The 144,179-nt window shown below is 32.8% G+C and overlaps 1 protein-coding gene across 1 annotated transcript; it reads left to right on the top strand.

Annotated features, from left to right (window-relative positions):
• The first annotated feature begins 31,302 nt into the window (after window positions 1-31,302).
• LOC118183508 (uncharacterized) lies at window positions 31,303-139,545 on the top strand. The gene is made up of 3 exons (XM_085827379.1): window positions 31,303-34,134; window positions 135,431-135,726; window positions 138,901-139,545. Exons 1-3 carry the CDS (start codon window positions 33,821-33,823, stop codon window positions 138,954-138,956), a joined length of 666 nt encoding a protein of 221 aa, XP_085683505.1. The 5' UTR covers window positions 31,303-33,820; the 3' UTR covers window positions 138,957-139,545.
• The last annotated feature ends 4,634 nt before the right edge of the window (window positions 139,546-144,179 follow it).

Below are 144,179 nucleotides of genomic sequence, written 5' to 3'. Positions count from 1 at the left end.
TTTAACTGACAAGAACTAACATGTACTCTACAAATTATTTGGAATGTTTCTAACTAAAATTTATTTCTGTTTTAAAGAATCTATAGTATATAAATACATCTAACTTCTAGACTTGTTATATTTCGTATCGCGAGAAGCATGAAAAAATAAATATTTTCAATTTGCACATCAATGAAATATTACTAGGAAAATTAAATCAAGTAATAGTACAAGGGAGAATAAATATTTGCACTAATAATTTTTTACTCTGTGGAACAGAAAATAGTACCGCTTTAGACAATTTCAAAATTATTACTTGAAGTAATAAAGATTGTTTTTGGCTTTTCATAAGATATATAAGAAGTGCTGCATCTTCGAAAGGAAAAGTTAAATTTGATATCTGACGACTGAACAGAACTATTATAAAGGTAATAAAAGACGTTAGAGAGATATTGAAAAAATTAGCAAACAAAATAAATTGCATTAGAAAATTGCGTAACAATACAAATGTTCTACTTTTTGTTACTTTTCAAAAAATATTTATCTTCTCGATTTTTATTTCAGAAGTCCTCTAAAGAATAGAAAATATTATCACAGTACACTAAAAATGACAAAATTATAACTAAACATTTTGGTGTCAATGAGTTTATTTCTATGAATGTCAAAAACGGGAATAACTTTAACGAGGAAATTAAATGACAACAACCAAATTGTTTGTTTCTGAGAATCGAGCGAATTAATTAAAAATGTAGTTAGTTATTACAATGCAGATTATTTTTCTAAAAATACTGCTGACATCTTGTTAAGATATATTTTGATGTCTTTACGAGATAATATTTTCTCAAACTATTTGTCACAGTATATACCTTTTCAGAAAACTTTAAAAAATACTATCATTAAAGATTCTGATTGCTTGGCAACTCATAAAAATTTATACTTGCTTTAATAAATTTAAAATTTTGAGCTAAATTAAAAACCTTTTTTTTGCTATTTGAAGAAATATTATAAAAGATCTTTTACAAAGGAATAAATCTTTACGAATTACAAAGGGTGATTTTTCCGAATGGCAGTTGAAAACTGTACTTTATAATCTATTACAATTTGTTCTGATATGCATTTTTGTTCTGATATGCATTTTTGAGATTTTGCTAAATTGAACGTTGAAGTAGTGAACTGCGTAGCCACTTATCGCTGAGTTCAAACAACTAAAACGTAGACTTAGGAAGAGTTAAAATCGATTTTTAATTTAAATAGACATCGACGCATTATGGGATCTGTTGAATAACCGGTTGGAAATAAAAGGTTTTCTTTTTCAAATCTGTAACTTTTTTCTTTTTTGGTCGGGCACATTAACCTTAGAATCACTAACTTCTTGTCTAGTTTTAACTCGTCTGTCTTATCTCTCCTTTTAGCGGGATCGGCTCAATGCAGAAGTTACCCGTATAAGGTCAAGAATGATAGAAAAGGGAACTATCAGTAATTTGAAAACACAACAAATTTTCTCTTGGATTTTTTTTACTCGTAATGGTTTATGACGATTTAAACCTAACTCAGTAATAAATAGTGACATCTAAAAAATTTGCTTGATTTTTGCATTAGGTTCCTCGACTTTCATTTTATCACTTATTGTTTGCAATAAGTAATAAAATGACCTCCTAAAAACAGCAAACTATTTAGAGAAAACTATGCTTTAGTTCTGTTATATGAATTCAGATTTGACAATTGATATCCAAGATAGAAAATTACAGATATGATTTTCATACCAAAATATAATTTCTTTCAAACCGAAAATAATACTGCGTTACAATCTTTGAACGATTCATAACTATATCGTTCTACAACAGACTAAAAATAATCTTTTCTTTCCTTCACTCCTTTTATTTCATTTATTACATTTATCATTTCAGATTCGCTTGTAGTTATTCAACTATTCTAATTCCTATTATTCTGACAATTATTAAATTAAAATGAGTTATTTTTATGCAATTTTATAACTCTTATTTAAAATTTTAAATAAAGTGCAATTCCTAAAAAATGAATTTTACTCTCGTTTATTTCCCCGTGGGAAAAGTTATGTAAGTTAATAAATGTCAGAAAAGAAAGGTCTGAAAGCTTTTAGATTTTAAATTACGCCCAGACTGTTGATTATTTTTCATTTACAGACACATGCCCGTTTCGAGAGCATTTGGGCTAACGCTACTTTGGGCTAAAAAACATTTAAAAACCAGCATACCTTTAGAATTTCCGACAGACCTCACTCGCTGGAAATAAGAATGTCTTATTCCGAACAGTGTTACCACTGCTGGCTTTGAAATTGCTGAGTTTTTTAATCAAAAATTTGTTAAAGTTGTAGTGTTCCTCACTCTTATTCTACTAAAGTAAATGTCGAGGAATCTAGTGAGCTGCTAAGCGAATTATCGCTTATTTCACATAACAGAAATTGTAAACTCAAGAATGGTTAACTACCCTTTATTTCACTCAACTAAGAATAACAGTTGGCCCCTTTCTCGAGCATACCACAAAGCCTCCACTCGGGCTTTTTAACTGAGAATAAGAAATATGAAATAAACTATAACTATTTAAGATAGACATAGCCGAAGCTAAACACAACTACCTAACGTAGTTGGCCCTTAATTTAAACTAGCCGGCGAATATCAGAAGTGTAATACACGATCAAGCGTAATCGACAGAACGAGCGTCTCTTCAAGAGAGATTTAGCCCGAAAGCAAACCCGCGCTACTCAGGATTCCTAGCTCTCTCTCAAGAAGTAAGTTGGATCTTCCTTAAATACTTCTAACTCATTTGCATTCAAAACGAGATTCTCAAGACTCATTCTGGTAGGAAGTTGTAAGTGAACACAAGAATTGATAGGAAAGGAGACTTAAAATAACTGTTATAAAATTAAAATATACCTTAGAAACTAATAAATATTGTCTTGGCCGTAGTCTGTCATCTGACGAGCTTGCCTGCTGGTATTTAATTGTTTTCCTCAAATTTAAAATCAAGCTTTTGATAGTTTTCTTCTCCATCTTTCTCTCTGTGCTCATATACAGTCTTAGACAAAAAAAAAAAAAAAAAAAAAAAAAAAAACGACACACCACGACACACCGATAAGATATAAAGCAAATTGATATGCATACAGGCTTCGACGGCAAAATGCAAAATTTTACATTTTGGCTGCCAGTGAATGAACGGTTGCCGCTACAGCGCATCTGATCTGCGCAGCTGGCAGGATATTTAAGAGGAGAAATTTCGCTTCGCGAATTTCATTCCGTGTACTCTGGTAGACAGTAACTATGCCTCGCTTGCAGGTGCGCGAACGATATGCGCAGATGTCAGAATTTGAGAGAGGTCGTGTAGTTGGACACAAAAAAGCCGGTTGGTCTTATCGGCGAATAGCTCGACATTTGAGCAGGAGCGATGCCACTATTAGACGATGTTGTCAGGAATGGGTAAACCATGGCCGCACACAGTGTCAACAAGGAAGCGGAAGGCCTAGAGAAACGACAGAACGTGAAGACCGAGCAATCGTCAGAGCGGCACTCACAGCCCCAGATGCATCATTATCATCGATTGTACGTGCAACTAGTGCTTCAGTGACCGCAAGGACCATTCATAGACGGCTCATAGAAAGGAGGTTGAGGTCACGGCGCACCTTGCGCTGAATACCATTGACCTCTGTACAACGTCAAGCCCGTTTGCAGTGGTGTCGGGCTCATTCGCACTGGAATGTCACTGACTGGAGTAGAATAGTCTTCAGTGATGAGTCCCGCCCAGCGAAGGCGAATCTGGAGACGCCCCAGACAGCGGTGTGATACCAACTTGTCTTCCGGAAGACAAGCCGACAGCCAGGAGTGATGGTCTGGAGTGCCATTTCATTTCATAGTAGGACCCCTTTGGTTGTCACCCGTCGCAACCTTACGAACGTTAGCTGTTCTAAGGCCCTTTGTGTTGCCCTTCATGTCACGCCATCCTGGGCTTACATTTCAGCAAGATAATGGCCGCCACAACACTGCACATGTTTCTATTGCTTGCCGAACATTACCCTGGTCAGAAAGGTCGCCGAATCTCTCTCCTATTGAACACGTTTGGAGCATTATTATTGACACGTTTGGAGCTATGGAGCATTATGGGCAGGGCCCTCCAATCAGCCAGCTCGAGATGTTGACGATCTAACGCGCCAGTTGTACAGAATTTGGCCCGATTCTCAGGAGGACATCTGCTACCTCTATCAATCGATACCAAGCCAAATAACTTCTTGCATAAATTTCAGAGGTGAAAAAACACGTTACTGACTTTTTCACTTTGTGAAGCTCTATCACTTCAATTAAATCATCCAATTTTTCTCAGACTGTAATCATTTGTTTTTCTGAACATGTACATCACTTCTACCCATTTTCGTCCCATTCGGATAACTCCTTCTTGGTGCGTCGTTTTTTTTTTGTTGTTGTTGTTGTTTATGACTGTATATAAATTCAATTATTAATTTTATATTTATGTTTACCTCCCAGAGAAGGAAGTGTAAATCGACTGTAAATCGTAATTAGAAAATGTTAGTACTTAAGAGAACTCTGGTAAATCTATTAAAAACTTGTAATGAATATAAAAGATGTTTAAAATTTGTATTGATGTACATCCAAAGTAACATATATTTTAAAATAAGGAATCCTACATACATAAAAAATAAAGTAAAACAGTACGTACATAAGAAAGTAAATAAATTACTGCCGGTTTCCCCTAAGAAGGCTGACTTTTGAAAGGGAATCAACCCTCCCCCCCCCAAAAAAAATCCTCAATAATTTGGGCATGAATATTTTTCGTCTTTTTTATGTCATTTCTTTAGTTGCGAAAAATTAATCCATAACATTCGGATTTAAATTAATTATTTTGAAACACACACATATATATGTAATATATTCAAACTCAGAAGCAATGACCAGGAAATTGGAGGCGAAGACAGATTAAATCTTCCGTTTTATTTTCAGCAACATATTGCGGCTACACACAAGTCGGCACATTGAATGTGACTGTTCCAAATGGCTTACATTTTTGATAACTTTGTAGCAAGAAACCTGCAGCAGACAGACAGCAGCCTAGCTAGGCCAAAGCGGGGAAAGCAAGTGCGTAATGTTTAGTATGAAATCTTAAGTCAAACTGAGTTATAGTTTTGGTACTCAAGACATTTTGATTGGACAGTTAATATTGCTCTAAAATTACTATTGGCTGCTTGAGTTTTAGTTAAATTCACATCACCAGAATTACGTAAGAATCATATGACATAGATTTTTCTCGAAATAATACGAGTAACAGTTTCAGAAATTATGGTTTCACCGTTATTATCTTTCATTTATATTTCCTGATTTTACCAAACTAGAAGGCCTCGCAATACTTCTAAACAAACATATCCATCAATAGGGCTGTTCTCTTGAGCTAACCAGTGTGTTCTCTGCACTCGCTGCCCAGGGTGCCTAGGCAGTTACTTGAAAAGGCCTCCGTTTCTTGCATAAGGCAACTGGCCTTTGAGAACTACACTAATACATTCCACAATAAAAAACGTAAAATAATATAAAAAAATTACACACATTCATAAAATGAAAGCCTCCAATATTATCTTAAATGAAGAGGGTAAAAGGAACAACTGTACAGATGTAATTACAGTACTCTGTTTCGGAACCAAGCCTCCAATATTATCTTACATGAAGAGGGTAAAAGGAACAACTGTACAGAGGTAATTACAGGCCTCTGTTTCGAAACCAGTACTCCCTCAACATACACTATACTTAACACACAATCACCCATAAATTTTAACATGCGTTTACCAGAATTTCATATTACTTATCTGTACTAATTTCACTTATTTTTTTATATCTACTTCCCTTTTACAATAATTTTAGAATTAGTATTCAAAATTTTCAACAAAATTTCAAAAATATAAAAACTTATCTTAATAGCTTTCATTGAAAATCTAAGAATGTGCTTACTTTACTAATATTTTTAGAATTCAAATTTCTAATATTATTAAATTATATTGCTTTATATCACAGTGTTCATTTTTAATGTCCAATATATTAAGGGAAAAAATATCAGTTTCCCCATGTAGATTCAGTTACTCAAAAGCAGAAGCGAAAATAATTTTCTGGCACCTAGTTTAAGTGTAAATTGAATCCCATAACTGCGAATTTAGTTGCATAAGAGCCGGATCAAGATATGCAGTTCGATGACCTTGAAAGCACTGGAATGATTTGAAACGTTAGTACTCGGAAAACATTCATCATTTTACTGTAAACACATGCTGAATTAATTTTGAAAGGCTGGCACTAGATTTCATTTTTAAGCACTCCCAGAAAATTTATTATTCGATTTTTTTTCACATTTTTATGTTGCTGTTGAATTACGTTGCACTTATTAAATCACCGCATATGCTGGATTAAATTTCGAAGAATGGATTTTGACTTTAAAATTTAAAATTTGTAACACACTTTTTCTAATTATCTAACAGATGGTCGTACACTTCGTTTTTAATGACGTTAGCATTTTTTGACTTCAGGATAAGCAGACACATTTCATTGAACTTGCAGATACTCGATAACCATTATGAATTTCCGTTACACATGGACGTTTGAAGAAGTGGTTACTTATTGCAGACACTGCGATGACATATCCACTGGAAATCCAACGCACAGGACTTGTGTCCTGTAAACTCAGTTGTAATATATTCAGGAGCAGTAATTTTGATGGAGTAGAAGTGTTGATCCATAATGACTAGGAAATTGAAGGCGAAGGCGTATTAAATCTCCCGTTTTATTTTCAGCAACATGTTGCGGCTACACACAAGTCGGCACATTAAATGTGACTGTTTCAAAAGGCTTACATTTTTGATAACTTTGTAGCAAGAAAGCAGCAGCAGCAGACAGACAGCAGTGTAGCTAGGACAAAGCGTGGAAAGCATGTGCTTAATGTTTAGGATGGGATTTTAACTTAGTTTTGGTTCTCACAACATTTTGATTGGACAGTTAATATTTCTGTAAAATTACTATTGGCTGCTTGAGTTTTAGTTAAATTTACATCACCAGAATTACGTAAGAATCATATGACAGATTTTTCTCGAAATGACGCAGTGCAAATAGACGTTACTATTTTTAGAAAAGAGAAGGGAAATTAATTTACGATGCTAATTTAATCTTTTACGTATTGTTTATTTTTCTTACACACACATATATATGTAATATAAAATTATATGAATCAGAATTATAATATAATTATAAACATAAATTCTTCCTCTCTATTCTAAAATAATAATAACTTTTCTGCATTGCGTCATTCAAATTAATCATGCGATCTTACGTAACCGCTAATGCAGATGCCTCTTGACCAATCACCAAATTGCAAACAAAAACTTTTCTCTTCGCGTGCTTTCATCCTTCATAACTACGCACTTCAGCTTTTGCTCTCTACTGTGCTAAGATGTAATTTCGCTGGCTTGCTTTCTATCTCAACAATATCAAAAATGTAAATTTTCTGTGGAAAAGCACGACTAGAGTGCCAAGTGATTGTGGCCACAAATATCAGTCGCCAATAAAAATGGAATTAAAACTGCCTCGACTGCCAAGTTCTTTAGATATTACCAAGTTAGCATTACTAGCATACTACGCAATCAAAATCTTCTTCAATATGAGTCTAATCACGCATCTACAGTGTTCCGTCTTTTCCTTTGCTTTTATTATGACATATATATATATATATTATATATTTGTTTAGTGATATAAAAATAAGCCATATCTAATGAAAAAATCTGATGTGTACACCACATAACTTCCTTGTACGGAATATTAAATTGTACTTTTTTTTCTTGAATTTCATTTAAACTTTATTGGATTGAATTAAATCTACTTCGTCTATGGCGCATAAACCACAAGAGAATAAATGCACTGTATTTATTTACCATAGCGACAGTCTGGCGCTAGGTTCACTTAACAGCGTTATCTTTTATTCGTTTTATAACTGAGAATGCACAGAATTTATATCATCTGAAGAATTATCTAATCGTTGCCACATGTTCTATTCAATTACTTCAATAAACCTAAAACGATGCATAAAGGGAATTAAACAAAAAAATGTTTTTCACATGCGTTTCAGTATTTCTCATTCAATTAATCCAGCTTTAACTTTGCGACAAGGTAAAAATTAATAGAAACTCAAAATATCTATTTTAAAAATTACGAAGTAAATCTTAAACACTTATTTCCTCGAATAAATTGCAGAATGTGTTAAGCATGATTTAATTCGCAATAATAAATGAAGGTGTTATCGTTGTTGTTGCGAAGCTTAGTTTCCCTAGATTGGCAAAAAAATCCATTATTCTGCTAAGTTTCAAATATAAAAACATAGCCGCCATTGTAACAAAAAATTAGGCTTAGCCGCACTTAAACAACTTTTAAATCGTTGATAGTTCTACAAATATTGCATGCAGATTCACTAAAGGCATAAAAACCTTAACCGGAAGGAGTTTTATAAATTTTTTGGGGGAAAAGAGTCCTTTATTCTGTCCATATGTGCAGATGTCACGCAAAAACATCGTTAAATAGCATGCGATAGCCGTAAAAATGGAAATTTTAGTTGAAATATGATACCTGAAATTTTTCGCGATTACTTCTTCCTGTACGAACTAAGTACAAGGAAGTAAAAGATATAAAATTAATATTTTACATAATAATTTTCTTAAACGTAGATAAAAGTGCTGTTGAAAGTACTAATTAAGGTAAAGCAAAGATGCTAAATAAAGCAATGTTTGACAGTAACTACTTTAGTGACTATCCCAAATTAAGAGCTTAAAAATTGTGATAATTATAAAATGTGAAAAGATAAATTGTGCAGCTAAATAACAAATAAAATTAGAAAATTAAAAGAAAAAATTCTGAAAAAAATTTACGATAAGCAAAAGAAGTCCATTTTTTCTTTTTGTTTTAAACCACAGCGCAAAAGAGATTAAATAAAACCTAATGATTAGTTTATGTATCTCTGAAATTGAACTGCCCCAGAGGATTAAATTTAAGATATAAATAAAAATGCAATAAAATTGATAATAAAATTAGATTCACTAGAAATTCAGTTGTTATCTCCTAGAATCTATCTCCGACGCTTTTCTTTCAAGACTTAGGTTTCTGAAATTTCATCTCACATAGTAAATATTTTTTGAACGACTTCAGAAAAGTATTAAATTTAATTATGTCCCAAAAAAATTAAAGCCAAACTCAAGTAATGAAAGGCCAACTTCTGCTTTAGCTTCGTAATTTAATTTTATTAAAAATGTCGCATCTAATGTAACCGTTAAAATGTATGCACTTAGCACAGTTGGATAAATTTTATTGTTTAATAATCTTAACAAATACATTAAAAATGTGATGAAAAAAATATACTTGCAACTATTTGGATATATTTCATTTCTAAATTACGATGAAGATTGTTGAATGTATAATATGGTTATAATCAGGTCAATAATAATATTGTAAAGACATTATTTTGTACTAATCAATTATTACTTCCTTGTACGAAGTAAAAAGGAAGTATTGTAACCCGAAAAGTTTCAGGCAGCATATTTCAACGAAAATATCCATTTTGACCGCTATCGAATACAATTTAACGATGTTTTTGCGTGATATCTGTACGTAAGGACAGAATAAAATATTCTTTTCCTTCAAAAAATTATAAAATTGCTTTAAAATTAATTCTGAAGAGAATTTTTCGTGGCGTCTGTACGAACATATGTACGTACGTGCGTATGTACGTATCTCGCATAACTCAAAAACGAGTAGCCTCAGGACATTGAAATTTTGTATATAGGACTGCTATAACATGTAGATGTGCACCTCGTACTTTGGTTGCAATCGGCCGCACCAAACGTATATAAATATATTTATATATATATCCACTCAGTTACCCGGCTCAGTGATCTCAGTTTCTTTACTCTTATATGTTTGTAAATTGTACATTTTTTGCTTTAAAAATGAATGTATTATGGTTTTTTTATCTTACGATTAAGATTTTTATACCTTTAGTAAATCTGTATGCAATATTTTTAGAATTATCAACAATTTTAAAGTTGTCTAAGTGCCGCTAAGACTTTTTTAATGGCGGCCATTGATGTTTACATTTGAAACAGGAGACTAGTGGATTTGTTGCCAATCTAGAGAAACTTAGCTTCGCAACAAGAAAGATAAGTTACCTATTATATAATTATTGGATTATATAACAATTAACTTAGTTTCCGTTATATAATTACTATATAAGTTAACTGTTATATAATTATTAATACTGTTTCGTTAATCTAGCGCCAGAGTGTCGCAATGGTAAACAAATATAGTGAATTTTAAAGAATGCATTTATTCTATTGTGTTTTATGCGCTGTCGGCGAAGTAGATTTAATTCAATCCAATAAGTTTAAATGAAATGCAAGAAAAAATGCGTATAATTTAATATTCCAATACAAGGAAGTCATGTGGTGTACACATCAGATTTTTTTTTTATTTTAAGAAACCTTCCTTTCTTTTCTGATTTCCTTGCAAAATGAAAATTTAAATGACTTGTATACAAAATATCAATGAGTTCGGAAATAATATTTAAGTAGCAGAATTGAAGAGTTCGCATAACAAGAGTTAGTTACGGGGAGAGCAGGATTACGCAGAGAACGAGTTCATACCACGAGCGCGATTTATGCCGCCGTGTTTGCAAGTAACTGAATATTTGTGTTAGTCACTCACTTTTAGATTATTTGATATCATTGATTCGGCTTTGCTTTCTGCAGATTTAGAATAAAATAGAGTCCAGCCGTGCAGCTGCAATTTGATTCGTACATTGCGAAAAAAAAGGGACAGTTCAATATCTCCTTTTCTATTGGGTTGATTGACAAAATTTAAATTGAGTTTTTCATGTCTCGAAAGTGCGATTTAGGATTTATGTTAGATTTATATATAGCATTGTTCTAACATAGGTATTTTGACACAAAATCGGACTTTTTCTGAAAGAATATACCAATTTTTTTCCATATTTCGATTATACGATTAAATTATGCCTAGATACTCAATTTTGTAAAATTTAGTGCGAAATTTACGGAGAAATTAAAAACTTTATCTTGCTGCAATTTCTTCAGTTTTCACCAAGAATAATTCACTTGGCGAACTTCTTAATACATGGGAAACAATTTTCCTTTCTCTTTCATTATGCCAGAGCGAAAAAAAAGGCACCTCGTTCATACCTTTTTTACATTGTGGAATGAGCGAAAAAAAGTCACATCGTTCCTACTTTCAAATAATTTTAGCAAAGTGTCTAAATAACATTTGGTGTTTTATCGCTTTCAACAAATATGCCAAATTTCAAAACTCGCCAGTATATAAATTCACGTACATGTTCGGAAATTTTTAATAGAAGACTAATTTTTTGCAGGTATGCTTAAAAGTACGTCTACTTTAAGCCGATGGTAAAAGTTTTATAGATTTTAATTCAAAATGGTTTTTGAAAAATTTATAAAAATTATTTTAAAATACAAATTTAAAAAAATAAATCATAAAAATGGGTGAATTTTATTTGGAATGAACCTGAATTTAGAAATGTGAAAGGAAGAATCAAATAAGTTTAATAAAAAAAAAGAGATATTAAATAAATATATACCAAATTAAATTAACATTGAAGAATAAAATTTTGACAACAAATGTTTTTTAAACTACCTTTGCGATTTTTACAAAACTTGATAGTTTGGCGTAATTTGAGACGTAGAATAGAAATATGGGAAAAAAATTGGTGTGTTATTTTAGAAAAAGTCCGATTTTGTGCTAAAATGCCTATATTAGAACGATGCTATATATAAATCCGCCGCGCTTTCCAGACATGAGAAACGCAAGTTGAATTTCGTCAATCGGCCCAGTAGAAGGGGAGATATAGAATTGTCCTTCCCCCCCCCGCTGTGCACATACTATTTTGTGTTAAATTTACTTCACCAGAAGTAGTGGTTAGGTGGTGAGCACCGATTCTACGCAGGTTCGGTTCAGTTTACTTAAAATCAAAACGTTGTTGTAACCTTCGTCGGCAGTTGTATTTCAAGACATAGCAAGAATTCGCTATCTCCTCTTCAGCAGTGTCTATATTATATATATATGTAGCTCCCTTTTTATGTATATAAATTTTATATATTATTTTTATGTATACATATTTTATGTATATATTTCACAAGCGGCCATGCGGTAAAAGCGCTTAGCACTAGTAGTTTCGACCTGGGTTCAAATCCAGGCGAAATTAACTTATTGAAATGTACCAATGGGCTTTATTTTCTAATTCGCTCACGTAATGTTTCATGAAAAGGGGAAATGTATTCACGTTCTTTTTAAATTCGTTTAATTAGATAATTAAATCTTCATGTAATCACTAATTTTTATGATTTAGCAAATAAAATTAAATAATACAATTTACCCTTCAATTACAAATTTCACCATGACAGCAAATAACGCTATCAATAATCAATTTCGTATTCCACCTTTATTTTTCAGAGAAGAATATTTGCAGACTTGTGCCTTTCGAAACCTCCTTTTAGCCCTTTTTTTCTTTTGCACAAAATGTATGTTTAAGTGGTTTCGGTTCCGACTTATTTATTTATTTTTTTTTTTACAGTTTCGTGTCTGTTTTGTTCCTCAGAGTAAAGGTTCCATGACCAGGATACCTCAAATTGGTATCTGATATAAGACTGTAGTTAGACGGTTTATAGAGGGTGTTTCAGGAAATCGTTTAGAAACTTTCAGGAGCGATAGAGTATACCTAGAAGATGGAAAATCACACAGCAATGTTTAGTCGGAAACGCTTTCTTGGCGCGGGAGTGACGACACAGAAGACAGAAAAGGAACGACACTAGTAGAGTGACAAAAAAAGTGTTTTATTATGTTTAGTCCAGAAAATACTAACAAATGAGAACGAAAACAGACAACGATCGTCAATAAAAGTGTTCGAAATTACGACCCCGGACCACGATGTAGGCTTCACATCTCTGCATAGATATGCATGACGCATGGAAGATCGTATGGAAGATGCGTGACCACGGTTCCTTCATCACGGTGCGGGTCGTAATTTCGAACACCTTTGATAACGATCCTCTATTTTTGCTCTTCTTTCTTGTTTCCGCTGCACTGAGCATAATAGACATTATTCTCACCCTTTTCATGTCCTTCTTTCTTGTGTTTTTGTGTTTATGATTTGTCCAGCAGAAACGAGAAACAAAAACCGACAACGATCGTCATTAAAGAAGGTGTTCGAAAGTACGAAGCCGGACCGAGATGCAGGCCTCACATCTGACCATGGAAGATCTACATCACGCATGGAAAATCACCTGGAATATACAGGGAAACACCTTTAAAAAAACATGTTTCTTTGCTTAATATGGTGTAGGATATATAATCCATCCTTAATATGGTGCATCCAAAACAGCTTGCAGTCTTCTCGGAATGGATAAACACAGTTCCTGTATGTTTGCCAAGGGAATATTATACCATTCTTCCTGCAAAACTGTGGCAAGTTCAGATAACGATGTTGGCGGTGGATAACGAGAACGCACTTTCCGTTCCAATGTAGACCACAAAGGTTCGATAATATTCAGGTCTGGTGCCTGTGGTGGCCAGGGGAGATGGGACAACTCATCCTCGTGCTCAGAAAACCAGTCCTGGACAATGTGAGCTGTGTGAACAGGGGCTTTGTCGTTTTGGAAGACACCGTCACCATCGGGGAACAAAGTTTGTACCATGGGATGAACTTGATCGACCAAAATGTTCACATAAGTCTTGGCAGTCATGTGCCCTGACACAATTATCATGGGGCTAGCAGAGAACCACGATATGGCTGCCCAAACCATAACAGAACCCCCGCCATGTTTCACTCTTGGCAACAAGCAGTCTGTATTATAGGCTTGAGATGGCGTTCTCCAGACGTAAACTCGGCCAGAAGTGGGAAACAATGTGAAAGAAGACTCGTCAGACCATATTACTTGCTTCCACTGCTCTATAGTCCAGGCTTTATGATTTAAACACCACCTTTTCCTGTTACGGGCATTAGCATCACTGATGAGTGGCTTCTCAATTGCAGCACGGCCAGCAATTCCCTGTTTATGAAGCTCCCTTCTAATTGTTTTGGTACTCACAGGGTTCGGTAACACAACATTCATTTCAGCAGTAACTTTTGCAGCTGTGGTCTTCTTATTTTTCGTCACAATTGCCCTTAATGATCGTCTGTCACGATCACTCAGGACACACTTTCGTCCGCGCTGTGATTTAGCACATGATGTTTTTCCGCTTTTCAAATATGCGGAATAAATCTTCGATACAGTACCTCTTGAAACACTAAACACCTCGGCTACCTTGCTTACGGAAGCATCTACCATACGTGCTCCAACAATTTTCCCATGTTCGAATTCTGTTAACTCTGACATAATGCAATGACAACCTCACATAACAGTACTCCGACAACAACTGAACTGTTTAGCACATTTACGAAGTTGTATAGGTGGCGTCAGTAGTAAAAAACGCCAGCGCCACCTACATATTTCATTAAAATCAATCTTTCTTTTCAAACATGCATTTCACAAGTGTTTCCATAATTTTGTCCATCCACTGTATGTAATGTACGGTTCCTGCATCACGGTCCGAGTTGTCATTTCGAACACCTTCTTTGATTACGATCGTCAGTTTTTGTTTTTATTTCTCTGTTTCTTCTGCAAAGTATAATAAACCTTATTCTCACCCTTTTCCTGTCCTTCTATCTACTATTTTGTGACGTCACTACCGCGCCAATAAAGTATTTCCGGCCATGTATTGCTATGTGGTTTTCCGTCGTCTAGGTATACTCTGTCTCTCCTGAAAGTCTGTAACAGATTTGCTGAAACACCATGCATACTGCATTTCAGTACAATGTGCAAAGTTCTTAGACAAACTTGCATTGTCATTAGGATTTTTGAAGTAGGAAACAGGAAAAATGAGATATGCCTTCGCCGGGATTCGAATCTGGACCCCTCGAATACACGCAGAATGTGCTACCGTTACACCACAAAGGCATACCTCAAGGAGAGAGAATATACTGTAGATATTGCAAATACGTTTTATGTGTTTACAGTGCACAGATGGGCATTCATACATATAATGTGTAGTGTAAAGGTTTCAGCTTTACTTAAACTGTATCGTAGGTTTTACAACTAAAATCATTAGTTATCAAAATTCTTATAGACAAGATACTTAAGATGAAATTAACGTAAAAATGCATAACATCAATTACCTCTTTGCATTTAAAATTAAGAGGTAAAGTAAAATAAACTTTAAAGCGTTATTTTTACTTCATTACGAATTCATAGATTAATGCGATAGGTAACGATTTGATGTTCACAGAAAATATTTTTGAAACAAGAACTTAATGAAAACTAGAATTTAATCTATGCTACAGAAAGATAAAATTATCATAAGAAATTGGGACATTTCTGCATGCTGAATATAAAGTTGTAGCATCAAGTACCAAATTTCGATGATTTGCTTGCAAAATATTTAAATCGCAGTTTTTCTCTTTTTTGCATTTGAAGCAAAAACCGAGCTAAGAAGGATTAAAAATGAAAGCTGATTTTGAAGATTAATATTTTTTTGATGAAGAAATTTTTTGTACTTATCTTTTCTGTTCGGAATGCAACTTAGTTTAAAATATATGATGCGCTTTTTAGCGATGCATATTCAGTCGCTTCATTTCGTTTTTCAAGCTCTTAAAATAAGGAAAAATCGTTATACAAGGAGACAGTTAATATAAAATACGTATAAACTAAAAACAAATATCTGAAGGCTTTCAGATTTCACATTACCCTCTCAACAGGCATTTTTTTCATTTACAGACTCATTACACGTTTGCAGAGCATTTGGACAAAAATCACACTGGGCTAAATATATTTTATATAAGAAAGCATAACTTTAGAATTTCCAATAGACAGTCTCGTGCCCCAAAGATAAATATATTTTATTCTGTACAGTGTTGCCACTGCTCGCTTTGAAATCGTGTTGAGTTTCTTAATCAAAAAATCGTTAAAGTTTAAAATATATGAAATGGTGCGATTCCAGGTGCTCATATTCAGGCGGAAGACTATGTTATTCAGAATTTAATGGGTTTATCGTTATTTTTTAACAATGTGTCGTTGTTAACGATGTTGTTTTTTAACAAGGTATCGTTGTTTTTTAACAATGCCAGAAATATATATACATTCATGCAGATTCTTCATTATTTAATTTCTTTAAATATAATACAAGGTGATAATATTTGGTGACAACAATTCGAAAAGTGAGCCGGACATTTAAAGTGATTCGACGGAAAATGCCGTTTCGAAACTACTGCCTTTCTCGCTCCCATTTGGGCTAAAATAAATCAAACCTAAATTGATTTTTTGAAGTAAATTGCTATGTATTTCCCAAGAGACCGACAAGCCAAGAAATTGCTTTTCTAAATCGCTTCTGAGGCGTATCATTAATAATCAGTTTAATAAGTAATATATGGTGATCTTAACGGAATACTTTATTACGCACATAGCACGGTTTGATCTTGATTGTCATATCGCATGATATGCATAGAATCTTGATGACGTAGCAGTAAGTGAAGGCTGGACAGATAGTCGACTGTCACTTGCTTCTTTATTTCAATGCTTAAACATTTGAACACTCGTCGCTGAACATTGGTAGTTTGATATGGGCTCGAATCTCGACCAACGGGCTGGCAACATGTCCTTGAGCTTTCGCGGTTTTCGTCATGAGTAACTTGTATACGAACCAATTTCCCTTAGAGAGTCCTGCACGAAGAGTCCCTCCTCTTAGGCATATAGCCCTCGAGTGCTTTGCCGTGATCAGATAAACAAAAGAAATTATAATAATAATTCTAAAGAATTTCTCCTTCGCAAAAAAAGATAAAACCCCTTTATGGATATATAATGATTTTGTTTATTATGTTTGTTCGTTTTTTAAGAATTAAAACAACCAGAATTATAAAAGTCCCCATTCTAACAACTGTCACTAACCTGCAAGCATTTTCGTACTAAAGTTTCTAATACATTTGCTCAAATTTTTAATGTATACATAAAAATAACTTAAATAAATGACAAGTTGAATGGTTTTTGTATATCTGATTCCATAGTTCAATCAGTTTGCTTGTAAGCGTTTATTTGTGTAGTAGTAGTGTAGTTAAGACTGACAAGCTCCAGTCTGAATTAAGATGACAAATGTCCTTCGAAGTTGAAATAACCTTTATTAGTTTAAAGGGGCTTTGTCCTTGAGGAACTACTGTTTCGTTTTGCAATTTTGCGTCGAATCACTCTGAATGTCCGTTTCACTTTTCAAGCTGCTGCCACCAAATATTATCGCCCTGTATTATATTTGAAGAAATTAAATAATGAAGAATTTGCGTAAATGTATATATGTTTCTCGCATTGTGATAAAATTACGGTACCTATAGAGTCATCCAATTTTGAGTGACGTAATCCTACTGCGAATATGAGCATCTAGAAGCCCAAATTTGGAATTTGTTTCATTATCGATTTCATATTTTGTAAAACTTTAACGAATTTTTGATTAACAAACTCAAGGATTTCAAAACGAGCAATGGCAACGTTGTACAGAAAAAAAAACATTTTTATCTCCAGCGCGTGAGACTGTGTATCCGAAATTCTAAAGATATGCTCAATTTAAAATTATTTTGCGATATTGCCGTTGAATTGAATTTTATGGTTTAAGTGCGAAGAACATGATATTTGATAAATAAGGGTAACACACAAAATGTTAAAAAGACGCCCCTTTAGACGTAATTTAAAATCTGAAACATTTCAGATTTTCCTTTTAGATTAATTACTTTTTCTCTCTCTTTTATTAAAGTATTTAAATTGCACAGAAAGCACCACAGACTCCACCACATGAAGGTATTTAAAATAATTTAAGTTGAAATTCAGTTTTAACTAACGTAGTTCGGAGATTACATAAAATTATCAAATTAAATTACCTCATTTATTTTTAACATCGGCGCTAGCAAAATGGCTAAAGCCTGAGTAAACGCTAGCAGCGCTGGCTCTAGGATGGAGACTGCCAGAAACTCTAACTGTAAAACTTTCAAACACTCGGCTTAAATACTCTAATACTCAGACTAAATGCTCAGACAACTAGTTTTGCATTCTGTTAAGGGCTACGGAAAGAAGTTTCAGTAAAGGTTTAAATCATAACAATAAGTTAATTAACGTAAAATCCTTACACGATTTCTCTATTAATTTATGTTATCTTTTTGCTTCTTAATAAAGCTTTTTTGCTTAAGTCTAATATGCTTTTAGTACTATCCTCAATTAGAAAAAGACATAATTATTCATAATTGAATTGGTCTAAATTTGGTATTTCTTGTTCTCCATTAGAGGAATTAAGTCAGCTTTCATTAATTGGTAATTAGCGAATTAAATGTATCAAAAAACTTCACCGACTCAGTCATTAAATATTTAATCACTGTATATAAAGGCTCTGCACACAGAAGAAGCATTCTTCTCCTGAAAGGATTTGATGTGTCCCAAAGATTCGAAAAGTCATAGAAAAAATAAATACTAATTAGTAATGTAATTGCATGATAACGAAAGCTGGCTTTCCATACTTATGAATATTTGCATTAAATTAAACATAACCCGATTTCAGACAAACACTGATGTTTTTTTTCATTTCATTCAAAATTCATTTTGATTTAAATGCCAAATCTGATGTAAAAAATCATTGAAGAATAAAAATTTATTTAGGACATGATGTGCTAACAGTGAGGTGCTGCTGACAGTTGGGTATAATTTACCAAAGTAATTTTCAACCTGAAACAATTTGATATTAAAAAAAAAAAAAAAAAAAAAAAAAAAAAAAAAAAAACTGATGTGTACATCACATGACTTCCTTATACGGAATATTAAATTATACGCAATTTTCCTGCCTTCCATTCAAACATATTGAACTAACAGTTAACGAATTTTGAATTAAATCTACTTCGTCGATAGCGCACGAACCACAATAGAATAAATGCACTTTTTAAAATTCACTATATTTATCTACCATAGCGACAATTCGGCAGTACGTTCACTTAATAACATTAACATTCATTTTATAACTCAGAGTGCACAAAAATTATATCATCTGAAGAATTACTACATATTCTATTAATTATTATAATAAACCTAAAACAATGTATAAAGAAAATCTGAAAGTTTTCAGATTTTAAATTACATCCAAAGGGGTGTTTTTTAAACATTTTGTCTATTACATTTATTTATTAAATGTAAAGTCTTCGCCCTTAAACCATAAAATTCAGTTCAACAGCAATATGGCAAAATAGTTTTATAATGAGCATATCTTTAGAATTTCCGATACACAGTCTCGCGTGCTGGAGATAAAAATGTTTTTTTCTGTACAACGTTGCCATGGCTCGCTTTGAAATCCTTGAGTTTGTTAATGAATAAGTTTTACATAACAGGAAATCAATAGTAAAACAAATTCAAAATTTCAAATTTGGTCTTCCACATGCCCATATTCGTAGGAGGATTACGTCATTCAAAATTCGATGGCTCTAGGTGCCGTTGTTTTATCACAATGCGAGAAATAGACATAGATTTATGCAGATTTTTCATTATTTAATTTCTTTAAATATAAACAGGACGATAATATATTGTGGCAAAAGTTTGAAAAGTGATTCGCGCCGTTTGTAATGAATCGACTCAAAATCGCAAAACGATAACAATAGTCCCTCAGGGAGAAAGCCCCTCTAGACTAAAAAGAAACAGCTTTTCACAGACGATTCAACCCTGCTTTCCTAATGCACATGCGCTATTAATTAATTCAGTTCTCACTTCGCAGCAAGGCAAAAACAGATAAAAATTCAAAATATTATTCATTAAAAATTGAAAGATATAGAAAAACATAAAACTCCAAGTACAGTTAAAGCAATTAAAAAACAATTTTTAGAGATAAAATTAAAGTTTTACGCAAAAACAAGCTAACAACTTAACTGATAATTCCAGAATGAATTAAGCATATAATTTAATTCGCAATAATAAAAGAAGACGTTACTTTGTTATTGCGAAGCTTAGTTCTCTAGATTGGCAACAAATCCACTGCTCTGCTAAGTTTCAAATATAAACAAATATGGCTCCCATGCTAAACAAAAGTTAGGTTTAGCCGCACTTCAAAAAATTTTTAATTTTTAATAATTCCACAATTATTGCATGCAGGTTAACTAAAGACATAAAAAGCTTAACTGGAAGATAACAACAACATAACTCAATCATTTTAAAGCCAAAACTACACAATTTACAAACATATAAAAATAAAGAAACTGAGTTGACTGAGCCGAGTAACAGAGTGGATACATATATGCATATATTTATATACTTCTGTTGCGGCCGATCGCAACCAAAATGGTAAATGCACATCTACATGTTATAGCAGCCCTACATACAAAATTGCAACATTCCGAGGCTGTTCGTTTTCGAGTTATGCGAGATACATACAAAAGTACGTACAGACGCCACGAAAAAAATCTCTTCAGAATTAATTTTATGTCAGTTTTATGAACCCAAATACATCGCTAAATTGCATTCAATAGCGGTAAAAATGGATATTTTCGCTGAAATAAGATACCCGAAATTTTTCGCAATTACTATATTTCGTATAAGGAAGAAAAAGTGATGTGAAAATCACATGACTTTCTTGTACGGCTTATTAAATCATACACATTTTTGTTAAACTTCTTTTAAACTCATTTCTTTGAACTTCATTAAAGATATATTTCTCATAAAATTAATTCAGTTCTCAATTTGCGGCAAGGCAAAGATACATAAAAACTTAAAGCATCTTCATTAAAAATTGTAAATAAAAATAAATAAATAAATAAATAAATAAAAATTATAAAAAATACATAAAACACCAAATACAGCTGAAACAGTTTAAAAAAAACAATTTTTAGAACTAAAATCAGAGTTTCTACGCAAAAATTAGCAATTCCGCCAGCGGGCAAGAAGGCAGATTTTTCGGTACATAAAACTCAAAGTTTCCTTTGGGTCCCACACGTCAAAAAGACACTGAATTTGGTGCACAAACGGACTTAATTCACTGTTCTACTGAATTTTATATGTAAACAAATGTTGGATCATTAGGCTTAACTCGCCACTGAAACTTTTAAATTGTTGATAATTCTACAACTAGTGCATGTAGATTAATTAAAGGCATAAAAATTTTAGCCGTAACATAAAAATCCCATAATTCGATCACTTTTAAAGCAAAAAATGCACAACATACTAGCATTAAAGAATAAAAAGTCTAAGCTCACTGAGTCAAAGTTGGAATATATATATTTATACACGACTGGTGCAGCCGATTGAAACAAGAAAGGGAGGTGCACAACTACATGTTATAGCAGTCCCATATACAGAATTTCAATATTCTACTGCAACTCGTTCTTGAGTTATGCGAGATACACAGATACATACATACACACGTCAAGAAAAACTTCTCATCTGAATTCATTTTACAATCCGTTTTCGCAAAAATAGTCCTTTATTCTTTCTGTACGTGTAGATGCCACGCTAAAATATCGTTCAAATGATTTCGAGAGGGGTGAAAATGGATATTTTCGTTGAAATATTATTTCCGAAATTTTTTTCGATTGCAATATTTCCTTTACTTCGTACAAGGAAGTAAAAGAAAAGCTTACAGATCTAGGCAAATATATTTAATGAACCCGACTGCAGGTGTACAACTAGATATTAGAGAAATCTCCTATACAAAATTTCAACGTTTTACAGCTAATCGTTTTTGAGTTATGCGAGATGAATACATACGTACGTACATATAGACGTCATGAAAAAAAAAAAAAATCTCTTTTGAATCCATTTGAAATCCATTTTATAATCCGTTTTCGAAAAACTAAAACGAAATTCCTTTACTCGGTACGTATGTACAGATATTACGCTACAATCGTTCAAATGGATTAGAGTGATAAAACTCGATATTTTCGTTGAAATATGATACCGGAATCTTTTCGAGCTTATAATATTCTCTTTACTTCGTATAAGGAAGTATAAAGCAATAAAATCTGAAAAAATGCAGAGAAATGAAAGAGAAAATTAAACATAAATTGAGAAAGGAAGATTTAGGATTAACAAGATTGCTAAAAATACGTAAAATACTTTCAAAAATAAATTTCAAAGATAAATAAAAGATAAATTTGAAAGATTTAATTCAAAGATAAATTTCAAGATAAATTCAAAGATAAATTTCAAGATAAATTTGAAAGATTAAATTCAAAGATAAATTTCGAGATAAATTCCAAAGTGTCTTTATTAAGGTGTTACCATTACCAATAATGTATCGTTTTGTTGCTTGATATAAAGTATTCTAGCACTTGAGATCAATAGCTCATCATAGCATACAATGTTCTCGATTGAGTTATGCTGCTGAAATCAAATATTGGCTTACATAATGCGCTTACTCTCAAATGCCGATGACATTCAGGTCATGCACTTAGCTGGACGTTATGCTTAATAGATCCTTTGGTTTAATGGAAGCTTGCGATCCGTCCACTAGTAACACATCATAAGGCAATCTAGTTCTAAAATTTTGAAACTTATATGGAATAATACTATTACCGGCACAAATTTCTAGAAAGGTAATATTCGAATGGCTGAAATAACTTACTTCCTGAAACGTTAAGCTATTTATGTAAAGCCTGCATCTCTTCACACAATCTCATAATAAAAAGAAAAGCTGTAAAGAGGAATTGTAAAATGTTAGAATTCGTTATCCAAAGAAACGGAACATTAGCAAAGAAGTGCGTGATTTTTATGTAAGAGAAAATAACTTCTTTTTTTATATAAAATTCCTACTATTAGCTTACACTCTTCCTATATCTTGTTCAAATTTTCAATCGTTAATAAAATACTTTTTATTCATCCACTTCAAATTCAAATATATTTTTTTAAACTTGTAGTGAGTGAATGACACTTGATTTTAATACAGTTTTTTCACATATTAAAATCAATTCCTACTTATTTATTCCTGTTTATCAGAACTAAAGATGTGTTATTTTTTTAAATATATTATAAGACTTACAAATAATGACCGTTTATTAGGAATTCTCACGTACTGTAAAAATTAATTTTATAGCCACTTATAAAAAATAGTACATGACTGTGATAAATGAGATTGTAATATTTAACAAACATAAGTGGCAACAATGAGTCAGAGTTCTAAAGATTTTTAAAGTGTATGGAATTAAAGAATTGTAGTTTTATAGAGTTGTATGAAGTGGATGTAATGTCCCATTACTTCGCAAAGTAAATGTCGAAGCACTGTAGATTATGCAGTAAGTACTGTAGCCACTGTAGTACTATAGATTATGCAGTAATATATCTAGGATAAAATCTCTTCGCAGCAGATCAAGCATATGTCGCCTTGAGTCGTATGAAATCATTAGACGGAATATTAATTGAAGAACTGGACTGCTCGAAGCTCACTGGAAAGGTTCCTTGCAGTAATGAGGCATACAAGAGATGGATAGAATGAGAAATTATAGAAAACCATCAGCTTCATAAATTAGAAACGAAAAAATGTTAATAAAAAGTAACTAAAATAAAATTTGTTTTTGTTGACTAAGTAGGAATTGACTTTAATTTTTTTTTTTTTTGGTATTATTCGGTTTTGAGGGCCGTACAAAATCGCCAAACTATTGTTGATGGCGCATTTATATACGTTTATATCGTATATAAGCGGCTAAAGTGTGTGTCGCCGATAGTTTATTGTTGCCACTCGGGAAAATGAGCGCGGAAATTAACGTTTCCGCAGTTTTTAATTAATATCTCGGCCGATTAAAGTCGTACGAAGATGAGAAAGATATCGCTGGATTCGGAGAATTTTTGGAATCCGAGGATACGCATCTCGAATTTCAACTCGCCGCCGTTCCGTAGATATTCAAGAAAAAAGAATTTGGCACTTAGCCAAATCCCTCTAATAGGGAAAACCCAAGAAAGAAAGTGGAAAATGTAGAGAAAACGTAGGGGACAATTAGTTTAAAATTAATATCTCGGCTAATTAAAGTCGCAACAAGACGCGAATGGTCAAAATGGCGTGCCACGGACCTGCGGAATCCAATGGTGTGCTTCGCTAAGCTCATGAGCCAGCCGTTTCGGAGGAGATAATGTTACTTCACCTCATATATATATGCGGCTTAAGTGTGCGTTTTTCGCCAATAGTTTATTGGTTGTTGCGTAACTGTACTAGCCAATGGGGGAAGTTGCCACGGCACAGGGTTGCCGTTTCAATTGAGATGTAGACAATTTTCTGTAAAACTTGCCTTTGCTATGACCATCAATAAGTCTCACGGCCAAACGCTTAAGCGCGTTGGCATTTTTTTTACCTGAGCCTGCATTTGAACACTAAACTTTATGCTGCCTGTTCAAGAGTTCGTGAAAGAACAGACATAAAATTAAAAACAATGGATGGTCCTCTGCAAGGCAAGCTTAAAAATGATGGAAAGATCTACACAAGAAATGTTGTGTGCAAAGAGATCTTTGACATGTGAATTGACATTTCATTATTTAAGTCACTTTTATTGATTGAGCTAGCGGTGGCTCTTAAAAAATGTACCGCCAGTGGTTTCCTTCATTGCACTCTACTTTAAGCAATTAAGCAGAAGAGGGAAACCCCGCGGCGCAATAAGCAAAGAGGCGTCCTTGCGCCTACCCTGGGTAATTCATATTAAATTAACAGACACCTTTGCACAAATCATTTTAATTAGAATTTATAATATCTAGAACAGCGGTCATTCAGCATGAACGCCGGGCTTTCTAGTAGTAAATAACTAAGATTGATATTTTAATTTAGATGAAAAGTTAATTTCATATAATACTTTTTTATTATTATAATTTATGTAAAAAAGGCTAAACATGACTGAACGGAAGCATAACAGTAAATAACTATTTCAGATCATTATTATAATTTATATAGAAATTGCTAAACATAACTGAATGGATGCTTGCATCGCTATTTCGCTACCGAGTTATCGCATCTCGTTGGTTGTTCAAACATAATTTTCTATAACGAATGATGCCTTTTTCTATAAAAAAATTCTCGGCAAAGTGCAGAATCGCCCCCTTATTTGTTCGCGGCTTTTTACAAGGATAAAAACAATTAGATTTTTGTCAATTTTCTTTTACTTTTTAAGTGAAACTAGGTCGATGTGTACATAGATAAAGCCAAGGGTGTGCGCAGTGCCATTTTTGTGCAATTCTGGTATTTTTTTTTAAGTGAAAATAGGTCGATGTATAGATTGATACCGAGTATGTGCAATACTTAAAAACGCGTTAAGCAGTGGATGATTCTGCACTTTACCCAAAATTCTTTTGCAGACTTTTCTTCATGGGCAATTCCCAAATTGTTAAATCCATAGGATATCAAAAAAGGATTTAAAAATTAAACTAGTATTTCAATGGCGTCTTAAGGATTATAGAACTGTATAAATGTATATAAACTTACGTAATCTGAAATCAGCGCGTACGCTAGATTTGGCGCGCTGTTAAATGGGCGCTTTTGCTAGATTTGGCGCTTTTGCGCATGCATTTTCGCTGCAGTTTTTTTACGGTCCTCAAAACGGAATAGTACCTTTTTTTATATTACTTGTTAGTTCGTAAATAACGGAGGTCTAAAATCTAAATTGGTCTTTTACTATAATTATGTTCAGAATTTTAAGATATTTTGGTAATTAATACAGAAATGTTTGTATTTTTCCTTTGATTTAAAGTGCATGATTTTACGTTACGACATGTTATAAATTATTAAATAAGAATGAATGGAGAATAAAATCTATATATTAGAAACATTTGATGAAAAACTTTTTTTTTCTTTTACAAAGAATCTATTACAAATGCACAATTTACCAACGTATAAGAATAAAAAATCTAAGTTCCTCGAGCGAGGTAACTGAATGGGAATATATGTATATTTATACACATTTGGGGCAGCCGATTTCAAGGAGAAAGGGAGATGCACAGCTACATGTTATAGAGGTCCCATAAACAAAATTTTAACGTTCTACGGTTACTCGTTCGTGAGTTGTGCGAGATATATACATAGGTAGTTACAGACGTCAAAAAGTTCTCTTCTGAATCAGTTTGAAATCCAATTTACGATCCTTTTTGGCAAATACAGTCCTCTGTCTGTACGTACCGATGTCACACAAAAACGTCGTTTAAATGGTTTCGAGAATTCTCAAATGATGTCGAGTTAAAATGGATATTTTCGTTGAAATATGACACCCGAAAGTTTTCGCGATTACAATATTTCGTTTACTTCGCACAAGAAAGTAAAAAGCAGAGAACTCGGGAAATATTAAATTGAAAGAAATATTAAATAACGAAATCAAAAATATTTTCTAAAACCATAGTAATGTAAAGAAACCAACCTGACTTAGTGACAGCATACTGATCCATAGAGGATACACAAGCGTATTAAAACTAGTATATAAAAAACAGCGCAAGAACTGCGAATTTATATTTACTTTTTTAAGGGACTTGAAAAAGGTACTTTTTGTTTTGAATGAATGCGTATGGTGTCGTGGCAAAATAAATAATACTGCCATTTGAGAGAATTGTGTGTTTCCAGCTTCTTGCTCAAGTACAGGGAAATAAATGTATACTTATGCTTGAGTAATTAAGTCTTCACTTTATTAAACAAGTTCATAATTTTCTACATGGCATTTATTTATTGCACAATAATAGTACAATAAGCTTTTGTTCCTACCATTTGACACTACTATTTTTAAAAGTACTTTTAAGTTACATGATATACAATTTATTTTATAATTTTATTTGTAATATTATTTTGGTTTTCCGAAATACACAGTAAGATTTCGAGTGTTTGTTCAACTTGTTTAAAATAAAAATGCTATTGAATTATTATTTCCTTTTGTTTACAATACGATTTTTAAGATGAAACCTAGCAATGATTGAATTGTTTGTCTAATCCCGGTATAAGGAAAAAATAAATAAAATAAAAATTCCTAGTACACATATTTTTATTCCTTTTTTTCACTTGTCTTTATGAAAATGAAATATTTATTTGGAAGAGGAAGATTGAAACAATGGGACGAAATGAAAAGATTTAGTTCAATTTTTGCTGCCTGACAACTGAATATATCTCAAATAGATTGAGAAAACAATATTTACTAGAGACGTTATTCTCTGATTGAAACATCTGCCATCGGAGACATATTAAATGCAAATACGTGTGATGAGAAAACGAAAGCTGAGTTTCATTTTATTTTCTTGCATCTATTCAGTTTATTTACATTGACAAACTCATCGAGCAAATTTTCGTAATTTCAGTATCTCTGTGAGGAGTACTATTTGAATGGGTTAAGAAACAGCTGAATCTCGAAATCCAATATTAAGTTGTTGACATGTCACTCGCCATAAAATTGCATTTACCATGTGCATGTTGCAAGAGATGGCTTGTAATTAATGTTTATTTCTCATTTCCTACATTTTTTGCAAATGCAAAGGAATATATAATGATTTTATGGTTTAAATAATGTAAGCTGTACACAAAAAAAGGGGGGGCAGTTCTATAACTCTCGCTCTACTGAGCCAATTGACGAAATTCAAATTGCGTTTCTCATGTCTCGAAAGCGCGACTTAGGATATATACTAGATTTTTATATAGCATTGTTATAATATAATTATTTTGACGCAAAATCGGACTTCATTGAAATGACATGCCAGTGCTTTTCCATATTTCGATTTTACGACTCAAATTATGCCTAAATATTAAATTTTGTAAAATTTGGTGCGGAATTTATGGAGAAATTCGAAAATTTATCTTGGCGCATTTTTAATTCAAATTTATCTTGGCGCATTTTCCAATTCAAATTTATCTTGGCGCATTTTTTTGCGCCAAGAATAATTTACTTTGCGAACTACTTAATTTATAGCAATCTATTTTTCTTCCTTTTTTTTCATTGTACCCGAGCGAAAAAGTCATCGTTCATGCTTTCAAATAATTTTAACGAACTGTGTAAACCACATTTGGTGTTATTATCGCATATAACAAATATGACAAACTTCAAAACACGCCAAAGTGTAAACTAACGTATATATTCGGAAATTTTGAATAAAAAATTGTATATTGTTTATTTACACATGCACACATAGTTTCCAGATGGTGCTATCGCTGAGTCTCGGCAGTTATTTGGCTTATCTTCCACAGGTGACAAAAAGTATGGCAGTTGCATAACGGTAAGTACTAAAATTTGTTTTGAAATTACTTGCCTTATTTTATTTAATAAATCCAATAGGTGCTATAAATGAGCTTTCATTTTGAGAATTTGAGAAATCTATATCTTTCTATTGCTTCTTTTGAGTAAAAAGGATATTTTGAAAAATGCCGGTAATAAATACCAAGTCATGAAATTTAAAAAATAAACATAGTAAAATACATTTAACATAGTAATATATTGCTAATAATGACGACATACTGCTATTGGAAATTAGATGTAAAAGTCATTGTTACATAAAAATGTATCGCTGTCCACTGAATTTGTTAAGATGTTTTTATCTAGTAAGTATCGCAGATTATCAATCTCAACTTTTACATCGTATCATGGGATTGCATAGCTTATTTATGTTTCATAATTTCCTTGATACAAATGTTAACATTGAGAAAAGTTTCAGTTATCAGTTACTGTTTATTTTTCATTTTATTCTAAACTTAAATAAATGTTCAAACCTTGAAAACATGTATATTTTTGTCTTTCATTTATTTTTTTCTCAGATAGATAAATGAGTTTTAGAAAGGAAGGCTACATTTTGTACAGCAACACATTCCTGAATTAAAACGAAAAGAAAATCCCATAGTGAATTTTTCGCTTATCTTTTACAGGCGAATAATGTTGTTTACTATTTGTTTCAATGTTAAATTACCTATTCGTTGTTTTAGCGATCGATTGGTTATTTACAGGTAACGCGGGAATGATGATATTTAAAGTAAAGGGAAAAACATTGTAATTACAGTAAATGAATATGAGAAATTCACCGAAACTGTAAAGATATTTGCCTCAGGGTAGTTTACACTGAAAAATATTCAATCCAAAGTAATGATATAAAAAGCGAAAATCACTGCGGAAAACTGTAAATGAAAGGAAAATAAATACTTAAATATTCAGTCAATGAAAAGAATTTCCCAGTTCAGCCGAAAAAATGCGAATATAAAATTTGAAGGCTGTTCCATACATAATAGTAACATTGTATAATATGAAATAACTTCTGTTCAAGTCTATGTGTGGACTAAAATAAAATTAACTAAAATTTTAAATCCCATAATCTCATTTCATTAATTTTAAATACTTTTCCGAATATATAAATTAGCGGACACAGTGGCAGAGTAATTAAGGTAGATGACTACTAGTAGTTCGACATAGGTTCGAAATGGCTGGATTTATATATGTAAGGGAATTATAAGCTAGTTTCTCGTAGATAACCTTCCACTTAGTCAGATTATCTGTTTGGTTATTGCCATATTCAAATAACCCAGCTGTAAATTTGTGATAAACTGAGAAAAAATTGTTGAAGTATGACTCAAAAATAAACCACTATACAGAGGCTGTTCACACATTTTGTAGACGATTTTGGTAAGCGGTAATAAAAATTAGTTTGCTGCAAAAGAAGTAATTGCAATTGTACTATGTTTCTAAAAGTCAAAATTAGCGCCTGTGGCTTGAAAGTTTTGTTTTTATTCAAAATGGCGAATTTAAGAAAGCAGTGGTTCGAAAGCTACATTTACGCTCTTTCCGAAGAGAAATATGCATACTCCGTTATCCAAAAACGATGTGAGAGTCATGGTTTTGTGATATCTAAAGCGTCGATAGGTAATATCATCAACAAGAAAGGAAAAAAACGTCAAATTGGAGCCTCAAGTGGGACAAAAATTCCAAACGAGTATCCAAAGGAAAAACGAACATCTTCGACTATTGCAAAGGTACATTGTTTAATGTTAAAAGAAAATCCCCCTAGTCAAAGGACAGTTGCAAAATCATTAAAATGCTCGGTGTCCACTGTAAACAAAATGATAAACGTTGATTTAAATCTTAAGAAAGCGAAAAAACGCAACGTGCATCGTCTTCTTCCAAAGCACATCGCTCAACGCAGGACACGCTGCAGAATTCTATATGAGAAACACTTATCCACAGGAAAATGGAAAGCAATTGTCACAATAGATGAAGCATGGATGTATTTAAAAGATTGTAACAAAAAAGAGCCATTTATTATCATAAAAGGGGAGAAAACAATTTAAGTATATGGTTCAAAGAATTGAAAGAAAGTTTTCTAAGGGATTCATGATTGTTGCTGGTTTTTCTTATAATGGCAAGTTAAAAATTAAGAGAGTGCAATAAAAATGTCAAGATTAACTCCAAATACTATCAGGAACATATTTTATCGCCACTTTTTCTGAATGAAATACTATATCTTTACTTACAGTGTGTGAGACTCCATCAGGACAAAGCTAGCAGTCACACATCAAAATCCACTGTAAATTTCCTAAACGAAATGGAACAAAAACTGGTATCAAGGCCATACCCTTCACTGATATCCCTACTAAATCTCCCGATGCGGCACATATGGATTTTTGTGCTTTTGGACTTTTAAAAACTGTTATCCAAACGTTGTCCCAAAACAATAACAGGACTCTGGAAAGCTGTTCGGGAGGAACGGGATAGAATATCTCTTCTGCCACTTCAAAAGGCATTATTATCTTGGAAATTGCGGTGTCGAAAGATAGTTCAGAATAAGGGATGTCAAATAGAACATTTAAAACACAAGAATTTTATGTAATTTAGTTTTGTGAATACAATATATGTCGTCTAAAAATGTGTGAACAACCTCTGTATTTATTATCGGTTCAAGTCTTTTTTTCAGCAATTACTTTAATTTTCAATTTTATTTTAAACTCAAGTAATAGCTACAAATTTGCTTTTTTATAAAAATCAATGGTCAGCCATAATATGTTAGTTATGTTACTTTCGTCAAATTATTGACATTGTATCAAAATCTGCAGTTAATTTTGGGACAATATGCATCGAAGACTTGAAGATAACCAAGCTAGATTTGTGTACAGTCTCTCAGGTGTGTATCCCAGGGATTCAAGCACATCGAATGCCCGCGCAAGTTGCGCGAGAAACTGCGCGTCGAATACCCACGCAGAGTTTTCATCATGTCCAGGACTCTTACGCTGGTTACGCCGGACCAAAAAGAGCTCATCTAGAGACTTTTTGTATACGAAAAACCATTATTTTTAGTTCTAAAAAATAGTCTCCTATGAATTTTATTTGTCATTCTCCTCTCCCGTGAGCATTTTGGATAATTTTGGTGTCGTATTTAGAAAGGAAAAGAATTATTATAGCATCTCTCGCTGTGTCTTGCGCTACTGAATAGATGTGTGAAAAAAATTACTGAAGCACGTGGTTTGGATAGGAATTTATACCATTTTAGATGTAGAGAACTTAGTGCTCTTTGAAGAATCTGAAAATATTGCTATATTTTTTCATCGCAAAGCCAGTATTAAAATGAAATGTGTGCTTATGGTAATATTTCTTATTTAAATCTATGATAGAAGTTTAGAAGTCTATTTACGGAGAATAGATATAACAGCCTTTTAAATTTGGAAATGCGTTTTTTTATACGAAAATAAAGTTGAAGAAAAATTTATTATATTGCTTGCAGTGAATTTAGTAATTTATTCAATATGCAAATAGGTTTTGGTGTTAAATTAACGTTTAATTTTGCGGTGCTATCAAGAAAAGTTAGTGTAGAATTTAAGTAATAACGAGATTTACTTTCAGTTCATCTTTAAGTATTTAAAATATTTATATAGGAATATTCATAATATAAAAGAAATAGTTATTTATAATTGGACCTTTATGAATTTTAAGACATACTTTAAAAATAAAATAAGTAAATTAATAACGGTACTAAAAATTCTAAGAAAATAGAAAAATTATATGAGTTGTATTGCAACTCAAAATTTGTTATAACATTTTTTAGATTTTATTTACCCTAAATAACTTATTAAATAAAAAAATAATCATTGCTTTACCTTTTTATAGTAGTAAAACTGTGGGGTATATTGCAATGCATTGATAGCATTCTATGATAATGGTAAAAAAAATTTTGATTTGAAGAGTTTAGTAATAATTGCTTTTAGAAATTAGTTTTAAATAAAAAAATATTTTGTTTCGCATAGAAACGATTATATTTTTTTTCTATTATATAACATTTTGTGTTGAAAATTTATTATTATTTATTTAATTTATTGGCTAGTTAATAAAACGTTTCTTTCAAAATATTTTTTAATCAAATGAATTTTTGGCGCGTGTATTATTATTGCTGTTGCTACTGAGAAATTCTGCGTCCACTGGAAAGCACTGAGGTTTGGGATAGCGTATTGCGAAATAATTTTGATACATATAAAAAGCAAATTCAAATAATAACAGTTTGATACGACGTGAGGGAGACATATGAGATGCTAGTGCTAAATATATAAAATACATAACTTGATTTACCATAAAGCGATACATAATTAGGAATTAAGCAATGAATGTTCATGATACTTCAGAATTATTAAGTGTAAAGAATAAAAGTTGAGAAGTTAAAAACATTAAAAAAATGAAAGATTTACGAAAAAGTGAAATTCATTCATGAGCTTTTAAAGCGTAGAAAATTATAAAGAAAAGAACGTTATCAAGATTTAGGAGAGAAATAATCTTAAAAATTAATAAACAAACAATTTTAATTTTTAAAATTAAAATGAGTGCTTTTTAAATCCGAAAAACGTATGGAACTGGAAATCAATTATAATTTTTTGCAATAAATTTGGTTCTTTGTTTTATAGAAATAAAGAAGATATACCGTCAATTTCGAACTTTAACGCATAAAATGTATCGCTTACATAACTTTTGGTGCTGAATTTTGGCGTAATTAAATATTATTTTAAATAATTAGTTAATCGATTGATAAATACACTATATATATTTTTGAATTACATATAATTTTGTGCCTTAAAATGTAATTCAGGTTATCAGTCTCCAACCTACACCAAACTTCAGTTTTGAAACTGAGTAAATAGGAAAGTGAAACGTTCTTATTATTAGTTGCAAATGCGTATGGAAATATTAGCTTCAAATATTAAATTTTCGTATTTAAAGTGTTAGAGGTATTACAGAAGAAACCGAGGTTGTTAATTTTTTAAAAAATGAACTAAATTTGAACTGCGGCGTTTCTTTAAATTTATGATTATTGCTTTCAGCATTAATTATTTCTTTTAAGTATTCATCAAGTAATAAAATTTCTATCTTCAGCCAGTTTGGTCTTATATTATATAATTCCTATTTTGCCGACAATCAAATGCATTCTTTTGAAATTTTATTAGCTGTTGCATATTAACAGAATAACTAAATTAAAATAATAAAAAAAAGAATACTTTTAAAAAATAAATAATTTAAACTGTAAATATCTGAAATCTAAGAGAACGTTGAGATCTTCGAAGTGTTTAATTTTTATGCTTCTCGGAAAAAAAAATATTTAGAATATTATTCCGCATGTTTGATAAAAAATGAGGAAACCTGTGAAATCAATGATGTATTTAAGCTTCTGTTCTAATGTTGAGTTTTTGTGCGTGCATAGACTCATTTAACTGTATAAGATACCCACAGAGTAGTTGTGAAAATCTGCTGTAAATTAAGTAGTAGAGATATGTCTCTAGATCGCAAGCAAACAAAACAACAACAAAACATCGATCGAACTCAAAAGACTCAAACTTCTCTAGACGAGAGTGAAGTTGAATTTGAACCACAGAAGAATTTCCTGTGCTTGTCTCCAGAAAACCTCAATCGGTCTTGCCAACAACTGAATAAAAACTTCAATCACCACCATCATCATGGCGGAAAACGAAACGAACTCGTCACCAGGACTTCAACTGAAAGTAAAGACACAGATTCTTCTTCTGGTTCTAAGAAGCATGGCCACAGATCTCGATCACCAAGTCGTGGAAAGAAATCACCCACAAGGTAAAATCTAGTTTCATTTCATTATTATTATCATTATTATTATTATTAGCACAAATGCCGTTAACTAAAAAAAGCTATTAATTTTAGTTTGGCGATTTTGCTTTCGTTCATTTTAAACGGCGGTACCTAGAACCATCGAATTTTGAATAACACATTCCTCCACTCGAATATGGGCATCTGGAAGTCCAGATATGGAATTTGGAATTTGTTTTATTATCTGTTTTATATTTTGTAAAGCTCTGATGAATTTTGTAATTAACAAATTCAGTGATTTCAAAGCGAGCAATGGCAACACTGTACGAAAAAAAAAGTCCGAAAGATTTCAGATTTTAAATTACGTACAAAGGGGTGTTTTTTTTAATTTTTTGTGTGTTATCTTTATTTATTAAATATCATGGTCTACGTATAATGAGCCGCGCGCTGGAGATAAAAAGGTTTTCTTTTTCTTTCTTTCTTTCTTTTTTTTTTTTTTTTTTTTTTTGTACAGTGTTGCCAATGCTCGCTATGAAACCGTTTAGTTTTTTTTTTATCAAAGATTCGTTGAAGTGTTACAAAGTATGAATAATACAAATTCAAATTAGGGCTTCCACATGTCCATATTCTATGGGAGATTATGTTATTCAAATTTTGATGGCTCTAGGTACCATTATTTTATCACAATACCAGAAACATATTTACATTCATGAATATTCTTCGTTATTTAATTGCCTTAAATATAATACAGGGCGATAATATTTGGTGGCAAAATTTTGAAAAGTGTTTCGCTGATGGATTTCAACGCAAAATGCCAAAATGAAATTAATTGTCCTTCAGGGCAAGTTGCCCCTTTGGACTAAAAAACATTTTTATCTCCAGCGTGCCAGACTGTGTATTGAAAATTCTAAAGATACGTACGTTCTTTTTAAATTACATTATGATATGTTGTACTTTTCCGTAGCAGACTTTATTGGCGACAACACACAATATACACATAAAAATGTTAACAAATGTTAATTCTAAGAATTTTTTATCTTGAAGGCATAAACATTTTAATATCATTTAAAATTTTGTAAAAAGGCAATAAATCTGTAAAAAGACATTAATTTAAGAATTTACTGTAATCTCATGGTTCAAAATTATGATTCATTGGTTCATATCACGTGGTCCCAAGTGATCTCATCTCACATAAACTACGTTATAAAAATCTAATTCTCCCAGTAATTATCTACATTAATTTCTAGTTAATCTTATGGAATACAAATTTAAATGCAAGAATTATTTCAATTCGTACGAATAGCTTACTCAGAAATCATGTAAAACCGCAGTGCTTTACTTTGCTAAAGCATTCTCATTAGAACTGATGAATTTAATCCTTGAGTTCGCTTTTTTTATATTTTCTCTTTCGGGTGAACGGTGTGATTGCATTCTAATTGACTTAATTACCGTGAATGGCCTTAGTGCATAAAACTGAACTATCTGGTTAAAAACTCTATGTAATTGTATGCTGGTATTGAAAGAAACAATCAATTCGATAAGAAATGGCTGCGATTTGTTTTGAAAATGAGGCTAAAAGGTTACCAGAGAGGATATTCCGTTTGGCATCGATTTTACCATTTTTGAGACTTTATCGCCTGCGCCGGCAAAATGGAAAAGTACCTGATATGGCAATTGAATTTAATTTTGTGATTTATGTTTGAAGGGCATGATATTTATTTAATAAAGGCAACACACAAAACGTTAAAAAACGCACCGTTTGGGCGTTATATAAAACCCGAAAGTTCCCAGATTTTATTGTTTTTATTATTACTGTTATTATTTCTTTGTGATATGCTACAGACCCCATATTAACGCCAATCCGGAAGTTTTAACGTACTGATTTGAATTTTATTATAGTTCGCATCATACTCAGACAACACTAAGGCTCTCTTGACAGGATAAAATTATGGGCATGTCATGTCAGCAATGACGCTTAGTAAAAAAACTAATCTGGGCTGCATTTGCGTACGTATGGTAAGCAATTAATATCAGATCTGCATTTCCGTACGTACGGTAAGCAATTAATATTAGATTTGCATTTGCGTACGTACGGTAAGCAATTAATATCAGATCTGCATTTGCGTACGTACGGTAAGCAATTAATATCAGATCTGCATTTGCGTACGTACGGTAAGCAATTAATATCAGATCTGCAACACTGGAAATCGCGTTCTTAATTTTCAGCAACTAAAACAAGTCAAGATCGTATGCTCTGGAAGAGCTTCTTAAGCAAAACACCTATGAGAAATTATTTCAAATATGGTCTGTGAGTGCCTGACAAACCTACTCAAGTGATTATATTTATGTAGAAACATGACAGATGGTTAGTATACGCTTTTTTCACGTTATGATTGAAAATATGTTATCGAGCTAATAGGTGTTAGAAGCAAAAAGTAAATTTAAAAATTTACTTTTTTTTTTTTTTTTTGTTTTGTTGTTGTTTTATTTACGATATTTAAATTCCCTATGCCCTACGTAGTATTGTTATGAATAACAATGCTAAGTAAAATAGAATAAACAATACAACGACACAAAACAAGACGAAATTAAGTTACGAATTTACAGATGAAACATAAGAAATAAATATACAGAAAGAAGAGACTATCACTTTTATCTTGAACAAACATATGGAGAGGGAGACTTAAGTCCCTTTGGAGTGCAACGTACAAGCATCGTAATTGCAGCGAGCTTCTTTATAGAAGTGGTGTGGTGTGGTGTATTTAATTATGGCAAAGCACACTAGGGCTATCTGCCTAAGGGGAGGGATGCCTTTCGTGGAGGACTTTCTAAGGGAAACTGGCTCGTATACACGTTACACATGGGGAAAACCACGAAAACACCCATGCAGCCAGCCCGTTCGCGGGATTCGAACCTCGGACCGAACTACCAGTGTTCAGCGACTTTACCGCTCCTTCTTTGTAGAAGAAAATGTTTATTTAATCTTTTAAATATCTTCGCCATATTAAAACTGAAACTAACGTTCCTATAACAATTCAGTTAAATTTATTTATCAAACGTTAGCAAATGTTAAACATAAGGAATTTTTAATACCAATAAAAATGATTTTTAAACATATATTAGCTGTTCAAACTTTATTGGTAATATTGTATGAAATTCAAACAGTTATTTTCAACTTATATTCTGGCAAAGGTATTTGCCCGACCTCTGTTACTGAGGGTTATGATTTTTCTGATAAATTTCTAAACAAAAATTTATGAAAAACATATACGGAGATATGAACCTTTATTTCGGTTTCTGTTACTAATTTTTTTTTTTTTTTATTCGTTGGGCGTTTTACTATAATGCGTAATTGACGGTTTTATAACGGTGAAATTAGACGTTTTTCGTCACGCGTCATGCAAAGCAAGGATATCCGTCGGCCGTCAAATATCCATCCAGCAGTCTCAAAAGTTTAATTTTTGGATTCTATTTGCTAAATTTCTAGTTACGCTACAAGTTTTTTACTATCATAATACATCTTGGAAAATTATTTAGCTTAGTGAAATCACTGTTAAAAATTTCCTTAATTTGAAATCCTGTTCAACCAGTAATACCAGTGAAAAGCATTGGTATGTAAAGCATCTCTCTCTTAGCCAATCAGTAATACCCATGTAAAGCACAATTTGATAAATAAGGCCTTGTTTCATTTACTACAATTTCAGTTTTGTTATTTCTTAAAGTTAAAAAAAAAATTGCAAAAAATCAATCATTTCATGACGGGATTTTTTCTGTATCTTGTATACTACTTCCAGTTTAAGGTCGTGGTACATGGGATCCTTTTTTTAATGATACTATAAGGGATTGCTCCCGCCTTCTTAGCATGCCTTTGTGGTGTAGTGGTCTGCACGCTGGGCGCGTATTCCAGAGGTCTGTGGTTCGATTCCCGGCGAAAGCGTTGCTCATTTTGCATGATTCATGCTTCCAAAAATATACCTAATATCTCTACAATGCTCTAACTTAAAAGGTCTATCATCTTGATGCATGTCGGCCAGTATTCGTAAAGACGAAAATCTTAACTAAATTTTCCTGGCGTAAAGGTGCCCGCATCTTGAAAATCATTAAAAAAATAACCTTAATAAAGATATCAGAATCATTATACCAGATCGCTACTATACAAATAGGTTTTTAATCCATTGCTTTAAGCCAATTAAAGCTCTATTTGCTTTAAAATATTGAAACATAGAGAAAGAAATATATCTTTAGGAAACTTGCTTCTTTGAATTTAAAAGCTGATCTTCACTGGGATACCGCATTTATATATTAGAACGTCCTTGCGAAGTTTTCTATGTTGGTGAAAGAGGATGGATATGTATGGTGGTGTTGATGCACGATGGTGGTTGTGTGCACGGTGGTGATGATTTGCACGGATTGTTGGTGAACAGGATCGATTTGAAGTGTGGCCCATTAGAGGGAGAGCCACAAGTCCCCGGTGAATTACGGTCATACTCTCTATCTAGTGATTCATTATCCAGAGTTTCAGCTATCAGCAGTTACTGCAAATAAAATGTATTTTGACTATGGAAAAGTAAATGGTTGTAAATTACAAAACTTACTTGGCAAGAACGGTTGTATTAAGGTCGAAAGACAGGAGAACGCGCGTAATATGGTGAAGCACAGAAATTTAATGTTGTGTGCTCAAAACTACCATACAAAGTAATCCCGAAAATAAGTACGAATGTATAAGTGGGATTGAAAATAACATAACACAAATATATGAGCATTTTATTGTTTTACGTTGTCCTTCGATGGAAAAGCTGGAATTTTAGGTTCTGTTATCTCTTGAAACGGTACATGTTTCTGTAAAGGAACGTATAGCACATTTTCATTTCTGTACTAAAATTAACAAAATTCAATCAAATCTGCTTCAAATTAAGACTGATTTTGGCCTAATTTTGAATTTCTTCGAGGTATATCTACCGGATTTTGAGGATTAGACTTAAATCTAGAGATCTAGTTCTTTCATAAATGCAAATCAGAGAGAAGAATGTACTCTACGTACCTGGAATGCAAATTATTGTTACCTAACATTTAAACATTTATTTGATTAATGTTCGCCCTTTAAGACTTTATGATTTACCTGCATCCCGTATTTGTGCATGTTATACGAGTATAAGGATGTAAAATGGATACAATATTAATAGTGGTCTCATTAAACGAAGAAAATGTCTTAAAACGTATTATGGGTCGGTACAAACTCTCTACTGTGTTTTGAATATAGTCGAATGAGACATATTTAATTCATCTGTCCAACATATCTGCGCGTAATACATTCATTTTCAAAATCATTTGATTAATTATTTCAACAATGGCTTAAACATACATTCTTCTCAGATGACGTTGTAGAGGTTATTTTGTTATTTCTTCAGATGAAGTTGTAGAGGTTATTTTGGTTATTTCCTCAGATGAAGTTGTAGAGGTTATTTTGGTTATTTCCTCAGATGAAGTTGTAGAGGTTATTTTGGTTATTTCCTCAGATGAAGTTATAGAGGTTATTTTGTTATTTCCTCCGATGAAGTTGTAGAGGTTATTTTGGTTATTTCCTCAGATGAAGTTTTAGCATGAGATTTCCTCAGATGAAGTTTTAGCATGAGATTTCCTCAGATGAAGTTGTAGAGGTTATTTTGATGCTGGAGATCGGAAAAACGAGCAATGCCTTCGCCGGGACTCGAACCTCGGACCTCTCGAATACGCACCGAGTGTGCTGATCACTGCACCACGAAGGCATGCTAAGAAGGCGGGAGAAATACCTCATAAGGTTGCTCTGCTATTAGCTTTTTAAAAACTGAAGAACCGGGGTTTTTTCCTCGATTTGTTTTATTATCGATCTAATACGGACTTAGACATGACAAAAATTCTTCATATCACCTCATTAATTCAGTACATGAGCAGTATGCCTTTGGAAAGATGTGATAGAGATAAACCGTTCAATCTTTTATTGATTAGTAGCTAAGATGTTTGGTTTAAATATTAAAATTTACACATTTATTGGGAACAACGCTTATTTAACAGAACAGAGCAAGCTGACTCATGCTTAACCCTTAAATGCATGTACTTTCCATTTGGCAACATACTCATGTTTAGTCGTATAAATCAAATCAAAACACACATTTTAGTTTACTGCATAGTGTAACCAATTGGGTGCAAACTGTTTACGTTTACAGTTCTGAAAGTTTCAGTGTGGTGGCGCCACTAACTGAACAACAGTCATTGTTAATCGATGTGGGTGTGGGTCATTGTGGGTGTGGACATTATTTGATTTTGCGTTTGTAGTCATTTTGATGTATTCAAAGTTTTAAAATTGTTTGAACAAGTTTATAAGGTATGCATTATTACATAAAATTGTTATTAAACATTTGCCTATCATATTTTTTTTGTAAAATTAATAATATTTTTTTCATAAATTGGAATAAACTTTTAGTTTAGACTTTTTTTAGTATTTTTCCTATTTTACTTGATATTAATTCTAATGTATTTTTGGCATTAAACACGAAAATAAAAATTCATGCTTTTAAGGTTAATTCGAGAAAGCTGCGCTTAAATTTACGAAATAATATTATTATTATTTACGTACGTGCCCTGAGGCACTGCACGGAAGGGAGGGATGCCTTCGTGGATGACTTTCTAAGGTAAACTGGTTCGTATTAACACGTTACACAGGGGAAAAACTACGAAAATGCTCATGCAGCCAGCTCGTTTGCGGGATTCGAACCTCGGACGGAACTACTAATGTTCAGGGATGAACTACCAATGTCCAGTTCACTCAGCCGCTGGTCGGCCCTTACAAAATAATATGGACTCTGATTTATATAAAGATGTCTGTTTTTTTTTTTTAATTTTGCAAAATAAAGAGATTGTGAAATTACTATACAATAAGGAAAATTTAAGATTCGAAAATATGAAATATTTGACTGTCTCTTACAACAATTCTTTTTGGCCGTATCTAAATTTAATTTCCGATAATGGTTAAGAACTCTTCTATTTAAAGAGAAAACTAAAAAAGTAATTTAATCTCAGTCTGATTCATGAATTACGCTTGTCTATATTCTTAATGACCTAATCTCTGACAGGGATTTGAATCGCTGAACTTCTTATTCACAGAATCAGGCTGATCTTATCGATTGGCTATGAAAACTAATTATGGACTTTAGAAACAGCTTATGCTTCAGGATTAAACTTAGAACTCTGAACCCTGAAGCCATGATCTATCTATGTAAAGGCTTTAACTACGCCGTCTAGGTAACCTGGATCTTTCCACTCTTTGTCCATGGAAAGGGAAGCATGCGATGAGTTCTATTCAAATGTGGGAATCTGCGAAAGGGAAAACGAACCTGCGAAATTTGCAACTGCAGAAAAGTGTTCGTTTTGAGTACGATATTATGCACTACGTATTTATTAACTTTATAAGGTATTTTCTCTCTCCTTTCTGCATGCCTTCGTGGTGTATCGGTTGAACACTCGTCGAGTATTCGAGAGGTCCAGGGAGGACATTGCTCATTTTTCACCTCTCAAGCGTCAAACAACGTAATGACTCACGTACAACTTCACGACAATTTCTATTAGTAATTTTTGTTAACTATGTGCTGCACTGTCAGTGAAAATAGCAACAAGGCTACAGTAACAAGATTAACATCTTACTTGGATATAATACCAGAAACTAGAAGATGCTTAAATATACTAAAGTTGGCAGTTACGTTGTAAAAACGTACAGTTTCAAGGTATTACAGAACCTACAAATCCAGCATTTTCGTAGAAACGTAGCATACAACAATGAACGACGGTCTGAATCACACTTACATATTTGTGTTTATGTTCGGGATAATCTAGCGATAGTCTCGAACACAAAACTTTAATTTTCTGTATCTCGCCATATTAGACGCTTCCCTCTGTCTTTTAATATATTAAATCCATCCTCGCCAATTAAGTGTTTTGTAATCATTTGGTTATATAGGATTAAAATTAAAATCCCGAGACCCCATTTTCTTGTACGAAATGTGTATGCTAATTGAGGAACAAAGTAAAGAATGGTTACGTTCAGTTCTCTAAAATTTCTCTTGGGGAATTTTGATTAAAAAAACTATAAATTTAAAAATTATTATTTACTTTTTTAGAGCATTTCGCTAAATCACACGATTTAAATATTTATATATATATGTGATGTACCAGCTTTTGTCCGGAATAAATAGACTGGTGAAGAATCATAGATGTAGTCGTAGCTTAAATTATCAGACGATAAGTTTAAAGAACAGGATCCATTTATTATTGCTTAGGAGAAAAAGCAGTTACAAAAATCAGATATCCGGAGTAAATAAAAAGAATTACTAATAACTTTTTGTATGAAGTTTACTGCATCGTGTCATTTAAGAAAAAGCCCCGATATTCCTTTTGCGAGTCTTTTTATAGCCTCTGGAAAGACGGAGCTTCCAAGAAATGACGTCAGCCTCGTCAGCCAATCTAGTTCGCTTTAAATACTTCCAGAACATTCTATAACTGTACATGTAGAAAAATGTAGGAAAAACAACTTGACTACGGTTCTGTGGATTTAATTCCACGTACTTTGAAATAAGAGAACGTCGCCATTAAAAATGAAAAGAACATACAGTTAGAATTTTAAGCGTATGCTTGACTATGAAATTTTATTATTACATATATATTACTTTTTGAATTATTGAGATTTAATTGTACACTTGTGAACGGCAGATTGATTTCTTAATCGTTCTGCAGCAAGGAGGCTACACAAAAAAAAAAAAAAAAAAAAAAAAAAAAAAATATGGGTGGAATTTGGAAACAGTAACTAGAAGAAAACAATTCTACTTTTTATGTTGAGATTGTAAAGCCATGAAGTGCGTTATAACGCGTATTGGAGAATTTATCATCATATACTAGCCCCCCCACAGCAATGTGTGAGATATATTAAAAGATCCAACTGTTTCATTATAAATGTAGATAGTTTACTATAGCTTGGTTAATGCAGATTAAAAATGTTCATTGCGAAGATTGCTACTAACAAATCAAATCATTCTTATGGTGCTTGAAGTGGAATAGCATAATAGCAACCTGAGAAGATGAAAAGCACTATTCAGTGTTCATCTGTATTTCGTCTCGATGGTAATTAATGAGTGAATTACCACTGAAGGTACTCAATAGTAATTAATGAATGAGGTTACGTATTGGTAATTAATGAGTGAACATCGAGGAGCGCTGATCAATTGGACTGAACAGCCAATTAATTCATCCGAACATATAAAATTGCATTTTTCAGCGGAATAAAGCACTGCAGTGGAGATTTTTTTTAGCACACACACATTTACTAAGAATCCTATTAAAAGTATATATAAAAGTTTTTAAATCACGCAATTTTAGCTAAAAAGTACGCGATTTTAGCTGGTCTAAAAATAAATATTATTTTTTTAAAATTTTGATAACATTCTAAGTCATATGCGATTAAAGGTTATATTCTTGGGCTATTAAAAAGTGCAAATTTAAAATCCCCAAACTCCCCAGAAATTACGAGAACTGAATATAATCGTTATTTTCTTTGTTCTTGAAATTCTGATAATGTCGAAATACACTTTGTTTGTGGGTGCAGCATGATTTTAGTTTCAGTCATACATAACCAAGAATATTAATGATAGCTAAAAGCGAATTTTTGTTTTAAGCACATTTTGCTAAAATCGTTTAAATTGAAGATATGTTTTATGTATTTTATTTTAGTGTTATCCAGGTGTTATCCCATGTTTATATTAGACTGTTATCCAGGAAAACATGGCGCACATCTCGGGGAGGTTATGCTATGTGATTCTAGCAGAAGTTTCTTTATATAGGCAATCCTAAAAGAAAGCGTTTTGTTTCACGCAGCAATTAAAGATATTTAAATTGGTTTGTCTGCTTTTCCCTCTCGCGAGTTAAAAAATGATGAAGTTTCGGATTTATCTTCTGCAGAACAACATGCAGTGGACTTTTCTAAAGTTATTGGATTGTACAATATATGTGGAACAAATAAATGTAAAATTGTGCACAAATGAGTTAAGACAGACATTATAAATAGTTATGTAATGATGAAACTAACTCATATATAGTGATGTAATGGTATAGCTAACGCATATATAGTGATGTAACTATGTATAAGTACAGTGATGTAACTAACAAATAACTATTCGGCAAGTAATGTGGCTCAAGCAATCTAAATTGCATTTTTGATTGGAATCAGATTCATTTACACTTGGTCTAGAGAATTAACATCTAGGGTACAAGGAAAAGAGCGTTTGGATTTGTGGAATTTATAACTGCACTCAGGCTACTGAAAATAAATCTCATGTGTACACCACATGACTTCCTTGTACGGAATATTACATTATAAGCATTTTTTCTTGCATTTCATTTAAACTTATTGGAGTGAATTAAATCTACTTCGTCGATAGCGCATAAGTCGCAATAGAATAAACGCAATCTTTAAAATTCACTATACTTGTTTACCATAGCGACACTTTGGGGCTAGGTTTATTTACCAGCGTTATATTTCGTTCATATTATAACTCAAAATGAACAAAACTTATATCATTTGAAGAATTATCTAATCTTTGTCACATGTTCTATTCAAATACTATAACAAATCTAGAACGATGTATAAAAGAAATTAAGCGAACAAAACAGAAAAGAAACAGTTTTTCACAGACGAGTCAGTATTTCTCATTCAATTAATTCAGTTCTCACTTCGCGACAAAGCAAAAATACATAAAAACTCAAAATATCTATATTAAAAATTACGAAGTAAATCTTAAACACTTATTTCCTCGAAAAAATTCCAGAAAGTATCAAGCATGATTTATTTTGAAATAATAAACCAAGGCGTTATATTTGTTGTTGCGAAGCTTAGTCTCTCTAGATAGGCAACAAATCTACTATTGTTTTGTTTCAAATGTAAACAAACATGTCCGCGATGTTATTTAAAAATTAGGCTTAACCGCACTTAAACAGCTTTGAGATTGTTGATAATTTTACAAATATTGCTTGCAGATTTCCTAAAAACACTTAACGGGATGATAAGAACAACATATTCCAATCATTTTTAAAGTAAAAAATGCACAATTTACAATCATATAAGAATAAAGAAACTGAGATCACTGAGCCCGGTAACAGAGTGGATATATATATAAATATGTTTATATACGTTTGGTGCGGCCGATAGCAACCAAAATACGAGGTGCACATCTACATGTTATAGCAGTCCTATATACAAAATTTCAACGTTCTGAGGCGACTCGTTTTCGAGTTATGCAAGATACATACGTACGTACGTACAGACACCACGAATAATGCTTTTCAGAATTCATTTTAAAGCAGTTTTATAATTTTTTGGGAGGAAAAGAGTCTTTTATTCTGTCCTTACGTACAGATGTTCCGCAAAAACATCGTTAAATTGCATTCGATAGCGGTCAAAATTGATATTTTCGTTGAAATATGCTGCCTGAAACTTACAATACTTCGCGATTACAATACTTCCTTTTTACTTCGTACAAGGAAGTAAAAAATCGAAGGGTTTAACGGAACAACAGACTTCCACGAAAGCCTTTGTACAAAGAACAGTGATCCAACAATTAAAATGCTTCCGGAGCAGTGGCTGTTTAAGAATGGTGCAAAGAGACTAAAGAGTGTTCCATTGTGAAAGTTCCAAACAGAAGAGAGAATATTTTTTATGGAAGACATAAAAGGAAATATCGAAGACAGAAGTTCACTTTTCTGATTTTTGAGAGGCCTATAAAACTGAAGAGCTTTAGGATTCGAACATTAGATAGTCAATCACAAGTATAAATTTTCGATCTGAAATCTGATGCTCATATAGAAGCCGCTGGAAGAATATGGAGTTAAAAAAATGGCAAAATTAAAAGCAACGTTGAATCCATATAACAACATTGAAACACTTGATTTACCTGAATTTATGAGGCATCCCCTTACGAACCAAAGAACTTATTTGACAGTGTTTTGCTAGCTACTGACAGATTTTTATTCGCCAAAATAATTGAAGTAAGTTCGCCTATAATTGCGCCAATATTTCAGGATGACGAATAAACTCCGCTTGAGTAAATTTCTCACTTCGTAATTTCGAAATCCAATATCATTACTTAATATCCTGGTTGCTAAAAATGAATAATTAATTCATCTGTTTTAAAATTGTGTCAATCTTAGTAACTACACAAAATAAAAAAATAAAAAAGGAACAATTTTTGGAAATCACTATAATTCTATAAATTACTTTGGATGGTATAAAACTTTAAATTTTGGGGTAATTAATTAAGTAAGGATATGTGAGAAAAATTCAAATCAAAGTAAAACAAATAAATATCGAATTAAAAAACAACTGCAGTGGAGATGTTTGCATAGCTCCACTGCATCTAATTAATATTAATACAGAAATTTTTAACTCTAAATAAAAGCAAATATACAACAAATTTTGAAAAATCAAATCTGTGAAGTATAAAATATTCATACGCTCGTATTGAAATGTTTTGAAAAATTGGATTGATAAAATGAAGTGTGGTCAAAATTTGTTTCAAGATTTGACCAAAAAACAATGAATCCAATCAACAGTCATAAAGTAAAGTAAAATAAAACCTATAAAAAGGGTACCTCAAAATAATTTTTAGTTCCTAATTATTATTCTAACACAGTAAAAAATAAAAAAGTTGGTTTCATTATCCTTAAAATATCTAAAAACATTACCTTTCCCTCTTTTGCCACAATCTGAAGTCTGTCTTCAAATTGCAAAAATTCGTGTTAATATTTCTCTAAGTGTACCTTAATGCTTGCATAATTTTGCTACCATGCTTTCACAGTGTTGCCATTTTAGTGTTTGTAAGTTCAGATATTAAACGTTGGTATGTTCTGATGGTTTTCAGTCGATTGGTATAGCAGCGTAGTGCATGAATTCCGCTTCAGTCTATGTGCAGATGACCATCGGGTCCGTGTGTGAAGGGGGTCCAAGGCCAACGGTTCCAATACAGTTTTACAAAGGCACACAATCATGCCTGATGAACCTGATTACGCCTGATGTAATGGGTGTGGGGTGCTATCTCGTACGACAGCAAGCAACATCCTACATACAACTTTAACAGCTCAACCGTATGCCAATAACATGCTGCGACCGTTTGTGATTCTCTCGACGGCGCGATATTCTTGAGCCAATTTTCAAGAGGGTGATGTTCATACGGTTCGCGAATCTCTGGACTGTTTCCGAGCTATTGATACTCTTGCTTGGCTAATGAGGTCACATAATTTCTGAAAGTCGAACATTTTATGGATATATTATGTCACCAGATTCGGGCGTCAGAAAATATTGCAGTTCTGGAACAAAAGCTGCAGAATGCATGGTAAAAGGTATTTCAGGATGAGATTAGGAATCTTTATCTCTCCTTACCTCAACGTTTACAAACATGCACCGCCGCCAGAAGGGTGTCACCAGTTAGTGGTTTGAACATTGAACATGCAATTGCTAGCTACACTAATGGGTTCTATGGCCTTGGAATTTCTATAAATTTTAGTTTATATAAAATAGGTCACTTTCTTCATGGTGCGTCCTTTTCCATTTTCTCTTCTTTCCAGCAAAAGAGTGTATTGTCAGGTTTACGTCTCCTGAACACATCTTACACTGGCCATCACACGCGCAAACGTTGTCCTACGCAATTCTACACTCATGCAGTTCCTTGTGGGTTTTCAATTTTTACGAACAAATTGAAAATAAATCAAACTCAGTAGCAGCATCGATAAAAGCTAAATTAAAATGAAAGTTTATCTTTAATCAATTCGATTTCATGTTAACTGAAAAGTTAACTGCAAACGTCGCAAAGACGTTATTGCAGCAACACACATTTGCTCTTGAATGGATGTCTATCTAGACTCATTACCCCGTTTCAGGTAAACTAAATCTCATTTTCATTTACTTCATAACTGTACAGCCACAGACTTATTAAAAATTATTAGATTTGAATGTGGTTAGCAACAAGAAAACAGGGTTTTAATAGTAGGTTTACATTAGCAGCAAACAACAGTTAGAGTTTTACATTAGTTGAATTCATCACTCTCGTTCGATTTAAGCTTAAAATGAAAATTAAGTAAAAGAAATTCTGAAAGCTTTTAACTCTTAGTGGTTTTAACAAGGTTTTATTTTTATATACATTCAGCTTTAACTCAATCAAAGAATATTGGAATATTATCAGCGCACGTACATGAAAATAAGCTTCAGAACAGGAACTACCTTTAAACAGTGTAATATAAAATGTAAAAACTACTGATATTTTTAAATCACGTTAACACATTAAATTAAATATTGCCTATCGAGTCTGTTTTAAGCAATGAATTAATAGTTTACCTCAAAAAAATGAGAAATAAATTAATTTGTTATTTGACGTACAGCAGCCTATGATCAGATTTAAGAAAATCTTAAGACCATTCCTTAAAAGTCCCTTCCAAGTTCACGTCTCACTGGGGCTCCTCAAATGAGTTTCACTTCAGCTAATTGCCTAATATGATTATAAACTCACTTTCAATCCTTTTCTAAAAAATAAGAACTTCTTTTGACCACTCGAAAAATGTCTGTTTATTTTTATTCTAAGAACTAACTTATTACCTGTTTGAAAAAATACCTGAGTTGCATGAAGAGAAACGAAACCAGTCATAATAGACATAAGCTAGCCATCAAAACAGTCAAACATATCTCAGAGCAAACACAAACAATTTATTTTGTCATGAGACAAAACCGTTTCACATGGAAACAGAATGCAACAATTTAATTATACTAGACAATACTTAAGATTTCACAAAGCGAGACAAATTAGGAAAGAAAATTTCTAAATCTAAGAAAAACCATATCCTGCTTTTTCTGGAAGCTTTCGCAGCATATTTAATACTTACATACTCTGCAGTGTACGAGAATGTCTCTTTCTTCTTGCTCAATGGATTTTCAGAATAATGCTTACTTCCCTAAGGAATGTAGCTGAATAATCACACAGCACAGCAATTGTATTGCGTCTTGTTAGAGATTTCCAGGAATCCAGCAATCTGTCTTAGAAATGCAGCATGTCGACATCACTTATTATTACGTAAGTATTACTTTTACTCATTAAGAAATAAAGATACAACTGCTCCTTAATGTAACGTTAGAGTTGATTTTCACTGTAACGTTTCGCAGGACAATTTTAAATAAATCTGAAATGAGTATGCGGCATTCGCAACTATGTTTTCTGAGACAAAGACATAAAAGTAACTATTCCATGAGCAATTAAAAGAAATTCTTCAATTTTTAACGCGCTTACAGGAAAAATTGCAAATGGCTAGAGTGTTGCCCCTCCTTTTTTTACTAATTTCATCGTACGAAAGTTGAGGGGGGAAGTTATGCGAATAATTTAATTTATGAAGGACGCGGTTACAGTATGAATATATCATATGAGAAGGATTCATTGGTAAATCACCGGTAACTATTATAATATTATTTATTTAAAAGAAACCTACATTATAATAAGAATACGTATACTAATATACGTTACAATAACAGGCAATACTAACACATTACAATATCTGATAAGATACCTTGATTTTTATATTCCTATATCCTAAATCTCACCCACACTTAATATTTGTTATCCGTTACTACTCGTAAGCCTTAAATTATTAGATACTGCTAAAACTGTTGTCTGTGCAGTTTTCTACAACTTGCAGATTCTTGCTATTATCACTGATGTCATTGTCTTCGTCACCTTTCAATCTGTCTTTCCACGCGCAATGACGTTCAGTGCCATTAAAACATTAGATAACCTCGTTTTCTTGAAGTTCTTCGCTGTTATTGATTCATAATTCAGAACCCTTGCACCCAAAATACACGAGCAAATCAGGAGCACAGAATCTTGCGCTATAAGGCTAATGGTAAAATTAGGCGAGGGACAAAATACAAGAGTAAATACGCTATACATTTTAAACTGACTTTAGCCACATAGAGACAAATCTGCACAGACCCTTTATAGTAAGAAATATTGTAATAACATTTTGTATAGTTTGAATAGTAAAACATTCAGTTTATTCATAGGCTATACATCACTTCCGGCCCGGAGGCATAGTGGGATAGCCAGAGAAGGGTGAGAGTGCTGTCGTCCCCGAGAGGCATATTTTTAGGAGCTGATTTTTTTCTTGCGTGCAGCATTATTTTACAGTGGTTAATCAAGTGGATCATCAAGGCAGATTAAGAGTAATCAGATTCTAAATTACCACGTCGAATTAAATTGAAACAAAAGAGTTTTTCTCCAGATAACAGTATTCTAAGAAATCATGTGATTTCAATAGATACATACTTTTCGTTTACTACTTCTTAATGAACTTTCGGCCAACTAGCGGCCGAGCAATAAAGTCGCTGAACACAGGTATGTAGGTCCGGGGTTCGAATCCTGGCGAACGGGCTCGCTGCATGGGAGTTTTCGAAGTTTTGTTCCCATGTGTAACGTGTACATGAGCCAGTTTACCATGAAAGAATCCCTCTTCTTAGGCAGATAGCTCTCGAGTGGCTTGCCGTAATCAAGTAAACCAAACCAACCATCGAAACTTTAGAATGCAAATTACCAATTAATCCAATTCATCAGCGCTTTTTTTTAGCCATTCTATTGTTGTTCATAATCTGTTACGAATGGATATTTCTTCACCAATGGAAATGTGTAAGCTTCGTGCAAATCTGGTGGAAGTCTATTAAATGTAACATTTGTTGAAAAACCTTAATGTGGGGAAAGGTAACGACCATAGTTGATAACACACATTTATTACTATTTACAAATATAGATTACATTAGGATTACAATTAATGAAAATGGTATACGAGCGATCGAGCGACCTCTGCTCCGCTCGCCAGCTAATCCTCGTCTTCTCCCGAAGGCGGGAAACACATGCTGACGCAATGCATACGTTACACAGTAGGGGATTAGGAAATATCATGACATAACATTTCCCACATTAATTATACTATAAATTTTATTTAAAATGATGATAGCCATTAATGATTGAGGGCCTAAAGCAGCGAAACCTTGGTCGCTTGGCTAGAGCCATAAGGGGTATTGCATAAAAACATCGAAGCCTTTTGCTTTGCAGTAGTTAAATAATGCAGTAACGGAAACAAAGCTTTCTCCAGAACTCCGAAACGGAGCTTTCTCTAAAACACATTTTCACCTGCTCTGCAATACTTGCAGCTCTGCAAAGCTTGGGGGAATTCCCTGTCTAGGGAGAGCTATATTATAGTGAAAAGATAGTGGAACTGGCAAAAGCAGTGATTTAAACAATGGATTCATTTGGCTTCTAAAAGCACACGACACCAACCAAATAATGCAGTACATACAGACGTCTTATACAAAGCCTTATTACTGTATGTAACAAAAGCGCTTTTTGGTGAATTTTGATCGGCAGTTACCAAAATAGGTACTGATTTCTAGATTTTAGATCAGCTATTTCTTTATTGGAGACTCGATGGCTAGCAAGTCGCACCACAGATACGGAGTTCAATCCCCGGGCTGGGCAAGGTTGACTCAACTTTTTTTCCTTGAGTGGGGCGATAAAATGAGGACCAAGTTCGCTTGAGGACTAAACACCAAGAGTCCTGCCCAGGGCATATGTTCCCACTTGCCCAGGGCATATATGTACCACTTGCCCAGGGCATATGTTCATGTACCCCGGCGCCAATGGTCAAGAGAGCAGATATTAGGGCACTGCAGGCCATGGCTCTTTAAGGTCTGTTGCACTACTGAGTTTAGTTTAGATATTTCTTTATTATGAAAAATAATCAATAATTTTAATTAAAATAAAATGATTTATAAAACGTGCTTGAACATTTTGGTGTGAAAAAAATGGAAACACTTTCGAGCATTTTTATTACGTATGCTCTATTCGAGTAATGTTACGTTAAGGAACCTAAATGTGTATTCTGACTGTAGGAAAATTTATGTATGAAGATTATAATATATGGCTATACATTGTCCGGTGAGTTTTCTTTGAATATACTTCACATTAAAAATGTTTTTGCAACTATATATCCCAAAATAAAAGTATACGTATCAAGAAAAAAATTAGATACCATAGGCATTCTTGAGGATCACGTCACTAATATTGAAGCAATTAGAAAAGTATGTGAATTACAAAATTCGATTATAAATTTTTAATAAATTTTCAGAAAGAAAAAAAAAAAAAAGTCGAAAATTCTTTATTTCGGAGCGGATTTAATTTGTAGTATTAAAGGTATTCCGTAGCATAGAAAAATAAATGACGGTACAAGTACTTTTAATTATTTCGATAAAAGGAGGAATTAGCTAATGATGTCTTTAATTAGTTAAAAGACTTATGAAACAGTAGCGAGACTAAAGTAGGCAATTAAAGAAATAAAAGTCCCAGAAGTATGCAATCTTCGAATTGTTTTCGACAAAAACATGACTTGATAGATTAGCGAAACAATAGAAACTACGACAGAGAAGCATGCCTAATTGTTGTGCTAAAAGCTCAGGAGAACTTGAGAGTAAATGTATTAGTATGTAAAGAGAAAAGTGCAGAGAGAAAAACGCATCTGATTGGAACTAGGAAGTCTGAAAATACTTCATTTGTTTCGCTTAAATTTTTGCTGCACATAATTATCTCCGCTTCTTATTTTTAAGTTTAAAAGTTTTTCTACAGAAACTTTACTGTACTGAATTAAACTTCCTACATATGGGTTCCCTCTCTTTGATACATTTTACTAAATTTATAGTAGGAGATAATATAATCAATTGTATTTTAGTAAATAAATTATTATTATCTTACTTTGCAGCTATTGCGCAAGTATTAGAAAAGCTTGTTTTCGAATTCAATGTGTGTGTGTGTGTGATGATGGCAAAGCCTCGAGGGCTATCTGCCTAAGAGGGAGGGTGCCTTCGTGAAGGACTTTCTAAAGAGAACTGGCTCGTATACACGTTACACATGGGAAAACCACGAAAACGCCCATGCAGCCAGCCCGTTCGCGAGATTCAAACCTCGAACCAAACTACCAGTGTTCAGCGTCTTTACCGCTCGGCTTTTCGAATTCAATGAATTTTAGATCATTCAATTATTGAATGAAAGATGTAAAATAAAGAACAGCCTTAAAGGTACCGAAGATTAATTTTTTTAAAAAAAAGCTAGAAAATTTCAGCTAATTCGGCTTTGAAATAGTTAATAAAATACTTAAAAGAGTAATAGCCAATTAATAATTAAATATTAAAAGCATTTATTTAAAATAAAAACTTTTAATATTGATATATGTCTGCCAATCAAGAGACTAATTTATATTAACTAATCAAGAGACACAGCACTAATAATTTGATAGAAACTCAATCAATACTAATAACTTGATACGAACAGATTAGTTTAGGTTAGAATAATAGATTAAGGCAAAGCAAATCGAGGGCTATCTGCCCTATGGGGCGGAATGACTTCGTGGAGGATATTTAAACTGGCTCGTATCCACGTTACACATGGGAAAAACCACGAAAACCAGCCATACAGCAAGCCCGTTCGCCGGGATTCCATCCCAGGTCGAACTACCAGCGTTTAGTGATTTTACCGCTCGGCAGCTGGTGGACTGAAAACGACGAATAGAACGGTCTTCATTTTTATGCATAATCAGGCAAAATCAGAATAAAGTTAGTTTCGAATTTAAAGTTGCTAAATATAACTTTCTTATCGAAAGGCCTAAATATAAAGCGGCTAATTTTGAGAAAATGGGTCAATCCTACAAAACCATGCTCAAGAGAAACAGATAAAATTAAATAACAGTTGCTGAAAATTATTATCCATGGATCAATCTTAGGAAAATTAGCAGAAATGAAACAGTTTTAAATTAAATATCGTTTTTTGAAAATGATTATTTTCTTCTTATTTTTATCGATGGAGCAATCCTATAAAAATCAGAGGAAATGAAACACATAAAATTAAAAATTGTTGAAAATTATCTTCTTATAATTATTGATTAAACAATCCTACAAAAATTAGCGGAAACAAAACAGGTAAAATTAAATATCATTTACTAAAAATTATTAATTTTTATTATTATCATCGATGGATCAATCCTACAAAAGTTAGTGGAAATGAAGCAACTAAAATTAAATATAATTTATTGAAAATTATTACATTCTTATTATCATTATCGATGGATCACTCCTACAAAAATTTGCGGAAACGAAACACATAAAATTAAGCATAATTTCTTATTCATCTTCTTAATATTATCGATGAAAAAATCCTACAAAATTAGCCGAAACGGAACACAAAAAATTAAACATCATTTATTAAAATTTATTATCTTTTATTATTATTATTGATAGATCAATCCTACAAAAAATAGCGGAAACGAAGCAGATAAATTTAAATAATCATTTATTGAAAATTATTACATTCTTCCTATTATTATTATCGATGGATTAATCCTATAAAACCTAGCTGAAACCAAACAGATTAAATTATATATCATCAATTAACAGTTTTTAACTTACTATATATTATTATTATTATCGATGGATCAATCCTAGAAAAATTAGCGGAAACGAAACACATACAATTAATCCTTTCTTCTTAATATTATCGACGACTCAATCCTACAAAAATTAGCGGAAAGAAGCAGATAAAATCCTAAATAATCTATTGACAATTATTATCTTGTTTATTACTATTATCGATGGATCAGTCCTACAAAACCCAGCAAAAACGGAACGGATAAATTTAAATATCATTTATTTAAAATTATTATTTGTCAATAAACAATTGAAAATAACATACTCAGAAGAAATAACTCTAGCAATGCAGCAACAAAATAAAATAAATTCATCTGAATTTGATGGAGACAAACTGAAATTGTTTACTCTGATTACAACGAAAGTCGACAAAATACATTACTTTATTCTTCCACTAACACACATACATTATTACAACCAAACTTTTAACTGATCACGACTTCTAGAAGTGTTAGAAATATGATTGCATACTCGAAGTTAATCTAATACATTACTGTACATTGTAACAGTATATTATATATTAAGCTTAGAAAATTATTGGTTTATTTGAAATAAAAATCAGACGTCTGAATTCATATCTTAACCAAGATGGTACTAAACGTTCAACAGCACGTTAAAGTGTCATAGCTGACTACAAGCTGAAATGAACGTGAGGCTGAAAGATTAGAGGGCGAGATTTTTGACACAGCTTTATTATTGTCGACTATTAGAAAAGGAAGAAATTGACTGCGCATAATGATATTGACTTCTTACCAATGCAACATCATCAGTAAGGATTTCGAACCGGTTACTCGGTTGAGATAACAAAATAGTATAACTGTATAATTGGGTATTGTTCTTCAGTTTAAAGAAGTGAAATTCTAATGAATCTTCTTCCTTTTTCCAGCCGTAATACAACACCACATGATGCAGTCAACTGTCCAGCCATTATTTTCTGTCTCATTAATTTCTGACATATTTCTGTCTCATTAATTTCTGACATTCGTTTAGACGACGATGTTTTGTATCACGATGTTTTAGAACTGCGATGTTTTCTCTTTGCGATGTTTTCTCCCACGACGTTTTGTAGCACGACATTTTCTCTTTGCGTTGTTTTCGTCCGCGATGTTTTCGTCCGCGATGTTTTTGCCGCGATATTATCGGTGGACACCGGTATGTCCTATGAGCTTTTAAGTGCAACGTACCGCACTGCAAACGCAGCGGAAAATCCGTCATTGTTATAGGTCACAACTTTACATGACCTTATGCCGCTAAGTAGCCCAGTGATATTTGTACTCAGCATTTTCGTTAATTTGTTTCTCTCAAAATAATAATATTAGATAAAAACATTTACATGCATTTTATTGCAGACGACTACAGAAAAACAAAATTAAGCCGACAAAAAAAGCTCGTAGTTTCTTGCTTACTCCTGTATTCAATTTTCAGACCTGAATCATTAAAACTGTATATTATATTGAATTGTTATTAATATTAATCAGTAACTCATACTATACTGGTGAAAGAAATAAAGAGAATGTTCATATTTGATCTCCGATCTCCAGAAATACTGGACAGATTTTAATAAAATTTGGTGTGAACATAGGTTGATATAATGCAAACAAAATAAACATTCAACAGTCATAATAGGCACACATGTTCGTGTGTAACACTCATAGAAGTCTGAAGTTCTGAAACAGCGGTTGCAGAAGACGCAAAATAAATGGGTTAATAGGAGGTATAGTTCCCTTACTGTCATATAGGCCTCGCAGCGTTATGTCATACTGGAAATAAGGCAGTTTATTAGTGCCTGTGGCAATTGGTCCCACTTATTCAGCAACGCTATTTTCAGTTCTTGAATGGTTCTCAGAGGGGGGTTGCGAGTTACAATTGCCCTCCCCAGAGCCTCCCAAACATGCTCTATAGGGTTGAGGTATGGAGACTTAGTTGGCCAATCCATCCAGCGAATATCCTCACTCTCGAGAAATTCGTCGACCAGACGAGCTCTGTGTGGCCTCGCGTTATCGTCCTGTAAGATGAAATCGGAGCCCACTGCACCCCGGAAAAGGAGAACATAGGGCTCCAAGATCTTATCTCTATACCTCACACCAGTCACAGAGCCTCTGTCAAAGACGTGGAGACGTATGCGGCCATTCAACATGATGCTTGCTCAGACCATTACACCGGCACCGCCATAATTGTTGATTTCCTCGACATTGGAGGGTAGCTAGCGGGTCCCTGGTTCTCTCCAAATGAAAGTACGGCAAGAATCGGTGTTTAGGTTAAAACGGGACTCCTCGGTGAACAGAACGGTAACCCATTGCTCCGTACTCCAAACACTACGCTGCCTGCACCATGCTAATCGGACTCTCATGTCAGTAGTAGACGTGAGCGGGACGCAGACAGCCGGTCCTCTGGCAAACAACCCTCTCTCATTCACTCTTTTGGAAACAGTCACCCCTGTTACACGGGCTCCTGTGGCTGCATACATGTCCCAAGAGAATTGAGAAGCTGTAGCCCCTCTTTTACGCCTCACTAAAATGGACTAATAGCGATTTTTCTGACCGTCGTGGCTCTTGGACGACATTGACCAGGTTTTCTCTCGATAGATCCAGTATGCTGGAAAAGTTTCCATAGGTTACACACGATGTTGGGCGTTAAATTAAACTCTATGAGTATCTGGACTTGCGATTGGCCTGCCTCTAGCCTCTCCACTACACACACGTGTACGCTTACGTATTTGCCACACAAAATTTTCATTTTATCTAGAAGCAGTGGTTTTTCCTTCAGTTCAGTTCTTTTCATGCAATTTCATAAAATATGCAAATTCTCTTAATTTATTTCACCAGTGTATAATTCACAAGTGGTGTTAGTTCCCGTCTTCTAATGCGATTTCAATCCCGTATCGTAATCAATTTATCAAACTTAAGATTACATCTAGTACCGTAAATTAAATTCAAAGCCAAAAAATAAAGGGTACACAACAATACCAATGAGTTCTGTTCAGTGCTTCAGGAACTCATCTGAAAATCTTTAATTAATAGTATATTTTTTTAGATGTATAATGACTCTGAAGAACCAAGTACCTTTCGTTAATTTCTCCTTACTTCTTTTTTATTACTTTCTTGACAATTATGCTCAAAGAAATGTTTTTTCATAGCAAGCTTTGCTGGGGAGCGTACTTTTTTACGATTACGATATATCGACAGCAAGAACTCTACACTTGGGATTATTTGGTATTAAGAAATAAGATTTGTCTATCGGTTCTGTAAATCTCAGCCAAAAATAAAATTCTTCTGTAATGTAATTACTCTTTCTTGCTGCTAGTAAATAATGTATGAGGAAATAATAAAAAATATCTTGAGCATAGTTACTAACAGACTAAATCTATAGTACTTTAAAATTATGATAGAAGGTAACGATATTAAAACTAATTAATATGTTTACATGAAAGATGAAGTATTAAATAAGAATTTATGATTCGTTCGTTGTGTTTGTATTATTATTTATTATCTTAGGTGTGTACGCGAATTGAATAAATGATTTAGTCTTTAAACTGATACGATATCACAGGCAGTAAAAACAAGACGATAAAGTTTCCAAAATTTACTGTTAGTAAACATTAACAAAGTAATGTAATCAAATACTAGAAGATAGTAATGTGCTTAGGAAACTTCATATCAAATATTTTGTGAGTAATTTAATTTTTTTGGCCATAGACTAATAAATTACCTATTAAAATAAATGGACATTTAAATGGATCTTTATTAAAAATTGGAAGAAAATATTGTGTTTTTTTCATTATTGTTGCACTAAGATGTAATACAAAGTCATTTAAATTTAACTGAGATATAAAAATAATTATTATGATATCTCATTAAAAGTGATACAATGCAGAATGAAACAGGAATGTACCTATTTTCATATTTCATTCACATGCTAATATACATTGTTGGCCTCTAAATCTGCTACATCATGAACGTTTTCAATTACGAGAATAAATACTTACTTTTTGCACAAAGAGGGTCTGTTCTTTCTTGAGGTTTGAGCAAAGATATCTAACGTTAGCTAGATACTTAACGTAGTATTGCAGAGTTTTTAAATAGCAATCTGTGCTGTTAGCCATTAAAGTTGCCCCTACAGGAAGATAGCGCCCAGCAAACATGAAATTGGGATGAAATGTAGAACTTGCTAACTCGAATGACTGATATTTTACAGAACGTGCATACTACAAATAAGTATACTATCATCTCAAAGCAGGATAAGAAATGAAAATCAAATGCTCAGTTTTCATTTAGTAATCGCTTTCTTGTTTTTTTTTGGGGGGGGTTGGAGGTCATGTTACACTTTGTGTAAGGTAAAGAAACTCATACTCGCATATCTTAGAATTCGATTGCTGGAAAATCGTAGCCTGCCGGCACATCTGTTAATCGCACTAGTCAAATTAGCAGTCGATGAGCTAAGAAGGCCAGTAGAAAGATGAGCGGAATTTCAGCCTCTCATATTCATCAGTACCCGAGACAACAGATAGCGTTTCTGCATCGCTCTTAAAGATCGTGCAGTTACGTCAAGAAGCTGTTGGGCTGCATGACATCAAATATCCGCACTACCGTGCAAAGATATCTGCAGGGCCACGGAATGTCAGCAAGGCAACTAAAGCTTCGATTTTCCTTTACGCTACAGCACAGGATACATATGTGTTCAACGACACATGTGGACCTGTAAAAAATCGTAGCCTGCCGGCACATCTGTTAATCGCACTGGTCAAATTAGCAGTCGATGAGCTAAGAAGGCCAGTAGAAAGATGAGCGGAATTTCAGCCTTTTTGCTGAACAAAAACAAAAGCGTGTAAAGAATAAAAAGTGTGTAAAGAAACTACGTAAGTACATGGATTGTTTCTATAAGCAATGAATGGCTAGGCATGATGAATATGCAATCATATCGCACTCCATTAAATACTCCACCAGCCAAAGTAGGTCCGGACATAAGATGGAACAATCGGCGGCACCACCAGCGGTGGCAGAGCTTGCGATGTCGGTTACACCAGGAACAGTAGCACCTCGGCACCAAAACAGTACCGTGGGCCGCAGGAAGGTTTGCTAATCTAGTTAGCTAGTGTAAGAGGCTAATACTCGCATCTACTTACTCAGGGTAAATAAAAGGTGGCTTCAGTACTTACACCTAACAAACCAACATAGGTGCACCCATGAGTGAGGCTTAGTTGTCTTTTCCGACGAACTTCGCTTTTGCTTACAGCATAATGATATCACATTAGAGTGGGAACGCATCGAGGAAAACGAACAATGTAAGTTCGTATTCATGATCATCATAGCAGCCCATCATGTGGATTCATTGTAAAGATGAACAGAATACACACCCCGTTCACCCCTCTTTCCGTATCCGATATTTTGATCAGCCGCCGTTACATTACTGACGTTTCAATGGCCGTAGCTATGCCTCGGGATACTCCTTCGTTCAATATGTGGGTTTCTCACAAAATGAAAACATCTGGTCAGTTGTTGCAGTGAGACTGGTACGATAATATCCACCAACCAGTACGACAGATGAAATATTTTACAGAACTAAAACTGCATTTACTGCAATATACCAAAGTTCCATCTTAAATCTGATCGACTCCATACCTAGAGGAGTATTTTAAGTACGCAGCTGTTAGTATAGCCAAGGGCAGGTTCTCTGGCAACCACTGATTGAATGCTGATTTTTTGTCTTGTTCCGTACCTGCATATTATCAGACGTTTAAATCATTTTATCTTCTCCTTGTAATGTATTAGTATAATAAATAAGATTTCGCTTGCTACTTTCCTTTAAGATGTAGTACGTTTAGCATCCATCAAAGCATTTAAATGAATGTATAATTAAATTGAACGTTTAATAACTAAGCATATTTAAAAATAATAAAATGTAGAATATTTGATGGTGGCTACATTTTTGTAATTTCATACTGAAAATAAAGGTAACTGGAACATAAATAATGCCTGTTAGTAAGAAAAGTCTAAGCTTGATCCAAAATAATAGCAAAAGAGTCAACAGAACTTAAAAGATTCTAGCCTGAGGGAATGAAAATGCTATCTTAAGCAGCTCTCATTCCCTTCATCACGTTATTTGCCTAAAAATAGTTCAACGATTTCTACCACTTGCTGATGCTAACTTAAATAATTGCTTACTTTAAAGTTTAGATACTTAACGTTGTATCGCAGAATGACCTCTTCACAGAACTATTAGCTAAATGCTGCACACATAAGAGTACTTTATTTTCTTTTACAGGAAGTAAAATTTAGTATTTCTATGCGAGCTCTTTCGGGAAAAGATAGCGGAAAGTGAATAAAGTTCAACTTATTAGTATGAACTTTAACAATTCCACTTACTGCTTACAATTTATCCCAAACTGAAAATATTGTTTTCGTATTATGTTCAGTGTTAAATTTTATAAATCTGAATATTAAAAGGCAGCAAGATTTTGTTTAATATTTCTCGGCGCAAAGAGTTAATATTTGTGCAGGCAGAAAAGTTGTTTTTGTTTATTATTTCCATCATTTTTACACTGCTTTCATGAAACACATCAATGATTTTATAGTTATTTATATATTCTTAAAGTATACTAGATGCATAAAATTACTAAAGAAAATGATTTTATAGTTGTATAGATTCTAAAAGTATATGCACACAATGTCAAATTTAGACACATCGCTGGTTTTGTTGTTGTTACAAAGTCCAATGTCAATCTTGTGCTGTTACTTTTGTTTAAATGAAGCTCTCTCAACTCCTCTGCTAATTGAAATAGGAAGCTGTGTCTTGTAATATTTTTATCACTCAATTTATGGTAGATAATTTCCTTACTTTATGCGAAATTTCTTTCTTCATACTGTGCCCACAAAACTTGAGTTTTTCATTTTAAGTCTTTTAGCTAATGATAATGAGGAAAAATAATTGTCCACCGTCAAATTTCTACCTGAATTCAGATAACGGCTTAGAAGACGCATTACTACATTTTCTGGAAGGATTCCTCACACTGTAATGCTGAGTTACTGTTGATCGTGAAGAATCTTAAGAACTGATAAGCGAATAATCTATTGAGTTCGTGTGACAGGAAACAACAAGATAGAAGGGTACACTAGCCCTTTATTATTCCAATTAAAGTTTAACAAACTCCGTCTTGGAGTGTACAATGAAGCCGACACTTGGGCTTTGAACTTAAGAAGCTAAGAATAATACTAAACTAATCTTAGCTAAAGAGATATAGCCGAAGATATCAAGATTCTAACTGGGTTGGCCCCTTAACGTTCATAGACTGCAAAGCTATCAAGGGCCTACAGTATGGCCGAGCGTAATAATAGCATATGAGAGAGTAGCCTAAAAAGGTGGACGCGTGCAGCTAGAATACCTAATATCTCTCTCGCTAAGACGGAAGAACTTCGTGGTTAAATACCGCTATTCCTCATTACGTATTCAGACGTGATTCTAAAACTACGTTCTGGCCTGAAGTGGTAAATACTTACAGACTTTCACATCTTTATGTATCTTTTCCAAGATACGGAAAAGCATTTCACATAAATTTTGACTCTACATCCACTAGCATCCAAACATTGATACCGAATTTGTCTGGTTCATTTGGCATAGATTGTATAAACTTACAATTTGCTTTGGATGGAAATAACTGCTCGTCCGCAACTAGATTTTCTCCTGGCTTATAGGAAATAGCACAGTTCTGTATAAATGTTTTCCAAACATCTGAAAAAAGTGCAAACTTATTAAAAAACTTGCAACTACGTGCAAACTTTAAACAAAATGCAACTTTCTAAACGTTTAGTTGACTTCAAGTCAAATCTTAGATATTTCATAATATCTCGAAAACGATTGCATGAAACATTGTTTCTAGAAAAAAAAGAGGACCGAATGTATTATTCCACAAAAAATCATAATCCATATCATTGCAAGCTTTTGCTCCTCTTGCATAAATAATAGCAATAAAAGCACCAGACTTTTTTAAAGATATTGTATTGTCAAAATTTATTCATTGATCAAAACTGCTTCTGCTTCCGTGCACTTTTTAATATCGTGTAACATCGATTCGTCCGCAAACAACCTCCAAGCACTCGACACATTATCCTTCTTTTTGCATAAGATGTTAGACACGGCAATTCTTTTAGAACATTTTGAGCTCCATATTTCCAAGCTGTTGTTCGAGAAGTAGATGTTACAGTCCATGAATAAAGGTGTTTTCTGAGCAGAAACGAAGTATACCCTGTTGTAAATAATCAGTGAATGAAAGGAATGTGCACACAAGATGTTTTTTTGAAGGAAAAGTGTTTTCTGAGCGAGATAACAAGATAAATCTATCCAGTATTACTAGCAGTCAATATCACTGCTCGGGACGCTTTTAGATATAACTAATAATATCTTCATTAATTTTGTTCGAAAAATATTTGGTACCAATAATTTTCGAGGTTTCTTCGGAAAATACAAAAATTTTTAACTTCTTAAGATAAAGAGTTTTCTAGAAATCCAAGATGAAATGACGAAAGCAGTCAAAATGACTGCTCTGGCGCTTCTAAGGACTGCTCTGGTGCTGATGGCGCAAGCCATTAGCCTTGCGCCAACGGCCGAAAGTGGTAGCCATTTCATTATGGAAGTACCTAAGAACGTGGGTTCATCGCTACAGCAGTCAGGGTCACTGATCACTATACCGGCTAGGTGACTATGTATCACCGTAATATGCATTGTAATAGAATAAATTTAATTGATGTTCTGTGTAGCTGTTACCGTAATTCAGCCCTCATATGCCTTCCAGGAATTTCGAGACGCAGAATGTACTAGAAATATCTCGCCGGCCTGTGAAAACTAAATAAAACCGGAGACAGCATCTGCTCTCAGTTGTTGTTGTGAGCTGTTAGTTATAAGCGACTTCCGAGTATCGAAAGCTTCGTGTTTTAGATGCGTTTTGCATTGTATTGTGTTTAACGTTCTTAATAGTTTGAAGTGTCATTACTGATTGTGCTCTGTGATTCTGTAAAGAACTGTACCAATATTTTTGTGGAAAGTTCCAGAGCTTTGAAGTGTTTCTTTTGATAAAATAAATTTTATTAACCTATCTTCGGACTTGCGTGTATTCAGTCTATTACGGAACGAAACAATATGTAAGTTACATTTTTAAATCCGCTAAAAATCAGTCTTTTTAAATAGTGACAGATTATATCAAATTAAGGCTCAAATATCGTTATTAGTGTATTATAAAATGAGTATATTGAAAATGCAGGATATTTTATATACACATCCTATGTACTGAATAAAAAATGTGTATTAATTTTTGAATACTAGACCTTTCTTCATAACTTATGCAAATATTAAATAAGACAAGAAAATTATAGTTAAATACAGTTAGTTTTATTCCTTAGTAATTCATGCAATTCTGAAAAACAAAACAAAAATAATCACGAAATTTCAATAAACAGTGTTATAGGCACTACAGCAGTAAAAAATATATAATTTACTTTCCTATTTTTAGAGTTGAATTCCAATTCCACGATAATTTCGTGGGCATGCTCTTATTTCAGTGTGTGTGTGTGATTATGGCAAAGCCTCGAGGGCTATCTGCCTAACGGGAGGGATGCCTTCGTGGAGGACTTTCTAAGGGAAACTGGCTCGTATACACGTTACACATGGGGAAAACCACGAAAACGCCCATGCAGCCAGCTCGTTCGCGGGATTCGAACCTCAGACCGAACTACCAGTGTTCAGCGACTTTACCGCTCGGCCGCTGTTGGGCCGTTCTTATTTCAGACAAAAGAGATTTAGTCACAACAACAATTAATGAATAGAAAAACAGGAGGTTAAATATTTGTTTCATTTAATAATCGTTTCCTGCTTTTAATCTGTATGATTCACAATTTTTGCCAATGTAACGTACGTAAACGCTTTGATTAATATTATTATTTACTAAAAAATATGCGGAGTTTTTGGAAAAGGTGATTACATGTCATGTTTGTTTAGCTGTAGATCTTAAACATGTATTTCGATTAAAAAAACGATTATAAGGACACTTTCGGCATTGTACAAACAATCCTCTAACTGTGAACAAGTTGTGACGATATTATAAAAGAAATTTTCTGATCACTTTTCAACGGATAATTTCTACCGAAATTAAACATTCCTTAAAATCCCTTGAGAAATAATTTAAAGCAAAAATTATTCTTTTTTTATCTATTAATGATTTAATACTGAATAAAACATCTCCACTTATTAACTTGATAATTAACTTTGAAAAAATTAATACTGAAAAATTTCCCATGCTAAATAAGAGTAAAAGATAAATAATAGTAAATGTTAAATAATAGAGTGCTAAATAATAGTAAAAGTGATTTTTCCTTTTTTTTAACATATTAATCCATATACAAATAGGCCCACCAGCGGCCGAGCGGTAAAGTCGTTGAACACTGGTAATTCGGTCCGAGGTTCGAATCCCACGAATGGGCTGGCTGCATGAGCGTTTTCATGGTTTGTCCCATGTGTAACGTGTATACGAGCCAGTTTCCCTTAGAAAGTCCTCCACGAAGGCATCCCTCCCTTTAGGCAGATACTAGCTTCGCAGAGTTTTCTACGTCGACCTAGCCAGTAACTCTGCGAAGCTACTGCCTAGGATCTGTACCTAGGCAGTCTCGGCCACGAGGGTATAAAATTTATGAACTTGGTGGTTCTGAAGGCTCTGGGAAAGGTCACTTATTGGCCGGCCTCGGAGTCTGGCACGTCCTAGCGCAGCGTGGTACTAGTAGCCCGGGGGCCTCCCCCGGGTTCGCTGGGTAATGTCCCGCTGCGACGGGCTCGCCCAAGCGACTGGTAGGAGCATTAGACGACCGGTGCTGCCTGGTGTCATATCCAGGTGGTGCGCTGCTCCCTTGGAGGGTAATAGTGGAGGTTGAACCTCCACGACGTGCCCAAAGGGGGGAGTAGACCTGTAGTGGGATTTAGTTCCCGGAGCATGGAAGCCCAAAATTTCTTTCTTTCTTTAGGCAGATAGCCCTCGAGGCTTTGCCATAATCACACACATACCATATACAAATACAGCTTTCTGGTTCAGTGGAAGTTTCTTATTAAACAGATAGGTGTTCACGCTCGCCTGATGCTAAAGTAGTGCTGGGTACGAATAGTAATCAAATCTAGAATGTAGTTAGCGTTTCCTAAACAAAATTATAATTAATGCAGCACACACTTTATATTTTACAAATTTCAAATTCATAACGATAGAATAATATAATTCATTTAAAACAAGAAAAAGCTTCTTATTGTTTTATATATATAAAACCTATATAAGAGCTGACTTATTAGTCTACAAATGCATAATGGTAAAATAATTGGCTACTAAAATGTTACAGATAAGTAAATGAAAATATGTAAAGCGTAAGGATGTTTTAAACAATGCAGAACATTTGGGGATTTTGATGGAGCTTCAGCGTATTATATTGCGAGCTGTCAGATAACCATTCCTCAGAATAAAATTATGAAACAATAAACGATTACATATATGAGGAATCTTAATTTATGCTTGTATTTGTTCATGTAGGAGTTTTATTCGTTTGCATTTTGTTTATTATTTATGGTTAACAACATTTTTGTTATGAACAATTGTGTGTACTTTTATAACAGTACTTCCAAAAAGGTAAATGTTCTTTCTGTCAGTAAGAAGTAATTAATAAAGCTAAAAGAAAGAAATTCAAGTTTTGATATTCAGCCATAATTCAACAAAATTCTAAAACTCTTTCCTATGATCTTATTTCATAATGCAGTTTCTCGTAGTATAGCAAGCCTTGTGAAAGTTTGAAACTTGATGGCTAAATATAAAAATAAAATTATGCATGTTGAAATATTTGTAATTAGGAACGTAGGTCAGGTTACGTTTTTAAATACGGCAAAACATGCTAACACTATCAGCCTACTAAGGAAAACTTACTTTGAGTGGATAATAAAAATAACGCACGTAAATTTTATTCAATTTATAGCTATATATATTTCTTATGCAAAACATTCTGACATACGTCAAATTATTGTAAATGACTTTACTCGAAAAGTATAATAAATGCACAAATTTAAAATTTGCACGTGCAGAAAATATTAAAAATATTAAATATATATGAGTATTTGTGCATATTCTTGTAAAACACATTATTTGACTTTAAAAAATGCGTAAATACTTTTTACATTATTTATAAATGCATATGGAAATGATGGATTTATTCATTCCTAAACTCCTGTGAATTTTACTATGGGGATATTTATTTATTAAATATATCTATATTTATAATAATTATAAATATTATTTAAATATATAATGATCTTAACAATTAAGTGTAAACATAAACTGAAATTCTGTTCACAAATATATATGGTTATATTTATAAAACTGATTATATTTATAAAACTATTTAAGCAAGAATTGTTCGCACTGGGAAGCGATCTATTAAAAGGTGTAAAGAAGAATTTTTAGAATATGTATTATTGAAATCAAGGGCAAAAAGTTTTGTTATGTATTAAAACAGGTTTTTCCTTACATTATACAATGATTCAATTACAAATTTTAAATAATATTTATAAACCCCTTTCCCTTTCAAAAACACACATAGAATGGAAAGACATGGAAATCAGAAATCATTATTTAAAGCCTAAATTTGAAATGAATCTTACAGAGCAATAATTACCAAACGACTACGATTTGTGATTTAAAAGATGATTCAAAAGCTGAAATTCATCTCATATTTGAGAACGTATTTCAGAAGGAGTCTGAAACAGAAAACAAATAATATTTGATTTTTATATTAATAGTACAATAATCTTTAATTCTAATTTTCACAAACGTTACGTGAAAAAAATCTGATGTGTACACTACATGACTTCCTTGTACAGAATATTAAATTACGCGCATTTTTTCCTGCATTTCATTTCAACTTATTGGATTAAGACGCATGACGATAAGAGATTCCTGGCATGGTAATCTCTCTAAGGAGAAGCGGAGGCAACGAGAATCATTTTATAAATCAGAATGCACAAAATTTATATCATCTGAAGTATTATTTAATCGTTGCCACATACTCTATTCAAATATTATAATAAATCTAAAACAATGTATAAAAGAAATTAAACAAACCAAAAAAAGGTTTTTCACAGACGATTCAGTATTTCTCATTCAATTAATTCAGTCCTCACTTCTCTGCAAGTCTAAAATACATAAATACTCAAAATATCTATATTAAAAGTAAATCTTAAACACTTATTCTCTCAAATACATTCCAGAATTTATTAAGCATGATTTAATTTGCAATAATAAAAATAAGACGTTACTTTGTTGTTGAGAAGCTTGGTTTTTTTAGATTAATAACAAATTCGCTATTCTGCTAAGTTTTAAATGTAAACAAATATGGCTGAAATGGTACACAAAAATTAGGCTTAGCTGCATTTAAAAAACTTTTAAATTGTTGATATTTCCACAATTAGTGCATGCAGGTTAACTAAAGGCATAAAAACCTTAACCGGCAGGTAAGAACAACATAAGTCAATCATTTTTAAAGCAAAAAATGCACAATTTACCAACATATAAGAATAAAGAAACTGAGATCCCTGAGCCGAAAAACAGAGTGGATATATATATGCATATATTCATATAATTTTGGTGAGGCCGATTGCAACCAAAATACGAGGTGAACATCTACATGTTATAGCAGTCCTACATAGAAAATTTCAACGTTCTGAGGCTACTCGTTTTTGAGATATGCGAGATACGTAAATACGTACGCCACGAAAAATTCCCTTTAGAATTCATTTTATATTAGTTTTACAATTTCCTTGGGAAAAAAGAGTACTTCTGTCCTAAATCAGTTGCAATTTTATAAACTAATCTTGAGTTAATGGTTGATAAACACCTTCCTCATGAGATCTTCCTAAAGACAGCTAAACTCTACTTCGTACAATACAGTTCTCGGTGTGTGGGTTGGTGACATGAAGTATTTGATGTTATCTGTGTGTGTATAGAAAATGCGAGTCAGTTTCGTTTGAAATGTCCTTCACGAAAACAACCATTCTAAAGCAGACAGCCCTCGAGTGCTTTGGCACAATCTGTTAGCCTCACAGCTTTAAACACAATATCAAGTTCAGGGATTTGTTGATTTTGCATAGAGCTCTGGAAAATATCTTTAAATTTCCCGAAAATTTTAACAGTAACACCTTAAAACATTTTTTCGATAAAACTTCTTGAACATTTACCTTATTAAACAGTTTTTTCTCTATTACTCGCTCTCAGATTATAGTATAAAATCCACTAAACTAAAAACGAAGTGAAAGATTTCTACTTGCCCTTCATTTGCAACTTGTGGTGAGGGAAAAAGTTTCTAAACAATGGTATTTCTCTTCGGGGCGGCTCGAATATTAACTGCACGGATTGGTTGGTTGCCGGTTTTTCCCATGTGTGACGTGTATACCAGGCAGTTTTCCTTAGGAAGTCTTCCACGAAGGGATCACTCCTCTTAAACAGATAGGTCTCGAGTGCTTTGTCATAATCAAATAAACCAACCAATTATTTGCGGCTGGTAAAATATTCAGTTATAATTTAAAGTACAGACTCCGTTAACTTTTTATTAGTAAATTTGTTTTCAGTATTATCAATAAGTTCTTGGTTTGGTTTTTAAGGGTGCTTGCTATCAGACATATATCATATTAAATTATTTCTTAGTATAAGCTTTATATTATATAAAGCAAACCAACATGGATCAGTCTCTTACTGCTACTCCTTATCTATCCGAAAAAATAAATTTAATTTCAAAAATGTAGATGGTCTTTTTGGATACATTTGAAACTAGATGAAATCAATATTGACAGTAAGTTTTGTACTTTCTCTAATTTTTATAAGGATTCCACGCAGTGAAATTTGAATAAAAAAATCTTCGCCAAATATTTAAAGCGAATCGAAGTCATGCAAACACCTTCACGATTAAACAGACAATTCAAAGTGATAGTAAAAATAGAATGGAAAGCTTTTAAAATGTCGAAGTACTTAAAAAGCTTAAAAGATTAAAGAAGTGCTTTGTTTGCAGACTCATTCTTAATCACTGTAAAATGATGTTTTTGTCACCCTGTCCGGAAGTTTTGCATCGATTATTTTTCCTAAAAGAATTTGATGAAGAGAAAAATTCTTGTTAGTTTAAATCCCTCACATTTTTTAGTAAATTTTTGCAGTTTGTTTAAAAGAATTTTCTTATTTTAAACAGCAGATTATTATTTGATGTTTTTTGCCCCTTGTTAAACGTGTATTAAAAATTTTGCAATAGATTGTTAGTTACTGAGGCCATTAAAACCAAAGCAGCGTTCTACTATGATTTGAAAAAAGCTTTCTAGAAACGCAATGCTAAAAAATCGGATGTGTGTACCACATGACTTGTACAGAGTATTAAATTATACGCACGACAAGGCAAAAATAAATAAAACCTCAAAATATCGTTACTAAAAATTGAAAAATAGAAAACACCAAATGCAATTAAAATAATTTAAAAAAAGTTATACAGTTAAAATTAAGAGTGCACGCGCAAAAAGCAAGCAATTCGGCCAGCGAGAAAAAGGGCAGATCTTCTAGTGCACTAAACTGAAAGTTTAATTTTGGTCACTTTCGGCACAAAACACTGAAGGTACAGACACTGACGTAATTCACTATTCTTCTAAGTTTCAAATGTAAACAAATATGGCTGCTATGGTAAACAAAAATTAGGCTTAGCCTCACTTAAATAACTTTTAAAAACTTTGAAATTGGTGATAGTTCTACAACTATTACATGCAGATTAACTATCCTTAATCGAAAAATAAGAATAACATAACTCAATCATTTTTAAAGCAACATATAAGAATAAAAATAACTGCGCTTACTGAGCCGAGTAACAGAGTGGTTACGTATATATATATATATTTGGTGCGGCCGATTGCAATCAAAAGCAGCAACAACATGTCGTAGCAGTCTTATATAAAAATTTTCAACGCTCTGAGGCTAATCGTTTTTTAGTTCTGCGAGATGTATGCATGCGTACGTACGTAAAGATACCACGAAAAAATTTCTTCTGAATCCATTTTAATTCAGTTTTATAATTTGTTTTGGGAAAAAGAGTTCTTTATTCTGTCCTTATGTACAGATGTCACGCAAATACATCGTTAATTTGCATTCGACAGCGGTCAAAATTGATAGTTTCGTTGACATATGTTACCCGGAATTTTTCGTAATTACAATACTGCCTTTACATCGTACAAAGAAGTAAAAAGCTTCCTAGAAAGGCAATGTTAGAAAAGCCAGCCATGCAGGCCCAATTCTGAAAGGCCATGAAATTGGACGAATAGCAAAAAGCGTTAAATAAACTATCAGTTTTGGTTGGTCATATGTAAAGAAAATTTAATTTGTTTATAAACCTTATGTCTCAGTGATATTTATAAGCATTACTCATATTTTAATGTTCTATTCTACGCAGTGAGCGATGATAATTATAAGTACTAACCTAAACATCCTTTCTCATGCTTTGATTTCAAAGTATTGCTTCGATATTAGTATGTAGTCTAGTCATACCGTGTTTCGAATTCACAAATTAGTGACTGAACAATACCAAAATATTTAAAAGCAGCATATATTATAGTTTTAACTGTTGCCACACATTTCAACATTTCGTTTTTATATACTGTATTTTATTTATATTTGCGATGTAGTTTCTTTCAAAATAATACTTAGCGATAGCATTTCCTGGTAGAATCTTTTTATATGAAAAATAATTTGACACAGATGTGAAATGAACACAAAATTGGAGATTGTAGCTAACACATTTAATTGCTTTATAAAGAGAGCTAGTCTTCGTAATAAACTGATTCTCACTGCATTTACCATAAGTCCAATAACACACTTAATGCTTATAAATGTAATATGTTTTCTCAATAACATACCTATTTTAAATGCCGAATGTGTGAAGATGGGGATTGTCTTATAATATATTTTTTTCGAAGGAAAAAGTTCAGAGCTTCTAGTAAAGTATCCCTTCATTTTATCAAATTCAGTCAAAATCTAATAAATTGTTCTCATGGATGGTAAAGTAGTAACTATTAAAACTGAAAAAGTTTGGTAATATTTTAATATAGGTTTTCATTAAAAACTGTTACGAGCCTCCTTCGGTTGTCCAGTTTTACACAATTTATGTGAAAGTAGAAGGCTAAAAAAACGGAAAACATCAGCCACGCACAAACAGACTAATGCTATATTATACGATAAATAATTATGTAATCATGTAGTACTTAAATGCGATGTAATGAATACTTTTATTATATCGTTGTTTATCAAAATATAATTTTAGGATGCTGAATAGATAACTGAGAACGGCCGAAGTAGTGCCGATGTGTAGTAACATCCATTATATTATCGGGCTTTGGCAACTTCGTTATGCAACATTTTACAATAGTAACTACATATACGATTAAAAAAATGAATGGAAATAAATTTCGCTTAAAAATTTCACTTGTGTATATTGCATCATATTTTTACTGTAACTTGAAGGAAACCCGCTGATAGATTAAAGAAAATCTTACGCAGCTAAGGATTAATAAAAACTTTTAAATGACTGCTGAAAGTATATTTCTGATATGCCAGCTGCCAGGTTTTCCTCAAAATCTTGCAAATATAACGTTAGGATACTGATTCAGAAGTCAAACAACAAAAATCAACGTTATATTTTCAAAATTTTCACAGGACTAGTTTCGATGGTTTTACCACCATCCTCAGCTGCAAAACCGCAAACGAACAAGATAGGAAATAATGATTAGATAAGATAAGAAAGCCTGGACAAGAATAAGCAAGTGGCGCCATATTGGTGAAACCCGAAACTAAAACATAATTTCTTTAACTCTTTCGCATCGAAGTCACCCGTAACACCCGTTCATTCAGGCAACGGCAAACCGCCCCAATGCCTCGTTTATTTTCTACCTAGTGCTTTCCCCCTTCACGTTAGTGTATGGCTCATTGGTTTCGCGAGTTGTTAAGAGACATGTCAATCATTCTTTTGAAGCAACTAAAGGAGACATACGGAAAGCTATTAACGTTCGCAGGTGCAATCCGGCTCTAAGGTAAAACTGCACACAATGGATGAAACCGCAGAAAAACCCCAAAAGAAGCAGTCATTTCACTTAAGTAGGTTATTGTTAATGCTGTAGCTATCTACCAGGCAGGGGGAAAGGAAAACTATTCCAAGACAAATTCGTAAACACGGGCATTTTCGATGTTTGATGAAAACAGATTTGGTCGTCTCTCGATGCGAAAGAGTTAAAGGCCGAAGGCAAAGATGGATTGGAATTAGGATCGTTAACTAGAACAGAAAGATTTTTTTGAATGTGAAATGCCTCTAGAAAATCCAGTTCTCCAATGGAAGATGTTTTTTGAATAATTTTGGCAGCAGAAAAATTGAAAGTGTGATTTTCGGACCAACAATGTTGAGCAACAGAAGATTTCTGTGTTTCCTTTTTTCTAACATATGCCTCATGTTCCTTGACGCGAAATTTTAAGGCTCTCTTAGTTTGGACAATGTAAATTAAACCACACTGGCAAGGAATTCTATAAATACCCCAAGAATTCATATCTGGAAATGGGTCCTTGAGTATGGAACTCGGAATTTTATTGATGGGAGAATAAACAAATCGAAAGTTAAATTTCTGCAAAATATGTGCAACTTTATAGCTAATTGATGGAAAGAAGGAAATGACAACAGAATTTTTATAATCTCCTAAAATCTCCCTCCTTTTTGTTGTTTGAGTTCTGAATTAGTATTTATTCGGCGTGTTATTGTGTCTTAATAACGTTAGGATGCTAAGTACTTCAAATCTAGGAAAAGAAAATCTGATGTGTACACCACAGGTCTTCTAAACTGCACTAAACTGAACGTTTATAGAAACTGATTCAATTTATCGTGGACGGAATACTGAGTCAATATATGAGACAATTTAATAACTTAAAAATGATTATTCCAGAATGCATTAAGCTTAATTTAATTCGCAATAATAAAAGAAGATGTCACTTTGTTTTTGCGAAGCTTAGCTTCTCTAGATTGGCAAAAAAGACACTATTATGCTAAGTTTCAAATGTAAACAAATATGGCTGCTATGGTAAAAAAGTTTAGCGTTAGCCGCACAACTTATAAATTGTTGATAATTCTACAACTACAGGTTAACTAAAGACATAAAAAACCTTAACCGGAAGATAACAACAATGTAATTCAAACATTTTTAAAGCAAAAATTGCACAATTTACAAACATATAAGAGTAAAGAAACTGAGCTCACTAAGCCAAGTAACAGAGTGGATATACAAATACATATATTTATATACTTATGGTGTCGCCGATTGCCACCAAAAAGGGAGGTGCACATCTACATGTTATAGCAGTCCCGCATACAAGATTTCAACGTTCTGAGGTTACTCGTTTTTGAGTTAAGCAAGATACATGCGTACATACCTACGACACCACGAATAAATCTCTTTTTAATTCATTTTAAATCAGTTTTATAGTTCGTTTGGCGAAAAAGAGCCTTTTATTCTGCCCATACGTACAGATTGCGCGCAAAACATCATTAAATTGCATTTGATAGCGATGATGATGAATATTTTTGTTGAAATGTGGTACCCGGAATTATTCTTGATTACAATACTTCATTTACTTCGTACAAGGAAGTAAAAGCACGCGTAAAACTAAAAATTTACATAATTGTAGTCTGTAACATGTTTCAAAGTATTACTTTCATTTAAAGTTAAAAACTGCATTTAGGTTTTTATTACTGTCATGAATGCGTTTCTAACTTAAACTAACTTTAATTCGATATAACGGACATAATTTTATTTATTCTTATTTTATAGAAGTTTAAATTTAATAAATAACTTATTATACGTAATTTAAAAGTTAGATCTGTTTGAAGTATCTTGAATGCTTTCATTTATACTACGGTTCTAAAAAAAGCCTCTTCCATTCTGCTCATAAAATGATAAAAATAAGAAGAAAATAAGAAGATTTAGATAATGAAACTTGTTATTATGATAATGCGGTTTAATTACTATATCATGAAGTTTTTGACTTCTAAAACATGAAATGGTACCTTTCTGAATACTATTTTCTGACCACATCACTCCAAATAAACTCTACAGAAGCTTTTACATTCAAGTAAGATTAACACTTTAAGCAAATTAATTACCCAAATCTCTAAAACTAATACCTGAGAAAGATGTATTATGAGTTTTACGAGAGTAAGATCTTAATTAGAGATCCACAAAAGACGAAGAATTAATAATATGCTGTAAAATTTTGTTTTACGACATGCTGTAAAGCGATAATTTTCAAATTAAAAGCCGGGTTTCCTGCTTGCTTAAATTTCGCTAATAATTTATAATAATTCTTGAAAGGATTAGGTCTAAGAAAACTTACATATCCTTCTTATGGACTTTTGCAAGTGAGTATAGCATGCTTCGAAATTCCTTCAAAATTTAGAATATAAACAACGATAAAGTAATGTAATAAAAATAAATCTGCTAATAAATAAACACATATTTCTCAGATTGTTTAGTAAAATTTTATGGAACCGCATTTGTTTTCACTGTACGAAAGAAATATTTAAAGCACAGTGTTTTCGCTCATTTTTCTTAAATATCCTTCTCAAAAATGTATTAATACTCTTATTTTATCATGTCATCTTATGCATTATATTAAAAACATGTTCTTCTTGTTATGACTAATCTCACTTGTCTGAGATCAGAACAAGCCCACGAAATTTAATCCAGTAGAAGGTTTATTACGCTTAGAGGTACAAGATTACACCTGCCGTTGGCAAGAGCTTTGGACACAATATAGGTGACAGTACAATTTTGCTCAGCTCCACACCAATTTTGAGAGAGAAAGAGACCCTGAGACCCTTGGGTGGTAGATCTGAGAGTCTCCCACCTCTCTTTCCCTAACAACAATCCACACGAGAGGATTCCCGGCTCACGAAGTATCGAGTGGCCATGACGCAAAGACAATATATACATTTACGAGCATCTATGCCTTCTCTAGAATTCGAACCCTGTCCGTTCGGTTTGGTAATCAGAGTCGCTAACCACTTGTGGATAACTAACTGGCCACAAGAGCTAACAGGCAGGAGGACATTTAACTTCTTACTGCAGGCCCCAAGGAATTAAACATTACAGGCAGAGCGATGACATATTTCCTGACGGTGCATGGCCCTTTTGCAGCCTATCTGTTTGCACCAAACAGACTCATTCATATGTGGCTCAACAGGTACCATCGATCACTACATGTTCGAGTGTGAAACCACCAACGACCTACATTTCTGACTGTATATTATAGAGAGCAAGAACTTGGACCTCCGTCCCGGGATCCTCTAGGGGCCTGCCATACGGGGTTTGATATATCCAAGGTCCTAACGCTATGATGAGTAATATATACAAAAGAAGTGTGACGCTAAGTTACACCTCCACCTCCGGGCACCACTCCATCGGCTTCGGTAGAGCGCTTGGTGCTCCGTCCGCTGTGTCAGTCCCGGTCACTAGGACTATGAGGGCCAAACTCCCAAGGACTTAGCTGAAGAAATTAACGTCCAGCTTTACAACAGCCGAAGGAACGGACACGACAGTTGTAGAACGGCCCCGCCAAGCCCGAACCTGCTTATGTATAAACGGGTCTTATATAAGTGAATATATAAGTGAATTGTAACCGAACTGTAAATAAGTGTAACACAAGTGACTACTATTAACGTGACAAGCAAATATTACACAGGACCTCTGCAAACATGTGAACAGCAGTTTTTATGTACACTGCGCAAAAAATTTAAAAAAAAAATAGGACAGTGCTATATCTCCCGTTCTACTGCTCCAACTGACGAAATTTAAATTGCATTTTTCATGTCTCAAAAGCGTCTTAGGACATATATTAGATTTATATATAGCACCATTCTAACTTAGGTATTTCGACACAAAATTAGACTCTTTCTGAAATGATATGCCGCTTTTTTTACCTATTTTGTTTCTACGACTCAAATTATAAATAAATATTAAATTTTGTAAAATTTGGTGCGAAATTTACGGAGAAATTAAAAAAATTTATCTTTGAGTTTTTTTTTTTTTTTTTTTTTTTTTTTTTTTTTTTTTTTTTCCGCCAAGAATAATTTACATGGGGAATTTAATTTATAGCAACCTATCTTCCTTTTCCTTTTTTTCATTGTAGACGAGCGGGAGGGGGGGAATAATCGTTTAATACCTTAAATAATTTTAATAAGGTGCGTAAACCCCATTTGGCGTTATTATCACTTAAATAAAAGATGCCAAATTTCAAAACTCTCCAATATGTAAATTCATGTATAACTTGGAAAATTTTGATTAAAAATCTTTTGCAGGTGTGCCTAGAAATACATCTACTTTAAGACGACGTTAAAAAATGTATAAATTATAAAACAAAAATCTTTTCGATAAATTCATAAAAAATATTTAAAAATACAAATTTTAAAAATAAATCATAAAAAAAAATGTGCGAATTCTATTTGGATTAAGCCTAAATTTCGAATTCTGGAACAAGAAATTATGTAAGTTTAATAAAAAAAAGAGATATTTATAAATATATATTAAATTTAATTAACATTGATGAGCTAAAATTTTGAGAGCTAATTTTTTAAAAACGACTCGTGCGATTTCTAGGCCCACCAGCGGCCGAGCGGTAAAGTTGCTGAAAACTGGTAGTTCGGTCCGAGGTTCGAATCCCGCGAACGGGCCGGCTGCATGGGTGTTTTCGGGGTTTTCCCCATGTGTAACGTGTATACGAGCCATTTTCCCTTAGAAAGTCTCCACGAAGGCTTCCCTCTCCTTAGGCAGATAGCCCTAGTGTGCTTTGCCGTAATTAAATACATACACGTGCGATTTCTACAAAGCTTGGCAGTTTGGCATAATTTGAGTCGTAGAATGGAAATATGAAAAAAACGTATCATGTTATTTCAGATTTCTGAAGTCCGATTCTGTGTCAAAATATCTGTATTAGAACAACGCTATATATAAATCTAATACAGATCCTAAATCGCTCTTTCGAGACAAGTTGAATTTCGTCAATCGGCCCAGTAGAACGGGAGATATAGAACTGTCCATTTTTTTTTCGCAGTGTACATTAATATACCCAATTGATATTGTTCAGTATAAAATGCATTTGAATAGCTTCTTATATCCAAATTACCGCTGACTTCTAAAAGAAATGTTTCTGTAAACTGAGAATCACAATACATAAAACATTGCTAAAATCACCAGTCAGCACAGTCAAGGTCTTGACAGGATCTCTTTAATAACCACAGGTCACAAATATCCGTCTTTATAAATTCCGCTACAAATGTTTTTATTACGTAGAGATTTTTAGCTGGGCCCGGCGACAACAGAATGCTCCACCAATTGAGTACAAATGCTGATAGTTATATAACAGGTGGCATAGCAACTCAGCAGGTGATAAGTAAGTAAGCTACTAATCACTATCCCGTTTAGGTGGTCTTACAAATATCATTATATGATCATTGCTATTTTTATCCTCATATAGAAACAATTATTTCTGTCTGATAATATTACTATCACTTTTAGATGCAATAGTTACGTTATAAGTTATACGCTTATGCAATTTGTTAAATGAAAATTATGCAAAATTAATTTGTACCACCTTTTGATTTGCTTTGATCTTGTTTATTTTCATTTGAAAATAAACAAGATAAACAAGATAAAATAAGAAGAAAAGATAAAAGAAAAGAAACAAGAAAATAAACAAGATAATTAATTTTAAAGAAAATATCTTGTTTATTTTCATTTGTTTGTCATATTTTGTTTATCTTGTTTACTTTCATTTGAAAATAAACAAGATAAAGTAAGAAGAAAAGATAAAAGAAAAGAAACAAGAAAATAAACAAGATAATTAATTTTAAAGAAAATAAACAAGATAATTAATTTTAAAGAAAATAAACAAGATAAAGTAAGAAGATAAAAAATTCTATAAATAAAAACTGAGATATTTTCAAAATAATATCCTATTTCCTAGACTGGGTGTAAATTACAAAGGAAATATAAAAAAAAAAAATATTTAAGGAACTCTGTTTACGTAATACTTGTTGCTGAACCAATTTTCATGTTTAATCTCCAAAACACGTTACTGATTTAGACAACTGTATGAAGTATTTTCAGTTAAACATAATTGTACGATATGATACACTGTGTAACTTTTAAAAGTCTTGAAAATATTTTCCAGCTTAATCAGGTGTTTCCAAGCTCTCCGCTTTCTTTCTAGCTTGATAATGAGAGAGCTGTTGAATATCGATCAAAAGTGCCCAGACGGTGATTAGTAAAGACTGTAATATCTAATAGCGAAACATGGGGCATGGGTTCGACTTCGTGTAAGGCTTGTTATTTGTGTTCTCGTCTTTTCCTTTCCTTCTGACTGCTCTTCTGTGATGATGTACTTTTCGTAATGTTCTTGATGATGAAGCTATTAATTAGTGAAATGATTCAAGCTTATTTCCAAGCGAGTATTTTATCGGTATATCTCATTAATTTAAAATCATGGGCCAGAACTGAATTTTTATACAGAATCTTAAATTTTTCAGAGAATTCACATTGGAAGATTAAGATAAGTACCTTTTGAAAATTCACTGAAGTGCACAACAAACTATTCAATCTTTTTAGATGAACTGTAAACTAAGTTTTCATGTTTTAATAAATAAATATTCATCACCATACTGAAAAAGAAAAGGGGCAGAAGAAGAGAGCAGTTTAGACACCAAAACTAAAACTGCCCTCTTTCGTCATAATTAAGCAGCTACTGACTGATCCACTGAATTCAACGATCGTGCTGTTTGGGATATAAGTATATTATAAACCTTTTTTGATTAAAATAGTATATTTTCTTGAATAATATGCATGCAAACCTGAGACCAAAGTTTTTTGTAATAAAAAATAGACCAATTGCAGCTACTTAATAACAGCTACTGATTGATCCACTGAATTTCAGACTGATTGATCCACTGAATTTCAGACTGATTGATCCACTGAATTTCAGACTGACTGATCCACTGAATTGCAATAACAAATTGCAGCTACTGACTGACAAAAAATAGACAGATTGCAGCTACTTAATAACAGCTACTGATTGAACCACTGAATTGCAGACTGACTAATCCACTGAATTGCGATAACAAATTGCAGCTACTGACTGACAAAAAATAGACAAATTGCAGCTACTTAATAACAGCTACTGATTGAACCACTGAATTGCAATAACAAATTGCAGCTACTGACTGACAAAAAATAGACAGATTGCAGCTACTTAATAACAGCTACTGATTGATCCACTGAATTGCAGACTGAGTGATCCACTGAATTGCAATAACAAATTGCAGCTACTGACTGACAAAAAATAGACAGATTGCAGCTACTTAATAACAGCTACTGATTGATCCACTGAATTGCAGACTGACTGATCCACTCAATTGCAATAACAAATTGCAGCTACTGACTGACAAAAAATAGACCAATTGCAGCTACTTAATAACAGCTACTGATTGATCCACTGAATTGCAGACTGACTGATCCACTGAATTGCAATAACAAATTGCAGCTACTGACTGACAAAAAATAGACCAATTGCAGCTACTTAATAACAGCTACTGACTAATCCACTGAATTGCAATAACAAATTGCAGCTACTGACTGATCCACTGAATTCAATGGTCTGCATTTCGTGCTGTTTGGGATATAAGTACATTATAAAATTTTTTTGATTAAAAAAGTATATTTTCTTGAATAATACGCATGCAAAACTGAGACCAAAGCTTTTTGTAATAAAAAATAGACAGATTGCAGCTACTTAATAACAGCTACTGATTGATCCACTGAATTGCAGACTGACTGATCCACTGAATTGCAATAACAAATTGCAGCTACTGACTGACAAAAAATAGACAGATTGCAGCTACTTAATAACAGCTACTGATTGAACCACTGAATTGCAGACTGACTGATCCACTGAATTGCAATAACAAATTGCAGCTACAGACTGACAAAAAATAGACCAATTGCAGCTACTTAATAACAGCTACTGACTAATCCACTGAATTGCAATAACAAATTGCAGCTACTGACTGATCCACTGAATTCAATGGTCTGCATTTCGTGCTGTTTGGGATATAAGTACATTATAAAATTTTTTTGATTAAAAAAGTATATTTTCTTGAATAATACGCATGCAAAACTGAGACCAAAGCTTTTTGTAATAAAAAATAGACAAATTGCAGCTACTTAATAACAGTTCATGGAAAACAAAACAAAAATTATATACAAATTTCCTACATAAAAGCAGGCACATTGTACAGTTGTTATTTTGAAGCAGAAGACACGAAAAATGAGCAATACCCTCGCCGGGACTCGAACCTGGATTTCTCGAACACACGCCGAGTGTGCTATCTTTACACTACAAAGGCATGCAGCATGTGACCCAGTTGCCAAATCCTGGTGGGGAAAAATCATCATTCACCACTTTTAAGTTCGGTCGCCATTCAGTCATTAGGTTATTTTGAAGCAAGACACATAACAAGGGAGCAATATCCTCGCCGGGTTTCGAACCTGGATCTCTCGAATACGCGCCGAGTTTGCTAACCGTTACACAAGGAAGGCAAGAAGAAAGGAGGGAGAAAATACCTTATAATATAAACATTCTTAATTCAAATTTATTTATAAGGATATGCATAAATTAGAAGTAATATCCGAATGCGGTATTATATCATAATAATATTATATTGCCAATACATTTGCCTTTCCATTATACACACAAAACGTTATGGCTGTCAACTACTTTTGATTTATTTTTTTTAATTGTGACTTTACCCACAGCCAAGTTTTGTAAAATTATCGCACACTTTTGTAGTTTTATCGTTTTTGAAATTAATATCTAGATGATATTTTCGCTATTTTGAAATTTCTTGAGCTATTTTTGTCAAAAATTTAGAGTTTTTGAAATATGTTTCTCGCTTAGGTCATTTACTAATTTCAGAATATATCATTTCTGCAGATTTTGTCACTCGTATATCCGTAAAATACTATACTGTAATAATATATACTCGTTTACCGTAAAATATTATATAGTATATAATATAATATATACTATATAATACGAGTATTTTACGGATAATACTTAAGTAAAATACTTAATTAATATCTAAAATACTTAATTATTTTACTCCCTTTTTATGTAAAATACTTATATATTAATAATATATAAAAAACTTAAGTATTATCCGTAAAATACTTAAGCGGACTCTTACACCTTAAAACCCACAAGATCTTCGATTATCTAACTGTTGCAAGAATTGCGATAACTTTTTTATTTTAAAAGCAATTACTTCCAACTTTGTACAGCTGACTACATAATATAGCTGCTCTCTGAAATAGTAATGAGAAAGTTTGTGTCGCCACAAATATTTTTATAATTTAATGCGCTTTGTAACACAATTTTTTGTCATGTTTCCACCTTGCGCGCACAGTTTAAAACATTCTGTTGCATAATTTAATTCCATATTTAATATATAGCTTTTATAACATTTGGAAATTACTATGAACCAAAAATTCTAAGAATATCATGTTAAATTTTTATTTTATTTGGAGTTGAGTTTATAAAATGTATTTTATTAAAATAATTGTAATGCTGTTTCTGTTTTCATGTCGTCCATAAAATGTTTTAATATTAAAATATTCATCAGATTTTTGGTTCAGTTAGAAAATAGTGCCCATATAAAGAATTCCATCCAATTCCAAGTATGTACCATTAGCCATTTTTAAAATATCATGCGCGCAAGGTGGAAACATGGCGAAATATTTGTCACAAAGAGGATTAAATTACAAAAATATTTGTGGCAACACAAACTTTCTGGTTATTGTTCCCAAAGCAGTTATTTTACGTAGTCAGCTGTAAAAAGTTGGAAGTAATTGCTTTTAAAATAAATAAAATATCCCAATTCTTGCAGCAGTCACCTATTCGAAGATCATGAGGGGTTTAAGGTGTATGAGCCCCTTAACACTCGCAAGATCTAAAATATTGAGGAAAGTATATGAGCACTCTAATACATACTTCAAAGTCTTTCAACCAAGCTGTTTGGTCAACAACATCAATACCAAACTTAGTCGAATTAAAAAAAAAAAAAAAAAAAAAAAAAAAAAAAAAATCTGAAATTTTTCAGATTTTAAATTACGTCCAAAGGGGCGTTTTTTTAAAGTTTTGAGTGTTACCATTATTTATTAAATATCATGTTCTTTGCACTTAAACCATAAAATTCAGTTCAAGAGCAATATCGCAAAATAATGTTAAATTAAGCATATCTTTAGAATTTCCGATATACACAGTCTCGCGAGCTGGAGATAAAAAGTATTTTTTTTTCTATATAACGTTGCCATTTCTCGCTTTTAAGGCATTGAGTTTGTAAATCAAAAATTCGTTAAAGTTTTACAAAATATAAAATCTATAATAAAACAAATTCCAAATTTGGGATTTCAGATGCCCATATTCGCAGTAGGATTTCGTCATTCAAAATTCGATGGCTCTATGTACCATTGTTTTATCACAATGCGAGAAATAGACAATCATTTATGCAGATTTTTCATTATTTAATTTTTAATTTCTTCAAATATAATGCAGGACTCTAACATTTTGTGGCAACAGTTTGAAAAGTGAACCGACATTTATGAGTCCGACGCAAAATCGCAAAACGAAAACAATAGTCCTTCAGGGATAAAGCCCCTTTGGACTAAAAAAAAAAAAAAAAAAAAAAAAAAAGATTTCAGGGAAAAAAAAGATTTCTTATCATTTTGAAAATGTTCTATTAAATTATGCAAAATAGTGGATTGTTAAGAAGTATATTTTATAGCTTTGACGTTGATAAAATAGTATAATGAAGAAAAAATTAAGATGTTCAAGGTTGAAAAAGTTAAAGGTTATATTATTTAGATCGCTTTACACTTTGCAGAATGTAATAATTTAGTAATTTATAAAAGTACTTAAAAACTGTCTGCATAAATCAAAATCTTCTTGTGAATTCTCCCCTAAGATACATTTTCTGAATATTCATTTAAGAACTTTATATTCTTGCGATGTGAGCGATAATCTGTTTATGTGCGAGAAAATCACACCCGTTATTACCTTCCTTCTAATTTTCAGCTTGATGGAAAATATTATCTTTACTGCGTCTCAATTTTATAGTATAATGTTCTAGAATATTACAAATAAATAATGCTGTTCAAAAAGACAAGATCTGTAAATCATGGCTTGGTACAGTAATATAAAACTTGAAGCAGATGATTTTCAGGTGTGTTACAATTCCTTTCTGTTGTCTTGTGAAATACTTGTGATGATTAGGTGTAGTATGCTTCCTAATACTCACACTAAGTTCAAATGCTCTACAGGGAGGATCAAAGCCAGAAGAAATGAGAAACAATAGATCTTAGCTACCTTTAATCGATCATTGCTCACCACAATAACTTTAACTATAGACTCTACTAGAAATAAAAAAAAATGTTAAATTTCAATGAAATTTTATTGGAAATAATCTTGAATACTTAGAGAAAAAATCTGATGTGTACACAACATGACTTTCTTGTACGGAATATTAAATTATACACATTTTTTCTTGCATACATTTAAACTTACTGGTTTGAATTAAATTTACTTCGCCGACAGCGCATAAACCACAATAGAATAAATGCATTCTTTAAAATTCACTCTAGTATTTGCTTACCATAGCGACATTCTGTCGCTAGATTCACTTAACAGTATTAATAATTATATAACAGTTAACTTATATAATAATTATATAACGGAAACTAAGTTAACTGTTATATAATCCAATAATTATATAACAGTTATATATTTCGTTCATATTACAATTCAAAATGCACAAAATTGATATAATTTAAAGAATAGAATTATCTAATCGTTGCCACATGTTCTATTCAATTACTATAATAAAGCTAGAAAGATGTATAAAAGAAATTAAGCGAACAAAACAGAAAAGAAACAGTTTTTCATAGACGATTGAGTATTTCTCATTCACTTAATTCAGTTCTCACTTCGCGAGAAGGGAAAAATACATAAAAACTCAAAATATCTATATTAAAAATTACGAAGTAAATTTTAAACACTTATTTCCTCGAAAAAATTCCAGAAAGGATTAAGCATGGTTTAATTGGCAATAATAAATGAAGGCGTTATCTTTGTTGTTGCGAAGCTAAGTTTCTCTAGATTGGCAACAAATCCAGTAGTCTCCTGTTTCAAATGTAAACATCAATGGCCGCCATTAAAAACAGGCTTAGCGGCAATTAAACAACTTTAAAATTGCTGATAATTCTAAAAATATTGCACACAGATTTACTAAAGGCATAAAATTCTTAACCGGAAGATAAAAAAAAAACATAATTCAATCATTTTTAAAGCAAAAGCAAAAAATGTACAATTTACAAACTTAAAGAAACTGAGATCACTGAGCCGGGTAACAGAATGGATATATATATAATTACGATTACATCAACGATTACATTATTGATTTATATACGGTGCGGCCGATTGCAACCAAAATACGAGGTGCACATTTATTCAACAGCATTCATAAAACTCGCAGAAAACGACATGAAAACCTGATCATTATTCAATAAATATTGTGGCATGCGTACGGATTCGTAATAGATTGAACGCACAAGTCCGGTAACAGGTTAAAAAATTATTTTTTTATCAACAGAAATATTTCAGAACCCCTGATCTTTTCACAGAAATATTCCTACAAGTATTCACAGTATCACACAGTATAATCAGTAGCTACACTTCAAACTACTAAGAACGTTAAACACAACGCAATGGAAACAGCATCTAAACGAAAAGCTAACTCAGATATCTCAGTTCACGCGGAACAAAACAATAACAACAGAGCAACTGAGAGCAGATGTTCTTTCTCCAGTTTATAGTTTTCAATCTGCTGCCGAGATAATTCTGGTACTTTCTCCTTCTTGAAACTACTGGAAAGCAATATGAGGGTGGAATTACGGTTACAGCTAATATAGTGGTTAAGTACATTGCCAAATTTGGCGAGTTTTGGCAATGTCTCGTTAAATTTGGAGACAGAAAAGTCGCCAAAACCGTTGTCAGCTTGGCGATATCTCGCCAAATTACCGAGATCCCAGTATTACACAGAAAAATACAACAATTTTGGTTAGAATTCTACTAAAATTACCTATCTAAGCAAAAAATTCGTAACAATATTCAAACTAGAACAATAAGTTGTCATACCAAAGTAAAGATACAATTTTTAATTCTCTTAGAGGCTTGTACTGATACATACACCAGAATATATTATTTCTCAAAAAACATAATTTTATTTGAGAACAGAATGAAACTTAATACATTGATCAATCGAGAACTATTTTAAAATGAGCTAAAACAATCATCTTGATGCTAGCGAATAAAACTTCTTTAATAAGAAGTTAAACTTTTCTTATCCTAAATATTAATAATATTGTATCTAAGTAAATAATTTTAGTGAAATTGGTGTGTATTTTTCTGTATAAAGTAACATGAAATTCTAAAGAGAGGATGCTGTGCCTGAAAAATAAGAATACAAGGGCATGCCTATTTAACATTGAGTAAATGGCTATCTTGCTAAATTGGCGAGAAATCGCCAAGCAGGCGATGGTTTTGGTGACTATTTTTTGTCACTAAATTTGAAAAGAAATCTCCAACAGTTGCCAAACATGGCAATGATTTGGCGACATTTTAGTACGGCCATTGTATAACTATTATGGGTATTGCAATTGAATAACTGTAACTAACCTATATATGCAAGTGTAACCATATTTGGCCTTTAATTGTAGCTTTAACCGTATATGCCTTCTAGTAATTTCAGGAAATAGAATTTACCATACATTCTCGGCGGGTGGTGAAAACTACATAAAACCAGAGAGAACACTTGCTTACAGTAGTTGTTAGTTCAGAGCGAATGCGGAGTATTGAGATATTTGTGACAGCTTCGCCTTTTAGAATCGCTTTTCATTGCGTTGTGTTTAACGTTGTTAATAGTTTTAAGTACAGTTACTGATATTGATTGATATATCAATCATCATACTGTATGTATTAAATCTATTACCAACCTGTACGCACGCAACAATATCTCCACATTTTTCAGTTCATTGTATAAGGTATTTTTCCCGCCTTCTTAGCATGCCTTCATGGTGTAATGGCCAGCACACTCGCCACATATTCGAGAGGTCCGAGGTTCGAGACCCGTCGATGGCATTGCAAATTTCTTCAGTTTCCTGACATAAAAGATATCCTAATGTCTCTGCAGTGGCGCCCGAACTAAAAAAGATGATGGATGATGATTCTCCGCCACCAAGATTTGGCGATTGAGTCCCCTAATCCCCAGTCACCCTTTAAAAGGAGGGAGTATATAAGGTATTTCTTCCGCCTTCTTAGCATGCCTTTGGTTTGTAATGGCCAGCACACTCGGCGCGTATTCGAGAGTTCCGAGGTTCGAGTCCCGGTGAGGGCATTGCTCATTTTTTACGTCTCTCAGCATCAAAAATCCTAATGTCTCTACAATTGTTATGTGAGAACGATTAAATTAAAATTTTGCCTTTGATAAAGATTTAATTTTGAATGTCTATAAAGCTTGCGGGTAAATAAAAAAAAAACTGCTGCTTTCATTATCTGTTTCCAGTTTTATTACATGAAGAATGACTTAATGTATGTGTGATCCCCCTTTTTGTGCAATTATACAGCATGGAAGAAGAATCGTGCGCAACATGAAAGGGTTTGCGATGCCTTCCCAGGTTTCTGTTCATTCAATTTTTCTGAAACAATACATGCACAGTTCTAAGTGTAACTTCTAAATAGAAATATAAAACGAAACAACACACCACAAGCTATAATTAATTATTCATTAATAAACAATTTAATGACTTTTCTCATTGGCATAAATCAAAGATCTCGCTGTTATAGCTCTCCAAATTTGGTACCGATAGTGTTAATTTCTTAGTGTCTCGTAGTTTCTTAGTGTTTTAGTGTCCATATTACTTTCTTTCTAAAAAAATTAGCTATTAGCGTTCTAAGCAATCGTTTCGAAAATTCAGTCTTTCATTAGGAAAAAATATCACCCTCTTTTCACAATTTACGATAACAAAAGAATGCAATAAATACGAAAGTCCTTTCGGGAAATGGTTCACATTTTCGCAATCTCTTGAAGGCAAATTTATGAGAGTAGCCTTTTTTCAGAATAAAATATATCTCCCTCAATGATATACAGAAAATTAGAATTTACTACCTCCATAAAGTTTTCAGTTTTTCCTATTTTCGTTTTCTTTTTATATTTCCCCAAACGTAAATTGATCGTTACATAAATACTTATTCATGTTATTTTGTGACACAATTCGGAATTCAAACTCGACAAAAACCTGTTCTGGTTTTATCCGAACAGAATGAATGAATTCTGTAACACTGGAGAAATTCATTCCATTACAAAGTATTATAATAGTATTAAAAAAGGTTGTTTCAGCGATTTTCTTACGTATGGTAGTAAAATGTTGTAAGGTATATTTTAATTTTATAACAGTTATTTTAATTTTAAAGTCTCTTTCCTATCAAATCTTGTTTCCTCTTACAAATCCCAACCAAAATGAGGTTTTTTAGAAACTCGTTGAATGCAAATGAGTTAGAAGAAGTATTTAAGAAAGGTTCAATTTACTTCGTGAGAGCTAAGAATTATGAGTAGCGAATGTTTGCTTTCCGATTGTCTCTATCTGCTGTTGCGCTCGGCCGTATATTACGTGCCTTTTGATATTCGCCGGTTAATTTAAATTAAGGGCCAACTATGTTAGATATTTGTGTTTAGCTTCGGCTAAGTCTCTCTTAGTTAGTTTTAGTTCAGTTCTTATTCTGAGTTTAAGGGGACTCATACATCTCAAGCCCCTTATGATCTTTGAATATGTGACTGTTGCAAGAATTGTTATATTTCATTTATTTTAAAAGCAATCACTTCCAACTTTTTATAGCTGATAACATAATATAACTGCTTTGGGAACTAGTAACCAGAAAGTTTGTGTTGCCACAAATATTTTTGTAATTTAATCCGCTTTGTGACAAAATGTTTCTTCATGTTTCCATCTTGAGAGCATGAAATTTTAAAAATGGCTAATGGTACATACTTGAAATTCGATGGAATTCTTTATATGGGCACTATTTTCTAACTAAACCAAAAATTTGATGAATATTTTAATGTTAAAAAATTTCCCGCACCTAAAGATTACAGATTTTTTTAATAAAATACATTTTATAAACTCAACTCCAAATAAAATAAAAGTTTAACATGAATTTCTTAGAATTTTAGGTTCACAGTATTTTCCAAATGTTATAAAAGCTATATATTAAATATGGAATTAAACTATGCAACATAATGTTTTAAACTTCGCGTGGAATGTGGAAACATGACATAAAAATTTTGTCACAAAGCGGATTAAATTACAAAAATATTTGTGGCAACATACACTTTCTGATTAATATTTCAGAAAGAGCTATATTATGTAGTCGGTTGCAATGAGATGGAACTAATTCCTTTTAAAATAAATAAGTTATCCCCATTCTTGCAACAGTCACATAATCGAAGATTTTATGGGTTTTAAGGTATATGAGTCCCCTCAAGCCCGAGAAGGGGCTTATTTGTAAGCCCGAGAAAGGGGCTAACTATTCATCTTATTTTGAGTGAAATAAAGGGTAGTTTAACCCTTTTTAAGTCTACATCTTTAGTTATTTGAACTCAGCGATAAGTGGCTAAACATTTCACTAGGTTTCTCAACGTTCAGTTTAGACAAAAATAATGAGAAACCCTACAATGTTATGAGGTTCTTATAATTATTAATCATTTTTTGTGATTATTTGTGGTTCAAAGTGAGGTGAATATTCTCGTGACTGTCAAATTCCATATCATAAATTAATAGTTGTTATCGCAGCCCAGTCAGTATAGTGGTTAATGGAGCCTACTGCAGTACCAAAGGACTCGGGTTCGAAATCCGTATAAGGAATGGATGTTCGTAAACGTATTGTGTGTTTGCGGCAGGGGGACACTCTAAATATATGGTGAGCCGAAAGTCCTCTCGTGTGGATTAGTGGTAGAGGAGTCGGGAGCCCCCTCCGGGGTCCTGTCCCTCAAAATTAGGAGGGCAATAGAAGTCCAACCTTCTTTAGGCTCTGGCAACCATACTTGCATCAAATTCATGAACAAGATAACAACAATAACAGCTGTAATCAAATAAAGTTAGTACCGTGTGCTATCCATTATAAAGGCATTCTTTTGCACAATGCATTTGTATAAAATGAAAATTCGAGTTCTAAACATAAAACTTCCTGCATGCGAAATGTTCTGTACCTTTACTTACAAGATCACGAATAAAGTCTAGACGATTCTGCTTTTCCTGAGGATATGGTTATCTTAGTAGATTCCTTGCACCTGAAAGGAAAATGCTGATGTAGAAAGGAAACGTGTATAATTGCTATTTAACTATGATGAATAATGTTGAAATAAAAGAAAATTAAGAAAGTATTTTATAATTAATTTTCTGATTTAATGTCTTAAAATGCGGAAATAAATGTTACAGCCAAAGTGAGAATAAATAAGTAAACAATAAAAAAATTTTCAATCTGAAACTTTTAGATTCTGACAACTTGCAATCTAAAAAGGGATAGGTGTATAAGGAATTTTAAAATTAAGAACATAAAAAGATCGTGCAAATATTTCACTTTACTTCTTGAAGGAAAATTATATTTACTACAGATCTGTTGTTAATTCATAGAATGAAATATTTACTATTAAATTTAACTTTCAGTTCATTTGAATAGCTCTCGAATTTGATCCTGTATTAGGAAGCAAATTAAACAGAAGAAAAATCTGAACGCTTTCAGATTTTACATTACGCCCAAAGGGGCTTTTTTTTCATTTACACATTTCGGGAGCATACGGGTTAACGCCTATTTGTTCTAAAAATACACTGCTAGCCATTAAAATTGCAACACCAGGAAGGAATGATCTGCCGAACGTCAAAATCGCATGAAAGGAAGAAGTTGGGATATGCAAATGATTAGTATTTCAGCGCATTTAGACGAGCAGTGCATAAAAGAAAAGTTGTGTAGTTGGTTTCTCTTTCGGAAAGTGTTTCGTAAGGTTAGAGTTTGCTCAGAATATTGTGTTATGCCTCAAATAAGAGGAGGAAATACATACCAGCAAGTTTCGAAATTCGATAGAGGCAGGATCGTGTCTCTATCGTGTTTAAAGTGTAGATTATCGTTTCGTGATATCGCCAGTCACACAGGTGGACTTCCAACCACTGTCATACGACTATGGAATCAATGGATTGCTGAGGGTCATACTGAACGTCATGCAGAATCTCAACGCCTTCCATGACTAACGCCAGAGAGGACAAATACATTGCGACATCAGCCCTACAAAACCGTGCGACCACATCACGGATCATTAGGTAGGAAATGGGCATGTTTGCAGCACGCCCAGTGTCAACTCGTAAGGTACATCGATGTTTGCAGCAGCGTGGACTATCAGCAGGGTGACCATTACTTCGGCTTCCCTTGATGAGCAGCATAAAGAGAGACTGTGACTCTCTGCCAAACGGCAAAGTTGGGTACAGGAGTAGCACAATGTCGCCTTTTCAAACCAGTCCCGGTTTTACGTGCAGTATTCTGATGGCCGTGTATATGTCTGGAGTGTTCGAGAGACCACACGTGGCCTACCTGTATTTGATATCGGCACAGGAGCACTGCACCTGGTATGATAGTTTGGGCAGCCATTGATTATACGACAAGCACATCGCTAGTTTGGATCGACGGTAATTTAAACGCAGGTCGGTACATTTCTGACAGTTTACGTCCAGTGGTTATGCCATATCTTCGAGGACCCCAAACGCCATGTTCCAACAAGATAATGCAACACCACATGTTGCACGTAGTGTTCTGACCTTCCTCAATACACAAAGTATTCCAGTGCTGCCTTGGCCTGTATGGTCTTCCGATCTGTCACCCATTGAAAACATTTGGTAATGCGTTGCTGACAGAACGGCCCCCACCTCTCTTCAGCTAATACATTTGATGAAGTGTGGCATAGACTTGAAGCAGTATAGAATGAGTTGCCCGTTTCTGTCATCCAAGCCTAGTTTGACTACATGCTTAATGGCGTAAGGGCAGTTTTAGCTGCCAGGGGTAGCAGCTGTTTCTACTAATTTCGCACCCCTGTAAACTTTCAAAATGCTTAAAAATTTAATCATTTTGTCTTCATGCCATACTGTTTACGTGCAATAAATACCTTTTTTTTGTATTTGCTCAGCCTCATGGTGTTGCAATTTTAATGGCCAGCAGTGTATTTGAAAACTGGATATGTTAGAATTTCCGATAGATAGTCTCGTGCGCTTGAGAAAAAATAGTTTATTCCGTACAGTGCGTTGCCACTGCTTGCTTTGAAATCCTAAGTTTCTTAATCAAAAGTTCGTTAAAGTTTAAAAATCATGAAATAGATAATAAAACAAATTCCAAATTCACGATTCGGGTTTACAGGCGTCTGTTTTCGGGTGAAGAACTACGTTATTCAGAATTTGATGGCTCTAGGTATTGTTGCTTTTTCACACTGCGAGAAACATACCTATGCAGATTCTTATTATTTAGTTTCTGTAAGTATAATACAGGGCGATAATAATTGGTGGCAACAATTTGTAAAGTGTTACAGCCCTTTATATAATGATTTAACGCAAAATGCCGCTTAAAGACTAATAGCTCTTCGAGGTCTAATAGCCTCTTTGGGCTAAACGTGTTATAAATGTGGAAGAAAGGTAATTTTGAATAAAATAATAAATAAGATATTCATACAGTGTACATGTTATCAAAAATTATCATCATAAACATTCGGATTTATTTTTAGATAATCTGAAAGTTGTACAAGAATCGCGGAAATTTTGTAGTCATCCTTTCGGAGGGTTCTATTTTATACATAAAGCTAAAAGTGAAAAATAACTCTCTTACAAAATGCTGTTAATAAGTCCAAATAATACAGATTTGTTAATGAATAATAATATTTTATAATAAGGAAAAAGTAAGCCATATTGGCAATAACGAGTTTCAAAACTAACTGAACACAATAACTCTTTTTAAAATGAAGATTTTTAAGTTGTTGTATTATAGATTTTTTTACTAGTTAATAACAAATAATAATAATAAAAGTTATTAAAATATTTATGCACTGATTTCAAATTACTTGGTTTTCTAGTTTCCAAAAGTAATTTTTAGGTTCTGAAATACGCGCTTTTAAAAATGATGTAATTTTGTAGGAGAGGAACGTTTCTTTTCCTCAAGGGATAAAGAGAATATATTATTTATATATTTAGTTATTTCTTCCACATCAACGAAGCCAAATGGATAACACATAAAGGTAAAACTTTTTAGTCTAGTAAATTCTTGGAAACATCTCTTAGATTTGAAATGAAGAATTATTATTTTTTCGTATTATTTCTCTTTGCTGAATATAACTTCGTTTGTAAACAACTCGTCGGAAATATATTTTGAAATTTTCAGTTCGTTCTTCATCAACTGGGAAGATATTATCTTTGACTTCTTTTTGAAAGTATTACCAAATGCAGTCAGTTAACTCCTGTTTGGCTTCACCTTTAGATTCCAAAAAATCTTTTCTAATTTCTATTAATACGTTCCTGAATCTTTGTAAAATATGCATCAACTTAACCAACGAACATATGCATGATATAACAATTCCCTCTACTCAGATGCATTTCTTTCTAGTTGAGCCTGAAACAGTCTTTTCTGAAGATTTCTTTCTCGAACTAAGTATAGAGTTTACGTGAGGATTATTCCTATAATGTGATTCACATTTAGAATTTCACAGCAAAGGGATTGCTGGTGAATAATGCAATGATCGGAAAGGAAATCTGGAAAGTCATCGTCTCTGGTATTCACAGCCTCTATTGACTGGTCCGGGGTCATTGACGGAGTGTCATCGGTTATCAAATATACAACTTTCTAAATTGTAATCTAAATTTTCATCTCGTGTTTTCCTCTATAAAGGTAATATTGACAATAACTCTTCTTTGACATTCATATCATTAAAAACTATTCTTATAGAATACAGAGTTGAGAAATATCAAAGATCAGGATTCACAATTTCTGTACGACGTGGGAGCGTTTTACGTGAAATAAGGATGTATTTAATTGTGAAAATAATTATTTTTGTTTTCTAGAATGAATGAAATAGTGAATCGCTGTCTTCTAGAAATACTTCTTTTATCGTTTCGCGGTAAAAGTATAAAATGGTGCGAAAACCTTCTTAAGTTTTGCTAACACTTGACTCAAATGAAATGATGCGAATGTTGAAGCCTTAGATATAGTGTTATGGTTTTTGTACTGATTTAGCTATTTAAAAATAGAATTAATTAAAATTGTTTCATATTCCCGTGCAATGCAGCACGCAATTTATTTGAAGAGAAAGCTATGCCGAAAAAATTTAAAATACAAGAGCACGTGCATTTAAAAAATAAATATCTCGTAATTGTACGCTTTTGCTTTTCGGGAAAAATCGAGAAAATACCAGAATATCCTCCTGCATATTTAAAAAGCTTATAAAAGCAAGATCAAAATTTCTCAATTCAATTTATTCAGAAAACTGTTGTTGCTTACTGTAGCGAATTCGCGGTGAAATTAGCTTTGTATGTTTTGAATTAAGCTCTGCTGAACGTTTGAGTAGTTAAAAAGATAACTACTGTGAGATATTACAGTATTGTACGCATATCTGTGGAAGCATTTTGTTTTATTTGTTGTGATAATAATTCATTTTATTCACTTTTCATCGGACTTGCGCATTTAATTTATTACGAACCCGTACGCACGCAACAATATTAATGTATTTAATAAAATATGATTGTTGTCCCTGTAATTGCGAATTATATTCATTTAACTTCTCTTGCGAAATTAATTTTTTTAACGGAAAATCTATATCAAAATTTTCGTGAATGCTTCTGAAATACCTTTCAACTTTTATCTTTTTTCGGAAGTGCATTGCATACATAACACATAATTTGCATTCACCATTCTGAAACAACTGTTCTTCCCATTAAATACCTAACGCATTTTACATTAAATTATTTTGATTATCGAAGTCATTTACATTCAATTAGCCAATTTTAGAAGGAATAACAATAAAAAAATTATTAATTATCTCGCTTAGTTTCTTGAATTGCTGGCGTGGGTATTTATTATTTATGTTACCCATTTTGGTTAGAAACATTAACTAATTTGTAAACGGTTGGAAAAAACATTAGCAATAAAGTTACTTTAAATAATATACTTAGTATGTCTACTTATTGCTGTCAAAACAACTAGATCACGTAGGTAAAAAGTAAAATATAAAAAATTTCTTTATTGATTTCATTTCTGCTTTCATATCCTTTTTTAATCACCTAAATTAATTTCTTTTTACTTCCTTGCACGAAGTAAAAAGGAATTATTGTAATCGGGAAAAGCTTCAGGCAGCATATTTCAACGAAAATATCCACTTTGACCGCTTTCGAATGCAATTTAACGATGGTTTTGCGTGATATCTGTACGTAAGGACAGAATAAAAGACTCTTTTCCTCCAAAAATCTAAAAAACTGCTTTAAAATGAATTCTGAAGATAATTTTTCTTGGCGTCTGTACGAACGTATGTACGTACGTATCTCGCATAACTCAAAAACGAGTAGCCTCAGAACGTTGAAATTTTGTATATAGGACTATAGGACTACTATAACATGTAGATGTGCACCTCGTATTTTAATTTCAATCGGCCGCGTCAAACGTATATAAATATATTTATAAATATATCCACTCTGTTACCCGGCTCAGTGATGTCAGTTTCTGTACTCTTATATGTTTGTAAATTGTACATTTTTTCCCTTAAAAATGATTGAATTATGTTGTTTTTATCTTCCGGTTAAGGGTTTTATGCCTTTAGTAAATCTGTATGCAATAATTTTAGAATTATCAACAATTTAAGAGTTGTTTAAGTGCCGCTAAACCTATTTTGATGGCGGCCAATGCTTGTTTACATTTGAAACAGCTGAGTAGTGAATTTCTTGCCAATCTAGAGAAACGTAGCTTCGCAACAACATAGATAAACGCCTTCATTTATTATTGCGATTTAAATCATGCTTAATCCTTTCTGGAATGTATTCGAAGAAATAAGTGTTTAAGATTTACTTAATTTTTAATAATTTAATTTGTAATAATTAGTAATTTAATTTTTAATAATTAGTAATTTTTAGAAGAGATATTTTGAGTTTTTATGTATTTTTGCCTTGTCGCGAAGTGAGAACTGAATTAATTGAATGAGAAATACTCAATTGTCTGTGAAAAACTGTTTCTTTTTTGTTTTGTTTGCTTAATTTCGTTTATACACCGTTCTAACTTTATTATAATACTTGAATAGAACATGGGGCAACGATTAGATAATTCTTTAAATGATACAAATTTTGTGCTTTCTTAGTTATAATATGAACGAAATATAATACTGTTATGTGAACCTAGCGCCAGAGTGTCGCTGTGGTAAACAAATAGATTGAATTTTAAAGAATACACTTATTCTATTGTGGTTTATGCGCTGTCGGCGAAGAAGATATAATTAAATCCACTAAGTTTAAACAAAATGCAAGAACAAATGCGTATAATTTAATATTCCGTACAAGGAAGTCATGTGGTGTACACATCAGATTTTTTAATATTAATATCTGGGAGGACATATTTAATTCTATGATTATTATCATCAAAATAAGATGCAAATGCAGGCCTGTATAATATGTTTTTCACGCACACGAATATATAATGCCTATGCCTATAAATATGTAAGAAGTTAGGAATGTATAAGGAACTCACATTTCTAACTGCTTTTTTTTAGTAAAGTATATATTAATCTCATATTTGCTTTAAAGTAATATCACATTAATCAAGTAATTGATAATGATTTGCTAATTAATAAATGAACTTTTAATAAACATTTTAATATAATGCAACATTTGAATAGTGTTTGTTTTAGCTAAAAGGTCTTAAAAAGCTTTATCGAATTAGAATTTCTTCAGAATATTCAAGATTATTTCAGCTTTTCTACAATAAAGCCACCTATACTTAATTATGTAGACTTATAATAGTAACGTTTTGCTCGTAAAAACTAAAAACAATTGATTTGGGTTAGGAATGAGATAATTCAAAATTCATAATAATGCTTAATAGTCTTAGCTTATTCAGTGATATACCAAGGAGTTCTGACGGTTCGCTTGAACCTCTGATCAAGGGAAACCTCAGAAGAACCTTAAGTTTTCAAGTATATGTAGATACATGTAGAAATATAAAAAAACAGCTTTGTTGTCTGAGACGAGGATTACATATCAATGTGCCGTTTTATGCCAAAAAATATATAACAAATTTTCAGACACTGCATCTTATTGAAACAGAAATTGGAGAAATTTCTGAAGTTTGACTTAAAGCTGCAGGAAAACTTTTGTTACACAAAAGAAAATGAAATTTCACCAGAAATGAAAATGTTTAAGACGTCATCTTCAAGAAGTAAAAGTAGAGAAGGAAGGAGTTAAAAAGTAGTATATTCTGAAAATGTATAAGTTTATTGTGGAAATGAACTTCCAAGAATCACATCACTTTTTTGACGGTGTGTGTTTCAATTCCTTCTTGCAAGAGAAGCTTTATAAATTTTAAATCGATTAAAAGTTATCTTCGATTAACGATCAGCCATAACGGTGGGAGGGGGTTCTCAGGAAGATTTTTATATCGGACGTTTTTGATAGTTGTGGGTCCGCCACTGAGATTACGCTTTACGTTATGAATAAATATTAATTAATTTGCTATTAATATTTCTTAGTTAATGATCATGTGTTTATAGAAATAACCATTAAATTAATTTACAAGAAAAATGAAATTTTTTAGACTTTTATATTCCTTCTGTTTTCCAGAATCTACTTTGGTATTAAAATAAAGTATATTTTCTTTCAAGCGGAATAAGAATTGAAAAAAGGTTCTACATAAGAAAATTAATTATCATTTTTTTTAAACTAGGAAATGATGAAAAAGGAGCAGTTTGTTTTTCTTTATGGGAAGTATAGAATGAATAAAAAAATATGAAATAACGGCTGCTGAATAACGAACATTCATTTTTTTCTCCTTCATTTCACTACTTACTCCCATTATAAGAATAATACTGTAATTAAGTTGAAGAGCTTGCATTGACTTTCTTTCTCTGATTAAATGTCATAGGTATGACATCCATATTTGGAGAAAAATATGTACGTTAGTATATATAATTGGAGCTTTTAGTAGTTTTTATTGTATGGGATGCTAATGATGTACAATAAAATAAAAATCTGATTTGGCACCACATGACTTCCTTGTACGGCGTATTAAATTATGCACACTTTCCTTGAATTTCATTTAAACGTATTTCTTCGAATTTCATTACAGATATATTTCTCATTCAAATAATTCAGTTCTCACTCTGCGGCAACGCAAAATTACATAAAATCTCATATTATCATTAAAAATTGAAAAATAAAACACGAAATACAATAAAAAAACATAAAACACGAAATACAATTAAAAGCAATTTTCACAATTAAAATCAGAGATTCTACACAAAATTAAGCAATTGGCCAGAAGGCAAGAAAGCAGATTTTTCGGTTCGCAAAACTGAAAGTTTACTTTTAGTCCTACTCGGTAAAAAGACACTGAAGGTGAAGAAACTGACTTGATTTACTATTCTTCAAAGTTGTAAACAAATATGGCTGCTCCATTAGGCTTAGCCGCACTGTCAGCTGTTGATAATTCTACAACTATTGCATGAAGATTATCTAAATCGTAGAAACACTAACCGAAACATAAGAACGACATAATTCAATCATTTGTAAAGCAAAAAATGCACAATTTACCAAAATATAAGATAAAAAAAACTGAGCTCACCGACCTGGATAACAGAGTGAGAATATTTATACTATATATATGTACGTTTGGTACCGCCGATTGCAACCAAAACGGGAGGTACGCAACTACATGTTATATACTAAATTTATATTGTATACTAAATTTCAACGTTCTGTGGCTACTCGTTGAGTTATGAGAGACACGTAGAGACATCACGAAAAAAATCTCTTCTGAATCAATTTTTAAATCCATTTTACAACTCGTTTTGGCAAAAAGATACTTTTATTCTCTCCTTACGTACCGATGTCACTCAAAAACATCGTTAAATTGCATTCGATAGCGGTCAAAATGGATATTTTCTTTAAGCAGCATTTATTTTTCGCGATTAAAATACTTCCTTTACTGGTACCAGAAAGTAATAAGCAAAAGCATTACAGTTGAACATGTATGTTCTTTAAGAAAACAATCAGGAAAGCAATAAAGTTTTATATAGCAATTTATAAGTAGACAGCAATTGAGCTGTAACAATTGGAAATTATATATGCTTTACATTTTTGCTTCATTTATGTTAGTTGTACGACTCTAATTTCAAACGACTGGAGGGAAGGAATTGGTTTAGCCAATTAAATGCTTACTAACTTTTGGAAGGTATACAGACATAATTTGAAGTTTGTTTAATACGTGAAACTCAACCTGTATTTAGTTTTGATATAAATTATAAAAGGCATTTTGAAAAGTACAATAAAAGTATCTTATCTTCAGGAACAGGTAGTTTTGAGCAAATGCTTTGTGATTCGCGCCTGAAATACTGTTAGCATCCTTTACTTTTACTAAAAATAATACAAGTAAGGGACAAGAACTGGTCATAAATTTATTTGATTGAAAAATGGATTTATACATCTATAGTAATTAGGAACAAAAAAAAAGGTCAGAGTGTAAGATATTTATATTTTACATCGAGTAATTAGCCGAAAGGAGCTATTAGCCCATTTTAAGACATAACCAGAAGAGCTATAAGTCTTAAAGTGGGACTAATAGTGAGACCCCATTTTAAGACTTAATTTGTAACATTTAAAAGTGTGTAAAACTTTTACAAATTTTTGATTAGTAAACTTAATTATTTCAAAGCGAGCAATGGCAACACTGTACGGAAAAAAAAAATATCTCATGCGCACCAAACTGTGTACCGGAAATTCTAAAGATAGGCTGTTTATAAATGTTTTTAGGACAATGAAAATCCCCCTCCTCTTTTTACTTCCTTGTACGAAGTAAAAAGGAAGTATTGTAATCGCGAAAAGCTTCAGGCAGCATATTTCAACGAAGATATCCACTTTGACCGCTTTCGAATGCAATTTAACAATGTTTTTGCGTGATATCGGTATGTAAGGACAGAAAAAAAGACTCATTTCCTCCAAAAAAATTATAAAACTGCTTTAAAATTAATTCTGAAGAGTCTTTTTCGTGGCGTCTATACGAACGTATGTACGTACGTACGTATCTCGCATAACTCAAAAACGTGTAGCCTCAGAACGTTGAAATTTTGTATATAGGACTACTATAACATGTAGATGTGACCTCGTATTTTGGTTTCAATCGGCCCCGCCAAACATATATAAATATATTTATAAATATATCCACTCTGTTACCCGGCTCAGTAATCTCAGTTTCTTTACTCTTATATGTTTGTAAATTGTACACTTTTTGCTTTAAAAATGATTGAATTATGTTGTTTTTATCTTCCGGTTAAAGTTTTTAGGCCTTTCCTAATTCTGGAAGCAATAATTTGTACAATTATCAACAATTTAAAAGTTGTTTAAGTGCGGTTAAGTTTTAAATAACATTGAGGACATATTTGTTTACATTTGAAACAGGAGAATTGTAGATTTGTTGCCAATCTAGAGAGACTAAGCTTCGCAACACAAAAATAACGCCTTCATTTATTATTGCGAATTAAATCATGCTTAATCCTTTCTGGAATTTTTTCGAGGAAATAAGTATTTAAGATTTACTTCGTAATTTTTAATACAGATATTTTGAGTTTTTATGTATTTTTGCCTTGTCGCGAAGTAAAAACTGAATTAATTGAATGAGAAATACTCAATCGTCTGTGAAAAACTGTTTTTTTTTTTCGTTTTGTTTGCTTAATTTCTTTTATACATCGTTCTAGCTTTGTTATAGTATTTGAATAGAACATGTGGCAACGATTAGATAATTCTTTAAATGATATAAATTTTGTGCGTTCTGAGTTATAATATGAACGAAATATAATAATGTTAAGTAAACCTAACACCAGAGTGTCGCTATGGTAAACAAAGTGAATTTTAAAGAATGCATTTATTCTATTGTGGTTTATGCGCTGTCGGCGAAGTAGGTTTAATTCAATCTAATAAGTTAAATGAAATGCAAGAAAAAATGTGTATAATTTAATATTCCGTACAAGGAAGTCATGTGGTGTACACATCAGATTTTTTGCTTAATATAAAAACTGAAAGTTTTCAGATTTTTTTTTTTTTTGGGGGGGGCCTGATAAAATTAAAAGTCGATAGTTCTTTCTTTTGAAATGAACTGAAAACAGTTTTTATAGGTGTCAATGAGGAATGAAACTAGATTTTTGATATTTTTCATTATTCAAACCTGAATGACATTCTTGAATTTGATATCTTTCTGGAATATTTGTTTCTAACTGTAATTTTTAATGGCTTTAAAAAGAAACATGTAATTGTTTCTTATATTTAAATGTTTTTTTTAATCGAATTGAAGTTTAAAATAATAATGGATATAGTTCAGAGATTGATTCCTTTCTGCAATTTCAAATCGATTTTGCAATGGAATAAGACGAAGAATCCTCAAATATTTCCTTTATTTCGCATTTAAGAAAACATTTAAGCTCTGTAGCGAAACAACAGATATAACAATCCGTAGACATTTGTTTTTTCTTGTATATATTCTGAGATTAGCAACAAAAAGTATGGAAATGTTTTCCTGAACATTACATCTGTGTCTCTGTTCCATGTTCCCATTGTCCAAAAAAGCATTTTATTTTTCAGGAAATATTTGGAGGAAAAATTGTATTCCATAGCTTGTATCTTTAAGTAAGTTTCCACTCTATTCTTATTATTCTTTGCTTGAAACATGGACGAAATGTTTATTTATTAACAGTATGTGGAAATAAACGTGTCCCTTAATCGTATATTTTACGTATTACCCTCAAGAAGAGGATATTTGAATATTAGGGTTTTACTGATTCAGAAGTCAAACAACAAAAATCAGCGTTATATTTTCAAACTTTCACAGATTACGCTGATTTTTGTTGTTTGACTTCTGAATTAGTGTTTGTTCGGCGTGTTATTGTATCTTAACTATTAGGTTTTATTTTAGAAATTTAGGAAACGAAACGTAGGTAATAGTAAAATATATCTGGTTTTAAGGAATGTTTTCCAACAAAACGTTTCTGCCAACGTTTTAATAGTTTTTAAAAGCCTTCAGCCCAGAAACTTGGTGGGCGCGAGTCCAAAAAGAATAAATACTACGGCAATCCCACCAGATACAAAGCGTGATTCTTTTAATTAAAATACAATAACGCGCCGAACAAGTGTTAATTTAGAAGTCAAACAACAAAAATCAGCGTTTATATTTTCAAATTTTCACAGGACTAGTTTCGATGGTTTTACCTAACCATCATCCTCAGCTGCAAAAGCGCAAACGAACGGGATAAGATATAGTGATTAGATAAGTTAAGAAAGACTGGATGGGAGATAAGCTACTGGCGCCATCTGTTGATAAAACGAGAACTAAAACATAATTTCTTTAAAGGCTGAAGGCAAACATGGATTGGAATAAGGGTCACTAACTACAACACAAAGACTTTTTTGAATATGAAATGCCTCTAGAAAATCTAATTCACCAATGGAACATGTTTTTTGAATAATTTTGACAGCAGAAAAAAAATTCATATTATTATTATTATTCAAGAAACATTGGTGAATTGGATTTTCTAGAGGGATTTCACATTCAAAAAAAAAATCTTTGTGTTCTAGTTAATGACCCTAATTCCATTTTGCAGCTGAGAATTAGCTAAATCGCCGCTCTTCAAGAATAATAAATAGTAAACTGCATTTGATAGCGAGAAGAAAATATAACGAAAAATGAGTATGCGGTAATAAGTACTAGTTTCAATTCATTTGTTAACCATTAAAATATTGCAATTAAAGCAATCCTTTGCATAGGTTTTTCTTTTACGTTAAAATGTAGTGTACATGAAATATCTATTAGAAAAAACAAATATTCTTAGAATGTGATGCGTTTGTGTATTACGAAAACAAAAAACTATAATTTTGCAAAGTTGCAAAGGATATTTTATGTAGTATGTATATAAGATTCATATTATGAGAGTTTTCACAGTGTTAATCTCGTATTATTTACAAATTGATAAATACTTTTTAATCTTTCAGGTTTAAAAATATAATTGTGAGGAGTGGTTGGTTTTAGATTTCATCTATATGAGTACTTTAACCCTTTGCGGCACAGTGTGTCTGGTCTGGACACACCTAAAAATTTCCTTCTTTACGCACAGAAAAATTGAATGAAAAAGCATTTATAGGGTACTATAGGTTACTCTGAATCTTCTTTATTTTAGAAGATGGCAACCCAACACAAACCAGTCCATATATTTTAGCCATGCTTAATTTTTTAAGACCCTCATTTTTACTTTCTTGTACGAAGTAAAAAGGAAGTATTGTAATCGCGAAAAGTTTTAGGCAACATATTTCAACGAAAATATCCATTTTGACCGCTATCGAATGCAATTTAACGATGTTTTTGCGTGATATCTGTACGCAACGATAGAATAAAATACTCTTTTCCTTCAAAAAAATTATAAAACTGCTTTAAAATGAATTCTAAAAGAGAATTTTTGGTGGCGTCTGTACGAACGTATGTACGTACGTGCGTACGTACGTATCTCGCATAACTCAACAACGAGTAGCCTCAGGATGTTGAAATTTTGTAAATAGGACTGCTATAACATGTAGAAGTGCACCTGGTATTTTGGTTGCAATCGGCCGCACCGAACGTATATAAATATATTTATATAAATATACACTCTGTTACCCGGCTCAGTGATCTCAGTTTCTTTACTCTTATATGTTTGTAAATTGTACATTTTTTTCTTTAAAAATGATTGTATTATGTTGTTTTTATCTTCCGGTTAAGGTTTTTATGCCTTTAGTAAATCTGTATGCAATAGTTTTAGAATTATCAACAATTTTAAAGTTGTCTAAGTGCCGCTAAGCCTTTTTTTAATGGCGGCCATTGATGTTTACATTTGAAACAGGAGACTAGTGGATTTGTTGCCAATCTAGAGAAACTTAGCTTCGCAACAACAAAGATAACGCATTCATTTATTATTGCCAATTAAATCATGCTTAATTATTTCTGGAATTTTTTCGAGGAAATAAGTGTTTAAGATTTACTTCGTAATTTTTAATATAGATATTTTGAGGTTTTATGTATTTTTGCCTTCTCCCGAAGTGAGAACTCAATTAATTAAATGAGAAATACTCAATTGTCCGTGAAAAACTGTTTCTTTTTTGTTTTGTTTGCTTAATTTCTTTTATACATCGTTCTAGCTTTATTATAGTATTTGAATAGAACATGTGGCAACGATTAGATAATTCTATTCTTTAAATGATATAAATTTTGTACATTATGTATTATAATATGAAGGAAATATATAAGTTAACTGTTATATAATTATTGGATTATGTAACAGTTAGTTTTCCTTATGTAATTATTATATAAGTTAACTATTATATAATTATTAATACTGTTAAGTGAATCTAGCGCCGGAGTGTCGCTATGGTAAACAAATACTAGAGTGAATTTTAAAGAATGCATTTATTCTATTGTGGTTTATTCGCTGTCGGCGAAGTAGATTTAATTCAATCCAATAAGTTTAAATGAAATGCAAGAAAAAATGCATATAATTTAATATTCCGTACAAGGAAGTCATGTGGTGTACACATCAGATTTTTCAAAGAAATCTTCCAGATTTTGTTAGGGTATAAAAGGAATTGTTTGAAGAGAAATTTCTATGTTTTTTTTTTTGGCTGTATGCTAATCTCTTTATTCTATATCAGTTTTAAATTTTTACCTTGAAACCTTGCCTAAAATCAAACGGCAAACCCTAGGTGTTCCCAGACAGGGGTCACCGATAATCTAGGACCACTGAGAATCTGTATTTCTTTGTTTCTCCGCATCTCATTGGTCATTTCATTGACAACAATACTCGTTTCAGCACTCTTTTTGAAGATCTATTCAATGAGTGGGCCACTTTGGGCACACCCACAGAATTAAAACGATAAGTCACAAAACTTTACTTGCGTACTCCTCTAGGCCTAATGAGACTGCCTACCTTTTTTTTATTTTTTTTATCAAAACTCCAACTTTAAAAGCTAGCGTTCCGGAAAGGGTTAAAGAGAGTATAAACTTAAAAAGGGTATTCTAAGTTTTGTCTACAACTTCAAGTTCTAATATTCGTAGCATGCTATCTATCGATATTTCAATGAAAATTTTGCATTAGAAATTCGGAGAAATTTTGAGCTTAATCTGAGACTAAGGGATTACAATAAGCGCTAGCAATGAGCGAAAGCACTTTGCAATCTTACTGAAGTTGAAACAATAAGAACCAATAACAATATGTCTTTCAAGTTCTTTCAAAATTATGTTTTCTCCCTGATAGTCATTTGATTTCTCTTGAAAATTGAAATCAAAAGCAAGGCAATCATAGACATAAATTTGACTCTTTAAATTCGTTTTTTTTTTTTTCCCCTGTATAAAATATCTTTTAAACACTGGACATTCGCCGATTGTTAAGAAGTTGTTTATAGTTTTTAGGAAGGAAAATTCAAGTTTGGAACATGTAAAAGCTGCTAAATAAAAAAGAGTTTGAATGCTGTGGATATTATCTTCCGTTTTTGATTCCTGTTTTCCTTATTCAGTGCCAGAATAGCAGTATATTTATCTTTTCAATGTAACTAACTGCGCATAGAATATATTAATTATTATTTGAACAGTTTACTGCAATAAATTAACATGCTAATATGATAATATTGATAATAGATAATATGCCTTCTACTAAATGTAACTCGTGGCAAATTCTCACTAGACTGTAAGTCACTTATCGCTATGTTTGGTATAAAACAGAAACATAAGAAAGGTGTAAAAAATCCTTTTTTTAAAACTAAGTAAGCTCAACAGAAAGCACATCTGGTGCTTACAAATCAGCCAGCAATTATAACGAGAGCCCAAAAGTAGAATTTAAAATTTAAAACTTAAATGTAAGTTTTTTTTTTAGGGAAAGGCTACGTACAGAAAAACGAACGCGGAAGTTGGTTCTTAAGCTAACACTGGCGTGACAACACCATCGGCAAGAATAAAACAACGCCGAGGATAGAAACTCTTATCTAATTACCAAACTAATAACAAGCCTTCACCAGGCAGAATACAGTCTTTCTAAACAATCTCAAACCCCCACTTCAATATGTGCGAGCTAATTTGCATTCTGGCAAGAAACCGGAAAGAGAAGAGTGACAGTACAGATTCAGAACATTAAAATAAATAAATAAATAAATAAATAAATAAATAAATAAAAAATCTGAAAGCTTACAGATCTTACATTACTCCTAAAGGGGCGTTTTTATAATGTTTCTGTGTTACATTTAGTTATTAAATATCATGTTCTGAGACACTTAAATCATAAAATTCAATTCAACAGCAATATGGCAAAATAATTTTAAAATGAGCATATACTTACAATTTCCGATACACAGTCTCGCGCGCTGGAGATAAAAAAATGATTTTTTCCTTGTACAGTGTTGCCATTGCTCGCTTTCAAATCGTTCAGTTTCTTATCCTTTTGAGGCCCGGGCTTTGGTAGCAGTAAAAGCTACCAAAGGACGGGAAATCTTGAACCGAATGCTTTCCCCCCTTTAAGAAATCATCTCCTATTTGCAACAAAGATTCTTGTGTGTAGTTTAACGGATTCTCAGAGGGGTGCATCTATGTCGCAAAAGGAAGACCTTTGAAAGCGATAAGCGACGGAGGACGTGGGCACTGTTCCTTTGCCATTCGGTTAATCAGTACAGCACCACGTCCACCCTTATCTAGAGTTGGCAAGTTGGTGTGGCTACACGAGAGCCTCGCACAAGACTCCGAGATCCAGCGCCTAGAGCATCCGGTGGACAGTCGAACAGACCAATATGCCCCGGGAATTCCCTCTCATCCAATCGCCCGGGCCCAGCATTTATTGAAACAATATCAATCAATATATGGCCATACAAGGGCTTTATCAACATGGTATGACAGACTGCTGTTATTGCTACATGAGGATGACCTCCTACACATTCTTGGTTATTACCTAAATAAACATGCATAGTTATAAACATTACAATATATACAATTGTATATTGTACATTATGCCATACTTGCGCTATACTGTACCTTATATTACGTCACAGATTATATATGATACCTTACGTTTGTATATTTCACTATATTATAATGTGCGTTTTACCGTACACTACATTTACCATACTTTTCATTACTTTATACATTTGCCTTACGTATTTAAACATAAAAAAACATACATTAAGAACATTATATACATTTAAACCTGACATTACATTATACTGCATCTTACATTACTTTAGAACTTCACCATTACATACACTGTAATGGTGAAGTGAAGACCTTTGAAAGAAGTAAGGGGTTAAAACCCTAGGAACGTCAAATTTGGCATTTCACCTCACTTTTCAGCCTGGAAAATGGGGGAAAAAGACATGGCCACTAAAGTGGACAATACCGTCTTTTCAAAGAGAGGACTCTATGGCCACTATAATGGCCATCCCGTCTAAAACGGTTAATCAAAAAGTCATACATGCTTTACAAAATATGGAATCGATCATGAAATAAATTCCAAATTTAGGTTTCCAGATGTCCATGTTCGAAGGAGGATAACATTATTGAAATATGACGGCTCTAGGTTAGTGATGGGCAACTTCGGTACTTTCTTGTACCCGGTACGAGAGTAACGGGTGCAGACAAGTACCCGGTACAAAATACCCGTTACTCAAGTAACCGTTACTTTGAAAAGTACCGAAAACCGATTTCAAGTACCGAATACCGAAGTAACGAAATACCGGAGTACCGGTTTGCTGTACCGGAGTACCCTAGTAACGATTTGGAGTACCAAAGTACCCTAGTAACGATTTGGAGTGCCGAAGTGCCCTAGTAACGATTTGGAGTACCGAAATACGCAGCTAACGATTTTGCGCACTGAAGGAACTCTGCCACATCACCACGTGTTTGATTTTATCTGTACGGAGTAGATTTTGAACATTAGAAAACATATCAACTACGGAAGTGTCTGAGGAGCAGACCATTCATGGACACAAGGAGCGCATATCACCATTTCGCAAATACAACCAAATACTACTGTCCTCGTACCAAAACCGAAGTGAGCTGAACCCTCATCGATCCTCCAGTAACGAATACCGAAATACCGAGAAGAGACGCATATTTTCGTTACAAAGTAGTGAATACCGAAAAGCACTCGTTTCGGTACAGAAGTAACGAATACCGAAAAGTACCCGTTTCGGTACAGAAGTAACGAATACCGAAAAGTACCCGTTTCGGTACAGAAGTAACGAATACCGAAAAGTACCCGTTTCGGTACAGAAGTAACGAATACCGAAAAGTACCCGTTTCGGTACAGAAGTAACGAATACCGAAAAGTACCCGTTTCGGTACAGAAGTAACGAATACCGAAAAGTACCCGTTTCGGTACAGAAGTAACGAATACCGAAAAGTACCCGTTTCGGTACAGAAGTATCGAATACCGAAAAGTACCCGTTTCGGTACAGAAGTATCGAATACCGAAAAGTACCCGTTTCGGTACAGAAGTAACGAATACCGAAAAGTACCGATTTCGGTACTGAAGTAACGGGTACTTGGATGTACCGATTTTCAGTACCCGTTACAACTAAGTACCGGTTACAAAATACCCGGTTCGGTAGTACCGACTCATCACTACTCTAGGTACCTTTGTTTTAGCACAATGCGAGAAACATGCATACATTTTTGCAGATTGCTCATTATTTAATTTCGTTAAATATAACACATACAGACAGATAGGAAGTACTGAGGGCACTAAAACATCGCCATGGTCAAAACTGGTATCACCTCACTGCACTAACCATCTATAGAAGTGTACCCTGACCATGCACGCTAACACCATGCTGGGGAATTTGTTTATATTGCAGCATTCATAATACACAGTTATATATTAATGGTGCATAATTTACATTGCAGACAATATTGTCTAAGATATACTTTACACGGGTACTTTGCAGTTGGATGGATAAATTCAATAATTACAATAAGTTATTTACAGATGTATGTACATATTTCTTTTGTGTTTCGGTTTGGAGATTTGTTGGCGGGGGGGGGAGTGTTTTAATGGTATGTGGTTCGTTGTTTTTTTTTTGTTACACGGTTCACAGTTTATAAGTTCATTCATAGTGCAGTTCATAGCTCAGCATACAGTTTATGAATTCATTTCATGATACATAGTATTGAGTACGTAGTACTGGTGTACCTGTCACACATTTCACAGTATGAAGTAGCTCATAGTTCGTAGTTTGAGTAGTATGAGAAAAGTGACGGTTGTCTCAATAAATGGATATATTTAACTGTGTTTTCTAAAGGCACTCTTGTATAATAAGAGAGTGAGAGTGGATATTCTTATTGCTGCGTTTTATGAACTTAGCGGATTAATTTTAGTTGTAAGCTATGGATCCAGTCATTGGTGGTGCAGGAAAATATAACACAGGGCGATAATATTTCATGTCAACTGTTTGAAAAGAGAATCAAAGCAGAACGTGTATCAATGCAAAATGCCAAAACAAAATTAATAGCCCTCTTGAGTTAACGCTCCTTTGGACTAATAACTGGTTAATTAACAAAAATAAACCCTACAACCTACTTAATTAACAATTAACTTTCAAGCATAATACAAATATTGAAGTTCACTGGCAGAACAATTCATTGCAATTACTAAAAAATGATATAAAGCGTAATTGCTGTTTATGCTAATTAGTACAGATTTACTGTAATGAAGATGGAAATAAGTACCAAGGCAAAAATTACAGTTTCCATGGTTTATACATATTTATAATGCTAATAAATATAACCAATACCCTCTTTCTAAGCTTGGCAAGTAGAACTACAAACTAACTAGAGCAATTCAACCCATGACATTTAACTGACAGAAACTTGAGAAACGTCAGGCTTTAGAGCACTTGCCAAATACACGTAATAATCTATTCCTCAGGCTCTATTGAGATGTTATGCCTTTTGAGTTGATCTGCATCAAATGACATCCAGTTAATTCTGTGACAGTGTATTTAATACAGAATACGTAGTCTTCCTGTGAGTAACAATTTATTAGTAGCCCTATAGCATTTATCATATAAACTGGCGTGAAATTTTAATTGCCAGGAATAAATTATATTTATTCTGTATAGGGTATGATATATTTAGTATGCATATTTACATGTTTTGCTATTGCTATTTTCTCCCCATCTTAAATTCCATGTCTAGTGGTCATCTCATAAGGGATTACTCTGCATTACGAAAAATATGCTTGCAAAAAGGATTACTCTGAAGTATGAAAAATGTGTTTGCAAATCTGTTTTAAGTTTTACTATACGAGATTTTGACTATATAAGATTATATATTAATTTAATGAACTGTTTTCCTCTGATAAGTAAAGTAAAGAACAAACCTTTATAAAGCAAATTATTCAGATTAAATTACGTAACTAAAAAGAAAAAATCTGATGTGTACATTACACTGTACGAAATATTAAATTATACACATTTTTTCTTGCACTTCATTTAAACTTATTGGATTGAAGTAAATCTACTTCGATAGCCACAATAGAATAAATGCACTCTTAAAAATTCACTATATTTGTTTACCATAGTGACACTCTGCCGCTAAGTTCCCTTAACAGAGTTACATTTCATTACTCAGAATGTACAAAATTTATATCGTCTGAAGAATTATCTAATCGTTGCCACATGTTCCATTCAAATATTATAATAAAGCTAGAACGCTGTATAAAAGAAATTAAGCAAACAAAACGAAAAATATACAGATTTTCACAGACGATTCAGTATTTGTCATTCAATTAATTCATTCCTCACTTATGTGAAGAATGAATTTTTTTATGTATTTTAGCGACAAGGCTAAAATACATAAAAATTCAAAATATCTATATTAAAAATTACGAAGTAAATCATAAACATTCATTTCCTCGAAAAAATTCCGGAAAGGATTAAGTATGATTTAAATCGCAATAATAAATGAAGGCGTTATCTTTGTTGTTGCGAAGCTGAGTTTCTTTAGATTGGCAATAAATCCACTATTATGCCTAATTTCAAATGTAAACAAACATGGCCGCCATGGCAAAAATAATTAGGCTTAGCCGCACTTAAACAACTTTTAGATTGTTGATAATTCTACAAATATTGTTTTCGTTTTGAGATTTTTCGTTGAATCGCTATAAATGTCCGTTTCACTTTTCAAACTGTTGCCACCAAATGTTATTCCTGCATTATATTTAAAGAAATTAAATAATGAAAAATCTGCATAAATGTATGTATATTTCTCGCATTGGGATAAAACAACGGTATCTAGATCCATCGAATTTTGAATGACGTAATCCTCTACGAATAGGGGCATGTAGAAGACCAAATTTGAAATTTGGAATTTGTTTTATGATCGATTTCATATTTTGTAAAACTTAAACGAATTTTTGATTAACAAACTCAAGCATTTGAAAGTGAGCAATGGCAACGCCCCTTTGGATGTAATTTAAAATCTGAAACCTTTCAGGTTTTTTTAATGATTTATTTAAAATACCGCAAACTCGTTTTCAATTAAACTGATTTTTTAATAAATATCTGGATATAATTTAAAGGGAAAAAACGTAATACTTGCAATCTCTGCTAATTAATAAACGACCAAAGCGGACTAGGTATTCTATTTAACATGTGTAAATATTAATATTTTTTTCTTGCTATTTTTTATACTTAATATTATTATTCATCTTTAAGAAGAATTTTGTCTATCGGAAAGTGTAAAGAAATCTTTTAAACCTACGCAGGAGAATGGGGATTAAAAACGAAGCAGAGAATCTAGAAGTTAGCAAAACATGAAAAATAAATTAGCCAAAACTTTTAATTAACAGCACATTTTTAATCAGATAATTAATTGCATTTTAAAATAATAAATTCACTCTGATAATTTTAGAAGTCAATAATAAACAGCAAAATAAAATTACAACAAAATATATCTCCATATATATTTCAACTGAAACTGAAATTTGCTCTATTTTTCACGGTTATGAACGAAAATAAATTCGTAACCCCATAAACGTTTTGCAAAAATTGAAATATTACCACCTCAAAATACCGACAAGAAAAAGAAAATACGTAAATTAATTGCTTAGAATTTAATAAACTCGCACCCATATTTAGAAACTAATGTAATTACAAACTCTGAAAACTCTTTAAAATAAAAGAATTAGCACTAATGACGCCGCTCGCCTCAAGGCTAATGTAAATTTCCAGTCTATGTCTAGTTCGCTATATTTATTTCTTTTAGGATATGTGCGTGCACGACAGGCTAATTGAATGCATATTTGAGTTAATTTGAAGCATCAGATTTAAATGATTTTTGAGTTTTATTTAGATGGTTGATTCCCAGTATCAGTAAACAGTTTAATGTTCTACAAATAAAGAAAACTGCCTAATCTATGAGGCTATATTTTTCATAATTGAAAAATGTACCCAAGCATTTACCTGAATATTTTTTCGAATAAGTGCTATAGATTTCAATTCTGAAACAGGCTCGTTGTTGTTGTTGTAATTAGTGTTGCTTGTCAGACATCAGACAGCAAGTCCAAGGAATTCGTCGGGGCAAGGAGGCAAAATTCCGCCTGTTGTTGACAAGAGCTTTTGGCCGCGTACAGGTGAAAGTACGGCTTTACTCAGTTCCGCCCCCACCCCAATTTTGAGAGAACCCCGTGGGGACGGGTTCGAAGATCTCCCTTCCCTCTTCTTCTACTACCAATTTCCCGAGAGAACATTTGTTTCGCGCATGTTTTGAGTGCCCCCATACCGCACAGACACTATACATTTACAAATATCCATGCCTTCTCCGAGATACGAACCCGGGCTCTTCGGTACGGCAGTCAGAGTCACTAACTGCTATCTCGGTTGGGCGGAAAACAGAAGCTTAATGGACATGACCACAAAATACTGATAGTTTATCCAGGATTCGATGCACGTAACCATATGCGTTTTCTGCATTGAGTTAAAATATATCTCAGTCTCCGGGTTTAAGAAATCGAATCTTCATTGTATTTTAAACTATTTATTTGATATATAATATGTACACTGCGAAAAATAATGGGAAAAATGGACACTTCTATATCTCCCGTTCTATTGGGCGGATTGACCAAATTCACCTTGCGTTTCTCATGTCGCGACTTAGCGAAAGCGCGACTTAGGATATGTATTAGATTTATATATAGCATTGTTCTATCTTGATTTATGTATAGCACTGTTTTGTATGTATTAGATTTATATATAGCATTGTTTATACCTATATTGTAGGTATTTTGACTCAAAACTGGACTTTTTCTGAAATAACATACCAATTCTGTTCCATATTCACATTCTATGACTCAAACTATGTCAAACTCCCAAGTTTTGTAAAAAATCGCAAAGGTAGTTTTTAAAAAATTAGCTCTCAAATCTTTAGCTCCTCAATGTTAATTCAATTTGGTATGTATTTACTAATATCTCTTTTTTTATGAAATTTATTTGATTCCTTCTTAAACAGTTCGGAATTTAGGTTCATTCCAAATAAACGTCACCAATTTTTGATGATTTATTTTTAAAATTTGTAAATTAAAATAATTTTTATACATTTTTCGAAAACATTTTTTAATTATAACCTATAAAAGGTTTACAATCATCTTAAAGTGGATGTATTTCTAAGCATAGTTGCAAAACATTAAAGCTTTTTATTCCATATTTCCGAAGATATACGTGAATTTATATAATGGCGCGTTTTGAAATTTAGCATATTTGTTGAAAGCGATAAGACATCAAATGTGGTTTAGACACTTTCCTAAAATTATTTTAAAGTAGGAACGATGTGGATTTTTTCCCGCTCATGCACAATGTAAAAAGGTAGGAACGAAGAGCCTTTTTTCCGCTCCGTCATAATGGAAGGGAAAGGAAAATAGGTTGTCATACAAGTTTCGCCAAAAGAATTATACCTGGTGCAAAAAATTCCGCCAAGATAAATTTTTAAATTTCGTCGTAAATTTCGTACTAAATTTTACAAAATTAAATATCTAGGCATAATCTGCGTCGTCGAATCGAAATACGGAAAAAAAATGGGTATATTATTTCAGAAAAAGTCCGATTTTGTGTCAGAATACCTATGTTAGAGGAATGCTATATATAGTCGCTGTTTTTTCGTCGCTATATTTTCTGTTTTATTGTATGCATTAAGCAAATAAAAGACAATGAAAATGTAATTTCAATTTTGTCAATTGGCTCAGAAGAGTGGGAGATATATGAACTGTCCCTTTCTCCCCTCGCCCTCTTTTTTTTTTGCGCAGTGTACAATATGTAAACTTTTAAAAGTTTTAAAACTATTTTCAGTGAATATTTTTACAAATATTCAACTAATTCATACACGTATTCAGCTAAATATTTTTTATATTAAGTTGGGTCTTTTGGAGAGCTCAAAGCGGCACTATAAAATTCAAAATATACCGTATTATTTTCTGTTTTATTGTATGCATTAAGCAAATAAAAGCCAATATCTTTTACATAATAATTCAAAAAGATGGCAGCTTCCAGTACATAATAAAACTTTGTTGTCTCATCAACTTAGAGATATCTAATTATGAAATAATAAGATATAATACCTGAGATATAAATAAATACATTCAAAATATATTTCTCTCTTTAACGAAAATGATCCCTTTTCAGAATGGCGAGGAAATAAAGCGTAGAGTAACCCATAAATCCGAAAGCTCAAAAAGCTCCATGTAAACACTTAATAAATGGATTATTGAAAATATCAGTTTGCGACCTGTGTAGATTGAAAGTTTGTTAGAAAATTCTATAATGTAATTTTCTGATAAGCATTTCATTCTAAATGTGCGTCTGTGGTTTACCCTGGTTAAATCAATGACTTTCCGTTTAATCCTCTCTTCGATAATTAGCTGTAATTTTAAAATTTATAACGTTATTTAAACTAAATTTTCTGCTTACTGAAATGGTTAAGAATAAACGATGAACACTTATTGCTAATCATTAGCACCGAATTCTAATTTAAGTGCTACCAATTTTTAATAATGAAAGTGCCAATTGTGGATAGATTTCAAATTTCTTTTTTATATAGCTAATCATATAGACAGTTGATAATACTTTTTATGGGTACGTTATATTATTTTATGCTGCGTTACTAATGATGGTTGCGACAAGAAACGTTTGACAGTTTTAAAGAAACTTCAATTTTCCTTATGTGCGATGTTCTGTATCGCTACTATTATAACATTTAAAAATGTATATTAATTCAATGCCAACCATTCCAGTTAAAAGTAAAATTACTGCTTGAACAGTATATATAAATCTTTCAGAGTTTTAAACAGTTATCTTTAAAATTAAACAGTTTTGCCCTCAAATTATAATATCTTGCTTGGACACAGTAAATTTGTTTACCAGAGAAATAAATGGGAAAATAAAACTTTCAAAGCGAGCACTGGTTGTAAATAAAATATGTCGCATAAATTTTATGCAATAATTAAAATGTACTGTTTTTGTCTCAAATTATATGCAAAATCAATGAGAGAAAGTTAGTATTTCGTATTCACTACTCACTGCTACCTGCAATTCAGATCTCCAGTAAAAGACGTAAAGATTTGCTCTGCCCCGTAGCCAAAAGGATAAAAAGAAAAAAAAATCTGAAAGGTCTCAGATTTTAAATTACGTCCAAAGCGGCGTTTTTTAAACATTTTGTTTGTTACCTTTTCTTATTAAATAATATGTTCTTCCCACTGAAACCATAAAATTCAGTTCAAGAACAATATCGCAAAATAATTTTAAAATGAGCATATCTTTAGAATTTCTGATACACAGATTCGCGCGCTGCAGATAAAAATGTTGCCATTGCTCGCTTTGAAATCCTTGAGTTTATTAATAAAAAATTTGGTAAAGTTTTACAAAATAGGAAATCGATAATAAAACAAATTCCAAATTTCGACTTCCAAATGACCATAGTCGTAGGAAGATTACGTTATTCAAATTTTGATGAATCTAAGTACCGTTGTTTTACACAATGCGGGAAACATACAATACATTTATGTAGATTATTCGTTATTTAATTTCTTTAAGTTGTGATGTTGAGAGGCCCCAACTTGTCAGCAATAGTAGTAGTGACTGCTATGAACTGGAAATTACTCAGACTCTTAAGAAGGGTTTAACTCCCTTTTTATTTCACTTTAGAAATCACAGTAGCGTTTACTCTACGCTCACAAACTACGCCGACCCGGCGGTTAAACAAAAATAGAAAAGTACAACTAAAAATGAATGACAGGATGAATAACTAACGAAGTCACTATCTACGAGGCTCTATAATTGTAACTATCTTAACCGCGTTCTAAGATACAGCTGAGATTCAGCAAACTTTCTGATTAAGAAGTTGAAAGATTCAACTAACTGCCGAAGTAGGCACACAGGCCGAAACGCGGGGTTCTTAAATTTCTACCTAGCACCTTCACGCTCGTGATTCAAGAAGCACACTTCCAAATCTCGTTTCCCTTCTATATAACTCAAATTACTTCTGCTAAAATTTGAATACTCTGCGCGTTCTACTACGATTTACATACTCTGGGATTGGCAATTCCAGGGGGAAGTAAAGGCTTGACAGGAAAGATAGCTTAAACTTAAAATAAATGTTAGTTAAAATAAATATAAACCCTACAAAGTATAATACAGGGCGGTAATATTTGGTGACAACAACTTGGAAAGTGAAACAACGCTTTTAGTGAATCAAGGCAAAATGCATAAATGAAATTTATAGTCCTTCTGGGCAAATTGCCTCTTTTTACTAAAAAAACTTAATGTTAGGAATAAGGGCTTGTATTGATTTTAATATGCATATATATGTGATATTTTAATGCGTAGTCGTGATAGCAGAATGACAAGACGGGAAGAAGGTACTGATACCGAGCCAACTTCAGCTAATTATTATCTTTATTTTTAGGCACATTAGAATAATGTTTCGTAGCTTAAACAATTACAATAATGTTTTATATACACAGATTAACGGGGATACGACGTCAGTTAAGGATAAGAAGAAAGACAGGCAGAGTAGCATAGAGTTCATAGCGTGGCAGGAGCTAGGAAAAGAAAGACGCAATTAACTCGCGAGCGGTATTTACACCGAAGTAGATGCAATTGTAGAGACAAGCTATGATTGGTTAATTTTAGTTTTAGTTACCTTTTTCAAGCGCTGTGTTATATAACGTGAAAAGATCTCGAATTTTTTAGAACAGATAAATTTAGGGGGAGAGCATAAAATCTAGAATAGTTATTTTGAGGTCGCCAATTATTTCTTAAAGCAGCTAGCGTATTATTACGCGTATAATATTATATAACGGGTGGCCATAATTAAATTGACAGTGCTCACAGTGTTCTATAGTGCGATCTATTTGCGCGAATGACACCACATTTTGTAGGAAGATTAAACAAGACGGGGGACGACGGATTCCGTGAAAAAAAATTAGTTCCAAAAGTCACCGCTAGGGGAATATTTGGCGCTGTGTAATAGAAAATAGAGTGTTAACAAATGCAAATCAATACGGAAATTACCTTTTATTTTGCATTCAAATGAGGTTAAATGTGGCTGCCGTTGTTGTGGACCACACATTGCATTCTGTGAACAGTATGCACAACAGCAGAAAGTAACATGTCTGCAGGAATCTCCCGTACAGTCCGTCATCTGTTATCCTTCAACGTAGCCAGGTCCTGGACCACTCCTTGATGGACCTTCGACTTAAGGTAACCCCATAGCCAGAAGTCGCATGGGGTAAGATCAGGCGACCGAGGTGGCCATGCAGTTGGAAAGTAGTGGCTAATGACTCTTTCTGTTGTGAATTTCTGTCGTAGCATCTGTTGCACCCGTAGAGCAAGGTGTGGAGGCGCTCCATCTTGCATAAAAATGATTTCCCCCAGGCATTGTCTTTGCTGAAGTGCCGGAATGACAAAGCTGTTCAACATGTATCGATATTTCTCTCCGGTAACAGAACAGGTTTCCGGTCCTGTTGGGGTTATGTTCTCATAAAAGAATGAACCTGCGATCAATTCCGCTGTGAACCCACACCAAACCTTTTGTGAATGTAAAGGAATTGCTGTGACTGCATGTGGTGATTTGTCATCCCAAGTTCGGCAGTTCTGGGTATTCACAGTTCCATTCAGGTAAAAGTGGGCCTCGTCTCCCCATAAGATCATCCATCACAGCCAAGCATCATCCACCTCCATTCTGGCAAGAAAGGTGAGAGCAAAAGCCAATCGCTTATCACAGTCGGGGTACAGTAACTCCTGTACACGACTGATCTTGTACGGATAGAAGTTGATAATCTCTCGTAACATTTTCCCTGACGTACTGTAATTCACATCCATATTCCATAAGGCATATCCATAGTAAAAGGTAATTTTATTCCGTATTAATTTGCATTTGTTAACACTCTATTTTCTATTACACAGAGCCAAATATTCCCCTAGCGGTGACTTTTGGAACTAATTTTTTTGTTCGCGGAATCCTTCGTCCCCCGTTTTGTTTAATCTTCCTACAAAATGTGGCGTCATTCTCGCAAATAGATCGCGCTACAGAACACTGTGAGCACTGTCAGTTTAATTATGGCCACCCGGTATATTACATACATAGTTACAAATGTGTGAGTGGTACAATCGCTTTAAATGTTTGGCGCAGAAGAGTTGAAGTGCAGAAAATTCTTTCTTCTGTAAAAGCTGATACACATGTAACAAAGCAGCAACTTTCAAACCTGCTTGGAACAGTGAAAGCTGCACTTAATTGAAACAGAGGAAAGCTGTGTCGATTTGCGACTCGGATTTCGACGGAACAGCAAAATGAAGGCACAAATGCTTACGGTAAAGATTTGCTTACTACTGCGAGACAGGACAACAATTTCTTAAAGTATATCATAACGGGAAATGAGATATTGTGTCTACGGTACGCCCCAGAAGCAAAAAAGACAAAGTACACTGTGAAGAAGACTGCCATTAATCATACAAAAGGAAAGCACGGATGTCGAAACCAAAGATGAAGGTGATGCTGATTGCATTTTCGGAATACAAAAGATTTATTTACCATGAATTTGTTCCTCAAAATCAGTCAATTAATAAGTATTTTTACAAGGAGGTGTTTTTCGATTAAGAAACAGGATTAGGTGTGTTAAGATGAAAACTTTTGACTTCGGTTTCTTTCACACGATAATGCTAGGTCCCATACAGCTTCTGTACAACAATATCTTGCTAAGCATTCAGTTTCAATGATAAACTACCCTCCATATTCTCCCGACTTAGCAGCAGTTGATTTTTTTCCTTTCTTCTGAGCTTAAAATGGCCAGGAAAGGCCAAAGATTTGAAAACATCTCAGATATTAAATTAGATAATTAAGACACAATAACACGCCGAATAAATACTAATTCAGAAGTCAAACAACAAAAATCAGCGTTAATTTACAAAATTTTCACAGGACTAGTTTCGATGGTTTTACCGAACCATCATCTTCAGCTGCAAAACCGCAAATGAACAAGATAGGAAATAATGTTTAGATAAGATAAGAAAGCCTGGACAAGAATAAGCAAGTGGCGCCATCTGTTGGTCCCATCGAAACCATCGAAACTAGTCCTGTGAAAATTTTGTAAATTAACGCTGATTTTTGTTGTTTGACTTCTGAATTAGTATTAAATTAGATGTTAGGCGTATTTTGTGAACTGTTACTTCCAACGTCTCTGAACGGTATTGGTTGGTTTTTGGTTTATTGAGATTACGGCAAAGCACACTAGGGCTATCTGCCTAAGTGAAGGGATGCCTTCGTGGAGGACTTTCTAAGGGTAACTGGCTCGTATACACGCCTCTAAATGGTATTTTGATGGCCTGAAGAAACGTTGGAAAATTGTACAGGTTCCTCTGGGGATTAATTTGAAGGAGGAAAATTTATTTGAAGGTTAGTAATATTTTTCTCATTTATAAGAAATTGTCTGGTTTTTTTTAATTGGCGCACCTTGTATATATGCATATATATTATCGAATATAATTAATATTAGAAATGAACTGTAAATATGAGCGCATATATGAAATGTATATTGTAAGCATGTAAATACACTGTCCTCCTTTACGTCTTTCTTAAAACTCAATGTATTTTTCAAGTGCTTTTAAAGCTTGGAAATGTAAATACTATTGATTTTCACCTTGTCCTGGTTCTCTCTACTACAACGTATTGAATAAGTTTTTGAGACTTTCTCTTGCGTTTGTTTTCAGCTTATGTTTTAGAACTTTAAATACCATTTTCGCGCAAATTTTGTGCTCCTTTTAGCCTAATTTTGTATACTTGGGTATAATATTATTATTATCAATAATTCACTTATTTATCAAAATATTTATCACTTTTACACCGCTTACTTTAAAATATAATTTCTAACCTAATCCACATAATGTTTTCATTGTGCATATGTAGCACGGTATAATGCTATTTCGCTGCTGTTAATGTAATTAAAATCTAGCAAGTTTGAATTGCTTGACATTTTGAAGTAATCCTGCTGTAAAAACAAGATTACTGTTTACCATAGCCAGATGTAATGTCAACTCTTCTTTTTAATATTAAGTGTTCATTTTTTATTTCGATAGGATTTTTAAATGTTTATTCGTATTTTTGTTTAACAGTAGCATTGTACTCTTCAATATTTTTTTAATTGTTCTAATTTTTAACATTAGAGTTCTGTAACTTTGCTAGAGATGTCAAAATAGCTTCTCGTTACTTTTAGTTCCTTTATGAAAATTTTGTCAAATTATGTTTATTCACATATCATGTGCTCTTTGCTTGTGGTGTATATGCTAGTTCTTTAAATTTAAAATCTCAAAGTCCAAAATTCCACGCCCCACTCAATGCTTTTTATATTTTCACTTCAAGACATAGTGTTCATCCCAAATCAGTGTTCGTTTTCTAATCGTACGAAGCACCTATAGTGCACAAGGCACACTAATCTTTCTAACAAAAACTTCCTTTTCTTATGGCTGTAGTTCAATTTAGCACATCTGATTCGCCACCCGGCCCTTGGATTTGGTGCGCTGATAGTGGTTTCTTCCTTTCGCGGGATGGTATTATCCTGTTCATTGTCCTACAGGACAGCTTTGGTCAGGAGCCGTCTCGTTGGGTAGAACTGCAAAAGCAAGATTTCTAAACATTCCAATATTACGCTTTTGGATTTATGCGGAATGAAAATTCCTTACAATTGCAAACAAACAAAACAATATTGCTTTCGTTTTCAACGCTCGTACTTGTGCGAATTACCATTTCCTGTAGTAAGATTAGCAATATGAAAGGCAAACTGAACGGTACTTTTTGAAGATGACTTAAATTTTGACTTAATTACTAAGATGTCTTTGTCATAAAACCACTTAATGACAAACTCAATAAAACATATCAGTAATAAATATTAAATTGAGTTTTGATGTTCTTGCAATATTGGTATAATATATAAGCAACGTATCGCGAGTCTTTAGTTTAGTGTGTTTTTAACCAACAAAGTTTGGGAATTGTTACACTGCAATTAAAGAGCAATGTGTTCGTAGTTTTACCATCTTACTGAAATTTCAAATACTGACCACAAACGTTGCATAATAACCATATCAACGTTTTCAGTAATTGATCGAATTTTTGCTTTAAAATCCTCTAAACTCTTTATTATGCACAGGATAACTTTAGACGTATACGAGGATCACTCTGAAAAATTTGAAACACACATAGGTTTTTAAAGTTATACTTACGAAATTTTAGGGGTGTTCAAAATAGTCTCTTCCAGCATCAATGCACTTCTGTAGGCGAATTTTCCAAAGATTAAATGCCTTAAGCCATTCATTTCTTGAAAACGATGAACAAAAAATCATTTGTAGCTTCATCAGTCCCATCTTCGGAATGAAACCGACGTCCAGATATGTTCTTTTTTAGATACAAAAATAGTCAAAAGTCACACGTAGCTAAATTAGGTGAATGGAGTGGATGTTCTATCACCTTTCATGTCATTTTGTTCAATAAATTCAACTGCCAATCTTGCTGAATGAGAAGATGCATTGTCATGGTGGAGCATTAGTCCTCTGACATACACTTCTTGAAGAATTTCTAGAAAACACTTAGTGGTGTACCAGGTATCTGTGACTGTCTTCTGTCCTTCCAGCTTGACGGCTTTGACCAGTTTTGTACTTTTGAATAAAACGCCATACGTTATGTTTTTCATGGCACGTTGTCTTTTTACCATTGTTGGCGTGGGATCATCTTCTAAGACCCATATTTTACTTTCTTGATGTGTTGGAACGTCAAAAAACGGTGGTTTTTATCATCAGTTACGTTTTCATAAATAATGTCGTGGCCACCATCTTTAGAAAATTTAAGAGTTTCTTTGCTGATTCTAACAGGATTCTCTTTTTGGTGCTTAGTTAAATTATGAGGAAACGGCAAATGTAGTTCTTCATGAATATTTTTATGTATGGCAGAAGATGCAATGTTAAGTTCCTTCTGTGTCATTTGGTAGATGCAGCGATTATCATTGATTGAAATTTTCTTTATAGCAGACACATTATCCGAGACTACCTCTGACAACGACCTTCCTGTGTGTTCTTCATCTTGAAGAAAGTTGCGGCCCCTATCAAATTCCGTAAACGATCTCAATGCAGTGGCACGAGATGGATCTTCATTTCCAAATGCTAACTGTAAACATTGAACGTATTCTTGATTTAATCGCATTTTAAAATCATAGACAATTGTAGCGTGATAATTTTCTCGCATCGACTACAATTTTCCTTCTGCCTAACCTACTTGCAGTTGGCAAGTAAAACAAATCGTCTGATGGCTAAAATAGTTCAGATTATCAAATCTGACAGTTAACGTTTTTCTCTGCCACTGCGCCAATCTTAAAAATTTCAGAGGGTTCTACGTATTTAAAATAGAGAGATCTGAACGTATCTGCTTGTGATGTTGCCAGAGCTGACGGTCAATAAATTGTATTTTAATTGCGCTCTTAATTTTTTACAACAAGCTCAGATGGTTATTTTGCATGGAAACCTGCAGTAATTGGTTAGAATTAAGCATTGTATTTGTGCAATTAATTTGGTTTGAATAAAATATTTAACATTGTGCATGATTCTCGTGTATTGATTTTGCTTAAGAACGAGTCTAATTTCTGTAAAAGAATAACTTTTCTATAACTGAAATAAACTGAGAAAATTAAAAATATAAGACAAAATAAAAACATTGTAAAGTAGGATAGCTTTTGAATTTTTACACTTTGTAGTTGTATTCTAATAATGAACAGAACTGGTATAAATGACGGAAGACGGGTATACCTGGTATCTAGTATAGGAAAGTAGGTTTCCCCGAACCTTCCACTATCTGAAACCTCCGACACCTCCTATGAAGAGATACTTCAAAAATAATTTTCGAAAATCCTGTGATTTAGTACTTTTACTTATGATTCAGTGTTACAGCTTTACTACTCTGATTTTTACTTCAGCCGTAGTAATAAAAACTGAGACGAATTTTTATTTTGTAATAAAGGAAATCGAAAACTAATTAGAATTTTTGCTGTTTAGTCTGCCTTATTAGCTACCCTTCAGAATAACAAAACACTGTTTTAATATTAAAATGAATATTTTATTACCGTAAGTAGAATACCTATTAAGAATTATAGATGCAAAAGATTGCAAAAGATTTACAAAATCACTAAACTCTCGTGCAAGGTAAATTTTGCACTTTTTTATTACATTTTATTAAACGATTGATTCAGTGAAATAGTTTTAAAGGTCCTCTTTTTGAAGATAGTAAGCAAATCTGCATCTAAATGAAAGTTAGAAGTCATAAAATGCATATATTTAAGCAAAAAACAGACTTAAAAAATACGGTAACGAAATTCTTTAGCAGTATTCAACATAATTAGCGTAAACTGCATTCGTTGAGCTATTTAATTAAGCATAAATGTATTCCCGCCTCATTAAAGTGTGGGTTGCTTGTGAATTAAAATACCGTTTAACATAGTCTACGCATAAGCAAGTTCCATATATTCTTTAATTCTAAAGAAATTAGAAACATTTTTATCTCTACTAAGAGGAAAAATATAGTATTGCATTTTTTATTTGTTAGAGTCTTTGAAATAAGAATATATATTTAAAGCATCCGAGAAATAGCTGCTTTAATGTTAGTTCACACAGAAAGATGCATATATAAAAAAATTTAGGTTTAGACACTTTTACTCTTTCTCCTTTTTAATATCTAATCAGATACAGAAAGCCTGTTTTTAATAAATAATTATTTTATTAAATAATGTATTTAAAAAATACTCAATTAAAATTTATTTATGTTTTTATAAGAATTTATTTTTAATAGAAAACATTCAGTTATTAGTTCTATATAAATGTTTCATGCATTTTATAAAACTTCAAGAGGGTAAAAACAGTTTTCATAAAAGTATCTGTATTAATTACCCTCGAATTATATTTATCGGTTAGAAATGTATATTCATTTTAATTCCAAAAAATTGTCTAATAGGAATATATGGGACTGATCATTTCTAAATCACATTTGCCTGAAGAATATATATATATATGATGTGCTGCATCAGAATCAGAATTGCTCAGTAGTAAATTGTTGAATCAGATTAGTTTTGCGTAAACATGCATAAATCCAGAACTCAATTCGAATGAAGAGAAATGCATGATATATTGAATGAGTAGAAATATGTACATTAATTATGTACTAATGCGATAGAAAGATGTACTTTGGCCTATCTTGAAATAGATTTGTCTGCTTACACACAGATTTATTTCTGCCACTGTAATTAGTATGACAAAGTTATGTGCATACACTTAATATAGGCATAAAATATGTGATGTTGGTATTACAAGTTTTAAAGTTTCCCAATAAAAACTTTTCTCATAAGTTTAGAATGTCCTTCATATTTTTCAGTTTGTTCATTGTAAAAGACTTTGTATTTTCAAAAATGATCTAAATTTTCTAAAGGAACTGGCTGAATTGCTAGTAAAAAAATCTGATGTGTACACCACATGACTTCCTTGTATTGGAATATTAAATTATAAGCATTTTTTCTTGCATTTCATTTAAACTTATTGGATTGAATTAAATCTACTTCGCCGACAGCGCATAAACCACAATAGAATAAATGCATTCTTTAAAATTCACTCTAGTATTTGTTTACGATAGCGACACTCTGGCGCTAGATTCACTTAACAGTATTAATAATTATATAAGAGTTAACTTATGTAATAGTTATATAACGGAAACTAAGTTAACTGTTATATAATCCAATAATTATATAACAGTTAACTTATATATTTCGTTCATATTATAACTCATAATGCACAAAATTTATATCATTTAAACAATAGAATTATCTAATTGTTGCCACATCTTCTATTCCAATACTATAATAAAGCTAGAATGATGTATAAAAGAAATTAAGCAAACAAAACAAAAAAGAAACAGTTTCTCACAGACGATTGAGTATTTCTCATTTAATTAATTCAGTTCTCACTTCGCGAGAAGGTAAAAATACATAAAAACTCAAAATATCTATATTAAAAATTACGAAGTAAATCTTAAACACTTATTTCCTCGAAAAAATTCCAGAAAGAATTAAGCATGATTTAATTGGCAATAATAAATGAATGCGTTATCTTTGTTGTTGCGAAGCTAAGTTTCTCTGGATTGGCAACAAATCCACTAGTCTCCTGTTTCAAATGTAAACATCAATGGCCGCCATTAAAAAAAGTCTTAGCGGCACTTAGACATCTTTAAAATTGTTGATAATTCTAAAACTATTGCATACAGATTTACTAAAGGCATAAAAACCTTAACCGAAAGATAAAAACAACATAATACAATCATTTTTAAAGCAAAAAATGTACAATTTACAAACATATAAGAGTAAAGAAACTGAGATCACTGAGGCGGGTAACAGAGTGGATATAGTATATATAAATATATTTATATACGTTTGGTGCGGCCGATTGCAACCAAAATACGAGGTGCACATCTACATGTTATAGCAGTCCTATATACAAAATTTCAACGTTCTGAGGCTACTCGTTTTTGAGTTATGCGAGATACGTACGCACGTAAGTACATACGTTCGTACAAACGCCACGAAAAATTCTCTTCGTTATTCATTTTAAAGCAGTTTTATAATTTTTTGGTGGAAAAGCGTGTTTTATTCTGTCCTTACATACAGATATCATGGAAATACATCGTTAAATTGCATTTTAAAGAGGTCAAAATGGGATATTTTCGTTGAAATATGCTGCCTGAAACTTTTCGCGATTACTTCCTTTTTACTTCGTACAAGGAAGTAAATCGTAGAATGAATTGAAAAACATGTAGAATGAATTCTTTTATGTTCCACGAGAAGCAATACTTAATATAAAATTTGAATTCCTTATTGAAAATTGAATTTCCAAATCATGTAGGAAATACCTCATTGCATGTTATTAGAGCTTCCACTTAAATGGTAACATCACCAACCACTCAAAAAAGTTTGAACTGAAGAATAGTATTTCGATGACATCCCAATAATCATATTTAAATTCAATATTTGTTTAACATAATAATGACAAACTTTCATTTAAATCGAGAGCACTTAAACATTTATACTGTCGAAGAAAAAACAATCTGTTTTGTAATAAATAATATGAATTATTAAATGGCAACAGCCCGTATTAGTTCAAACAAGGAGGCATATAAATAAGAATACAAATACAGTAATATTAATTTTAAATGAGCGTTTTTAGCGTTAAGTCACTGTATTTGATGGTCTGAAATAGCTGCATACGAAACTGCTATTTATGAGCAGAATTTCTTCTCCAGTCTAAAAAAAATTGAAACATATTTTGATGGATTTTTACTTCCTCGTACGAAGTAAAGAAAGTAATAGTAATCGTGAAAAATTTCGGGTATTGTATTTTAACTAAAATATCCATTTTTACCGCTCTTGAATCCATTTAAATAATTTTTTTTGCGTGAAATCCGTACATACGCACAGAAAAAAAGCACTGTTTTTCAAAAACGGATTGGAAAATGGATTTAAAATGGATTCAGAAGAGATTATTCTCATGACGCCTGTACGTACGTACATATGTATTTATCCCGAGTAAAGACAAAATACGAGTGACCTTAGAACGTTGAAATTTTGAATGTGAGACTCCTATAACATATAGTTGTGCAACTCCCTTTTTCAGTGCTATCGGCCGCACCAAACGTGTGTATATATATACTAGACAGCCCGGCGGTCATACGAAATGACCGCTGTTCTGGATATTATAAATTGTAATTAAAATCATTTGTGCAAAAGTGCCTGCTAATTCAAACTGAATTACCCAGGGCAGGCGGCGAGGACGCCCCTTTGCTTACTGCCCCACGGGGTTCCCCCCTTCTACTTGCTTAATTGCTTAAAGTAGAGTGCAATGAAGGAAACCACTGGCGGTACATTTCTTTTGAAACCACCGCTAGCTCAATAAATAAAGGTGATTTAAATAATAAAATGTTAATTCACATGTCAAAGATCTCTTTGTGCACAACATTTCTTGTGTAGATCTTTCAATCATTGTTAAGCTCGCCTTGCAGAGGACCATCAGTTATTTTTAATTTTACGGCCGTTCTTTCATGAACTCTTGAACAGGCAATATAAAGTTGACCGTTTCCAAATGCAGGCTCAGGAAAAAAATGCCAACACGCTTAAGCGTTTGGCCCTGAGACTTATGGATGGTCATAGCAAAGGCAAGTTTTACAGGAAATTGTCTACGTCTGAATTGAAACGGCAACCCTGTGTCGAGGCAACTTCAAACCATTGGCTAGTATAGTTACGCAAGCAACCAATAAACTATCGGTCACAAACAGACACTTAAGCCGCGTATATATATGGGGTGAAGAAACATCATGTCCTCCGAAACAGCTGGCTCCCGGGCTTAGTGAAGCACTCTTTGGATTCCGCAGGTCCGTGGCACGCCATTTTGATCATTCGCGTCTTCGTGGGACTTTAATTAGCCGATATATTAATTAAAAACTAATTTTCCTCTACGTTTTCTCTACATTTTGCACTTTCTTTCTTGAATTTTCCCTATTGGAGGGATTTGGCTACGTGCCAAATTATTTTCTCTCGAATATTTACGGAACGGCGCAGTGTTGAAATTCGAGACGCGTATCCTCGGATTCCAAAAAAGTCTTCGAATCCATCGATACCGTTCTCATCTTCGTACGACTTTAATCGGCCGAGATATTAATTAAAAACTGCAGAAACGTTAATTTCCGCGCTCATTTTTCCGAGTGGCAACAATAAACTATCGGCGACACACACTTTAGCCGCTTATATATATATAAAAGATAAAGATACCGCCTTGTAACCCAATTCGGTTTGGTGAGCTTAGTCTTTTTATTCTTATATAATTGTAAATTGTGCATTCTTTTTTTTTCTTTAAAATTAACTGAATTATATTTTCTTATGCCCTGGTTAAAGTTTCTGGGCTCGTTACAGTGAAAATAAGTGGCGGCTGTTTTAAGCATACAGAAACGTTGCTGTTGTTCCGGCAAAGATCTTAATTTTATTTTAACGAGTGCCTTCTAGGTAATGTACATATTATTTAGGTAATTTGCAGATTACCTAGGAAATTTGAGAAATGAAACTATTTTTCGCACTCTAACGGATCACACTAGGTAATCTGCACATTAGCTAGATAACCTGCAGAATAATTGATTTGCGCATTTAACGGCAACGTATATACTTTTGCACCATGTAAATATAGGTCTATAAAGTCTCTTCCGTACCGGATACAAATCTTCTCATCTAATTCACTTTACGTAATTTAATTATGTTTTTAAAAAATATCTGCTGGTTGCGGAAGCTCAGATTTCTAGAAATTTCTGCAGTTCTCTAGCAGAGCTCTAGCCCCTGTAGCTCAAAGTTTTTAGTAATTTCCTAAACAGTCATATTTGACAATGCATATAATTTCGAGCAGCGGTTCTTAACCTTTCGACTAGCACGTACCATCTAAACAAAAATGGAAAAAATCTTTAGTACCACCACTACGTTTTATAATGACTATTTTTCAATTTCTCAATAGAAATATTAAAAAATTATATATGTATTTTACCATTCGCACATTTTATTCGCTATTTGAATTAAATATGTACATATTAAAAATATTATCTTAAAAATTGGTTACCATTTTAGTTATCAAAATTTAAGTTGTAATACTTTAATTTTAAAATTTAGTGTCAAATTTAGGCCTGTTTAAAAGAGAACAATTTCTTTTTGTCTTAATTTCACTTAGCTTTAATCGTAAATGCACCTTTTAATAAAATACATTTTGTTTTGTATTTTTTTTTCCCAATATAACATGGAAGAAAACTCTTGTTCACACAAATAGCTTGTGCAAAAAAGCAATAAAAATTTGATAGCTTTATTTGAAATGCCTTTAAATTCTTTCTTTTCGCTTCATCCAAAAGTTAACAAGCGTGTTATTTTTTAAATCTTCAGTTAGAGTTCGATTACATGAAATTTCCATCAATTGTTTGTTTTTCTCCAGAAGATTTTCGAATTTAATTGTCAGAAATACTTTATTTCTTTGCGTATCACCTATTTTTCTATAGGCGTATCACGCCACCAGTGGTACGCGTACCACCGGTTGGTAATCCCTGATTTAGAGTATAGTCACATTAATATTTAGAAGTTTGTCATAATGCAAAAAAGAGATACAAAAATTTATATAAATTTGACACCGATTTTACCTTATTTGTAAAGTTTCTGCAACAAGGAATCTGCAAAATATTTTTAAATTACATATTACTTCATGGAAATGTATCTCTATTATAAAATAAATAAATAATTTCATGGGTTAGTAAAATTAAGTAATGTTAAACGAATATTAATTTTTAATAGATTTTTCTTTGTAAGAATAATTTCTTTGTAACCAAAAACAAATAAATAAATAAATATATAAAAAATTTTAAAAAATTTTAAAAATTCTATTTTTCTTAGATATAAGATACTGAAAAAAAAATTCGCCCAAGTTAAATAGAACTGCTTATGTTTATCACAGATATTTCGGATATATGTCACTTCTAACGATGGTTCCGAAAATGTAGTAACTCTTACTTCAGAGCAATTAAATCGAAATTTGTGAAGAGAGGGTCCAAAACGATTCCTCACGTGTCGCCCTTTACGATCGATTTATCTTAAAATTTCTACTATCGATTTTACCGATCAAGAATACTTTTAAAATCTTTCTTTTGACGCGTCGTGTTAGAGAAAAGATCTTTCAATCTCGAAACTGCGATAATAATACACGTTTAATATACGTTTCTTGAATATTAATATACGTTTATGAATAATAATGGTTTATTATACGTTTAATATAAGTTTCTTGGCTGTTAATATATGTTTATGACTTTTAACGGTTTAATATACGTTTCTTGAATGTTAATGTTTACAGAATACAAGTTTTCCCTCGTTAATTCTCTAGTAGAAGATATGATTTAAAAAAAAAAAAAATTAAAAAAGCTGCAAAACACCCCTCAAATACTATTGGTCAAAATTTTGTTACTGTAGTAGTTTACTCAACATCTGAGAAAAGCGATGAAGTATAAATAATTTTTATTTTTTTGTAATACCTAAGAGGCATGCTTTATGTTTAGTCAAAGCGGTTTATGTCCTGAAAATAGTAGAGAATTATAAGGGTACTCAAGAACAATATGCCATGCGAAACGTTTGCTGTATTTTTATAATAATTCGGTACTGTTCTGTAATCAGGACTGGATCTAGAAATGTATGGATGTATGTGTTCATGTATGCATGGATGTATGTGTTCATGTAAGCACGAACATACACTGGTGTGCAAAAATTAAGGAAGAAGTGGAAAAATTAGTATATCAGCTGAACGAAGAGGCAGAGCGGACAGAAAGACCAATCAGGAGATTAAGTAAGGTGATGTACGGTAGCACATGCGCAGATATGCAGGTAGACGTAATGGGGGAGTGTCTGAGTAGTATAAAGCATGTTGTCGGTGTAAGATCAGAATTTCTTGCAAAGAGATTGCTCGCCGTATAGCAGTTAAAATCACACCGAGTTGCTGCCTCAGCGAGAAATGGCGAATAATCAATTTGCTAGACGACATCTGGATGCTTTTACCCGAGGTCGAATCATTGGGAAGTTGGAGGAAGGCCGCAGTATAACAAGTGTGGTTGCAGAGTTCGGAATTGCTCAGAGCATCGTTTCACGACTTTGGAGACAATTTCAAACTACAGGAACAGCTATCCGGGGGTTTAGTAGTGGTTGTCCACGAGGAACTACACCCGCAGATGACCGGTATATTGCCTTACAGGCCAGAAAAAACAGGCGGCAGACAGCGGGAGAAATCGCTAGACACAGGACACAGGCGACTGGACGACCGATATCGCGTTTTACCGTGGCCAGAAGACTGCACGGTGGTGGTCTGTTTGCACGACGCCCTGTACGGTGTGTACCTCTAACGCCTGCCCATCGGAGAAGGCGTTCTCTGTGGTGCCGGGAACACCGGAATTGGAGAGACAATGAATGGGGACGAGTACTCTTTACAGTTGAGAGCACATTCAGTCTGAGTAGCGATTCTCATCGCATACTCATCTGGAGAGAGCGGGAAGCCGCAATCATCCCTCGAACATCATTGAAAGGGACAGGTATGGAGGTGGCGGTGTTCTCGTTTAGGGAGGCATCATGCTTGGTAGTCGTACAGACCTTCACATCTTCGACGCAGGTTCAGTCAACGGGACCGGTTATGGTAACGAGATTCTTCTTCCATATGTGCGTCTTTTTAGAGGCGCTATGGGTCCGCAGTTCCTTTTCATGGACGACAATGCACCATGTCATCGCACAGTAGCTGCCGAACAGCTCTTAGAGAGTGAGGATATTGAACGTATGGATTGGCCGGCACGATCTCCGGATCTCAATCCCATCGAGCATGTATGGGATTTTCTAGGCAGACGCTTGGCAGCTCGTACCTTACCACCAGTAACGATTCCGGAGCTTCGATTGGCGCTGCAAGACGAATGGGCAGCAATGCCTCAACAACTCATTGACACCCTCGTTCTCAGCATGGGCAGACGCTGTGAAACCTGCCTAGCAGTCAGGGGAGATCATATCCCCTATTAAAGACCGTATGTTTCTTGCTGGACACCCATCACAGGGATGTTTCGGCCTTCAGTCGTATTGCACTCCATGCTACGTTTTCAATAAAGCTTCTTTTTATCCCTCTGATTTCTCTTTTAGTAAGTGTTGCTTACATTACTCATGTCCTTACGTATTGGGGATCTTACGCTATAAAATATGTTGATTTGGAAAGTTTTTGTACAAAGTTACATTGAAAAAAACCGTCTCGTCCTTAATTTTTGCACACCAGTGTATGTGTGGTGTGTATACATTATACCAATAATTCTTCAAATATATTGTGGAATTCTGCTAAAAACAATCCAGTTTTTATTAGATTACATTTTAAATTTCATCTTCTTTATATAATGGGTTCCTTTTGAAAATATTAAAAGAAACCTGACGTTATTTAAAACCGGAGTGCAGGAATAGGATACAATGATGGAAAATTAGATTTCAAAAATGATGTTATTTATTAACAATTAGTAATTTCTTCTGTTGAAGATCATGACCTGATTTGTTAGCCTTCCATTTTAAACTGTAAGGCACTTTTAAAATCTACGAATTAATAGCAGAATTTCTAAAATACCACTGGTTGAGATCATTTACTACAACCAGGAAATGTAAAAATTTAAATGGCATTCTTCAGCAATTCTTAATATATTACTCTCTCCTACACTGATATGTTATGCGTATCAAGTGTTTTGTGCTTTATTTTTGTAATGAGGATAAACATTTACTTAATATTATAATTAAACATTATTTGATGTATGCTAAAACGAAGTCATTAACAATTGATGGTGAATTCTATCACGACGTGTCAAAAGAAAGCTTTTAAAAGTATTCTTGATCGGTGAAATCGATCGTAGAAATTCTAAGACAAATCGATCGTAAAGGGCGACACGTGAGGAATCGTTTTGCACCCTCTCTTCACAAATTTCGATTTAATTACTCTGAAGTAACAGTTACTACATTTCCGAAACCATCATTAGAAGTGAAATATCCGAAATATCTGTGATAAACGTAAGAGTTCTATTTAACTTGGACGAATGGGTTGTTTTTTCAGTATTATCATGGACACATTTTACTCCAGGTATCCAAAAAAAATTGGCTTCATATACAGGTTGTATTAGTACAGCGGTGACAACTTTCAGGAGAGATACAATAAACCTAGACGAAGTGAAATCACATAGCAATGCATGGTCGAAAACGCTTTCCTGGCACGGTAGAGAAGATACAAAACGGTAAAAAGGAAGGACACAAACAAACACACAAAACATGTTTTATTAAGTTTAGTACAGCAGAAACTTACAAATAAAAACGAAAACAAACAACGATCATCATTAAAGAAGGTGTTCGAAATTACGACCCCGGACCGTGATGCAGGCCTCACTTCTCTAGCGCATGGAAGATCTGCATCACGAATGGAAGATCGAATGGAAGATGCATGACGCACGGTCTCTGCATCACGGTCCGGGAGGTAATTTCCAACACCTTCTTTACTGATGATCGTTGTCACTTTATGTTGTTATTTCTTTGTTTTTGTTGTACTTGGAATAATAAACATGTTTTCTCCCCCCGTTCGTGTCCTACTAGAATTGCAACTGAACTTACTGTTAGAACAATCCAACTCAAAACTTACTGTTAGAACACAATCAACTTACTGTTAGAACAATCCAACTCAACGCCATTGTTAGAACAATCCAACTCAACTTACTGTTAGAACAGAACAGAACTGGTATTGCCATTGTTAGAACAATCCAACTCAACTTACTGTTAGAACAATCCAACACAATCAACTTACTGTTAGAACAATCCAACACAATCAACTTACTGTTAGAACAATCCAACACAATCAACTTACTGTTAGAACAATCCAACACAATCAACTTACTGTTAGAACAATCCAACACAATCAACTTACTGTTAGAACAATCCAACACAATCAACTTACTGTTAGAACAATCCAACACAATCAACTTACTGTTAGAACAATCCAACTCAACGTTTTCAGATTCCCTTTCAGCCATTCAAGCGATTCCTGCAGATAATGTCGCGGTATCAAAAATTATTGAATCTTGCAAAATCATTCTTTTTCTTTTAGCCTCAAAAAGGATGGCCCTTGCAGTAGATCTGGCTGATGTTGGAATAACTGGCAAAGAATGGGCTAATAAACTAGCTAAAAATGGAACTGAAATTTTTCAATCAAATAATAGTGGGCTACCATTTACATTAATGAAAAGAATAGTAAAATTATTATGAGGAAAGATTTTTGATACTAAATTACTTGAAGAAACTAAGAATTAAAAGTGGAGAGATTCGATTTCTAATATCCCGGACTCTCCCAGACGCATCGCAGTTGTAGCGTTCCGTTCGGAGACCGGATATGATTGTCTGGCTAAAAACCTGTGTTGTATTGGTATAATATGATACGTTCTTGTTCATTTTGTGCAACCAGAAGTTTGAGATGGACAAAGATCATTTGCTAATAAAATGTTCCTCGTTGAAGGAAGAAAACCTATGTAGTCAATACTAGAGAATTGATACAGTTGACATACGGCGGCTCTTTTTTAAATGCTTAATGTAGTCATATGTTATTCTGTTTTCAAGTTTCGAAATAGTTACTGTTATTGTAATGAGGTTAATTACTGTTTTGTCTTTTTGTAATTATATTTTCAAATTTTTTTAGGCTTCAATCTCATGCATCTTTGATGCATGGTGTTAGTGATTATAATCAAGTGCCTTTGCAATGAAAAAAAAAAAAAAAAAAAAACTTTTACCAAATCTAACTATAGAAACTGGAAGGACTCCTTAAGAAGTTAAATTTTTAATTTTAAAAAACTGACTTTTTAATTTTAAAATAAAAATGTTCATTTTTGAGCAAGTTAAAAACTTTTTTGGGTTTCTTTAATTGGAAGTATATGTGAACGACCAATGGTTGCATAAAGAAGACCGCATAAGGGATTTTGTGGACATAGCATATGCGATTATATTTTAAATATCTGCCAAAATTAAATATTGTGTATGAATGTTTTTGCAGATCGAAACGCAGCCAAGGTGGATCACCAAGCTCGAAATCCCGCCATTCACACAAGGACACCGAGTCTCAAAAATCCTCACACCATTCTTCAAGTGACAGTCGCAACAAAAAGAGACGAGACCACCAGAAGCGAAAACGAGACTTGGAAGAGGGTTTCGAGACCGAAGAAGTGGAAGAGGAAAGGAGTAGAGCCACTTGCGTTGTTGTAGCCATCAGCACGACGATTATTGTCATTGCAGTGATGCTGGTTGTATTGACTCTTTATTTTACGCCACATTTTGTAGAGGAAGAAAACAGTAAGAAAATACATAATATTACCTTCAATGTACCAAACCAAATACTAAGTTTACGTTTAAGTTTTTCCAAATACTGAATTCATAATATTGGAATTAGTTAAATTATAAGCACAGATAAAATTTACACAAATTTATATATTACAGTTACATCTTCAAGTCTCAGGTTTTGACATTATTTTCTACGATTTGAGTGATGTGGATGTCCTTAATTTGCTTCTATTACGAAAACGATTTATTTTTATCTTTATTATCGTATAATGAAATTCTATGCAAGCTCATTTTAGCTGAGATTTTTAAGTTTTAGTTACGCGGAAGTGTATAATCTGTTGACCGTTGAAGGATATTCTAATAATACAAAAAGAAGTTTTTTCCCTGTTGAAGTTATTCAGGATATACAAAACCCTATTTTTAAGTTAGTAATTCTAACAGTAATTAATATATAGAGATCATGTAATTTTCTTAAATACAACGTGTTTCAAAAAGAATATACATATTTCGAATGCATATATTTATTAGTAAATGACATACAAATGTCAAACTTTACATACATATGTACGAACCTTTCAAGTTCAGATTGCAGATGTTACAGATGTTCAAAATGTCCTCCATCAGCGAGACGAACGATATCACATCGATACTCAAATTCCTCCCATACGCGGGCAAGCATGAGTGTGGATCCGGTTCTTCACCTCTTCCAGGTTCTGTGGGAGTGGTGGTACATAAACATTGTCTTTAATGAAACCCCATAGGAAGAAGTGTGGTGTCAAATCCGGTGACTGTGTATTCCAGCTGAGACATGCTATATAAGTCCTTGACGACCAATCCAACGGCTCGGTAGAGTTTCATTCAGATAATCACGCACTTGGCGACACCAGTGAGGGGGTGCCCCGCCTTGTTGAAAAATGAAGTTGTCTTCGTGCAGCCTCGGAAACAACCAGATTTGTAACATAGCGAGATATTGTTGACCGTTAACCTTGTTTCCATCAAAGAAGAATGGGCCGTAAACAGATGATCGGGATATCGCACAAAACACATTGATTTTAAGCGAATCTCGTGCAAGTTCAATGGCTGCATATGGGTTCTGCAGGCCCCAAATTCGAACATTGTGTTTGTTTAAATGACCACTAACATAAAAAGTCTCTTCATCACTGAACACGATGCGTTGTGCAAAAATGTTATCATTGTCAATAGCATCAATAATCTCGATACAAAATGCCCCACGTTTGCGTTTGTCTTTAAGACGCAGAGTCTGCAACAAAAGTACCTTGTATGGCTTCATAACCAACCGACGTCTCAAAACGCGCCAAATTGTTGTTGTAGGGAGTTCTAACTCCCGGCTGCCATGAGGAGTTGATTTTGAAGGGCTATGTTGGAAAGCAGTTTGAATTCGTGCAACATTTTCGTCGGGAACACGAGGGCAGCTAGGACTCTTTCCTTTACATACACATCCTGTATTTACAAAGTGTCGATACCATCTGCGACGGTTCCACCCATTCGGAGGATCACTTTGGTACCTCAACTTGAAACGTCTTTGCACTCTAATCACGGAATTGCACTTCGCAAACTCGAAAACACAAAATGATTTCTGCTGCGGAGTAGCCATTTTAAACATGTGACGGTTACCACGCAAAACAGTTGACAACTGACATCTAGCGGCTAATATTATAAACTAAACTATTTCTTCGTTTCGTCATAAGCCGAGCAGAAGCGCAGTGATAGATAGTTTGTTCAAAATAACATTTTGTAACGCATATATTCTTTCTGAAACATAGGGTACTTAAAATCAAAAAATTAATTATTTTTTTAATACTAAACTGGAAGATTCATGAAATACATACTAAAATCAATAGAAATCTGCTGTGTTTGATTAATACGGATATAGTTTATTATGAACTGTAAACAAATCTAGTTTAATTCAGCGAAATATTAAGTATTTGCCTTATGTTGAAACCAATTCTAATGTGGTTTACACTTTGTTAATTTTATTTGAAAAAATGAATGATGCACCTTTTTTTCCACTTGTTCGCAACGAAAGGGAAAGGGCAATACGTTACCGTAAATGTAAGAATTTCGCGAGGTGAATTATTTTTGCCACAAACCCAAAAAATGCGCCAAGGTAAATTTTTGAATTTGTTGGTAAGTTTATCACCATATTTTACAGTATTTAATAATTAGACATAATTTGAGTGGTAGAATGGAAATATGGTAAAAAAATGTGTATATCATTTCAGAAAACGTTCGAATTTTCATCAAAATTCCTATGTTAAAACACTGTTATATATGTTACCGTGAAAGACCGAAATTGGAGAAAGTCGACTTTCACCGGAGAATATCAACATTCACCAAATACGTCGGTGAAAGACCGAATATTTTACTACATTCTTGTATATTCGGACCCTCACCGGTATATGTCAACAATCACAGGCATGCTGTGGTGAAAGTCGAAAAGAGAGGTCATAAAGTGCCATAATAAGTTTAAGTTGTTGCAATAAATAAGATTTGAATCACATAATTTAGTAAGTTTTTTATGACTGTTATTTTATTTTCTCATTTAGAACGTACTGTATAATTAAGTAAGTTTTTAACTTCTATTATTTTCCTTTGTCATTTTGAATGTATTGTGTGTTTTAGGTTCTCATGTTCTTAAGTTCTTATTTCAAGTCTCAAGTGCGTTTATTCGCGACTGTATTACGGAGAAGAAAATATAATATTGTTATATGTTCAACATTCACCACTAGTACATGGTGAATGTCGACATTGACCGGTGTAAGTCAGAAATAAGAGTATTTGGAAAATATTTAGGACATACACCAAGAGACTATGTGAATGTTGACATTCACCGGTGAAAGTCGACATTCTCCAGATTTCGGTGTTTCACAGTAACATATATAAATCTAACATGCATCCTAAGTCGCGCTTTCGAGGCAAGGAAAACTCAATTTCCTTCGATAGGTCCAGTAAAACAGGAGATATAGAACTGTCCTATTGTTTTGTGTGTGAAGAGTGTACATATACATATAGGATATGCATTTACTTTTCCTTCTGCCTCATTATTTCAAAATCTTTCAAGATGTGAGATTTATTACAAAATAAAATAAAGTATCAGTTATTTTACATTTAATTTATTCGTTAGACGTTTATAATTTTACTGACGTTTTACTTTTATATTTCCAGGTTACTATTGCTGTAATAATACGGAGGATCTCTTCCACACTCTACCAAAGCATTGACATTTAGTTAAAGCTGTGGAGGAATTTATTCGATGACTGTTAATTTGGTGCAAAAAATTGAGTCCATGTCTAGAGCTTAATGTTGTATATTCTTTAATAGCTCTGAATATAGACGTAATTATCTTTTACAACATTTTGGATATATAGGAATTGAAGTCGAAGCATACGAACTTCATGAAAAGTAAACTTTGTTTCAAGGTCTCCTAACCAACTGTACGTTTTTGATCCAAGAATACCCATACTGATCCAGGAATTCTGCATCTATGCAAACTAAACATTTTTAGTTAAATTTACAATTAGTACAATTTAAAACATTTTTTAAATTGTTTTTTAAATCTGATTACTTATTGATATTTTAATGATGAGATACGAATTCCTAAAATAAGAAATATTAATTATATATTCTAGGATTTAGAAATGCAAAAGAAAGAAACTGCATTGTCAGTATATTATCGCAGTTTAAAAATTAGTAGAAAAAGTGAATCTTAAAAATATTTTCTTGCATCCTTTGAAATTGTAATTTTATTCTCATATTTGAATCCTTATGTATTATGTGTTAGATATTATTTATTTAAGATGTCCAAATATATCTTTGACTTAAAGGTGATTTATTTTTTTTCTTATCTAAAGTTTCTTATCTAAAGTTAAAAATAAAAGAAAACTTTTTTTTATCTAAAGTTTCTTATCTTATCTTAAGTTAAATAATTAGTTATTTTTTTCTTATCTAAATTTAACTACAGTTTTTCTTATCTAAAGTTTCTTATCTAAAGTTAAAAATAAAACAAAACGTTTTTTCTTATCTAAAGTTTCTTATCTTATCTTAAGTTAAATAATTAGTTATTTTTTCTTATCTAAAGTTAACTACAGTTTTTCTTATCTAAGTTAGAAAGATTAAAAGATAGAAATTCTGTCAATAAAACTTATTCATTTAAATGTGAAATTTAGAAATCACGGCGTTACTTCTGTAGATAACTCGTTGGCGATTTTACAGTTTCACAGTTATCAACACTTTACTATCTCTAACGACTTCGTTAAATGAAGTAATTAACAAAATTAAAATAACAGCTAAATCCTAATTAAATATCAATTCTGAAAATATGATGTAACAATTAACAGCGTGCATAAAGAGTAATAAAATAAGGTGTTACCCACTAAATAAAATGATTGCTGTACATGAGAAACGCTCAACCAACATAATAATGTTATCGACATTTTAGTGTTTACATTTGGCATGCTGTCTGCAGAATTTCATCCGAAATTGCTGACATGCACTGCAATAATGATTATTTAAACAATACTTAAAAATATTTTGAAACTTTCCTACATATTTTAGATGCAAATCATAAACAAATTTTAATAATGACTGCAATTTGTCAGAGCATGTCATTTCTGAAATTGTTTCACGTTTAAAACATTTACAAATGACTTTGTACTTACGCATGTACTGCATAGCGTTAGAAATACCTTTTATTAAAGAAAAATGTTTAAAAGTTTCAGAAAATTTATCATTTAGATGCATTATAAATTAAATGTATTTTAATTTTATCAGTCAGATGTATCATTAACTTTAAAATAAAGATTTAAGTTACTAAGAAGTACATTTAACGGTTTTAAAAATTATGAGTTCATCAAGCAATTTTAGAATGATTAAATTTAAAAACTAAAGATATTATAGTCGTTAAATGGCAACACTCTGAGAACTGGCTAGTTGTCAAGCCGCTTGAAAGGTAAAGATTGTATGTTTCGTCCGATGGTAAAATTTATGAAGTCGCGAGGATGACAAAAACTAACATAACGTAACACAACGGTGCAAAAATTTTGTAAAGTTCTTCACTGAAGATGTTACTAATACTAAATACAATTCTTTTTACAGCAGAAATGTTTACAATTGCTATTTAATATTCATGCCAATTTTATAATATTAAACAATAATTTTTCAAGGAAATACGTTATTTTAAACGCATTCTGATGTTACGATAACTCTCTAAAAGAATTTGTTTTTAATATTGACTAACTCTCTAAAAGAATTTGTTTTTAGTATTGACTAACTCTATAAAAGAATTTGTTTTTAGTATTGACGAATAATTTGACAGTTATTATTTAATTATTTTATATGCTGTATTTGCACTGTTTTTTAAAGAACAGTAATTCACAATCATATTGCATATGATACTCTTTTAAAATAAAGAAAACGCAATGCTTTTCATTGTTATAAAATATGCAAAATATACACGTAGATTTTCTGAAGCATTATGTATGCCTGCTGATCAATGATTTTCTGTTAAATGTCATCATGGAAATGGGGTAGTTACTTAAGTGTACCATAGACCAATTACGCATTTTTCTATTACCATTTAACCTCGAACAGAATTCGAGATAGAATTTTACATTATATTTTAATTTTATTTGCTAAGATATATTGCTTTCTAGTATTAATTCATTGGTTGGTTGTACATTGAAGGAAAATTCATTAACATTACTTAATTACAAATATTATAAGCTTCGGAATAAAACGGATTAAATTTTTGTTTTTCATATGGATGTTGATGATGCCAATTACAAAATTAATAGCTGTGTTTCTTTGTTTAATTTTTCTTTTCCAAAAGAAGATCGCATACGGCCATTGCCAAGATATCATGCAAGATACTAAAAACTGATCTATTTTGCTTTTTTCGATATTTATAAAGTTCTTGATATTGTAGAATTGTAGTATATAAGAGTTTGAAAATAACATATAATATGTTTTATTATTCTTATACTGAGGAAAATTAGGCACTTATCATTTTTGAAATTGAAAATATCGCTTCAATTATGATTATACTTTCCCTAATCACTCATGCATTATTATACTCACCTTTCATATATCTTCACTTGATATACAGCTTTTTTTTTGCTTTACAATAAATGCGTGCTGCATACAATTTTTTTTCGTCTGATTTTTAAAGCCATTTAAGCATATTTTATAAATAATCATTTCAATTTAATCATATTCGCGACATGAACATATTCTATATGTAAAACACAACGTTCTTTCAGCAAATTTCTCTTCGTTTAATCGTAATCGTATGTAAAAATCTCATATCGAAATTCATAATAGTTTTCTTAAAAATGTGTCGTAAATAGAAAGATGTTTTTCTTGAATGGTATAGTTCATAGGAATTGTGACAAAAAAAGGAATTATTTTGAAACATGGGAAAGTCATATGTTAAGAAAAACATGTGTTTAGATCCTGGAACAACAAATGGTGAATTTCAAGTCAAATGTAGTTATAAAGAAAACAAACTTTTCCAAGTATTTTTGTTACTTTTGAATCATTTGAGCATTTAATATAATTATCATTTAATATGAGTTCAAAATATTAGATTACTGTTAAGAAACGTATAGTTATTTGAATTTATAGCGACCCATTCTTTTTTGAGAAATCAGAGGGTATTTCGGAAAAAAAAAATGTGTTTTGTTCTTTGTTGCAGATTTTCAACTAGAGATGAATGCAAAAAATAATACTAAATGGCTAAATATCAATTTGAACTTAATTAAACAAAAATTTAAATATTTAAAAATATAGATTGTAAACCCAACGCCATTTTAAAAGAAATGTGCAAGAATCTGGAATTATAATCCAAAAAAGTGTAAAAATACGCCTCAAAGGTTAGTAATGAATAGAGCAAATATTGTTTTTGCAGAAAGATCAAAATATATAGTGAAGAATACGAGAACTATTATTTAAAATTTCAAATCTTAGAATTTAGTAAAATGTTTCATTATCTGAATTTGAAAAGAAATTCCTCTCCATTGTTTAGAAAATACGAATCAAACTGGGAGGAGGGAATAGAAATATTATTGCTTTATATAATATTTCTGATGCTTTGCTATTTAAACAATCCTTTTAAATAGAAAGACAGATTTAAAAACACGAATACTATTGCAAAAATATATATATTTGATCGTGAGATCATCAAAACATTTGTTGTTATTGTAAAAGACTAAATATATATTCCCAGTTTTCCTACAATTATAGAAGCAAAGTGGTCCAAAAAATTAGATTTTATTCAAAAATAGAAAAGTAATAAAAACTGCGTTTTACAAGAAAGATCCTTCAGACCTGGGCTCTAAATTCTTTGGGAAAAGTATACATAAAACATATTATTTTATATAAGCAGACATAAAGTCTGCTTATATAAAAATACATAATAACCAGAACTTTAACTGCTAATACTACATAGATAAGCACATAATTACTGTAAAAGAAGTAACAAGATATATGGCTATACAGTGCTATGTAATGACACTCTAAATTCTCAAAATGCATATTAAAGCGATTTTGAAAATTTAATTCTTTGAAAATTCAAGAAAACACTCGATAATTTGGTTGTAAATACGAAGGATTTAAGATGAAAGAATTATGAAATATGATTAAAATTTGTTCAATAAAAAATTACGATTACTGGATTGTTTAATCATGGCAAAACAGTTAAGGGTTATCTGCCTAACGGAAGGAATCCCTTCGTGGAAGACATTCTAGGAAAAAATAGGCTAAGATACAAGAAATTCTGGAGGCAATGTGTCTTGCTGTAGAAATATGTCTCATGTAGTCATTTTAGTGCGATACAAACAGTGCATAAATGCATACTTTATAATAAAAGGCCTGACTAAAGGTTCAGTACAGATGAGATGAGTAAAATATTTTCAAACCAATAACGTATTTTACAGTATTTGCAGTTAGCGAAAATAACAAAATGGAATTACACGTTCAAGAAATGAAAGTTCAATAGTTAAAGAACAGTAAAACCTCTGAACTATAGTGGAGACTGGTTTCAAATCGCGGGTGAATGGACTAGCTGCATGGGAATTTTTGTTGTTTTCCTCTTACTTAAGGTGCGTAAAATATAGTTTCATTTAGAACCTTCGATTTCGTTTACACTTTTTCCCCTCCCTCATCAGACAATTTTGGAGCTTTGTTTTCCAATAATTCTGGAATCTTCTCACGTACGTAAATTTACCTTGAACCCATTGAAAGCCGTATTCCGTTTCCTTACCTTCGTTCGACTTATAGAATGCCAGGCTTTAATTACATATCCTGGAGCTTATAATTCAGATTGCGGTTTTGGTCATTTTTCGTATTCATTATTAGATGTCTTGGTAAAAGTTTATAATTGGGTGCCCCTTGTTTGTTGGCGATTCTTTTTTGACGCCAAGAGCGGCGCCAGGAAGGCACAATTTCAA

Source organism: Stegodyphus dumicola, chromosome 12, assembly GCF_044657685.1.
Source record: "Stegodyphus dumicola isolate Sdum_Otavi_A_Nest chromosome 12, ASM4465768v1".
Classification (NCBI taxonomy): Eukaryota; Metazoa; Arthropoda; class Arachnida; order Araneae; family Eresidae; genus Stegodyphus; species Stegodyphus dumicola.
This window is presented reverse-complemented; position numbering and strand designations above follow the sequence as displayed.

Excerpts from the sequence above, each read along its gene's own strand:
- LOC118183508 (XM_085827379.1), top strand. The coding sequence starts at position 33,821 with ATGTCTCTAGATCGCAAGCAAACAAAACAACAACAAAACATCGATCGA. Across the intron at positions 34,135-135,430 it reads GGAAAGAAATCACCCACAAG|ATCGAAACGCAGCCAAGGTG; the intron begins GTAAAATCTAGT and ends ATGTTTTTGCAG. Across the intron at positions 135,727-138,900 it reads TTTTGTAGAGGAAGAAAACA|GTTACTATTGCTGTAATAAT; the intron begins GTAAGAAAATAC and ends TTATATTTCCAG.